Below are 144,179 nucleotides of genomic sequence, written 5' to 3' on the forward strand. Positions count from 1 at the left end.
GCCCATCATTTCTCCTCGATTGGCGCACTTGGGCCCTTAGATCAGGGCCTCTGATAGAGCCATTTGATGTATTGAGGCTATAGTGGGGGATTCCACTTGGTCCCAGTCATCAGACTGCTACTGGGGGTAATGAGCGTCAGTCCTGAAGCCTGCCAGCTGCCATGAGTACTTTAACGAGGCCAGATCAGTCTCGGCTGCCATTARCGCAAATGTCAACACTGAAGTAAGGGCTTGAATAATTTACTGCTGTCTTTATACAGTATAAACATAATACCTTGCCAGGTCATACATTTCACCTTGGTCTTCTTATATTTTCACCTTTTTGTATTTTCACTTTCTCATAATTTTATAGCTTGTGGTTAGGGTTTTTTCTTTATTAGTGGCTGTCAAAACGTATCTCCTTAGACTGTCATGGCTTTCAAGTTGAATTAGGCTACTATGAAAGATGCAATCAACCGTCTGGATGGGTATGTATTGACCACCCGTGCATCCGTTCATCAAAAGGTTGGCGCTAATGTCGGATGACGTTGTGTCACACACCAGTTGATGTAAACATTCCGTAGTGTTTCCACATCATATTCAATATTACACTGTTCAAATCAATGAATTTGAAGCTAATCAGTATACCCTYTTGTCCTGTCGCTGACCGAGTTTGGTTCAGTACCGAGTGCCACAGTTTCAAACCTACAGTATACATCCTTAGAATAATATTTCCATAATTGCTCAGTTTTCATTTACTGGAATCCTTTGCTTTTGAGAGATACATTTTCCATTCAGCTTCCCTCTTTTATGCCACCATGTACAGCTGAGATAAAGTGTAAATGGCTTTGTYGCCAACACAATGGCTCAGCTTAATGAATTATTCCCAACTAGTACTTCGAATTTTGTAGGGGGTAAGTCTTTGCTAGTTATTTAATTAACGTTACCGGAACTGGTGTGACTAGTCATCCATTAATATGAACCTCCTATGTAGGCCTAAAACATCTTGTAATTCCTTGAAAGTTGCATCTGTTGGGGCCTCCCGAGTGGCGCAGCGGTCTGAGGCACTGCACTACAGTGCTTGAGGTGTCACTACAGACCCGGTTTCGATCCCAGGCTGTGGCCGTGACTGGGAGTCCCATAGGGCGGCGCACAAGTGTCCCAGTGTCGTCTGGGTTAGGGGAGGGTTTTGCCGGGGGGGGGCTTTACTTGGCTCGCCACGCCCTCTAGCGAGTCCTTGTGGCGGGCCGGGTGCCTGCAGGCTGACTTCGGTTGTCAGTTGAAAGGTGTTTCCTCTGACACATTGTTGCAGCTGGCTTCCGAGTTAAGCAGGCTGGTGTTAAGGAGCGTGGTTTGGTGGGTCATGTTTTGGAGGACGCATGACTCGACCTTTGCTTCTTCCGAGCCCGTTGGGCAGTTGCAGCAATGAAACAAGATTGGGGAGAAAAGGGGTGTCAAATATATATATATATTTTAAAGACAGTTGCATCTGTAAACAGTTCCCATGCTACAAAAACATCCTACTGTTTTAGGGGAAAAATTCTCAGCTCCTAGAAACAATGCATGATTAACTCCCAATGTCATTAAATTAACACCCAGTTAACTACCTTGTGTTTACCATGCATAAGGACAACAATGTGGTATTATTTTGTCCTTAACAATTAATTAATGCAAGGTTGTACTSATTCTGTGTGCAGAGAGAAAATTGAGAGAGAGAGAGAGAACTCAGCCATGCCACATTTTCACAGAGACGGTCTCTGGTCAATATCTGCATGTTCAGCTGGGACTGCAGCGCACGGATTAGCGCCGCAAGACACTCACTCAGCATGCAAGGCAAATCAGCCAGTCAACATCAGTCTTTAGCACAGGGGGATCGGACCTCTGTCACCATGAGAATTGATCTGACTACACACACACACGGGTAGGCCGTCATTGTAAATAAGAATTTGTTCTTAACTGACTTGTCTAGTTAAATAAAGGTTAAACATGTAAATTTAAAAAACACACCACACACACACACACACACACCACACACACACACACACACACACACACACACACACACACACACACACACACACACACACACACACACACACACACACACCACACACTGAGTAGACAGTGCAGAACAGCCCAAGCATGGGGGGAAATCTAATCATAACACTGCAGAAGCCCAGTCTGCTGTGAGTCCTGTGACAAAGGAAAATGGGTTTTGAATAGCGTTGCATAGATGCCATCTTTTAAAGCCGACGTGTAATAATATAACCCGCTCGCTCATGACCAAAGAAAGAGGGCAAGAATGAGGTATGACACGAAACGATCATTAGTAGTCGACAAGCAAATGGTGTTGAGTTGATGAATGGGACATGAAAGCCTGTTTGTAAGTTTGGTGGCTTGTTAAACCTCAACCAACTTCCTGTCAACTTTTCTCTTTGAATTAAAAGGAGTGGTTCTCTGTATGTCAGGAGAGAACGTCTGTCACCTATCGCTTAGGATTTTGCAGCGTCCCCATTAGTTTCTTGCAATAGAACAATTTGTTCCTGAAAGAATTTCACAATAACGCATTCACTGTTTTTCAGAGCATGTCCGTAATGGTGTTTCAGTCAGGCAGACGCACATATGTTGGCTTCCCTGGGGGATATGGACTTGCGTCAGCATGTCAGGAGAGGGTAGGGAATCAGACACCCAGCCTGAGGAAGGACATGAAGGGGAAAACAAGCAAACAAAAACATAAAGTGTTCACTGAGGAACTGTGCATTATGGACCGGTAACATGATTCTTTAGAAGTATTTTTCACCGAAAAAGAAGATGCAGTTGTTGGCACTGAGATGTTGTAATACCAAATATATGTATGCAACTCTGCATGCTACCATTCACAAAGATAGGAGAAGTGTCCACATAGTTTACTTTTGAWGCATTCAGGAGGCAAATCTTGATGCAAATTGTAAAAGCAATGTATTTTACTACACACACTGTACATGCATGCATACATACATACATACATTCATAAACCATGCAGAGACAGCTGTTATTTTGAAGTCTAGTATAAATATTAACATGCTACACAATATGGTTGACTGATAAGTTGTAAAACTCTACATGGTTCAATGAGTACACCCTCAAGTTCTATTTTGTTGCTCACAGGGAATCTGTTGCACTTTTCAAAGACACTAGGATCAATGTTAGCCTAGCAAATCAAATCAAAGTTTATTTGTCACGTGCGCCGAATACAACAGGTGTAGACCTTACAGTGAAATGCTTACTTACAGGCTCTAACCAATAGTGCAAAAAAGGTATTAGGTGAACAATAGGTACGTAAAGAAATAAAACAACAGTAAAAGAGCCTATATACAGTAGTGAGGCTATAAAAGTAGTGAGGCTACATACAGACACCGGTTAGTCAGGCTGATTGAGGTAGTATGTACATGTAGATATGGTTAAAGTGACTATGCATATATGATGAACAGAGAGTAGCAGTAGCGTAAAAGAGGGGTTGGCGCGTGGTGGGTGGCGGGACAAATGCAGATTGCCCGGTTAGCCAATGTGCAGGAGCACTGGTTGTCAGCCCAATGGAGGTAGTATGTACATGAATGTATAGTTAAAGTGACTATGCATATATGATAAACAGAGAGTAGCAGCAGCGTAAAAGAGGGGTTGGGGGAATAGTCAAATAATGCAAATAGTCCAGGTAGCCATTTGATTACCTGTTCAGGAGTCTTATGGCTTGGGGGTAAAAACTGTTGAGAAGCCTTTTTGTCCTAGACTTGGCACTTCGGTACCGCTTGCCATGTGGTAGTAGAGAGAACATTCTATGACTGGGGTGGCTGGGGTCTTTGACAATTTTTAGGGCCTTCCTCTGATACCGCCTGGTGTAGAGGTCCTGGATGGCAGGCAGCTTAGCCCCAGTGATGTACTGGGCTGTACGCACTACCCTCTGTAGTGCCTTGCGGTCGGAGCCGAGCAATTGCTGTACCAGGCAGTGATGCAACCAGTCAGGATGCTCTCGATGTTGCAGCTGTAGAACCCTTTGAGGATCTCAGGACCCATGCCAAATCTTTTTAGTTTCCTGAGGGGGAATAGGCTTTGTGTGCCCTCTTCACGCCTGTATTGGTGTGTTTGGACCATTCTAGTTTGTTGTTGATGTGGACACCAAGGATCTTGAAGCTATCAACCTGCTCCACTACAGCCCCATCAATGAAAATGGGGGCGTGCTCGGTCCTCCTTTTCCTGTAGTCCACAATCAGACAACTAGACATGTTTGCATATGAAACCCACCCCACAATGAGTTGGGGTGGGGCCATTCTGTCTGGTGTTCTATGTTTCTTTTTCTGTGTGTTTAGCCGGGTGTGGTTCTCAATCAGAGGCAGCTGTCTATCTTGTCTTAGATTGAGAACCATAATTAGGTAGCCTTTTTCCACCTGTTTGTTGTGGGTAGTGTTTTTCTGTTTTGTGTTGTTGCACCAGACAGAACTATTTCGTTTCGTTCTCTCTCTTTGTTGTTTTTGTTGTTTCAGTGTTCAGGTTATTTATTAAATTATAATGAACACTTACCACGCTGCGTTTTGGTCACCTTCTTTCCAGGGCGATTCGTTACAGAACTACCACCACCAAAGGACCAAGCAGCGTGGTGAAATGGACTTCTGGATATGGGATGAATCTTGAACGGCAAGGGACCCTGGGCACAGCCGGGAGAGTATCACCGTCCTAAAGAGGATGGAGGCAGCTAAAGCGGAGTGGCGACGCTACGAGGAGTTGGCTCGAGGAGAGTGCACGAGAGGCACCACAGATTATTTTTTTTTGGGGGGGGGGGCACACGAGGAGATTGGCGGCGTCAGGTAGGAGACTTGAGCCAACTCCCCGTGCTTACCGTGGCGAGCATGTGACCGGCCAGGCCCTGTGCTATGGGGTGATGCGCACGGTGTCCTCAGTGCGCACTCACAGCCCGGTGCGCTATATCCCAGCTCCTCGCATCGGCCGGCTAGAGTGGGCATCGAGCCAGGACGGAGTGTGCCAGCCCTGCTCTCCAGGCCTCCAGTGCGTCTCCTCGCCCGGTTATCCTGCGCCACCCGCACACGGTGGTCCCCGGTTCGCCCAGCAACAGCCCTGTGCGCTGTTCCAGCTCCCGCACTTGCCGGGCTACAGGGGGATCCAGCCGGAGGAAATTGTGCTAGCTCTGTGCCGAGACCCGCAGTGCGCCTCCACGGCCAGTGTATCCGGTGCTCGGCCAAGGAAGAGGCTCCTGCTGGGTCCTCCCCAGCCTGGTGAGTCCTGTGCCTGTGCTAAGTCTAACCCTCCTTGCATCTCCCCAGCCTGGTGAGTCCTGTGCCTTCTCCCAGAGCAGGCCTCCTGTGTGTCTCTCTACTCCAGTGATGATCCATGGCATGAAGCCTCCAGTGATGGTCCATGGCACGAAGCTCCAGTGATGATCCAATGGCAAGAAGCCTCCAGTGATGATCCATGGCACGAAGCCTCCAGTGATGATCCATGGCACGAAGCCTCCAGTGATGAATCCATGGCACGAAGCCTCCAGTGATGATCCATGGCAAGAAGCCTCCAGTGATGATCCATGGCACGAAGCCTCAGTGATGATTCATGGCACGAAGCCTCAGTGGATGAATCCATGGCACGGAGCCGCGAGTCTCCCTCCTGTCCGGAGCCGCCAGAGTCTCCCTCCTGTCCGGAGCCGCCAGAGTCTCCCTCCTGTCCGGAGCCGCCAGAGTCTCCCTCCTGTCCGGAGCCGCCAGAGTCGCCCTCTGTCCGGAGCCGCCAGAGTCGCCCTCCTGCCCGGTCGGCGGCAAGGGTCCACGTCCCGCGCCAGCGCCCGCCACGCGGATAGATGCCCACCCAGACCCCTCCTATAGGTTTAGGTTTTTGCGGCCGAGTCCGCACCTTTGGGAGGGGTACTGTCACGCCCTGACCTTAGAGATCCTTTTATGTCTCTATTTTGGTTTGGTCAGGGCGTGAGTTGGGGTGAGAATTCTATGTCTGGTGTTCTATGTTTTCTTTTTTCTGTGTGTTTGGCTGGGTGTGGTTCTCAATCAGAGGCAGCTGTCTATCATTGTCTCTGATTGAGAACCATACTTAGGTAGCCTTTTTCCACCTGTTTGTTATGGGTAGTTGTTTTCTGTTTTGTGTTGTTGCACCAGACAGAACTGTTTCGTTCGTTCTTTCTCTGTTGTTTTTGTTGTTTCAGTGTTCAGGTTATTTATTAAATTATAATGAACACTTACCCCCGCTGCGTTTTGGTCACCTTCTTCCCAGGACAATCGTTACAATACCTCTAAAATATCTTAGCATAATTTAAATCTAATTTCCAGCTCCCATTCTCCTACATCAATATAAGTTAAATCTTCTATGTTGACAGTGGAAGCTCCTGCTGTATTTCACAAGACAAAACAACCTACATTTCAGAAGGGCGTTCTAATAATATCATATGCCGAATCCATGCATATAGTTTCCAGAAAATTAACAGTCCCACAGAGAGGTGCTGGAACCCGTTCTGGCTTGTAGCGGCACAAATTAAGCACGGGTATCTATGAACTTGTACCCTATGTACTTATAAACTGCCAGAGTCTATGTAAGGCGATACTGAGTCTGTTGCTTGGTGCTTACAGTAGCACGGTAGCTTTTCATAGTGTTTTCTGAGGCAGCAGCGCAGCTACTTACCAGAGCCCTACGCTTGTTTTTTCTTCTGCAAAACATATTTTTCTACCACATGCAGGTTTCCTCTTATCATCACAATAGTTGGGGCCTGAAGAAAGAGAGGGAGAGAGAGAGAGTGTGTGTGTGTGTGTGTGTGTGTGTGTGTGTGTGTGTGTGTGTGTGGTGTGCCAGGGACCCAAAGCTACTGACCTTTCTAAATCCATAGGAGTCCTCCACAGCTAACACCGCCATACACAGATGGGTAACACCCACTCAACCAGACGAGAAACCATTTTTGAGTGAAATGAACTCTGCAATATGCTGAAGAGGAAGGATTTTAAGATGATTAAGAATGATTATGGCTGGAATAATATTATCTACATTCAGTTCATGCAACAGTATTGTAGAATAAGTCAAGGTGTCTAGTTATTGTCAGAATCCATTAGCTTTTCCAGCATGAATTCTTTACTAACATTTTTATCAATGTTAAAATTAATMTAATGTAATGGCTTGGTGATAAGCTTATAGTCATTCCTAGTCATGGTCAAACATTTACTCCAATTTGCAAATATTCAACCAGCATTCTGGAAGATGGTCATGTTATTTAGAAGCTGGTTTTGTAATGTGAGGGTCTTACATTCCGTTGTGCCCTGTATGATAATTTTTTTACAAGCTATTCCAAGTATTCTGTTAAATTGGGGAAAAAGTGCAGTTGTTGCACAATAAACAGTGTCACGTTCTGACCTTTATTTCCTTTGTTTTATCCTTATTTAGTATGGTCAGGGTGTGAGTTGGGGTGGGCAGTCTATGTTTGTGTTTCTATGATTTTCTATTTCTGTGTTTGGCCTGATATGGTTCTCTATCAGAGGCAGCTGTTTATTGTTGTCCCTGATTGAGAACCATATTTAGGTAGCCTGTTTTCTGTTGGGGTTGTGGGTGTTTGTTTCCGTGTGAGTGTTTGTTACCACACGGTACTGTTTCGGTTTCGTTCATGTTCACATTTATTGTTTTGTATTTCATAGTGTTCAGTTTATGTTTTAAAATAAACGTTATGGACACTTACCACGCTGCRCATTGGTCTTCCGATCCTTCAAACTTCTCCTCCTCAGATGAGGAGGAGGACAGCCGTTACAAACAGTTTAGTTTATACCTATTTATTGTCAAATCATGATCATCTTTAATTATCCTCGCATGAGGGATCCAATCATGCAGATTGTTCAAAATCAACATTTGAATTCCAGAGTTTGGACTGCTATGGACAACACACAAACAAAGAAGTTCACTTAGGAGTCACTGTTACACAACTTGAGCWCACTTAACTCACATGATTACGGCAAAAATGACATGTCTTATTAGTGGAGAATTTCAAAGCACTAGGAGGCCTTAAAAATAAATGATCCTTCTCAACAAAGAATACTGTATATACCCTTTCTCTTGGAGAAAGATGAAAGTGAATTGGAATGGGGAAGTTCTGGGGAAGAAATTCCCTTGTATGCAGTACCTCACATTTGAAAGGCCATGAAGTAACTAAGTTGATTTCACATATAAAATTCATTTTGTAGTTGCCAGTTGTAGGAGCATCCATTATTGCTCACATTCTGTTTTTGATGGATTGTCTCGAATTTCAAGTCCTCCCAAAATCTCAATCAATATTACTGTATATATTTCCTAAATGTAAACAATGAATTAATATTAATGCAGATATAGTTTTTGTTGTGCATGAAATGATAATAAAGTCTAAGTCCTTTTGTTCTTCTTATTTTGTTGGAAATGACTATTTAGAGGCGTCTTAATAAATGCCCCATCAAAGCCTAATATACTGCATGTGATTGGCTCATTGTCCTCTCTCATGCCTGCTAATTCTTACCCCATCTAATAGGTTGTGATCATTGCACCTATCYAATAATATCAACTAACATTACCAGRTCACTTGAGCCAATTAGTGTGAAACAATTTTTTCTGACAGGAAACCACAGGTGTTTTTCTTGCCAACAAGGGGTCCTGCAGAGATGGTTAAAGGCTAACATATGAACAGCACTATATCACATTAAACAACCTTTCAAACGATTGGCTTAATTAGGCGTGTGCTTTAAGCCCRTTCCAATTCCAATGTGGGTCCTTTAGAAAGAGTTAGAGAAAAGTGACTGTTTCTCACTATTTTTAAATGACAACAAAAAAATAGAGAATGTTTGGAGATATGTTTATTATGCTTATGGTGAATTTGAGGACTTGCTGAAATTGATATGTGGAGAATTGGTTGAGTGGGATTGTAAACCTATACACTGTGAATAATTTATCTTTAATAATCTGTTTGTTTAGTTGACCCAAAAGCGTCGCAAGGAACAACATTTTGTGACCGTTGAAGATGCCGAAAAATCCAATATTGCAATTTCCCACAGCTTTTTGGGGCAAAAATGATTGAGATAACCGTCTTCTTGGAGAGCTGTGAGCCCAAACACTCAGTGCAATTAAGCAAGGAACCCCATCTCTCTCTCTCTCTCTCTCTCTCTTCTCTCTCTCTTCTCTCTCTCTTCTCTCTCTCTCTCTCTTCTCTCTTCTTCTCTTCTTCTCTCGTTCTCTCTCTCTCTCTCTCTTCTTTCTCTCTCTCTTCTCTCTCTCTCTTCTCTCTCTCTCTTCTCTCTTCTCTCTCTCGTGAGACAGAGCTGTGGTACAAAGCCCAAATTCAGTTGCAGAAGCTTAGTTTGTTCCGATAAGCGCTGCTTTATTGAGGGCCCAGCATCAATCTAGACGTAACATAAACTGACAGTCCTGAGTTCACCATGAGCTGAATCTGAAAGTGACCCAGAAGCTATCTGGCACAAGACCCACAATGGATGAGCTGCATAAACAGTGATGGCATTGAGTTTTTGCCTGGATGGAGTTTCTGGATGGAATATTTGATGCGGAGTAACTATACCGTTAGCTTGTGCATATTCGCTTGGAGATCTAAATAGTTTTTTATATGCTCAAATATAAAGTATTTACACTGACAAAATATAAATGCACATGTAAAGTGTTGTCCATGTTTAAGCTGAAATAAAAGATCCAGAAATTTTCATTCCTCTCAAAATTATTTAAAAGAAAATTGTGGCTAAATTTGTTTACATCCCTGTTAGTGACATTCTCCTTTTCCAAGATAATCATACACCTGACAGGTGTGGCATATAAGAAGCTATTACAGTTTTTCTCAGTCACTTTGGTGCATTTTTCACATCATCCTAACATGTGCAAAATATAAGTGCTTTCTCAGAACATTTGTACAAACTGCAATATACAATAGATATGTTTCTAAAGCTAGTCAGTCACTAAAAATCCTTAGTACATCTCTCAAAAGTAATATTCATGCCAATGATCATGGTCAGTGTCATCAGAATGATAAGTCATTGAGTCATTGTTCACGAACAAGGTCATCAAATGTTTAGGCATGTTGTCAATGTAATGTGTACTTTGACAGTATTACCTGATGTAAACTTAGGCTAAGTTTGGATGACAGTTACTGTATTGAAAATGCCAAGGCTGCACTTCTATTGGCATATATCAATTTCAACAGTACTATTTACATATTACTGTATGTGGGTTATTGATTGAAAGAGACTGGCACCAAGGGGCACAAAGGAAAAAAACTAAATTAGAAAGAAACACAGGAAACCACCCTAAGGCACAACTTTGCCCGCAGAACTGTTGTGCTGTTCTCTACACATCCAGATGTTCTGTCTGTCGGCCCACATATTCTCATCCACATCACACGGATTTTTCCCTTCCAATGCAACATGGAAAGAATCTTTTGGAATGCCTTATCCATCCTCTGCAGGCGTCTACTGTGATGTCCTCACATGCTGCATCCATTGCAGCCAGTAGGGTCATGTGTGTGTGTGGCTGACGATCGTACACCTTCCACCTCCATGCTGAAAAGAACTCCTCAATTTGGTTAAGGAATGGTGAATAAGGTGGAGGATTCTATGAGCATCCTCGGGTGGGTCACAAACCATTGCCTTATGATGTTTGATCGATGGAAACTCAACATTATCACAAATGACACATACTTTGGCAAATCCTCTCTAAACAGACCCTCTCATCATCAGGGATGAGAGCCTGTAGAGAGTCTCTAAAAAGTTGAGTAGATGCTGGTGTGTTGTATGGCCCTATAAGGGGGATATGGGTTAGGACACATGCTCCAAATAGCAGCACACATGCTGATATTTCCTCCCCGTTGGCCTGGCAAATCCACAGTAGCTCTGTGACCGATGATATTCCGACCCCGCTTCTGCATTTTGGTCAGGTTGAAGCCAGCCTCACCGTATACAAGTTGTGAGAGGGTTCACTTGATTCCAACTCCATTATACGCTATAATCCCAGAACACACAGTTGAATTTGTTTGGTAAGGAGAGTGACATAAAAATGTACATATATTGCATGTTCCTTCCACAGCAATGGAAATGTGTGCAGTTTATGCTTACTGTACTATGTATCACTATAAAATATTACTGTAAAGTAGTTACATAGATATATGTTTTACCTGTACATACTGGTACCGTAGCTCCTTAACTCTGTCCTCATTCCTTTGGAATGGTACACGGTACAGCTGTTTCATACTCATCTGGTTTCTATGCAGCACCCTGTCGATGGTTGAGATGCTGTCGATGGTTGAGATGCTAACCGTATGGATGTTTTCAAAGACATCGTTGTCTTCTATAATGGTCCTTTGTATTTCCCTGAGTCTCATGGCATTGTTTGCTCGGACCATGGTGCAAATAGCCTCCTCCTGTTGAGGTGTGAAAAGGCGTCCTCTGCCACCGGTTTGAGGTAATCTTGCAGTCCTATGTGGGGAAAAATGCAGTGATGCATCGCACACTTTCACATAGACAAAAACTATGCGAACACACATTTTACTGTAAAACATACAGGTGGGTGCATGTAAGGTGCAGTATGTATCTGTATAGAGTATATTTCTGTATGCTGTGAAATACAAGTGGACTACTGTAATATGAAGCATTGTAGGAAGTATACAGTATACTGCTTATATACAGTAACAGTGCACTGTACATTGGTGGACATACCTGTTCTCTCTTCGAAACGTTTGAACTATTGAGGACACAGTTGATCTCCCAATATTCGGCTGCACCCTTCGACCCGCCTCAGCCATTGTAAGGCCATGATTGACAACATGGTCTACAATAGTGGCCCTTATGTCATCAGATATGCGCCTATGTCCTCTTCTGCCTCTTCCTCTGTTTTGCCTTCCACCACGCATCCTTGCTCCTCTTCTTCCTCCTCTTGGCTGTTGACCCTGTTCGTTTCCTGGTCCATCCATTATTGGAAAATTGCAACTCTGTGTTGTGGTCTGTCTATATATGTTTGCTAATTGATTCTTCGTGAGATGCATCAACTGGTTGATTGTTGGTTGAACTAACACTTTACATTCCTTCATGAGTCAGGGTCAATTTCACCTGCACRATTCATCAAGTCAYGTTTTTGTACAAAAGGTCTAATAGAAATGTATAAAACTATGCTTGACAGTTTATGACAAATAGTTCAACAATTTTGCATGTAATGGCTTATGCAAGGAACTAATGCCTAGATGTTTTGAGGGGTAAGACTATTCAACAGAGAACCATCTACTATAATTTGATCAACATGACATGAGCAATTGATAATGTGGAAAAAAGCTGACACTTGTACATTATCAATTGCAATTTGTTCAAAGGAATAAGAAATTGCTTTAATGATGTGCACAAGTGACTAGATGATTTGGAATTTGTACAAGTAGTATCAAGAATTGCACTTTTGATCTAAGAAATGCACCAAAGCGACTGAGAAAAACTGTAAACAGCATGATCATTACACAGGTGCACCTTGTGCTGGGGACAATTAAAGGCTCTAAAATGTGCAGTTTTGTCACGCAACACAATGCCACAGATGTCTCAAGTTTTGAGGGAGTATGCAATTGGCATGCTGACTGCAGGAATGTCCACCAGAGCTGTTACCAGAGAATTTAATGTTCAAAAGACGCCTCCAATGTTGTTTTAGGGAATTTGGCAGTACGTCCAACCGGCCTCACAACCGTAGACCACGTGTATGGCATCATGTGGGCGAGCCGTTTGCTGATGTCAACATTGTGAACAGAGTGCCCCATGGTGGCGGTGGGGTTATGCTATGGGCAGGCATAAGCTACTGACAACGAACACAACTGCATTTATCGATGGCTTTTTGAATGCACAGAAATACTGTGATGAGATCCTGAGGCAATTGTTTTTAAGGGTATCTGTAACCAACAGATGCATACCTCTATTCTCAGTCRTGAAATCCATRGATTAGGGCCTAATGCATTTATTTCAATTGACTGTTTTCCTCATATGAACTGTAACTCAGTAAAATCTTTGAAATTGTTGCATGTTACTTTTGATTTGGAACCAGAACTCCATCCATTATCTTATTTCATGTATTATGTGTACTGTTAAATGTACTGAAGTATTTGGATTTCTAAGCAAATATGTTCTTCAGCCATCATTGATGAATTACTCACATAATGGTCACATCACTTTTATAATGAGGAATTACAACTCCTTAAAACTTTCCTCCGTAAACATACAGTAATGAAACTCATCAAAAACACGCTTTCTCCGGTGCTGACACCTTAAAGCAGGCAGAGAGAGTATCGCACCAAAATGAGCACTTTAAATGCATGGCTGCCAATCTGTCAAGGTTTGTTTGTTGCCCCTGTCCTTGGTCCTCTGACAGTAGGAACAATGTGCTCCAGCCATCAACTCATCCCTCTCTCAGCCCTCCCTTCCTTCTTTTTACTTCCACAAGTCTAGGACAAGCTAGAGAGAAGCGGTTGGCAGGGTTGTAGCTTTTTGTCAAGAGGAGTGATGTTAAGGACCATGTCTGTGAAGTTGTGCCGATGACAAGAGGAGACCACAGAATGGAACATCTTCCTATATTCTCTGCTCTCTGCTCTGTTCTCTGCTGCCAATGACTGGAACGAACTGCAAAAATCACTGAAGCTGGAGACTCATATCTCCCTCACTAGCTTTAAGCACCTRCTGTCAGAGCAGCTCACAGATCATTGCACCTGTACATAGSCCATCTGTAAACAGCCCATCCAACTACCTCATCCCCATACTGTATTTATTTATTTATCTTGCTCCTTTGCACCCCAGTATCTCTATTTGCTCATTAATCTTCTGCACATCTACCATTCAAGTGTCTAATTGCAATATTGTAATTACTTCGCCACCATGGCCTATTTATTGCCTTACCTCCCTTATCTTACCTCATTTGCACACACTGTATATAGACTTTTTTTTTTCTTTCTTTTTTCTACTGTATTATTGGCTGTATGTTTGTTTATTCCATGTGTAACTCAGTGTTGTTGTATGTGTCAATCTGCTGTGCTTTAYCTTGGCCAGGTTGCAGTTGTAAATGAGAACTTGTTCTCAACTAGCCTACCTGGTTAAATAAAGGTGAAATAAAAATAAATAAAAATTCTTACTGCCTATTGCTCCCCAATATAACATCTCTGAATGTTTCCAAAGAAAATACTRGAACTAGCTAATGATGTGAACTTGGGCAACATTTTCTACTTCTAATAGCACCCAGACAGTGCCCAAAGTAACCATAACATTTTAAATCGACAGGACATGACAATAATTCCAAAATTAGTTTGCAGTTTGCCATTGCACTGTGTGCAACACTTTAGTATTGTACCCTATAACTCTTGTCACATGTTGTTCTCTAACTTGAATTGTGTACCAATTCCCGGTGGAACACAGCAAGTCTACACCGAGCTCAATCATACAAAAGCCTTAGAAATAGAAAAGTGTTTTGAATTTTGCTTGCAACTGCAACCATGGAGAGATATGTTTTGAGATGTAGAGGGTGAAAGGAAGTTGGGCTTGCTGAAAAGGCCTAAGCAAGGCATAGATTCCAGATTTATTCAGAACTTGCATGAGGCCTACAGTGTTGTTTGTGATAATGCTGATCTGGGCTCGAGTCTCCTAGACATCAGATATAGGCACACATTTTTTAAAGAGTCTTATCAAGTTTTCTTATGGCAGAAAAAAAAGKTTATCTTCCGAATCACTTATCGGCTCTAGTGAATCTAAATGGATTCATTGTAACTTCGAAGGATATTAAGCATGCAAAAGGTTGCTTTAATCGTAAAAGGTTCCCCTTTTTGCTTCAGGCTTGATTCAAACTAACAGAAATATGAGTTTGTCCTTCTGCAGAACATTCCTAGAAGATTAGCTACTACACATCAACGTGAATGATTGGAATGGATGTCATTTCACACTCAAAACAACACACATGTGTTCGGTGACAACTGATAAGGAATAAGCCCAAAACAGACTCACTAATCATGTGTGCAACATTCACTCTGCTTCTCGATACATGCCTACATAGTTAGGGAAATTCTAATCCATAAAACAGATTCAGTGCATGTCTCCTTGCAGGCAGCTACATCTGTAGGCATTCGAAGTATTGCATTTACAGTACCACACCAATGCCTGGGCATTCCTCTGTTATATTAGACACAAAAACATACTGTGGACATGTGATATGCACCAATTGAGATTATAATATATAAACCATTTAACTAAAAACAGTGAGTCATTGGCTTTTAGAGCTTATAAAACAAACCACTCAAAGCTTCCACAGGTTTTTGCCAGCCTCCTGTCGGAATGAGTGTATTGGAATCCATTGATCCATCGACTAGACTATTGGCAACACAACACTGTATCATCACATTCCTGATTTAATGAGATAGTGTCCGACTTTCAGAGACTGTGAAACAGGGAAATCAACCGTACGAACGGTTAACTGATTGTCCTCACGGGCATCTGACACATTTTTAGGCTCTATGCCAACAATATCATAATAGTTCTCAGCTGACGACTATACAGTGTACAAAGCTGTAAGTTGTYACAGTGGCATAGTAGAGTATAAATGAAATGTGTCGTACTATGAAGGTGTATGCCATTTTATTAGTTTATCAGACTGTTAATCAAAACAGCACTCCTCTCTTGCGATGTGGGAACCCTGTCTAATTAAATACAGTACACTGAAATGCATTTCAATATGCTTCGCTTTTGATGTTCCCCCTTCTGTTACTTTGAAATGAATTGCATATTGTATCAGCCTCTCACATTGATTTAAACCTAGTACCGGATCCCGTTTGTAGAGAGAGGGAACCTATGTTAACATTTGCCCTATGGTGTCTCCCTCCTTCAAATGTGTCAAACATTCACATATACTGAACAAAAATATAAATGCAACATGCAACAATTTCAACGATTTTACTGAGTTACAGTTWATATAAGGAAATCAGTCCAATTGAAATGAATTCGTTAGGCCCTAATCTAWGGATWTCACATGACTGAGAAGTTGTCACAGATACCTTAAAAGAAATGTAAGGGCATGGATCAGAAAACCAGTCAGTATCTGGTGTGACCACCATTTGCCTCATGCAGTGCGACACATCTCCTTCWCATAGAGTTAATCAGGCTGTTTATTGTGGCCTGTGGAATTTTGTYCCACTCTTCTTCAATGGCTGTGCGAAGTTGCTAGATATTGGCAGGAATTGAAACACGCTATCGTACACGTCCATCCAGAGCTTCCCAAACGTGATCAATGGGTGACATGTCCGGTGAGTATGCAGGCCATGGAAGAACTGGGACATTTTCAGCTTCCAGGAATTGTGTACAGATCCTTGCGACATGGGGCTGTGCATTATCATGCTGAAACATAAGGTGATGGCGGTGGATGAATGTTACGACAATGGGCCTCAGGATCTAGTCACGGTATCTCTGCATTCAAATTGCCATCGATAAAATSCAATTKTCTTTGTTGTCCATATCTTATGCCTGCCTATACCATAACCCCACCGCCACCATGGGGCACTGTGTTCACAACGTTAACGTCWGCAAACCGCTCGCCCACACRATGCAAAACCTGTGGTTTACCGTTGTGAGGCTAGTTGGACGWACTGACAAATTCTCTAAAACAACRTTGGCGGCAGCTTATGGTAGAGAAATGAACATGACATTTTCTGGCAACAGGTCTGGTGAACATTCCTGCAGTCAGTATGCCAATTGCATACTCCCTCAAAACATCTGTGGCATTGTGTTGTGTGACAAAACTGCTAATTTTAGAATTACCTTTTATTTTCCCCAGCACAAGGTGCACCTGTGTAATGATCATTCTGTTTAATCAGCTTCTTGATATGCCACACTTGGATTATCTTGCCAAAGGAGAAATGGTCACTAACAGGGATGTAAACACATTTTTGCACAGCATTTGAGAGAAATAAGCTTTTTGTGCATAAGGAACATTTCTGGGATGCATAATGACACAGTTCCGGAGGGATCCGTGACAATAGGCTGTCTAATCGTTGTCGGTGATCAGGCCTACCACTATTGTGTCGTCAGCAAACATAATGRTGTTGGAGTCGTGCTTGGCCACRCAGTCGTGGGTGAACAGGGAGCATAGGAGGGGACTAAGCAAACACCGCTGAGGGGCCCCCGTGTTGAGAATCAGCGTGGCAGATGGGTTGTTGCCTACCCTTACCACCTGGGGGCGGCCCGTCAGGAAGTTCAGGATCCAGTTGCAGAGGGAGGTGTTTAGTCCCTTAGCCTAGTGATGAGCTTTGTGGGCACTATGGTGTTGAACGGTGAGCTGTAGTCAATGAACAGCATTCTCACATAGGTGTTCCTTCTGTCCAGGTGGAAAAGGGCAGTGTGGAGTGCGATTGAGATTGCGTCATCTGTGAATCTGTTKGGGCGGTATGCGAATTGGAGKGGGTTTAGGGTTTCCGGGATGATGGTGTTGATGTGAGCCATRAYCAGCCTTTCAAAGCCCTTCATGGCTACCGACGTGAGTGCTACGGGGCGGTAGTCATTTAGGCAGGTTACCTTCGCATTCTTGGRCACAGGGACTATGGGGGTCTGCTTGAAAAWTGTAGGTATTACAGACTCAGTCAGGAAGAGGTTGAAAATGTCATTGAAGACACTTGCCAGTTGGTCCGCGCATGCTCTGAGRACACGCCCTGGTAATCTGTCTGGCCCTGCGGCCTTGTGAATGTTGACCTATTTAAAGGTCTTGYGCACATTGGCTATGGAAAGCATGATCACACAGTTGTTCGGAACAGCTGGTGCTCTCATGCATGCTTCAGTGTTGCTTGCCTCAAAGTGAGCATAAAAGGCATTTAGCTCGTCTGGTAGGCTCACGTCACTGGGWAGCTCGCGGCTGTGTTTTTCTTTGTAGTCTAATAGTTTGCAAGCCCTGCCACATCCGACGAGCGTCAGAGCCAGTGTAGTAGGACATCATCTGACCACTTCCGTATTGACCGAGTCACTGGTACTTCCTGCTTTAGTTTTTGCTTGTAAGCAGGAATCAGGAGGATAGAATTATGGTCAGATTTGCCAAATGGAGGGTGAGGGAGAGCTTTGTATACGTCTCTGTGTGTGGAGAAAAGGTTGTCTAGAGTTTTTTTCCCCTCTGGTTGCACATGTGACATGCAAARTTTTGTTAAATCGGATTTAAGTTACGAAGCAGATTGAAATTAAAGTTTGTACAGTACAATCTGCTAAATGACTAAAAGGTTTATTCATATTTTTGATAAGCAATTCACCTCTAAAATACATTTTCTTTTGTTCTTGGAGTGAATTAAGGCGCCCCTTGTAAAGCATGCCCATTTCTGTGGTGTCAAGAGGTTAAGAAGCTCGATCAAATGCCGTCTCCTTTTTGAGAGCTTGGGTTTGATTTATAATCAAATTACACTGACCAAAAATGCAACATGTAAAGTGTTGGTTCCATGTTTTATGAACTGAAATAAAAGATCCCAGAAATGTTCCACACCTGGTTCCAATTTCCCTGATTGTAATTGCATAAATGTGCCCTTTGGTTTAYGTTGGGCTGTCGATTATTGTTACAATGCCTGTTGGTCGTGTGAGTACCTGTGCTGTGTTGTTTTGGCTTTCGTGCCATTGTGGATTTTGCAGATGACTCCGGGTCTCGTCACTTGTAGAATCATTGGGTGCGTGTATGTTACGGATCTCGTATGTTACGGATCTCGTGTATTTATTTGAGGTACTCCTCGCTCTTTTGTTTGTGTTTCAACCCTGTGTTTTGTATAGTGTTTGTTTGGTCTTCGTCCCCATGCCTTTACACGGCACGCCGTAATTTGGGCTGAATAAAAAACCCTATTACGCATTCCGGCGCCTGTCTCCCGAATCATATATACCAACGTGACACCTATAGGGAGGAGGTCAGAGACCTGGCAGTGTTGTGTCAGGACAACAACCTCTCCCTCAATGTAAGCAAGACAAAGGAGATGATCATGGACTACAGGAAAAGGAGGGCCCAACAGGCCCCCATTAACATCGACAGGGCTGTACGTAGAGCGGGTCAAGAGTTTCAAGTTCTTTGGTGTCCACATCATCAACAAACTATCATGGTCCAAACACACCAAGACAGTCGTGAAGAGGGCAGGACAACACCTTTTCCCCCTCAGGAGACTGAAAAGATTTGGCATGGGTCCCCAGATCCTCAAAARGTTCTACAGCTGCACCATCGAGAGCATCCTGACCGGTTGCATCACCGCCAGGTATGGCAACTGCTCGGCATCYAACCGTAAGACACTACAGAGGGTAGTGCGTACGGCCCAATACATCACTGGAAGGCCCAAAAAAGGAAGGGCCCAAAAATGATCAAAGACTCCAGTCACCCAAGTCATAGACGGTTCTCTCTGCTACCGCACGTCAAGTGGTACCAGAGCGCCAAGTCTAGGTTGAAAAAGAGTCCTTAACAGCATCTATCCCCAAGCCATAAGACTGATGAACAATTAATCAAATGGCCATCCGGACTATTTACATTAACCCCCCCACCCCCACCCCCCTTTGTGTTTACACTGCTGCTACTCACTGTTTATTATCTATGCATAGCACTTTACCCCTACCTACATGTACAAATTACCTCAACCAACCTGTACCCCCGCACATTGACTCGGTACTGGTACCCCCTGTAAATAGCCTCGTTATTGTTATGTAATCTTATTGTGTTACTTTGTATTTAATTTTTTACTTTTTGTTTATTTAGAACATATTTTCTTAACTCTATTTCTTGAACTRCGYTGTTGGTTAAGGGCTTGTAAGTAAGCATTTCATGGTAAGGTTGTATTCAGCGCATGTGACAAATAAAATGCCATTTGATTTGATAATATAGGCCTGTGAGACATACCATGGGACTCCTATTACCCGCCCATAGTAGCGTACCTCAATGAAATACAGGAATATATTTCAATATGTTTCCCTTCATGGTTTCTCCTCAAGCAGTTGCTTTAAATTGGATTGCGTACTTGTATCTGCCTCTGGCTTTGATTAACACAGTAGCTTGGCCTGGCTCTAGAGAGGTAAACACTTAACATTTGATACATGGTACCCACCCACACTCAGAAGCGTCAAGCATTTCACATAATTCAATTATAAATAAGAATTTGATAGAGCCTCTTATCGGAAAGTATTCAGACCCCTAGACTTTTCCCACATTTTGTTACGTTACAGCATTATTCTAAATGGATTWWWAMAWWWWTYCCCCCTGCTCAATCTACACACAATATTGATAATGACAAAGTGAAAACAGGTTTTCAGACATTTCTGCAAATGTATTAAAAATAAAAATCGGAAATACCTTATTAACACAAGTATTCAGACCCTTTGCTATGAGACTCAAAATTGAGTTCAGGTGCATCYTGTTTCCATTTATCATCTACAAGTTTCTACAACTTGATTGGAGTCAAGTGGTAAATTMAATTGATTGGACATGATTTGAAAAGGCACACACCCKTCTATATAAGGTCCCACWGCTGACAGTGCATGWCAGAGCAAAAACCAAGCCATGAGGTCGAAGGAATTGTCCGTAGAGCTCTGAGACAGGATTGTGTCAAGGCACAGATCTGGGCAAGGGGACCAAAACATTTCTGCAGCAAAGACAACGCAGGAGTGGATTCGGGACAAGTCGCTGAATGTCCTTGAATGGCCCAGCCAGAGCCCGGACTTGAACCTGATCGAACATCTCTGGAGAGACCTGAAAATAGCTATGCAGCAATTCTCCCCATCCAACCTGACAGTGCTTGAGAGGATCTGTAGAGAAGAATGGGAGAAACTCCACAAATACAGAAGTGCCAAGCTTGTAGCATCATACCCAGAAAACTCTTGGCATAATCGCTGCCAAAGGTGCTTCAACAAAGTACTGAGTAAAGGGTCTGAATACTGATGTAATTTCATTTGACATTTTTTATACATTTGCAATAAAATCAAAAAACCAGTTTTTGCTTTGTCATTATTGGGTATTGTGTGTACCTCGATGAGGGGAAAAACAATTTAATCAATTTTAGAATAAGGCTGTAATGTAACAAAATGTGTTAAAAAAAAAGGGGTCTGAATACTTTCCGAATGCACTGTATGAGATCAATTAAATCAATTTACTGTATGCGGGTGGCTTTCGGGATAATGCTTAAAGTCCTGACAGAAAGTCACAAGGAGAGCCATTAAGACGTGGAAGAAAATCAAGGGTGAAACAAAATTCTTTGATGATAATCTCTACCTAGGGGTAGCTGATGATATCAAGTTCATTGGTTTGAAGTCGAGGGGGATTTTTCTGGGGGGAACTCAACCTTACAGCAGGTGAACTATGTTCAGTTGTTATGATGACCACTGTTCATGAGAGAGAGAGAGAGAGAGAGAGAGAGAGAGAGAGAGAGAGAGAGAGAGAGAGAGAGAGAGAGAGATCAATGCCCAAAGCTATCTTAATTACCCAAGCAAGGTCGAAATCAATACACTATCTTGGCTGTTAGCTGTTTTGGACATGTTTACTCACAACAGTGCAGAGTGTCTCAAACATCCAAAATATAGCAGCCTACAGAATAAAATGGCATAGAGAATGGACTGGAGAATGAATTGAAATCCAAGTATTTTAGCATTATGTGCTGTAGATGCACCTGTAGCTCCTTTCTTGTGATGATCATCTTGTTTTACCCTGTTGTCATTGATTACTGGAAACAAATCCTATTTTAAGATCACTGCTGTTGAGAAATTAAACCAAAACAAGACAGTCAATCTCCTAGACATGCCAACAGAACATATAGGGTATTTCACTGTGAATAAATCTCACTGGCACACAAAACCACCCCTGGAAACGTAAAACATTCCCACAGAGTCCATTTTTATTTCTCTATTTCTTCAGCTGGATAACATTGATATCCAACACGCCGGTAACACAGGAGATAAGAAAGCCTGACAGCTTTCTTCTCCTAACCACCTAACCACCATAGGGAGCTTCATCCTCCCACACATACATTTTAAAAGCCCCCATCTCCACTAGTAGTCCATATTACAATCCTGATCACACACACACACACACACACACACAGTGTGGAAGCACAGGCCTTACGCATTGCAGAGACAGGAGGAACAGCAGACGCCTCGTACAGTTTCCTCTTATGGCGCCAACTTAAGCAACAGTTCGGCTTTATACTGCACAAATAGGAGAGGCAGAGGAGCGATTTCGTGTTTATTCCCTTTGTTTGGTGAAATGTGTTTCTCCCCCTCATTACTTCAATTGCTAGAGGTTCTTCTGTGCTAAATGCAGTTCAAACTACACTGGGTGTTATCTGTCTACTTTCCCCACCTAATGCACTGAATTAAAGTCTAACTGAAGATATTGTAAATTCGATGCATTATGGTATGCTATGGGTCGAAATGGGCCCTTGTTAGTCTATATATTGACTACTTAAATATCGAAGCAATGAGATAAATTGATTCTATCAAAAAGAGGGAATTTACATGTCCACATGTAAAGAATTAAGCAACAGTAAGTACATGTATCTCAATATTTCAGCTTTATGGGGAGGAGAGGTATAGGACCATTAGATGGGGCTACACAATTCCAGTCAATAAGCCATCGACCCTACATTGTAATTGACCATTCATTCTCCAAGGCACAAGAGAAGTATCACCTTTGGTGTAACGAGTAGAAATTTTAAGGTTTCAGAACATTGTGTATCCCAATAAACATTTCTATTGKGATCACATTTTTATCCTGACAATGTTTAGAAAATGTTCCTGTAACCCTACAACGTTAGGCCTTAATCCTATGAGAAATGTCCTTACGTTATAGAAACATCATCTCCATCTCTATTGATCTCTCTCTGGTCTGTTTCACCCTCCTACTCATTTTCACACTCCAACATTGCCCATGCCATAAGGACCCCCCACCCCTTTTGTTTCCCTCCAGACCTACAGCACCAGAGACTGTTTCTATGACGATGGCTTCCTCACCACGCACCAAGAAGAGTTTTTTACCTGCATAGCTGCGGGAAGTAGGGGTGCTGAGGGTGCTGTAGCACCGCCTGAAAAATTGTAATAAAAAAATTGTAATAAAAACATTTATTTGTTATTTTTTTAAATATATTTTTTTACAAAGTAGTGCACTGGGCCTTTACTGTATTAGCAGACGATATAGGTGTCTTCAGTGCAAGCATTTTATTAAATTTTTTCCCTCCCCGTCTGCGCAGCACCCCCCACCCCGAACTGCTACTGCGGCTATGCTTACCTGGGTTCAGTTCCCCCCTCCACGTCTGCGAGCACCCCACCACCAAACTGCTTACTGCGGCTATGCTTACCTTGTTCAGTTCCCCCCTCCCCGTCTGCCCAGCACCCCCACCAACAAACAGCTTACTGCGGCTATGCTTAACTGGGTTCAGTTCCCCGCTCCCCGTCTGCGCAGCAACCCACCACCAAACAGCTTACTGCGGCTATGCTTACCTGGGTTCAGTTCCGCTGGAGACCAAATAAATCATATAGGCAACAGTTTGGAGCGAGTGGCACATCTGTCTCCCTGGCATTCCATTAAAATACTGATGGGTTTATATTCCTCACCAGGAGCAATCAGCTTTGCCCGGATGACCGACGAACACACCTCCATTTGGAAGAGCTGGAGTGGCACAGTGTGGGAGAAGACCCGGGAAGTCTCATGTGTCGCATGAAGGGAAAGTGAAAATATGGTAATATCCAGCTGTGTCACCTCACTAGTCATTGAGATCTCTTACGGCAGAAGAACTCGGACAGGACCGAGGGCATGGAGGCATGATACTCAACCCTGTCAAAARGATCTGGGATCATCTTTCACAGCAACTAAGGGATGGTAGAAAGAAAACAGGCTCTGCACTCAGGACCAACTTTCAGTCCTACCATATKGCATTATGCAGCAGGACTGAATGAATGCTCAAGGGAAAGACTGCGTTGTCCACTTGTAAAACTAGTAACAGAGCCATAGATACTGTTGTCGTAACGTTTGCTGTTCATTAAATGTGAAGASTGTTATATTATCAAATCAATTCTCTATGTATAATTATTAAACACATCACAGAATAGTAATTCCTTAGGAAGTCGGTACACCATAGGAAAATGTTTAAAGAGTTATTATTTCCTGAATTTAACTCTCTTCAGATATTTTCATATCTTATCGATTACAGTCACTTATTAATGTATTATTACCTCATCAGTCATATTCTGAATGTTGCAAACTCTTGGAAATATGCACGAACCCTAGCATAAATTATGAATCAGCGGTATACAAATTGTCTTAATTATTTATTTACTAACTAACGAAATAATCACACAGAACTACATAAACACTCACAGGATAGGTTATACATTGGTCACTTACATGATACAAAGAAAAGTCCCGAACTGACGAAACCGATATGACGGCTTGGTAGACAAAGAAAAGGGTTGGGGTCAGCTCAAKAGCGGGAAACTCAGAGTGGACCCCAGTACATACAGTTGACWACACTCATGGAAATGCTAATATATTGAACATGAACAGCCGCTCATTCGAAAATAAATTTCWATTTACATATTTACAAGTGTATGCCTTTGTTGTCTCTCTCTGTGGTCGCCGATYCATCTGCTGGAGAGAGTCGACAGAAAGTCACTGGTTGCATTCCCCAGAAGTCACAAGGTCTTTTGTGGTTGTCTCTTTCTCAGTGGGCTCTGGATAGTGTCTGTTGTAATGGATACGTCAGACGTATCAATGGTCGCTYGATAAGGAACTGTTCTCCAGAATGGATCTTTCAGAGTACCATTCGGTCGTTCGATCAGATGCGTTTAACCRACTAAACTACTTAAACAGCTGCAGACGTTCTCTGGTCTTGTCCTTTGGTAGAGTTGTAGTGGGGACCCCATCCCTGCGTTTTCTTGACTAAATGTACATTTTGTCACAAGTCCTTTTATTAACTCTGTGGAAAGGGGCGTTCCATGACGTTTGGGTATAATGTCTGTGCTCGGACTAGGGGAAGCAGAAAATGAAGAACCTCAGATCGAAGGGATTCACTGCCAGCGCCAAAGCTCTCTGTTGGTGCCCAGGTTGGTTAAAGAAATAGGAGCAAAGAAAGAAACATTTCAGCTTAATTTCCTCATTTCAGATTGAGCCACAGATGATTTGACTCTTATAGCAGATTGATTCTTGATTCTTACTCTTATAGCAGATTGATTCTTGATTCTTACTCTTATAGCAGTTTGATTCTTGATTCTTACTCTTATAGCAGATTGATTCTTGATTCTTACTCTTATAGCAGATTGATTCTTGATTCTTACTCTTATAGCAGATTGATTCTTGATTCTTACTCTTATAGCAGATTGATCCTTGATTCTTATCAGTGCTATTAAATACTTTTTAGTCAAAGCCATTTCAAACCAGAAGGTGAACTTGAGAAATGAATTTAGGCATACTAACTAAGAACAAAGAAATATAAAAGTATTACATTAATATTTATATTGCTCATGTCATCTAGTTTATTTCCTTGCCTACCACCTCTTCCTCGATAATGACCTTTCCATGAAATCCATTGCTTTACATGTATCTGACTAATAGGCTACATTAGTCATAGGCTAGATTAATTCAGCTGCCTTCTACATGAAAAGGGCTCCAATGCTAGATATTCCTTGTCTAGCTAGCGATGTAAAGGCCCAGTGCAGTCAAAAACATGATTTCCTGTGTTTTATATACAGTGCATTTGGAAAGTATTCAGACCCTTTGACTTTTTCCACATTATTTTACATTACAGCCTTATTCTAAAATGGATTAACTTGTCACCCCCCATCATAAATTGACACTCAATACCCCATAATAATGAAGCAAAAACAGGTTTTTAGAATTTTTTGCAAATTTATAAAAAATAAAAAACTGAAATATCATATTTACATGAGTATTCCGACCCTTTACTCAGTACTTTGTTGAAGCACCTTTAGCAGCAATTACAGCCTTGAGACTTCTTGGATAAGACGCTACAAGCTTGGCACACCTGTATTTGGGGAGTTTCTCCCATTCTTCTCTGCAGATCCTCTCAAACTCTGTCAGGTTAGATGGGGAGCATTTCTGCACAGCTATTTTCAAATCTTTCCAGAGAAGTTCGATTGGGATCAAGTCCGGGCTCTTGCTAGGCCACTCAAGGACATTCAGAGACTCGTCCCGAAGCCACTCCTGCATTGTCTTGGCTGTGTGCTTAGGGTCATTGTSCTGTTGGAWGGTAAACCTTCGCCCCATGTCTGAYGACCTGAGCGCTCTGGAGCAGATTTTCATCAAGGATCTATCTGTACTWTKYTCCATTCATCTYTCCCTTGRTCCTGACTAGTYTCCCAGTCCCTGCAGCTGAAAACATCCTCACAGCATGATGCAGCCACCACCATGCTTCACCGKAGGGATGGTGCCTTGTTTCTTCCAGACGTGACGCTTGGCATTCAGGCCAAAGAGTTCAATATTGGTTTCATCAGACCAGAGAATCTTGTTTCTCATGGTCTGAGAGTCCTTTAGGTGCCTTTTGGCAAACTCCAAGTGGACTGTCATGTGCCTTTAACTGAGGAGTGGCTTCCGTCTGGCCACTCTACCATAAAGGCCTGATTGTGGAGTGCTGCAGAGATAGTTGTYCTTCTGGAAGGTTCTCCCATCTCCAGAGATGAACTCTGGAGCTCTGTCAGAGTGACCATTGGGTTCTTGGTCATCTCCCTGATTCCCTCTTTCCGCCGRTATAAAGTTTGCGTCTATTYCATAACATGGGGCTTGTGAAAGCGACCTTTTTCTACACATGAGAGGAACCGGACAAGAAAATGGTCACRAAATCGGCTGTAAAACCCAAACTGTGGGAGCTACAAACTAAAAAGTCWCCACCGTCCAAAGRTGAGACTCTCACGTACACGACAGCRTCGGTTGTTTGGCATCTGCAAGCTTTTCGGCAGTTGTCTGAACTCTGTCACGGGCTACCTCTTTTCGAAGAGGTCTTCTCACAAAACTGACTGTCCAGACCGAACCGTGGGAGCTACACCCTCATATGTCACCAAAAGGGGAGACTCTCGCGAACACGGAGGTGTTGGTTGTTCTGCTCAACAATGCACACAGGCTTCAGGGGAGTCTTCTGATGGTAACCCAGTACCTTATTCCTTATAATAAATGTTTTGAATTACCTGGGCTATAGCAGGTAAATAAAAAAGATATGTAAAGTCAGCAAAAAAAGAAATGTCCCTTTTTCAGGACCCTCGTTCAAAGATCATTTGTAAAAATCCAAATAACTTCACAGATCTTCATTATAAGGGGTTTAAACACTGTTTCCCATGCTTGTTCAATGAACCATAAACAATTAATGAACATGCACCTGTGGAACGGTCGTTTAAGACACTAACAGCTTGCAGACGGTAGGCAATTAAGGTCGCAGTTATGAAAACTTGGGACACTACTGACACAACTGACTCTGAAAAACACCAAAAGAAAGATGCCCAGGGTCCCTGCTCATCTGCGTGAACCTGCCTTAGGCATGCTGCAAGGAGGCATGAGGACTGCAGATGTGGCAAGGGCAATAAATTGCAATGTCCGTACTGTGAGACGTCTAAGACAGCGCTACAGGGARACAGGAAGGACAGCTGATCGTCCTCGCAGTGGCAGACCAYGTGTAACAACACCTGCACAGGACCGGTACATCCGAACATCACACCTGCGGGACAGGTACAGGATGGCAACAAGTTACACCAGGAATGCACAATCCCTCCATCAGTRMTCAGACTGTCCGCAATAGGCTGAGAGAGGCTGGACTGAGGGCTTGTAGGCCTGTTGTAAGGCAGGTCCTCACCAGACACCATCACCGGCAACAACGTCGCCTATGGGCACAAACCCACCGTCGCTGGACCAAACAGGACTGGCAAAAGTGCTCTTCACTGACGAGTCGCGGTTTTGTCTCACAAGGGGTGATGGTCGGATTCACGTTTATCGTCGAAGGAATGAGCGTTACACCGAGGCCTGTACTCTGGAGCGGGATCGATTTGGAGGTCCGTCATGGTCTGGAGCGATGTGTCACAGCATCATCGGACTGAGCTTGTTGTCATTGCAGGCAATCTCAATGCTGTACATTACAGGGAAGACATCCTCTTCCCTCATGTGGTACCGTTCCTGCAAGCTCATCCTGACATGACCCTCCAGCATGACAATGCCACCAGCCATACTGCTTGTTCTGTGCATGATTTCCTGCAAGACAGGAATGTCAGTGTTCTGCCATGGCCAGCGAAGAGACCGGATCTCAATCCCATTGGGCACGTCTGGGACCTGTTGGATCGGAGGGTGAGGGCTAGGGCCATTCCTCCCCAGAAATGTCCCGGGACTTGCAGGTACCTTGCTGGAGAGTGGKGTAACATCTCACAGCAAGAACTGGCAAATCTGGTGCAGTCCATGAGGAGGAGGTGCACTGCAGTACTTAATGCAGCTGGTGGCCACACCAGATACTGACTGTTACTTTTGATTTTGACCCCCCCTCTTTGTTCAGGGACACATTATTCAGTTTCTGTTAGTCACATGTCTGTGGAACTTGTTCAGTTTATGTCTCAGTTGTTGAATCTTGTTATGTTCATACAAATATTTACACATAAATGCAGTTGACAGTGAGATTTGACAGTGATTTTAGGTTCTTTAAAGTTGCCACCCTTTTCCTTGATGACAGCTTTACACACTCTTGGCATTCTCTCAACAAGCTTCACCTGGAATGCTTTTCCAACAGTCTTGAAGGAGTTCCCACMGTCTAAGRCACTGCTTCTCAGTGCTAGAGGCGTCACTACAGACACTGGTTCGAGCCCGGGCTGTATCACAACTAGCCGTGATCGGGAGTCCCATAGGGCGGTGCATAATTGGCCCAGTGTCGTCCGGGCTAGGGGAGGGTTTGGCCAGGTTAGGCCATCATTGTAAAATAAAAATGGGTTCTTAACTGACTTGCCTAGTTAAATAAAGGTTAAATAAAAAAAATATGCTGAGCACTTGTTGGYGGCTTTTCCTTTACTCTGCAGTCCAACTCATTCCAAACCATCTCAATTGGGTTGAGGTTGGGTGATTGTGGAGTCCAGGTCATCTGATGCAGCACTCCATCACTCTCCTTCTTGGTCAAATAGCCCTTACACAGCCTGGAGGTGTGTTGGGTTATTGTCCTGTTGAAAAACAAATGATAGTCCCACTAAGCCCAAACCAGATGGGATGGCGTATCGCTGCAGAATGCTGTGGTAGCCATACTGGTTAAGTGTGCCTTGAATTCTAAATAAATCACATACAGTGTCACCAGCAAAGCACCCCCACACCATCACAGCTTCTCCTCCATGCTTCACGGTGGGAACCACAAATGCAGAGATCCTCCGTTCACCTACTCTGTGTCTTACAAAGACACGGCGGTTGGAACCAAACATCTCAAATTTGGACTCATCAGACCAAAGGCCGGATTTCCACCGGTCTAATGTCTATTGCTTATGTTTCTTGGCCCAAGCAAGTTTCTTCTTCTCATTGGTGTTCTTTTGTAGTGGTTTCTTTGTAGCAATTCGACCATGAAGGCCTGATTCACACAGTCACCTCTGAACAGTTGATGTTGAGATGTGTYTGTTACTTAAACACTGTGAAGCATTTATTTGGGCTGCAATTTCTGAGGCTGGTAACTCTAATGAACTTTTCTCTTCAGAAAAGGTAACTCTGAGTCTTCCTTTCCTGTGGCGATCCTCATTATATCCAGTTTCATCATAGCGCTTGATGGTTTTTGCGATTGCAATTGAAGAATCTTTCAAAGATCTTGAAATGTTTCGCATTCACTGACCTTCATGTCTTAAAGTAATGATGGACTGTCGTTTCTCTTTGCTTATTTGAGCTGTTCTTTCCATAATATGGACTTGGTCTTTTACCAAATAGGGCTATCTTCTGTATACCCCCCTACCTTGTCACAACACAACTGATTGGCTCAAACGCATTAAGAAGGAAAGACATTTCACAAAWKAACTTTTATCAAGGCACACCTGTTAATTGAAATGCATTCCAGGTGACTACCTCATGAAGCTGGTTGAAAGAATGCCAAGAGTGTGCAAAGCTGTCATCAAGGCAAAGGGTGGCTACTTTGAAGAATCTAAAATAAAAAATATATTGTGATTTGTTTAACACTTTTTTGGTTACTACATGATTCATAGTTTTGATGTCTTCAATATTATTCTACAATGTAGAAAATAGTAATAATAAAGAAAAACCCTTGAATGAGTAGGTGTGTCCACACTTTTGACTGGTACTGCATATACCTAAACTGTCCTAAAATTCAAAATAGCTAAATTATACATTTTATGACCATCTTAAAATAATGATACATGTYAGCTTTAGTATATATTGTGATCTAAGGGCTTAAACYTACARGGGTTAACTAATTTATCACCCGGTGATGTCACCAGGCAKGCCAAAACTGCAATTTCAGGCTGTATTTTCAAACAGCTCTTACAATAAAAGTGCATTATCATCATTTTCACAATTTCACAGTATTATTCCAAGCTCATAGTGTCAAAATAATATATATAAAACACATGAGAATCACGTTTTTGACTGCACTGGGCCTTTATATCAACGAGTACTTGCTGCAGATTTGATCATACATAAAACCACAGAAAGATTGCAACAAACATAATAACCCTTGAACGCTACTAAACTCCTGTATTACATTTCTGATGGCTCGGTTTAAGTCCTTCATGTTTTGACTGTGCTTCCCTAAAGTTATTTGTGCCAGAGGTTCTGATAGGGAATTTCTTATGCTAATTCCAAGGCGTAGGTGTYCCATCTGTTTCCTAATAGCCTACATACACGCAATTTAGAAGAACAATTTATTAACAAAGAAGGCGTTATGCACATTTCTCTATTGTCATGCACACAAGGATTCACATTTTGTTCTCAAAACCTATTATAATCCATTTACAAAACATATGTGTTCATAAGGAATGATTAGGCAAAGAAAGAGGCACTGCACTATTCAACATGCAATATTCCACAGAAAGACTCACATGAGCTATACTGGGGTCGTCAGTGGTCTTTTGTGTAGACTTCCAAGTGCATAGAGACAAGATGGCTAGAGARGATGGCTAGCAAATTATCTTGGTTATGCCTTAGATGAGCTGATTGAAGAAAGGGATTGAATTACCATCGCCTGATGAAAGACAAGAAAGAAWAGCGAACTGAATTCATCAGAATAATCTCTGTTTTAATGTGATGAATCAGCCCCAACTGTTAACCAGTGATGTGATTTAATTTCTCTCTTTCGAAAAAKAAGAAAACTTCATTATCTATTCTAGGAAACTAGCAAGTGCTTAGGGTGGGGAAATTAGTGTGGAGTTGCCCGTGGCAGCGACAGCTTTCACAGCCTTCAAGGGCCACTGAAGAGATGCTGCAAACTTGACTTGACATTGCCAAGCAAGGGATTTATGAGTGCTCACATTATGGAATATCAATGTAGAATACATCATGGAGTTCCCAGTTCATATACAGTATAAAGGAGGCAATTTATATTGGCCTATATGTAAAAGCAATAACTCAAAAGCGAACTAAGAGCTCCCATTCTGAAGCTATCTAGTAAAACGGAGAAATTGTGCAACCCTAGAATTGTATCGTTAGACGTACAGAATTGATTAGCTTGAAGAGAGATGAGTCTACTGTACAATTGGATCTCCATGCTTTAGTATTGTGGTTTTCGCTCAGCCTGGGGAATGGACCGCCCTCAGAGTGGCTGGATCTGCTCAGCCTGGGGAATGGACCGCCCTCAGAGTGGCTGGATCTGTTCAGCAATTCAAATATCCATCTACACAAACAAAACATGGTCACCAGCTTTTTGATCTCATACGATATGCATGCGGTGCAATCTGCAAAGAAATAATTGCCTGAGATTGAGCCATTTCAAACCTGTCCTCTGGTCTCTTTATTTCCAGGCTCCATCATTTCCCATGACATGAGCCCTTTAATGGGTTTTCTCATCTCCTTTCTCAGGTAATATGATGTATATTCATCAGAGTATAAACAGCTACCTCTGGGATAGAAGACTGATGGAGAGGCTATCTCATACAAACATTGTTTTGTTTGGAGAAATCAAAAGTGCTTCCTTATTACTATTGTGCAGATGCATGGTATTTTGCTTTTTCTCATATTAACATTCAAACGCCTGAACCTTTATCACTTGTTTTCCCTCATCACTGCTTAACGTTTGAGATGCTGTCAATACTGTATCACTTTATTTGTCAAGGTTGCTGGATGAGGCTGCTGTATAAAATCCTGTCAAATCGTTGTATTGGTATAAAACCGGCAGAGCCGTAACTTTTCTGTAATACAACATTTGTCTTTTGGACGTGCAACCATGTTGGTGGAGTTTTATTGGTCTGTCACGATCRTCGTAGTGAGGAGACCAAGGCGCAGCGTGTGAGAAATACATCTTCCTTTTATTTTGATGAAGACGTAACACGAAACRAAACACTCTTACAACAAAACTAACAAAACAAAACAAACGACCGTGAAGCTATAAACGAAAGTGCACACACAAGCTACTAACGTTCAACATAGACAATTACCCACATAAACCTAGTGCCTATGGCTGCCTTAAATATGGCTCCCAATCAGAGACAATAAATGACATCTGTCTCTGATTGAGAACCATTCAGGCAACCATAGACACAGCTAGACACCTATACTAAACACAAACCCATCTACTCTATTTAACCCCCTAAACCATACAACCACCCTAGACACTACAAAAACACATACATTCCCCATGTCACACCCTGACCTAACTAAAATAATAAAGAAAACAAAGAATACTAAGGCCAGGGTGTGACATGGTCCAAGTCAAGTTGTGTAATCTACTGTACGAATTCATTTCCCCCAAATCCCCTTATCACTCACCTTTGTAAGTTTGTTGTTAGTTTAAGCAACCTCTTCCTGATTGTGAAATATATGAAAACCAACGCTGAGATGACAGTGTGAAATATTAGATTGTAATTCTCAGGGGATAAAAGGGGGGAAATCATTTACCTAACCAATAGAGATGATAATGGTGTATCCCACCGTAACATAGAGCTGTGACAGAAGTGATATGAAAGGTTTCAGCTACATTTATCTTAGCCAACAGTGTCAGGTATCCCATGTAAAGTTAGTCAGATTCTGTTCTTTGCCTTATATAGTCATCACACCACCAATGTGTCTTAAGGGAAGGAAGTGGGTGAGATGTGTATCAGCAACATGTCCTGCCTCCGTTTATTAAGAAACATCTTCACAGTTATATTTCGTTCAACTGTGCTGCCAGAAATGTTGAAGATATCAGTTGACCATCTTTCCCAAAGTGTAAGTATCTTTGTGATTATTTACTTCACTAATTACATTTCTCTCAATTCACACAGCTTAAAACCCCAAGACTTCTGATCCCATTTGTCAAAAAGCTAGCTTTTCAACTTCTGGAAAAATTTGTTGACATTGACGTCAAAGTAGTTTTTGGGCTCTAGAGCAGTTTGAGTTAGAACAAATATTGAGTAATATGAGGCAAACGTTTCATGCTAAAATCTTAATCAAATACTTGATTCATTATATCTATGTTATTGCATCTACACTACAGGTAACTGTAGAGATCCCCATGACACTGACAGGAAGAACGCTTTTTGGACTGTTTCTCGTCATACCAGGTCTTCTGTCTGTGAACGTGGTGAGTTTCACCTGTGCAGAGTTGACTATCTGTGCATTACAGGGAGCAACTGTGAAAGTAAGATGCCTCCATCCACCAAATTCCAAAAGTGAATACCAAAACCTCTACTGGTTTAAAAAGACCCAGATGTGGAAATGGAGGAACAAGACTATACCTGAGGACCTCTCTACAGACCCAGAATATAAAGGTCGTTTGACGTTTGGTGGCAGATCTTTTCTTGAAATAAGAGATCTTAGAAAGAGTGATGAGGGTGTCTATCGCTTTAGATTTAAGGCAGAGTCCTCTGGATGGATAAATAGTGCACCTGGAATCAAGTTGATTGTCACAAACCTGCAGATAAAGAAGGATTTTGTGACAAATGGACTGGGGGTGAAACTGACCTGTACCACTACCTGCACTCTGAGTGATAACACCATCTACGTCTGGTACAAGAACAGTAACATTACTTTACTCACCAACACCAGCTTGTTCCTCAAACCAGTCAAAGGTATGAATGCAGGCAGCTACTCCTGTGCTATAAAGGGCTATGAGGATCTCCGTGCTCCTGCAGTGTGTCTCCAAAGAAACTGCTTGGATGTGAGTTACACCCCCAAGACAATATGTGGCTTCCCTGGGTCATATGTAAACCTTTCTTGCACTTACACATTCCCCAGAAGTCTCAATATCACAAAGACACTTTGGGTGAATAATACAGATCTCAAAATGGAGCCTGAAGATCTGACTCGGTACCCGGAGTATGTGGGTCGTGTGGTATATCGTGGGAACGGTAATGACTGCACCCTGAGAATCACAGATTTGAGAAAGAGCGACACGTCCAAGTACAGGTTCCTGTTTAAAACGCAAGAGACATACTTCAATTCGCCAGCGGTCTCCCTGTCTGTCACAGACTTATATGTGCATGTATATCCTGCCGTCGTGGACCAAGGAGCCTCTGTGTCGATCTGGTGCCATACCCAATGCGGTCTTCCGCAAGGCTTTGGGGGCTTCATCTTGTACAAAGACGGACAACGCATACCCAGCCCAAATGGTGAAGAAGGTTACATAACGCTCCACACAGTCAGCAGTGAGGATGCAGGTAGCTACTCCTGTGCACTGATTGGTCAGGATGAGTTACCCTCCCTGGAAGCTACACTCACCGTCACTAAAGGACCAGTGTCTGTGTTAATTGTTGTTCTGGGGGTGGTGGCTCTCCTGACTGTCGCAGCTCTTCTGGTCTTTACCTTCAGCACACTGAAAAGGAGAAACATGGGAGGACATGATATTAGAATGAACGTCCAAACTGTCAATAATGATGGCGCTCATCTAGATGTCAGTAGGAGGGAGAGCTCCCCCGACTATGAAAACTTTGAACATATCTATGCGGACCCAGATGAGTTTGATGACACGTACACAGCTCTTCGGCGGGGGCATTGGCACTCCGTGTATGACATCATCCAGAGGAGGGAGTCACCACAGAACCTGGACTAAAGGCTGTCTGTGAGGAGAGCACTGACAGAATTAAAAAGCCATTTTGGACTGACCAATGTAGACATTTTCAAATAAATGCAACTTAAATGTTTATATCAAAACATTTCGAAAGATTTCGGACATCACAGCAATGTTGAGGGAATTCTATTTGAGTCAGAAAAAGATACTCATATGACAGGTAAGATATACAAAACCTTGTAGAGAGCCTATCCAACTGACAATCTCTTAGAAAATAAATATCAGCTATACGAACCAAGACTTAAAAATAACTAATATTGGCACAAGATGGAGGAATATAACTAGTGAAATTACAGTTAACGAAAAAATAAATGCTTAATCCAGTATCAACTAATGTACATAATTTATCATACGAGAGACAAAATTCATNCAGGCGGGCTCCGGCACTCGCCCTGGGTCGATCGCCCACCTGTCGATCTCCTCCCACGTAGTGTAGCCCAGATCCTGCTCCCATTGCCATAAATCCTGTTGCCGCTTTACACGCTGCTTGGTCCGGGTTAGGTGGGTAATTCTTTCACGATCGTCGTAGTGAGGAGACCAAGGCGCAGCGTGTGAGAAATACATCTTCCTTTTATTTTGATGAAGACGTAACACGAAACGAAACACTCTTACAACAAAACTAACAAAACAAAACAAACGACCGTGAAGCTATAAACGAAAGTGCACACACAAGCTACTAACGTTCAACATAGACAATTACCCACATAAACCTAGTGCCTATGGCTGCCTTAAATATGGCTCCCAATCAGAGACAATAAATGACATCTGTCTCTGATTGAGAACCATTCAGGCAACCATAGACACAGCTAGACACCTATACTAAACACAAACCCATCTACTCTATTTAACCCCCTAAACCATACAACCACCCTAGACACTACAAAAACACATACATTCCCCATGTCACACCCTGACCTAACTAAAATAATAAAGAAAACAAAGAATACTAAGGCCAGGGTGTGACATGGTCCAAGTCAAGTTGTGTAATCTACTGTACGAATTCATTTCCCCCAAATCCCCTTATCACTCACCTTTGTAAGTTTGTTGTTAGTTTAAGCAACCTCTTCCTGATTGTGAAATATATGAAAACCAACGCTGAGATGACAGTGTGAAATATTAGATTGTAATTCTCAGGGGATAAAAGGGGGGAAATCATTTACCTAACCAATAGAGATGATAATGGTGTATCCCACCGTAACATAGAGCTGTGACAGAAGTGATATGAAAGGTTTCAGCTACATTTATCTTAGCCAACAGTGTCAGGTATCCCATGTAAAGTTAGTCAGATTCTGTTCTTTGCCTTATATAGTCATCACACCACCAATGTGTCTTAAGGGAAGGAAGTGGGTGAGATGTGTATCAGCAACATGTCCTGCCTCCGTTTATTAAGAAACATCTTCACAGTTATATTTCGTTCAACTGTGCTGCCAGAAATGTTGAAGATATCAGTTGACCATCTTTCCCAAAGTGTAAGTATCTTTGTGATTATTTACTTCACTAATTACATTTCTCTCAATTCACACAGCTTAAAACCCCAAGACTTCTGATCCCATTTGTCAAAAAGCTAGCTTTTCAACTTCTGGAAAAATTTGTTGACATTGACGTCAAAGTAGTTTTTGGGCTCTAGAGCAGTTTGAGTTAGAACAAATATTGAGTAATATGAGGCAAACGTTTCATGCTAAAATCTTAATCAAATACTTGATTCATTATATCTATGTTATTGCATCTACACTACAGGTAACTGTAGAGATCCCCATGACACTGACAGGAAGAACGCTTTTTGGACTGTTTCTCGTCATACCAGGTCTTCTGTCTGTGAACGTGGTGAGTTTCACCTGTGCAGAGTTGACTATCTGTGCATTACAGGGAGCAACTGTGAAAGTAAGATGCCTCCATCCACCAAATTCCAAAAGTGAATACCAAAACCTCTACTGGTTTAAAAAGACCCAGATGTGGAAATGGAGGAACAAGACTATACCTGAGGACCTCTCTACAGACCCAGAATATAAAGGTCGTTTGACGTTTGGTGGCAGATCTTTTCTTGAAATAAGAGATCTTAGAAAGAGTGATGAGGGTGTCTATCGCTTTAGATTTAAGGCAGAGTCCTCTGGATGGATAAATAGTGCACCTGGAATCAAGTTGATTGTCACAAACCTGCAGATAAAGAAGGATTTTGTGACAAATGGACTGGGGGTGAAACTGACCTGTACCACTACCTGCACTCTGAGTGATAACACCATCTACGTCTGGTACAAGAACAGTAACATTACTTTACTCACCAACACCAGCTTGTTCCTCAAACCAGTCAAAGGTATGAATGCAGGCAGCTACTCCTGTGCTATAAAGGGCTATGAGGATCTCCGTGCTCCTGCAGTGTGTCTCCAAAGAAACTGCTTGGATGTGAGTTACACCCCCAAGACAATATGTGGCTTCCCTGGGTCATATGTAAACCTTTCTTGCACTTACACATTCCCCAGAAGTCTCAATATCACAAAGACACTTTGGGTGAATAATACAGATCTCAAAATGGAGCCTGAAGATCTGACTCGGTACCCGGAGTATGTGGGTCGTGTGGTATATCGTGGGAACGGTAATGACTGCACCCTGAGAATCACAGATTTGAGAAAGAGCGACACGTCCAAGTACAGGTTCCTGTTTAAAACGCAAGAGACATACTTCAATTCGCCAGCGGTCTCCCTGTCTGTCACAGACTTATATGTGCATGTATATCCTGCCGTCGTGGACCAAGGAGCCTCTGTGTCGATCTGGTGCCATACCCAATGCGGTCTTCCGCAAGGCTTTGGGGGCTTCATCTTGTACAAAGACGGACAACGCATACCCAGCCCAAATGGTGAAGAAGGTTACATAACGCTCCACACAGTCAGCAGTGAGGATGCAGGTAGCTACTCCTGTGCACTGATTGGTCAGGATGAGTTACCCTCCCTGGAAGCTACACTCACCGTCACTAAAGGACCAGTGTCTGTGTTAATTGTTGTTCTGGGGGTGGTGGCTCTCCTGACTGTCGCAGCTCTTCTGGTCTTTACCTTCAGCACACTGAAAAGGAGAAACATGGGAGGACATGATATTAGAATGAACGTCCAAACTGTCAATAATGATGGCGCTCATCTAGATGTCAGTAGGAGGGAGAGCTCCCCCGACTATGAAAACTTTGAACATATCTATGCGGACCCAGATGAGTTTGATGACACGTACACAGCTCTTCGGCGGGGGCATTGGCACTCCGTGTATGACATCATCCAGAGGAGGGAGTCACCACAGAACCTGGACTAAAGGCTGTCTGTGAGGAGAGCACTGACAGAATTAAAAAGCCATTTTGGACTGACCAATGTAGACATTTTCAAATAAATGCAACTTAAATGTTTATATCAAAACATTTCGAAAGATTTCGGACATCACAGCAATGTTGAGGGAATTCTATTTGAGTCAGAAAAAGATACTCATATGACAGGTAAGATATACAAAACCTTGTAGAGAGCCTATCCAACTGACAATCTCTTAGAAAATAAATATCAGCTATACGAACCAAGACTTAAAAATAACTAATATTGGCACAAGATGGAGGAATATAACTAGTGAAATTACAGTTAACGAAAAAATAAATGCTTAATCCAGTATCAACTAATGTACATAATTTATCATACGAGAGACAAAATTCATRAATTCTACAGCACAACAGCAGAGTCATGTCTTAAGTGTAAAACTAGCAATGACTCAATAGTTAATGCCTTCTGGGAGTGCTATAAAGTCCAAACGTTATGGGCAGAATTAGAAAGCTGGCTGTCAAAAGTTTTCCAATGTAAGTTTTAATCAATCTATCTGCATATTTCAAGACATGGTGAATATTTCAAGACTTAGTAAGATACCCAATGGACTGGACAATATTATTTTCTTCACTTACATTGGAGAAACTATTACTTAAATACTGGAAGTCAAATGAAACTCCATCGTTAAGAGAAGGGAAGAATCAATGCCTTGTTATTTAAATATGTAAAACAATCTGTCTACAGACAGAAACAACATAACATAATTTGAAATCATATGGGGCAGAGTCTTACAAGTATCGGGGGTGGATACGGGGGTGGATACGGGGGTGGATACGGGGGTGGATATGGTGGGAACATGTGGGTGTGAGCATGTGTGATTAATGTTTGTGGAAATGTATGTAAATGTTAAGTTTTTTATTGTTTATTGTCAAAAAATAATAATAAATAAATAAATAAATATATATGCAGTACCAGTCAAAAGTTTGGACACACACTACTCATTCAAGGGTTTTTCTTTATTTTGACTATTTTCTACACTATAGAATAATAGTGAAGACATCAACACCATGAAATAAAAAAAAGAGTGTGCATAGCTGTCATCAAGTCAAGGTGGCTACTTTGAAGAATCTCAAATATAAAATTGACGTGTTTAACACTTTTTTTTGGGCTACTACATGATTCCGTATGTGTTATTTCATAGTTKTGATGTCTTCACTATTATTCTACAATGTAGAAAATAGTCAAAATAAWGAAAAACCCTTGAATGAGTAGGTGTGTCCAAACKTTTGACTGGTACTGTATATAAAGAGAGAGCACTGGCACTARACGAAGGCCAGGACTCACAAGATGGATAGATATGCACAAGGTCATTGGATACATTCTTGAGAAAGGCTGATCTCTCTTTCCTTTTTAGGGAAACATGTATTGAATGGAAATATTGTAATAGCTATTTCTATGGTTAATATTACAAGCTAATGCATACAAGCTAGTTAGTGTGCCGTTATCTACAGCATGTAAGCCATTTATAGGCGTGTGTAGGCTACATTAAAGAAACCTAATGTTACTCTTTTATTTAGTCTTTTGTTTATGACTACTGCCAAGACAGGCAATTACCTTGCATAATAACCTGAGCGTTTAGCAAATAGGTCACTGATTACCTGCTGATAGACTTGAAATAATTACAATTTAATCATGCTAAACAAATATTCTGGCCATAGACTGAAACATTCAGAATATTCCATGCAATGTCTCCGTAGTGTATGYACAGTGATGACACTGACCTGATGACACTGACCTCATTAGTCCTGTCACTGTGATCTACACACTGAGGAAGCACTGAAAAGAATAWCACGTAGGCCCACTCCACAGTAGCCCTGACAGATTCTCTGCACAGTGCACGTCATCCTCAACCTTGTCCTTGCTCTCTCTAGAGTTTGACCGTGAGCGGGCACAAAATGTCACCAAGTTGAAGTGGCAGACAGGCACCCTCTCTCCGGGGCTTCAGGTCGCTTCTCCTCTCATTAGAGAACATAACACAATCTCACCCTTCTCCTCCAATCAAATAAGGAGTAGGTGATGATGTCCTCGGCGACCTGAATGCTCTTAACGAGTTTCAAAGGACACTATTTTTTCTTTCTCTCACAATATCCATCTGTTTCTTTCCCTCTGTTTCTATCCCCCTGTTGTCTATCCCTCTGTTCCTAATCCCTCTGTTTCTATCCCTCTGTTTCTATCCCTCTGTTTCTATCCTCTGTTTATATCCCTCTGTTTCTATCCCTCTGTTTCTATCCCTCTGTTTTTTTTCTATTCCCTTGTTTCTATCCCTCTGTTTCTATCCCTCTGTTTCTATCCTCTGTTTCTATCCTCTGTTTCTATCCTCTCTGTTTCTATCCCTCTGTTTTTATTCCCTCTGTTTTATCCCTCTGTTTCTATCCCTCTGTTTCTATTCCCTCTGTTTATATTCCTGTTTTCTATCCTCTGTTTTATCCCTCTGTTTCTATCCCTCTGTTTCTATCCCTCTGTTTCTATCCCTGTTTCTTATCCCTCTGTTTCTATCCCTCTGTTTCTATCCCTCTGTTTATCCTCTCTTATCCTCTGTTTTATATCCCTCTGTTTATATCCCTCTGTTTATATCCTCTGTTTCTATCCCTGTTTCATCCTCTGTTTTATCCCTCTGTTTCTATCCCTCTGTTTTTATCCCTCTGTTTCTATCCCTCTGTTTCTATCCCCTTGTTTCTATCCCTCTGTTTTCTATCCCTTCTGTTTTCTATCCCTCTGTTTTTATCCCTCTGTTTCTATCCTCTGTTTTCTATCCCTCTGTTTTATCCCTCTGTTTTCTTTCCCTTCTGTTTCTATCCCTCTGTTTCTATCCCTCTGTTCTGTCTATCCTCTTTCTTCTATCCTCGTTTCTTCTCTCTTGTTTCTCACTCTGTTTCATTATCCCTCCTCTGTTTCTATTCCTCTGTTTCTATCCCTCTGTTTTTGCTATCCCTCTGTTTCTTTCCCTCTGTTTCTATATCCCATTCTGTTTCTATCCTCTGTTTCTATCCATCTGTTTCTATCCCTCTGTTTCATCCCTCTTGTTTCTATCCATCTGTTTCTATCCAATCTGTTCTTCTATTCCCTCTGTATCTCTGGTTTCTATCTCCTGCTGTTTCTATCCCAATGGCTTGCTCTCTGTTTCTATCCCTCTGTTTCTATCCCTCTGTTTCTATCCCTCTGTTTCTATCCCTCTGTTTCTATCCATCTGTTTCTATCCATCTGTTTCTATCCCTCTGTTTCTTGCTGTTGTTCTGCTCTCCTAGACCTTCATGAGGAGCCTCATGTCATTAATCTGCTTGACAACAGACTGCCATTTTGTCCATTCCATTTTATGTCATATTACATTTAGTGTGTATGTCATTGGGTACGTAACTATAGATGTAAGACTGCTATATTGATTTTCAGCATACTGGTATGATTATTTTGATCAATACATGCTTTGGTTTTTGTTGCTCGTTTTATTCAGTTTTCTTTTCGAGTTCGAAACTGCCAGCCCCTAACTCGCTTGTCTGCTTCAGTTTGTGCTTTCCATGTGGTTCATGCAGGTTGAATGAGCCTACCGCTGAGCGCAAGCCTCACCTGTTGTGCTCCATGAAAATGTGRTCAGTCAAACCATTAAAATTTTACACCTATCAAGGGATTCTAATTAATGTTCCACTGCAGCGTTGGAGCTGGACTGCCACAAACCTAATTTACTCCACCATATTTTATTCAACTCGTACCTGCATTGGGAATACACTGCGTTCCTTGCCTGTGGAGGATCATGGCCTTATTCTTCTGAACTCTCCCTCAAGTTTACTATCTTCCTTTCTACCCAGCTTTATGCTAAGACTTCATTTTGGTCCTATTCTGTGTCTCTAGTCATATAGACTCCTTTCCTTGATTCCTTTAGGAAGTGGTTTAAGAGTATTGGAAGTGGTTTAAGAGTATTGGGACACGGCAGTACAGAATGTACAATAGCAGTCAAAAGTTTGGACAYACCTACTCATTCAAGGGTTTTTCTTWATTTTTTWWACTATTTTCTATATTTTAGAATAATAGTGAAGACATCAAAACTATGAAATAACACATATGGAATTATGCAGTAACAAAAAATKTGTTAAACGAATCAAAACATATTTTATGTTTGAGATTCTTCAAAGTAGTCACCCTTTGCCTTGATGRCAGCTTTGCACACTCTTGTCATTCTCTCAACCAGCCTCACCTGGAATGCTTTTCCAAMAGTCTTGAAGAAGCTCCCACATATGCTGAAAACTTGTTGGTTGGTTTTCCTTCACTCTGCGGTCCAAACTCATCCCAAACCATCTCAATTGGGTTGAGGTCGAGTGATTGTGGAGGCCAGATCATCTGTGTGTCCAACCTTTTGATTAGTACTGTATATTTGACTACCTCTTCAGCAGGTAAGTGAGACAGTTGGTCAGACACTAAAGCAACCCTTTATTCCTTCACCTGTGGGTTGTGGCTCATCCAAGTTTTACAATTGGCCTCATGAGTCATCATTAACTATTTGAATAGAAAACAATGAGGCCGCAGCATGAAAACAAAAGCTAGAGCCTCTCTATTCCAGATTGATTACTTTAATTTAAYTTGGGGTCTGAAATTAGCTCTGTGAATGGTACATAAACTGCAGAAATGGCCTTGGTAACAACATGCATTTCTACATCTAATGTCAAGGTTATTTTATATGTTTATTATGAATGTTATTTTCATTGTTTTGCTGTCATCGTTGGCCAATATTCCCAGAAATTGTAGTGCCTCTATATCCTCAGTTTCCATGAAACACACCACAACAACGTGTTGTAGCAGCACTGAATTTGATTGAACTTCTCCAGCTCAGCTGTTGATGCAGGACATATTAATCCAAGATTGCTACGAGTTTATTTTTATTTTCCCTTTATTTAACTAGGCAAGTCAGTTAAGAACAAATTCTTATTTACAATGACGGCCTAGGAACAGTGGGTTAACTGCCTTATTCAGGGGCAGAACGAGAGATTTTTTACCTTGTCAGCTCAGGGATTCATTCTAGCAACCTTTCTGTTACTGGCCCAATTCTCTAACCACTAGGCTACCTGAAGCTGGTTCATACAATCAGCAGATTTGACAAAAATAGCTTAAAATCCAAAGACTTCTGATCCCATTTCTGATTGCCAAATCATTTTAATAGAGGTGCTCAGTCTAGTCTTAAGCAAGTTACGCTATATCCTCAGCCTACAGTACTAGTCGTTACCTGTCTTTATAATGTCTTGGACTCAAAAACCTAAATGGTTGAGTATATCAACCACTTAAATAATCAGGCATGGAGTTGTGTCATTTTTAGCTCTTCCTTCCTCTCTCTCAAGAGCACAATGTTAGTTCCTGTGTGAAGAAATGCTATGTGAAGCAATAACTGTAAGAGATTTTTACACAATTCCTTTGAGTTGGTTTATCAATCCAGTGTGTGTACATAACACAAAAGGGGYCATAGTTGGTAAGAATCAGTAACTTAAGTTACGCTATTGTGTATTAACCATGTACTTACTTTGTTTTGGAAAACTCAGAGGAACGACACACTCAGAGGAACGACTTTCAGTGATGAGCAGAAGTGCTATGTGCTCCATCCTACATTGCAGCTCCACTCTCTCTGTCCATCACTGAACACTAGGGGGAATGCATTGTCTGGCCATGATGCTCTTCTGTGTTGACGCTAGAATGATTGATGAGTTTTGAGGGCGAAACAATGGAGCCCGTTGAGAAACATTAGACTTAGCAGCACCCTCTTTGAGACAAGGAGGCAATTGCACACTCCACTTACACTTCTAATAAACATCCGACCTTCAGTCCCCCATGCTTTGTTAACACTCCAGAAAGAAGTGGGTTGTTTATCAAAATCCCCCAAAGTTTTCAGTTTACTGCTATTCGGTTCAAAAGAAAACAATTTGGATCGAGGGAACATTGTCTTGTGAATTTGTGCTTGTATCGTAAAACAACGGAAAGGGATGTTGGCCATCTGTAATCAATKATTTATTTGTATTACCTTGGTTATTTATCACCTATGGGCTAGCCTTTGGTATGTGAAAGTGACACTTCAATTAGCTGATATGGCTAATGTAGCTGAATTCAGCTAAGGTTTTATTATGCTGTTAATGTTGTTCAAATCGTTGCAATGTATGGTGATACCACCGCACAGAGTCCACAGAATCCACAGAATCTWAAAGGACCTAGAAATAACGTGTTAAGACAACATGCATCCCTTTATAGTAAGAACATACAGTCATGCAATCACATGTGTGTTTAGCAATGTCCACATGCAGCGAAACTCTATTCGGTGACTTCACACAGTTCATCTTAATGACCTACTTCTACCAGAGCATTATTTCACATTACTACCCATGCTATTTCCTTTCCCCATCATTAAGACCTCTGGTGCATGACCAAATAAAAAAGGCGATCATGGAGAAAGTCTCTTCAATGTCAGCCTATGCATACAGATTTGTAGGATCTTCACTTGATCAGTCTTTGGTTGCTGAGATGCCGATGAGCTTCATGATTTACATAAATTAACTGAAAACCCGCACTAACAAACAGATATATTAACAATATTTCACTTTTCATATAGCTAGGGTGGCAATATCCTGTGAACTTTCAATACATTTTTCAACCCTACATGTAGCCTTATTTTAACCAGCTTAAGCACCTATCAAGCAGCATTATGGACTATACGTTTGAATYCTGTTGCAGCAGGATTATTTTGCTGCGACAATACGGCTTAAATTAAGATCCTACATCTGCATCTGCGGACGCCACACACAGAGGATCATCAAATCCTCTAATGACTCTATGAACGAGGGGGATAAATTGGTTGTGGCAGGGTTAAGGGGAAAGAATAACTCTGTGGGTCGATGTTTTCCAGTGTGACCCAGAAACAATGAGAGGAGACCCAGGTGAGAGAGGAGTTGTKAATGGGAGCATGAGCTAGGAGATAGGGTTTTGGGAGGCAGGGGGCTGTACTATGCTGTACTATGGTGTGTGTGGGAGCTAACTGATTGTCCACAATTTTCCTATATGACCTTGAACACTGTTTAACCACATAGTCACCTCCGATCTCAATTATAATGGAGTTGACTGTCACAGAATATGCTTTCATGATAGATATAGAATGCTTGACATAGTTTTGGAAGTGCTATCATTTTAATTTACCATTAGTTGCTCACTTTCCTGCTCCCCAACACTGGTTACGCTATGATGTCATTATGTATGTCACATTCCAGAATTCAGTCAAATTGCCCTCCAATCGAGCAAGGGCTTTGCTGTGATGTCATGTTGTACTCCTTGTCAGAATGTTGAACATTTCATAATATGGTTTCCAAGGGAACTCATGTTCTGTGTTAGTAGATCATAGCAAATAATTTCCAATATGGACACTATTCGGATCAAACAGAATTGCAGTCATGAAGAAGTTTCTGAGAATGGTGCAAAACGATCGACTAGCTGGAAATTAAATGACATACGGTTTCATGGATCCAGAAGGTACTTCTGAGATTTAACTTCATAAAAAGTTTAATTACTAATGCTCAATTTGTAGGTGTTTTTTTAGTATGAGTTTGAGGGTTGATAAGATTCTTGACACATGATTTCATTTTAAAGTCAAGTTATGTTTTTTTTTGTTGAACTGAGGTTTATTTAATTTTTTTATGTAATGGCTGTGCGAAGTTGCTGGATATTATCRGGAACTGGAACACTCTGTCGTACACGTCAATCCAGAACATCCCAAACATGCTCAATGGCTGACATGTCCGGTGAGTATGCAGGCCATGGAAGAACAGGGACATTTTCAGCTTCCTGAAATTGTGTCCAGATCCTTGCAACATGGGGCCGTGCATTATCATGCGGAACCATGAGGTAATAGTGGCGGATGAATGGCACGATAATGGGCCTCAGGATCTCGTCACGGTATCCCTGTGCATTTAAATTTCCATCGCTAAAATTAATTTGTGTTCATTGTCCATAGCTTATGCCTGCCCATACCATAACCCCACTGCCACCATGGGGCACAATGTTCACAACGTTGACATCAGCAAACAGCTCTTTCACATGACTCCATACAGTACACAGGGTCTGCGGTTGTGAGGCCGGTTGGACATGCTGCCAATTTCCCTAAAATGTTGTTGGAGGCGGCTTATGGTAGAGAAATTAAGATAAATTCTCTGGCAACAGCTCTGGTGGACATTCCTGCAGGCAGCATACCAATTGCACGCTACCTTAAAACTTGAGTCATCTGTGGCTGTCACGCCCTGATCTTAGAGAGCCTTTTTATGTCTCTAGTTGGTTTGGTCAGGGTGTGATTTGGAGTGGGCATTCTATGTTTTGTTTTCTATGTTTCTTTATTCCTATGTTTTGGCCGGGTATGGTTCTCAATCAGGGACAGCTGTCTATCGTTGTCTCTGATTGGGAATCATACTTAGGTCGCCCTTTTTCCCTCCTTTCAGTGTGGGTAGTTATCTTTGTTAGTGGCAATTAGCCCCGTAAGCTTCACGGTTGTTTTCTTCGTTTGTTGTTTTGTTGGCGACATTTTCTAAAATAAAAGGAATATGTACGATTACCACGCTGCACTTTGGTCCACTTCTTTTGACGGCCGTGACAGTGGCATTGTGTTGTGTGACAAAACGGCACATTTTAGAGTGGCCTTTTATTGTCCCCAGCACAAGGTGCACCTGCGTAATGATCRTGCTATTTAATCAGCTCCTTGATTTGCCACACTTGTCAGGTGGATGGATTATCTTGGCAAATGAGAAATTCTCACTAACAAGGATGTAAACACATTTGTGCACAACATTTGAGAGAAATAAGCTTTTTACGCATATGGAAAATGTCTATCACATTTTATTTCAGCTCATGAAACATGGGACTAACAGTTTACATGTTGCATTTATATTTTTGTTCAGTGTAAATGGGAAAGGCATCATAAATTACTCTAATGCCATTGATTCCAATGAGACTGTTTTGGATTTCTCCCTGACCACAATTGCCTCCATTCTGCAACTTTGAGGGTTGGAGAGAGAGGAGGAAGGCACCAGCCCCTGGAATGGCTCCTTCCAGGGTTCTGAACAAGAGGAAAGGCAGAAGCAACACATCGGAGCTCTTCACCTCCAACTCCCAGAAGGAGGCACTAAGCCTACATGTACAGTATATACTGCCATCTGCACTTATCTGTCTCATAACGTCAGAGGCATATCAGAAATGATTCCGCAGTGGACTGATCGTGGCAGCAAAGGCATGTTGTGACTCACTGTCTGAGTGCTATGTGCTATGCGTGTATGTGTGTGTGTGTGTGTGTGTGTGTTGTGGTGTGTGTGTGTGTGTGTGTGTGGGTGTGTGTGTGTGGTGTGGTGTGTGTGTGTGTGTGTGTGTGGTGTGTGTGGTGTGTGGTGTGTGTGTGTGTGTGTGTTGTGTGCGTAAGCACTCCCCAAGAGTGGCTTAGGGAAGTTCCTGGATAATTGGTCATGATCATTTAAGTGTATGGTCATCACTCAGCCCACTTCAAGTCTTCACCATAATACACCCCCCAAGTCTCAACTGTAACTAGAAGTAGCTGAAGGCTTAATGACTCCAAATGATTTTATATGCTAGCTAGCTACAGACCGGAAGGCAGTGGCATCATAGAAAATGAATGAAAATGCAAGCCACATGCTAACGATACCAAGACAATACCGACATTATTTGGGTGTCATATTATGACCTATTTGCACACTTGCCCTTATTAATTTGAGATCCCCACATCTCCCATGCATTATGCTGCAAGGTATCATTCAATTAATAGTGCAACCTCAATAACGCATATTAATGAACCCAAGTCGATCTCCATTACCAAGCTGCAGCACCAAAGGGACTGACACCTTAGGGATTACTATTCAGTAATTATCCACGTTAAAATATCAGGTTGATATTATATGACTGGATTGACATTTACACATTGCAGCTTCATTTATTTTATTTTTCTTATCCACAAAATTATGATGTATTATATTACAATATTATATTTGTTTGTATTACTTTCTACTCCTTATGGATCTGAAATGAATGGAAGTGTGAGCAATATGGTTACAACATCACCTGTCAGCCATATTTCTTACCCCTATTCGGTAATTTTAGATCTGCAAGGTGTGCTCAACGAGGAACCCCAGGGATAGACGTATGATATTAGGGTATCCATTAGGAGGAATCCCCAAATACCAGGATGTAAWATGCCTGCTATAACGGCCTCCGTTGGTTGGAGATTAGGTCTTTCATGACAGGATGGATAGATATACCAACTTCCTAGTTATTTACCCACCACCATCAACAACTAGCAAGTGAGTGTCCCTATCCTTCCCAGAGGTAAGAGGAGAACGGAGAAGAAAGCAGAGGCCTCATTCCAGTAGTACCCTATAGCATCCCTCTGTCCTCCACTAGGTGATCATATGAAACASACAATCTCCAGGGGAAATTTGACATTACATCTACATTTGAGTCATTTAGCAGACACTCTTATCCAGAACATCTTACGTTAGTGCCTTCATCGTAAGATAGCTAGCTGAGACAACAACAATTCACAATCTTTGCAAGTACATGTCATCCGCAAAGTCAGCCCTAGTAGGGAAATACAAGTGCATCGATTTTTTTTTATACAAGTGCCACAGGATTTTTACAAACTCTTTAAGAAGGTAGGGCTTCAGAAGTTTACGGAGGATCAATAATTCAATTAAATGACGGAACACACGTCATCAAAGTCTGTAGATTACCCACCTTGATTTAGAGGCCAACTCACCATTTTAAGGCAAAGACTAGTTTGGGCAGATCAGGGTGATTTATTCAGCTCGGAGAGGCAGAGCATGCATTACAATGACTCTGTCTCTAGTCTTTTGTAATAAACAGAAAACTGAAGACGAATTATCAGGTCCAAACCATGCAATCCTGTGTAGAGTTATATTTACTTTCGTACTCTGTTAAACCATTTTTATATATGTGGATTGTATAAGGTTTAACGGAAGTGCTCTTTGAACACGAGTGTTTGGTTAAAAATTAGAGGCTTTCTAGAAACTGAAGATGATTAATCAGGTAAACAAGATGATGATCGCAAATCCAGACAGGTGAATGGAAAGCAAAAATATGGCAACCTACGTAAGAAGCAAGAATACCTTGGGATATGGTTTACAACTGTGCATTTCATTACACTGGTCGATATTGCCTACTGGTGAATAAATATGAAGAAAAGTACATGGACGGTGTTCAATTAAATTAAGTTAGAGAAATCATGTAGATCATAGAATTGAGCCAATTAAATCGCAAAGCAATATTGTAATGAGTTTCAAAATCAATTAATCCGAATCAATATCTGTTTGTGGTGAAAGATCAGTGGTTCTCTCAAGGAAGCATTGGAATGTATTCAAGATGGTCTAGGGCTGGCCTCTGAATTGGTTGGACACCTTGATTGGACCCCTTAAATTATATTCGTCAGCAGCTTCTTCTGTATTAAATTGACTTTATTAAAGATGGTAGGTAGCTTAGCGGTTAAGAGCGTTGGGAGAGTACTTGAAAGGTTGCTTGTTCGAATCCCTGAGCCGACTAGGTGAAAAATCTGTCAATGTGCCGTTGAGCAAGGCACTTAACCCTAAATTCTCCTGTAAGTCGCTCTGGATAAGAGTGTCTGTTAAATGACTAAAATGTCAGTTTAATAATAACCTGTTCCAAGGTGATTTCAAAGGGTGAACAATACAAAAGCAACTGATGAATCATGAAAAATATTCATTTTCATCTCAAGTTCATTTATGTACATGTTCCTATGTGTTGTGCTTATGGCTATGAATCTATAACCTATTTCAGTCAATACAGAGCAATAATGCTGTTTGAGTTAACTTGGGTTTTATCTCCGCTTTTTAAGTCGTGGGCGTTCGGGAAAAACCTCTGTGGGGAATTGCAGAGTAAGCCTAATTACCTGGTTTTGGCAAGCCTGTTCAATCCCAACCTCATTGTTTTGCTCCTCAAAATGAAACGAGATAGAAAGCTGAAAAGGGGAGGATGAAAAATTCTCGACATGCGCCCTAATTTCAGTAAACGTGTCAATCTATTACAGTGGAATACTGGAGGACCCTCTGTTTACATTTACATATGAAAATGCGTGAGATTAAGGTCGTTAAACGTTAATGGAGGCCTCATATTCTGTAGATCCATAGAGGTCCCTAATGATGTTTAGCTTGTGAACTGCAGTACAAATGWGGTATGATGTTACAGCTTATTGTGATAGACTTGCATGGTTAGTAATTCCAACCACACAGCTTTTGACCATGATTGGGTTTGTTTGATCTTTGTAAGCCAAAGTGCTTAAATGGGACTAATGCACTGAAATTACATTTACAGTACAGTACAGTATATCCAAGGCACCCTGATCCTAATAATTACAACAACAATAGTAACAATGATCATGATGGAGCACTAACAAAGCCCATCAATTAGTTTGTTTGTTTTGTACATTACTTAGTGTGTGGGCCCATGTTGTTCATGTGGGCTCACTAAAAGCAACGGATGACTCCGTGGTGCTTGTTTTGCACTCGGTGGGTGGAGAAATATCTCCAARTTTCAGGTTTGAATTCCATAGGAATCTGTGACACCCACGTCAATCTGTAATCCTGGCTATTAGAGGGCTTTAGTTTCGATACGTGCATCATCATCACTTGGGTTGCCATGCACACACAAACGGCTGGCTTTGAAACAAGGCTTGGGAGAGTATTGCAGTACCAGGGCACTTTATAGTCATGGCACAGTGTTGATTTGTCTGCAAACAACCTGCAGGCATGCTACTGCGTTTTCTCCTATAAATGATGTACTTTAAAAGACATACAGATTGTCTACTGTGTGCATATGTGTCTGCATAGAGGTCACCAGCCAACTCAAGACGGGTACATATCTATGCCTTTTGCTAATTAAACTGTTAAACTGTGAGAGCTTTACATTAAATTGGGGATGATTTAACCCTACCCATCTCTAATCTAATTGGAGGAAAGGTTAAATCAATGTGAATCTAATAAGGCCAAGAAAACATTGCAAGCCTCCAAATGACTGCACATAGAATTCCATTCAATAATCAGTCAAAGGTTAACAGGCAAAGATGATCAGCTGAATCTGCTACTAATTCCTCCATTTTACTGGCTAAAGGTGGCCAATATTYTGCTATTAATTTTAAATTGCACTAAATGACATCATTGTCCTGTTGAAAATATGGACACATGCTGACATGATGTTGCTACAGTATATCTGCAAGGCCAATACAATGTTGGAGGACAAAGAGTTTGGGCCTAACAAAGGTTTGAACTAGGCCAAGTACCAATGATGAGCAGGGGTCTGATTGTCAGATTTTAAAAAATCCAGGTACGGGACCTCCTGTGTGCACCAATTTTTTTTTGATGGGCCTAATAGTTTAATTACATATAGAATCCCTATTAATTCAATAGGATCTCCGTGGGCCTAGTCTCTGTTGGCCTAGTCATCATTTCACTTTTAAAATGTATTACCTTTTATTGTGGCATAAAGACAACCAGTCATGACGTTTTCATCTGATTGTCAAATGATCACTTCAAAGGGTTCCTTTACTATGCTACCCGCGCACGTTCATTCACACGCAAAATATTTCCAGCTTCCAAACAGTGKCGAATGGAATACACAAAAAAAAAAATCTCATACACAAAAAAACAAAATTGTTATTATATTTGGCAATTGTAATTAGGTCAGAATGTACGTGTCGACTGTTGTCCGCGCATGTCTCGGGTGTTGGCCACTCATTTCTGACTTGGCAAAATGTCAGTGTTCTCGTCGAACCACATCGCATTTTGGAGCGTAGGTTACACCACYGGTTTTCATGTCCATTCGCAAATTTTTTCATGCCTTTGACATGCGGTAATGATAAATAATGGTATATTACCCTACCGTTTTCTTGACATTTTGTTTTAATTATTGTGATAGGCTCATGTTTAACGTACCCCCACTATTTATTTTGCCAGGCCACATACCAGACGGCACCACCTTAGTTTCACCCCTGTTTAAATGGAATGTGAAACCTTTGCAATCTGATTAAGTCTATGTCAATGATGTGATAAACCCCAAAAAACCGAGGTGCTCAAAAACCCAAAAAAACCGAGGTGCTCAAGAAACACCTGACAATGGATAAGTAGGCCTACACATGTTGTCCTTTGCTTTCATAACCAGCCTTGAAGCAAAATGCAATGTGTGTGTATATATATATATATATATGTGTGTAGCCTAATGGAAGGCTACCCTAGATGGATGGCACCTTATTAAAAAGGATGCATTCAACCACATAGATACACTAAAGCAGACGCCTGGGACAATATAATGCAGGTCAGACATGGTTAAAAGGCAACAAGGCAGGTATATAGCTGGTCATAAAAGCCGTCCACTTGGTATTCTTGTTTGTCGGCTACATACCGATAAACTACTCGAAAAGACACTATTGGACCGAAAGTGGTGGGACGCACAAAGACTGGACCGCGTCAATAATTGATCGCTCTCTTTCGGTCAGAACGTGGGACGTTTCAGAAGGGAGCTCTACATGTGATTCAGTGAGTTGCTTCATCAGCAGCAGGCAAGGCAGCTGCAGTTCCCCTCGTAAACACACTCATATAGCCAGTGTGCAAGAAGGAGCAAGGACATACCTTTTTGCCAGGAAACAGGAGATGCTAGGCGTGTGCACTTAATATCATCGTCTGCCATTGAAAAAAAAAACTTCATTTTTGAGAGTCTTATTGTCGTTTTTGATAGATTCCAATCGCCGGACAGGTAATTATTATGAGCGCTGAAGAAAACCTGGCTGTCGGGTTTAACTATGTTGAAGGTTGAGGTAGGAGCTTTCCACCAGCAATGGTGCTGAAACCTGCCTTTGATCGAAAGGAAGTGTTTCTGTATCACCGCAATCATTTCCATGTTGCTTTCACAAATGCAACGCTTTTTATTAATCAGTTTTATGTTCAAATTGACTGATCATCTAAATACATACGCTATTTTTGCAATAGGCTACATACAATAAAAAAGGCATGGTTATTGTTCATGTAACAACATCGCAGGTTATGGGAATTAGGAACATTRATCGTTTCTAGATGGGTTGACAAACATTTGGAATCGTAAAAATATAAATTTTCTGGTTTGGAAGTTTTCAATATGAGGAGGATTATTGTGTATTTTGGTCATCACCCTTCACCTCTGCTACTCCCGGGAAATGTGGAGACCTCTAAGAAATAGTTAAGTGTCGGTGACATATTTTAGACTTTGAGTAGCCTACCAATAAGAACACAAGTTTCGATATAATTCTCAATAACAAACCAGACATAATCAAATGTGATGTTTTAGGCTAAAGATTAACATACTGATAAGTGTGTAGGAAAAGTGTACAGCACCATATTGTTATTTGTGCTCGTGAAAAACGGTACATGCATGATTGTGCATGCGTCTGCGTTTAGRTTATGAGGTCTGATATATTGACGGCTGGTGTCCTTCCTATGGGCCCTAAACAGTCAGTCTACCTATGAGCTATTACCTGCTTATTTTTATTGGTGCTAAGAGGCATATTCAGTTACTTACATCAATGGATTCCTATGGAAATATGGCTGAGTAGTGTTTTAAAAGTTTCTTCCGAGTAAAGGGTTTCGGYCAGGACAAGTTACACGTTTCAGTGGGAACTCAACACCGACTGTTTTTCTTTTGACTTTAGATCTGCCAATAAAGGACTATTTMTCCTGCTGGACCTGAATGTAAGATCGCGAGGATAAAGAAGTCAGGAATCAAAAGCCATCATCATGGATTTTGTTATGAAGCAAGCGTTGGGAGGTAAGTTGCTAACCTTATGCTACCACTGCCTGATGAGATCATGCAGTCTTAGGCTGTTGTCTCAATAGGGAGATACGGGAGCGTCCGAGTGTCTTCCAGTCTTCCAGACTATAGGTCATGACGAGGTCCGTTAAGGCGACTAAAACCACTTTGTTTATATTGGTTAATGGGTTTTTGGAGATACACAACTATCATGTTATTCTGTTACATTTATAGTTATGTATATATTCTGGGAAAGTAAACTTGGAATATTAGCTATGTCAGTTCATAATTGTAGGCTATATTTTTCTTGGTGAAATTTGAACACGCATAATTTATATATTTAGAATGTTTGGATGTTTATTGATCGATTATGTCGAAAATATCATAGTATTTTGAATATCCACTGTTTTGGTTGTGCGCAATTGCGCACTGCATCTCCAGCAGTTAGTCAGTCCCTTTGTTGAGAACTATTGGCAATTTTGCGCATTTCAGTATATGCACAGATGCATTGCACATGTTTTAAAGCCAGAATCCTTAAAGAGCCATTTACTCTTCCATGATGTTCATCTGGAGCGTAGGGGTTGAACAATTGTCCAYCCCAAAAAACGAATACAGTGTAAGCCTACCTGTAGGTTTCTAATGAGCACCATTACAAACAGTATTACTGTGCAGTAGCACATCTTGACTCTGTGTTACTGCTCCTTATCTTCCAGCTGCAAAAGCCTATCAACACTAATTTCATCTTCAACAATTTTATTAGTGCACATTAAATACGCATGATTTTATTTTCATAATTACTTGAGCTGAGATGTCCCTATGTGGGATTAGCATATAAAGTAATGCATTCTTTAATGAATGTAACAAATTGATCCTATCATCAATATGCAAATCAATSTCGTGGATGGTGAAGTAAGTGTCTTATATGGAGAGGTGCTAAACCTAGAGATAGACTGTAATACAGTAAACCTTCTCAAATCCTTACACMGCCTCCTCCCTCCACACACACACACAACCTTGTCCCTTGCCATAAAACACGTGACTTGCCATGCATCCCTGTYATTGCTGGCTTTAGACAGCTGTGTGTTCTGAGACCCGATGATGGATACGCGGGAGAAGCCAACACTGACTGATTAGGGAGAGCAAGGGCTCAAAGAGGAAGAGATGGGATTCATTTCATTAAACAGCTGCTAGATAAGGCAGTTTGTCAGGGCCTGTGGTCAGCTGTACACAGCTACATCGATAAAGAAGACGAGTAGAATCCACTGAATTGTGTGCAAAGGGATTTCACACATGAGGAAATTGAGCTGTGGTGCCAAGGTCCTAACCTTCAGCAGTTTGGAGACATGTTCTTGTTTATTTCTCTCCTATTGATGTGGGAAATGTGTGTGTGGAAGAAGATTGCCTTTTGGTTAATGAAGTTTGGCTTGCTTCCCCATTGTAGCGCGTTACACTGGCGGATTTGGACACTGATACACGCCTAAATTGGAACGCAGTGGCTGTACAGTAACATGTTATACATTACGCCAGAGCTCTGACTCTGCGCTTCACAGCGATGTATGGGTTTTGACTGACAGTCGCGACAAGAAGTTGCCTCCCTCCCGCTAATTAGGCAACTTCAGAATTTTTTGTTGTTGTCTCAGTGAGGGAAATGCTGTAAAGTAAGAGGACACTATGTATTTTGAAAGATGAGAAGTTGAGGAATATAATAAATACTGCCTTGATGTCATACAAGCAAGCCAAACACCCATGAGACCAAATGTGCACTTAACTTTTCCATTTCATAAAACGCATGTCAAATAAAATAAAATAAAATTGTATTTGTCACATGCGCCAATACAACAGGTGTAGACCTTAGAGTGAAATGCTTACTTACAAGCCCTAACCWACAATGCAGTTTTAAAAAAGAAGAATAAGAAATAAAAGTAACAACAAATTGAAGAGCAGCAGTAAAATAACAATAGGGAGGCTATATACAGGGGGTACCGGTACAGAGTCAATGTGCTGGGGCACCAGTTAGTCGAGGTAATTGAGGTAATATGTACATGTAGGTCGAGTTATTAAAGTGACTATTCATAGATAATAACAGAGAGTAGCAGCAGTCTAAAAGGGGGGGATGCAAATAGTCTAGGTAGCCATTTGATTAGATGTTCAGGAGTCTTATGGCTTGGGGGTAGAAGCTGTTTAGAAACCTCTTGTACCTAGACTTGGCGCCCCGGTACCGCTTGCCTGCGGTAGCAGAGAGAACAGTCCATGACTGGGGTGGCTGGAGTCTTTGATATTTTTGGGCCGTCCTCTAACACCGCCTGGTATAGAGGTCCTGGATGGCAGGCAGCTTGGCCCCAGTGATGTACTGGGCTGTACGCATTACCCTCTGTATTGCCTTGCGGTCAGAGGCCGAGCMRTGGCCATACCAGGCAGTGATGCAATCAGTCAGGATGCTCTCAATGGTGTAGCTGTTGAACCTTTTGAGGATCTGAGGACCCATGCCAAATCATTTCTCCTGAGGGGGAATAGGTTTTGTCGTGCCCTCTTCATGACTGCCTTGGTGTGCTTGGACCATGTTATTTTGTTGGTGATGTGGACACCAGTTCTTAACCTGCTCCACTACAGCCCATCTATGAGAATGGGGGCGTGTTCGATCCTCCTTTTCCTGTAGTCCACAATCATCTCCTATGTCTTGATCACGTTGAGGGAGAGGTTGTTGTCCTGGCACCCCATGGCCAGGTCTCTGACTTCCTCACTATTGGCTGTCTCGTCGTTGTCTGTGATCAGGCCTACCACTGTTGTGTCATAGGCAAACTTAATGATGGTGTTGGAGTTGTGCCTGCCCGTGCAGTCGTGAGTGAACAGGGAGTACAGGAGGGGACTGAGCATGCAACCCTGAAGGGCMCCCGTGTTGAGGATCAACATGGCGGATGTGCTGTTACTTACCCTTAACACCTGGGGGCGGCCAGTCAGGAAGTCCAGTATCCAGTTGCAGAGGGAGGTGTTTAGTCCCAGGGTCCTTAGGTTATTGATGAGCTTTGAGGGCACTATGGTGTTGAACACTGAGCTGTAGTCAATGAATAGCATTCTCACATAGAGGTTTMTTTTATCCCGATGGGAAGGGCTGTGTGGAGTGCAATAGAGATTGCATCATCTGTGGATCTATTAGGGCGGTATGCAAATTGGAGTGGGTCTCAGGTTTCTGGGATAATGGTGTTGAAGTGAGCCATGACCAGCCTTTCAAAGCACTTCATGGCTACAGATGTGAGTGCTATGGATCGGTAGTCTTTTAGGCAGGTTACCTTAGTGTTCTTGGGCACAGGGACTATGGTGGTCTGATTGAAACATGTTGGTATCACAGAGTCAGTCAGGGAGAGATTGAAAATGTCAGTGAAGACACTTGCCAGTTGGTCACCAATGGCATTGTGGTGTACTCCTCAATGGCATCGGAAGAATCCCGGAACGTATTCCAGTCTGTGCTAGCAAAACARTCCTGTAGGTTAGTCATATACAGTGTCAACGTTTAGGATCACTATGTTTGATGTACAGTTACAAGATGACATGGCGTCATACCCTGGGTTGTTCTGAACAGAATGAGCCTATGTTTGTYGATTGTGAATAAAATTTGYCATGTCACATGCACAGTGGTGAAGCACAGTTTYGCGGCCCCTGCAAGGTCCGAGCAAGGCCCCCCCTCCAACCCATGTTTAATATGATACATATTTCTTGCCATGGCGCCGAGAGAAACATTTGCAGTTTTATAGCTAATCTCATCCTACTTTACATATCTTGCCATGAGGCTGTGAGAAAATGTTGCTCTTTTAGAGCCCAGCGATTCTTAAAAGACAGGACAATCTTCAATTTTTTTCTCACAAATATTTGTCTTAATATTTTGATAGATCAAAGTATCACCATGTAAAGGAACAACCTCCTATTTTTATCCATAAAATCCCACTAACTGAATTAATGTAAACTCCATTAGACACCATAAAAGGCCGTTCATTTTTAAAATTATTGTCCAACAAGTGTTTAAAAGCCTTGATTGTTTAATTCTAACACTCAAATATGTTATACAAATCTCCAAATTTCTTCTTATTTTGTTTTATAGCACTGTTAAATGCTTCAGGGCTAATTCCGTTAGCATTTTGGCTTGTTTTTCTAGATTTACAACATAAAACAAATTTCTAGAGCAAACATTATCCCTTAGGTGTAGCACAGCAAATACTTCAAATGTTTAAGCATATGCTGCAGAACAGTGATTCCAATATCCTAAGGGGGTTAGCCATCAGTGATGGTGTTGACAAGTCACTGACGGAGTTGACAACAGATACTCAGAACAGACATATTATTGCCTCTAAAAAGAAAAGTTCAATGCAAAAAATCCAACAATAAAAACATCAGATCTTTTAGCATTCTGACGGAGTGCAAGTTGGACACAAACCTGACATTGCTGTTTTACAGAGTTGACAAAAATGATTTTAATCTGTCAGGCAGATTGAATTGTCAGTTTATGGTTGTGACCACGGTGATTCTAATATTGTTTGTTTAAATCTATCAAAAGTAGAGAACCTTACAGGCCAAGAGTGATCTTGTTACACTACATGTAATGAGGACATGAATAAGGGGTCCTTATGGTATTGCTGACCACATGCTCATTCCTGATTCATTGAGAGTTTTATACAAATCAGACGGAGTTGACCATATCTCCAGACACATATTTTAGGAATCAATGTTTTGATAGAAATATTCTTTCACAGAGGGCCATTGCAAGAAACTACATAAGATCGGTTTTCTTTAATATCCATTATTGCCAGTTGTTAGAATTTTAAAAACTTTTTAGGATATTTTGAAAATGGGATCCTTTACTCCGGACAAGGGAATTTTCAGGCATAGAGCYGACATGGAAATGAATAATATTTAAACTATTTTGAAAATTAAAAAACATATATTTCCCCTTATAAAATTCCCCTAAATGTAAACTTTAACCTAAAAAATGCAACAAAATGCTTTTCTTTTTTTTTTACCATGAAAATAWATATTCCTTGCCGGACAAGGATTATCTCGACTTTCAAAAATCCCTGAGCTAATTTCCTGCTATTCTATGTATTTTGCCAAGAGGCTGAGAGAAGATGTTGCAGTTGTAAAGCTAATTTCCTGTMATTCTAAAATATTTKTTCATGGTTTATGACATATTCATATGCTATTTGRGGTCCCGACATGGGGGGGACGAGCTTTTGCGAGCCCCCAAAGCTCGTGCCCCTTCCCCCATGGGGGTGTGTGCTACGCCAGTGCACACGCACSTGAATGAACTCATGACATCTTTCTATGCGTGTCACGTATACTCCCTCTCCGGCKCTCGAGGTCGTCAGGCTGCTCGTTATTATGCACACCTGTCACCATCGTTACGCTCATCAGCGCCTCATCAGACTCACCTGGACTCAATCACCTGCCTGATTASCTTCCCTATAACTGTCACTCCCTTTGGTTCTGTCCCTAGGCTTTATTCACTCTGTTCGTGTTTCATGTCTGTACGCTACTCGTGTTTCTGTGTTGTTTCATATTTGTTTATTTATTAAATAGTCACTCCTTGTACTTGCTTCCCGACTGCTAGCGTACATGTTACAATGCAGATCAAATTATGATCTGTTTCCCTGAATTGCATTGTGAAACACTGTAATATAACATAACTTTGCTAGTCATTTTGGCAATTAAACAGGCTTTCAAATGATGCCCACTGCGATTTATAATGGACCGTTTTTGGATTGCGTAAACAACAACAGTAATTGTGTGAGGGCGGGGATGCAGGGTTGTGTTCCAAAAGAAAAACAGCTACAAGTGTGCTTGCTCTAGCTCCTGAACGGCACAGCTAGGAGAGCTCAAAAAAGCCCCTTATAGTTGAAGACTCTTCTTTGAGTCAAAAAAAGTGCATTGATATTACTTAATAACTGTGCACACTTTGGAGAGATGTACTGTATGGCCACTTGGAGACACCAGTTAGTACTCTCACTCAAACCCTTGTAATTTGTTTGTCTTATGTTGCACTTACCCCACATTTCCAGGAATATTCTTATCATGTTASCGAATGTATCCAGAGTATTTTCAGATTTCGTTATCAACAAATGCGGCGAAAAGTACAATAAATGTCAAATGCACATAAAATCAACACTGTTCTGTTTGGATTCAGTCTTGTGTCAGGTGAACTGTTGTGTCCTCACCTTTGGTCAAATAATTTCCCCATGATCTCCAAACTGTTCCCTTTCAATTGTTACCATGGTTACGCATATGCTTTTCATATTTCTTCTGTAAGAAACATTTCAATTTAGGGCAGCAGGTAGCCTAATAGTGTTTAATTAGGATTAAATGCCTGAATCCCCTAGCCGACTACGTGAAAAATCTGTCAATGTGCCTTTGAGCAAGGCACTGAACCTTAAATGATCCTGTAAGTCGCTTTGGATAAGAGTGTCTGCTACATGACAGCATTTAAAAAAAAAAAATTTGGGCCCTATCCATATACAGTGCCTTCGGGAAGTATTCAGACATCTTCCATTTTTCCACATTGTTACGTTACAGCCTTATTCTAAAATGGATTAAATAATATTTAACTATTTTTCCTCATCAATCTACACACAATATCCCATCATGAAAAAGCAAAAACATTTTTTTTTTTTTATGTTTGCACATTTATTCCAAAAAATAACAGAAATACCTTATTGACATAAGTATTCAGACCCTTTGCTATGAGAATAGAAATTGAGTTCAGGTGCATCCTGTTTCCATTGATCATCCATGAGATGTTTTTACAACTTCATTGGAGTCCACCTGTGGTACATTCAAGTGATTGGACATTATTTGGAAAGGTACACACCTGTCTATATAATGTCCCTCACTTGAAAGTGCATGTCAGCRCAAGAACCAAGCCATGAGGTCGAAGGAATTGTCCTTAGAGCTCCAAGACAGGATTGGATTGTGTCGAAGCACAGATCTGGGGAAGGGTACCAAAACATTTCTGCAGCATTGAAGGTCCCCAAGAACACAGTGGCCTCCATCATTCTTAAATGGAAAAAGTTTGGAACCACTAAGACTCTTCTTGGAGCTGGCCGCCCGGCCAAACTAGCAATCGGGGGAGAAGGGCCTTGGTCAGGGAGGTGACCAAGAACCTGATGGTCACTCTCACAGAGCTCCAGAGTTCCTCTGTGGAGATGGGAGAACCTTCCAGAAGGACAAACATCTCTGCAGCACTACACCAATCAGGCCTTTATGGTATAGTGGCCAGACGGAAGCCAATCCACAGTAAAAGGCACATGATAGCGTTTTGTCAGGCCCCTAAAGGACTCTCAGACCATGAGAAACAAGATTGAACTCTTTTGTCTTTGAACTCTTTGGCCTAAATAAAGAACTCTCCGGGAAGAAGAAGGGTGTATTTTTCATGATGAAAAACTCATGGTGTGATTGTGATAACAAACAGAAACTCAAGTCCTTTTGTTCACCTGACCTAGAATACCTCACAATCAAATGCCGACYGTATTACTTTCCAAGAGAATTCTCTTAAGTATAGTCACATCCGTGTATATTCCCCCTCAAGACGATACCATGATGGCCCTCAACGAACTTCACTGGACTACTGAATCTGGAAAAAAATTGGACCACTGCTACTCAACTTTTAGAAATGCCTACAAGGCCCTCCCCCACCCACCCTTTGGCAAATCTGACCACGACTCCATTTTGCTCCTATCCTTCCTATAGGCAGAAACTCAAAAAGGAARTGCCCGTGCTAAGGTCTAATCAACGCGGGTCTGACCAATCGGAATCCATGCTTCAAGATTGTTTTGATCACGCGGACTGGGATATGTTCCGGGTAGCCTCTGAGAATAACATCGACGGATGCACAAATACGGTGACTGAGTTCATCAGGAAGTGTCTAGGAGATGTTGTACCTACTGTAACTATTAAAACCAACCCTTCTTCCAGGAGAGTTCTTTATTCCTGTCTGCGCAATGTACTGAGAACCCAGATGGCTGTATGGACAAAGACAGTATATCCTGAGAGGGCCATGTTTCAGTGAAACAGAATAGRTTACAATCCCTGATGTCTCTCTGGAAGGAGATTCTCGACCTGAGCTCGTCTACTATATTATCCAGAGACTGAACATTAGCAAGTAATATAGTYGGAAGAAGTGGATGGTGTGTGCGCCTCCTGAGTTGGACTAGAAGTCCACTCCAAATACCTCTTCTCAGCCGGCTGTGTTTTGGATCAGCCTCTGGAATCAGTTCAATTGCCCTGGGGGGTATATTCCCGGAAAATGCTGGTGAGTTACCTCCCCTCTGATATCCAAAAGTTATTTCCGGCTGTATGTAATAACACGAAAAATTATTATCAAAATGATTACAAAAGGTTTTCCTACTAATTATTTGCCTYCTTTTGAAAATGTCAATGTACACTACATGACCAAGAGTATGTGGACACCTTCTCGTCGAACATCTCCTTCCATGGGCATTAATATGGAGTTGGTCCCCCCTTTGCTGCTATAACAGCCTCCACTCTTCTGGGGAGGCTTTCCACTAGATGTTGGAACATTGCTGCGGGGACTTGCTTCCGTTCAGCCACAAGTGCATTAGTGAGGTCGGACACTGATGTTGGGCGATTAGCCTTGGCTCGCAGTCGGCGTTCCAATTCATGACAAAGGTGTTTGATGTGGGTTGAGGTCAGGGCTCTGTGCAGGCCAGTCAAGTTCTTCCACACCGATGTTGACAAACCATTTCTGTATGGACCTCGCTTTGTGCAAGGGGGCATTGTCATGCTGAAACAGGAAAGGGCCTTCCCCAAACTGTTGCCACAAAGTTAGAAACACAGAATCGTCTAGAATGTCAATGTATGCTGTAGCATTAAGATTTCCCTTCACTGGAACAAACACCATACCCAAACCGGGTGCATGCATGCGTCCACGTGCGCCATCGTGCTCAAATTGATTTTGTCCCCCCACACGAAACGCGATCACGACACACAGGTTGAAAGATAAAAACAAACTCTGAACCAATTATATTAATTTGGGGACAGGTCGAAATGCATTAATTTGTCCTATTTAGCTAGCGTGCTGTTGCTAGCGAATTTGTCCTGGGATTGAGGCCTACCACTTCACGGCTGTTGCTTCTAGACGTTTTCACTTCACAGTAATAGCACTTACAGTTTACCGGGGCAGCTCTAGCAGGGCAGAAATTTGACAAACTGACTTGTTGGAAAGGTGGCATCCCGTGACGGTGCCACATTGAAAGTCACTGAGCTCTTCAGTAAGGCCATTCTACTGCCAATGTTTGTCTATGGAGATTGCATGGAGGTGTGCTTGATTTTTATACACCTGTCAGCAACGGGTGTAGCTGAAATAGCTGAATCCACTCATTTGAAAGGGTGTCCACATACTTTTGTATATATAGTGTAATAACAAGCCACTGTAATGCACATTTGATCAAATTTAGAACGCTCAGTCGGGCATCAGTCCTAAAACGAATATTAAAAAATATTGTGACAAAACATGCAACCCATGAATAAGAGATTGGGCGATGCATAGTCCTTAAACCCTGCCACTACAAAGGTATAGCTACAGGAGCAATGGATTGGGTGGAAGAGAAACACTGCAATCTCTAAATGATTGATGTATTGGCATCTGCCCTCATCAATCCTGTGAGGTCTGTCTTTGGCATGTCCCCTTAAGGTCACTATGTGTTGTCCGTGCTCATGTTATAATGATGATAGATTCCTTCCACTGTAGTGGGAGAGAGGTTAGATTGACCAATGACCACTGGAGGTATAATCCCAAGAGGGGTGCGCTGCGGACTGCTGTCAATCAAAGCTCGTAATCTGGATTCCTGGTGTTAAAATCTRTTTGTTTGGTTAGTGAATATCTGAACCTCGGATTGTGCATCTATGTATAAATAAATACAATTAGGAAGTAATGTACTAAATAGATATGCAGAAACACAATAGCAGTGGCATTATTATAATTGCTGTAACCACAATCATTACCATCATCATTATTACAATAATCCCACTTCTCCGAACCCACGCTCAGCAGACCGTGGAGTCAAATAAGATTTTCTTATCCTAACTACTGTACAATAACAAAACCGCTTCCTGAGCTTCCGTGCGGCTAATTATGTTTCCAAATGGCTCTTTTCTTTTAGCGTGGAGTTGGAATCAAAACAGTCTACCTGTGACTCCGGGGAGTCGAGTGTGTGTGTGCCGCATGAGCGCTGACGCTTACTAATTTAGAAACAGCTAATAGTGTATACTATTCAATGAGTGTGTGTTTGTGTGCGTGTTTGTGTGCGTGTATGACCAGGAAGTTAGCGGCAGTATCACAGGGGGGTGACAGAATCAATACAGCATCCATGACGAGGTAGCCAGGAGGGGATCCACATGCACTGCTGTGGGTTCAATGGAGAGATGAAATGGAGAGGTTGGGTTACTGGGAGATAATGGTGACATCCTCCTTTAATAATGAATGTTTATTCTCTTCTCTCAACAGGAGGGTTACTGATGTAGCACGTCTACTCTCTATGAGGAGTTATACAGCACCATCAGGAGGAAATAGCTGCTGAAATGAAAGGGAGATAGCCGCTAAAATGAAAAGGAGATAGCTGCTGAGAGGAAAGGGAGATGGCCTCTGAAATGAAAGGGAGATGGCCGCTGAAATGAATGGGAGATAGCTGTTGTAATGGAAGGGAGATAGCGTGTGAAATGGATAAATGGTTTAATTTGCTCTGAATTTATCGTACCTTCTCGTACACTCACTCACTCCCCCCCTCTTACACACAGACCTGCAGCATATTACAGCATATTGTCTGTTTTACCATGATGCTTCCCAAGCCCTCTGTGCAGTCTGTGCAGGCAGGCGGGCCGAGGCGGATGTGTTGGGTTGAAGTTCAGACAGGCTGTGTCCAGCATGGAGAGTTCTTTAGGGGTCAGCAGCTGTACATTCTACTCCTGGCCAGCCCACTTGGCAGTGCTGGCCCTTGTTGGCTGTAGGCAGTAGGGATTACGACTGTGCTGTAGACCCGTCATGCCATCATGCCTCATACGAACATGCACGCGCACACACACACACACACACACACACACACACACACACACACACACACACACACACACACACACACACACACACACACACACACACACACACACAACACACAACACACACACACACACACACACACACACACACACACAAACTGACAAAGCCATTATTCATAGAAATACAAAGGGAAAGTTGAACATACACAATTAAAACTAATAGCTTGACACACACACATTACTCTCGCACATATGCACGTCACAGATGGGCTAACTTTCCTCTGTTGCGTCTGAGCGTGCCGTGTTGGAGTGACTAATTTGTTTGGCCTGGATATTTGAACCTATATTACGGCAATTCAACACAAAAAGCTCACTTCAGTTTAGGTCATAAAGCTGCTTCAGTGAAAAAAGCATACAATGCTTTTTCACACAGTTCCAACAACTTCAGAGCTTGGTATAGATTCACTTAGAGTATGAACTGATCTCATACAGATGTAGGATCTTAATTTGAGCCAGTTTGCTACAKCAGGAAAATAATCCTGCAGCAACAGGAAATGTGAATTATTATGTGGATTATGATTAATGGACATTTTTGAAGGGACTGATAGATTTTTCATTTGGGCAAATCAAGTCATTGTAAATTACAAACTTAAAGTTTAAAACTTAAATACACTACAGTTTTGCAATTCCTTCTGTGCAGGAAAATTCTCAGCAACAAAAGAGTGATCAAATTAAGATCTTACATCTGTACACTTACTGTACATATTTCTGATTTTGGGAAGCAATTTTCCAGTTATTTTGAAGCCACGTGTTTTTGTCTCATTTGAATCTGCTTGACCTTTCATGAAGTTGAAATTATCATCATCATCATCAATTGCCTGGCATTGCCCATTAAGTCAACAGAGAGCCAAGTAGTACTTCAGACTATCCAAATATAATCGTCATTTTTGGGAATGCTTTCAAGTGGGCTCCCAATTGGCACAGCGGTCTAAGGCACTGCATCTCAGTGCAAGAGGTGTCACTATAGTACCTGTTCGAATCCAGGCTGTACCACATCCAGCTGTGATTGGGAGTCCAATAGAGCGCTGCACAATTTGTCCAGTGTCGTCAGGGTTTGGCCAGAGTAGGCCATCATTGTAAATAAGAATTTGTTCTTAGATGACTTGCCTAGTAAAATAAAAGCTCAGAATCAGCAAAGGGGAATGACTATCAATGGTTTAGAGCAGAGCACTGTAGTTTAAAATAACAAAACAGTTTTTTTTATGAATCTTAGAATTATTTATTTATTGGAATCAGTTAATCTTTGTGTTATCTCTGCTGAAATTTGGATAAAAATGTTATTTGTGGTCACGTAGCATTGAAACACTGTTTATCCTCTTGGTGATGTAAATCGCTTGACCTAATTTAGCAAAAACTTTTTTCCACTAAAATAGACACCCAGAGTAGAGTACATGCTGGGCCGTTCTTCTGTTCCCAATACTGAAAGTGAAACGTTGAGCAAAAAGTGAAAAGTTCAGTCAAGAGACTTAAAATCCTAGTATCGGGGCTGTTGATATAAAGGATCTACTTCTGTCAAAAATAGGCCTGTGACGTTGGCCATTAGATAAGCTCAAATTATCCGCTTGGGTCTCTCCGATACAGTATGCTACCCTACACCACCCATAGAGACTATGTTACTGGCTGGCAGTATGTTAAGGTCCTTTGGCCGGAGCATCGGTTACCCTCACTGTGCCTCCTTGACCACCTTCCAAAATGGCCACCTCTTTCGTATGTCATCTTGGCAGAAAATCCTGGTCTCCCTCTGCCAGGCTTTAGCCAACATCAATATAGTAAAGGTGAGACGTGGTTCCCTTAAGGTTACAGGCCATTCTGGTCTCTCCACACGTTCCCTTTTCCATTACCTTCCTCCCTGCTCCCTCCCTGAAACTTAGTCAAACATAATGTAGGCTCATCAATTATGTCAACCAAACTGACTTTAAGGTCTATTAAACAGCCTGGTCCTGTTTGGTGTGCTAGGTCATTTATCATGTACACTTCTGGTGTCTGGTACTTCTGGTGTGTGTGTGTGTGTGTGTGAGAGAGAGTGTTTGTCTTTGTGAGAGAGAAGGAGGGGCAGATAAGGAGAGTGGGTCATAACAGCCCACTCGGTACAGTGTCTTTCATTCCATTAAACACAGCTTTTCACCCTTGCCACAGGATGACAAAATGAAAGGTGAAAGGTGAAATTGTGGTGTTACAGTCTAGCATACAGGTTATTATCTCAATGTATTGCTGTAACCAAATAAAATCCCTGAAATCAAGATTTACGATGGAGAGTTGGCCTCGCATTTCCCTCAAATAATTTATTCAGTGKGGAACCCAAGGTTCAGATGAAGGTCAATGAGTCAGCTAATTAATCCACCAATTACCAAAGCCCGTATAATCCAATCCACCAATTGCTCTGCTCTGCTCATTATATTGTGCAACATTCTACACGTAACTCCATATGGTGCCCTGTGTGCATTCTACTTCTAGTCAAGTAGAGCACAAGCAATGTGCCTGGTTGGTCACTTGTGTGCAGAGCAGGCCTTTGGCCCCATAGCTTTGAAGGCTTGGGGAGAGGGACATGTGGACTGGGCTGGGTTCTGCCGGTGGAGGCCAGAGCGGCCAGAGCAATGCCTTGGTCTCTGCTGATAATGTCGGAGGCTGCGTCATGCKCCATCTGTCCAAGGGAGATTCCTCTCTTTCTTTGCTCCTGAAAAGGGTCAATTGGGTTTAGGTGTAATTATTATTACTTCTTTTTTTACCGGATAGCATTTTAAATGTGGCTGGAGGAATGCTCAGTTGGCCATCAACTGTAGTGAATGGGAGGGTCAGTTTCAAATGACTTTAGGAGTTAGGTGTATAGGGAGCGGGAATCATTGAGGAAATTGGATTTTGTTATGATTAATCTGGTGTGATTAATCTGTCTCATGGTAGAGATCTGAGCGGATCACGTGCTTTCTCCAGAGTCAAAACTCGCCTGTTTCCATAACTAACTCCACCCGTCGCTTGAGAGAGGTGCTGTTGGATTGGGCATGACGGATGCATCGGCAACCTGTTTATGAGGCAGCCAGTTCCTATCATGCATAATAAGCAATTTGGAGGCCCTACTGTGTTTCTTTAACGGAATGTGAGGAAAATGTGAAAATGAACCCTTCTGCATTCTGTGCCTCAGCCTCACTTTGTCAAATATGCCCTTCCACAAATCTGCTCTCTGAATTGATACGCTCTCAGAGAGAGGGAGAGAGAATGTTATTTACCCTTGCTGTTTTTTTWATCAAAATTCCATTCCACCTACAGTGTCTTCTGAAAGTATTCATACCCCTTGATATATTTCATATTTTGTTGCGTTCAAAATGGATTACATTTGTTTTATTCTCACCTGTCTACACACAATACCTCATAATGACAAAGTGAAAACGTGTTTGTAGAAATTAGTAGACAACCATTTTTCAGGTCTTGACATAAATATTCAAGTAGATTTAAGTCAAAACAGTAACTCCGTCACTCAGAAACATTCACTGTCTTCTTGGTAAGTGTAGATCAGTGTAGATTTGGCCTTGTGTTTTTGGTTATTGTCCTGCTGAAAGGTGAATTCATCTCCCAGTGTCCGGTGAAAAGCAGATTGAATCAGTTTTACCTCTAGGATTTTGCCTGTGCTTAATCTCCGTTTCTTTTTATTCTGAAAAACTCCCCAGTCCTTAATGATTACAAGCATACCCATAACATGATAAGGTAATTGTATGTGTGGGGTACAGAGATGAGGTAGTCATTCAAAAATCATGGTAAACGTTTAAATGTAACTAAATGTAATCGTAAATGTAATCTACTGTACGTAATCCCCAAAAGTCATTATTTATCATGAGAGGTCCATAAACCATAACTAGTGATGCTGCATACTCAAAGAAATGTTTAAATCTCACCTTTCTGGTAAAATAGTTATAAATTGCTGAGGTGTAGTCACTTTTGAAAACACAAGCTCAATTAYACAGTACAAATATGATAMAAATATGAAAATATTAAATATTTTATATTATGTATTTCCTATTCAACAAAACTGTATGAATAAAGCTTGAATTGACTTACACTACCGTTCAAAAGCTTGGGGTCACTTAGACATTTTCTTGTTTTTGAAAGAAAAGCTACTTTTTTGTCAATTAAAATAACATCAAATTGTTCAGAAATACAGTGTAGACATTGTTAATGTTGTAAATGACTTTTGTAGCTGGAAACGGCTGATTTTTAATGGAATATCTACATAGGCGTACAGATGCCCATTATCAGCAACCATCACTCCTGTGTTCCAATGGCACGTTGTGTTAGCTAATCCAAGTTTATCATTTTAAAAGGCTAATTGATCATTAGAAAACCCTTTTGCAATTATGTTAGCACAGCTGAAAACTGTCGTGCTGATTAAAGAAGCAATAAAACTGGCCTTCTTTAGACTAGTTGAGTATCCGGAAATTGTCCCACAAATTGTATTTGTGGGACATGATAGAGGGGATGGCAGACAGCGGTGCATACAGAGCTGCTCTGCTCTGACATAGAGAGAGACAGGCTCAAAATGTCCAGAAACAAATGACTTACTTCTGAAACTCGTCAGTCTGTTCTTGTTCTGAGAAATGAAGGTTATTCCATGCGAGAAATTTCCAAGAAACTGAAGATCTTGTACAATGCTGTGTACTACTCCCTTCACAGAACAGCATAAACTGCCTCTAACCAGAATAGAAAGAGGAGTGGGAGGCCCCGGTGCACAACTGAGCAAGAGATTGGTTTGTATTTGAGCTCAAATTCTAAAGGGATTGATTACCTTTCAAAATTGAGATTATGATTTTATTGCATTTCAATGCTGGAACTATTCATTGTATAGGATAAGAAGTGACATTTTGGGAATGTTGATTAAAGCATGTTTATACACAACATCCAATTTAGAAATAGGCTTCCTGGTTTACAGCTTCACTACTTCAGAGACTATATCTCCAGCTTCTTCTGAGATGAATAACAGCACTACATCTTTGTAGGCGAGTAAGAAAAGACTTGCCGTATAGGCGAGTGTGGGGACCTCTGCTGACCTGCGGAGGGTTGATTGATTCCCGAAAGCTCTCTGGTTTACASCAATGCCATGCATCTAAGAAAAACAGCTTGAGCCATTACTGAAGGCTGGAGAGGTCAAAGTGTGCTTACTACGTTTTCCTCACCTGCGACGCCGATTGGTTCATTTTCAAGGCTCACTTGGTATTTACTGCTGTTGTTGCTTTCGCTTCTGAAAATAGTTCCGCAAATCCCTCTTTAATGCAAGTGAAGGGAAAGGGCTCTTTGAGGCGTTGCCTTTTGATACGTGTGCTGGCTCTCACGCTTTCACAGCCAAAGAACATTTCATGAAGTCCATGTTCTCAGCTTAACGCTCACTGTGCATATAGCTCATGTGGAAAACAAATAGATTGACTATTTGGATGAGTCTGCACCATCAAAAAAGGTGGTGCAGCCATTGGACACAATAGAGTACTAATTAGTTTGCGGATGAGAATTGGTAGGCAAATGCTACACCTGCTTCAATTTAGGGATTGTTAATTTTGTCAGTGGCTTGGGATGGAAAGAGGATGGAATTTACTTACATCCTGGCAATGAGTCATGGAAACCCATCCAAAATAAGGTCTGTTTTAGCACGGACTGGAGATTCTCCCCTACAAAACAACAATAGCAAATCAGATCTCTTCATCAACTGGATTGACATTGCAGCCCTAACTTGTTGACAKATGTTTTAGGTTGGGGGTGCTGGGGGGGTTAATGTATTTTTGATTCATCAGGGGGTGCTGCAGCACCCTTGCTTCCCGYGGCTATGGAAGRRTCCGGAGAGGATGAAAGAACTGGGAGGTTCACATAAAAGGGAAGGAAAGAACTCGAGTTGAATGAGAGAGTTTTGCGACACAAGCCAAATCAAAGACAGCGTTCACATCCAATTGATCACAGGCCTTTGTAAATTGTATTTGTGGGACATGATAGAGGGGATGGCAGACAGCGGTGCATACAGAGCTRCTCTGCTCTGACATAGAGAGAGACAGATGACTTGATCCATTCTAGATGTGAGGGGAGACCAGCCATTGGCGTAAAGGTTATCTMCTAGACTCCACCACAGGGCAATCCACAACCCGATTGCCTCAGCACTCTCACCTGACAGACAATAATGCTTATTGTTAGCTTGACCTGGCTGRATGTCACGCTCGCACATTGAATCCCGGGTCTGACAAAATGATCCAATCGATATCAGCTTTAGGGCCCAATGCCTTTGAGAATGGAACGTCTTTTGGATCAGGMAACAGCGATCATCTGGAGAGGGAATTGACAGGTTGGCTATCAGGAGGCTGCACAGGTCAGACATCAATAGCAGGCTTTGTCCTGGAGGACAACAGCACTGTGGTATCTCTCCAATCCATAACCTTCACAAAGATCCTTGGCCCTAAAGGCCACATGAGTTGGATGAAAGCCGTTTGTTGATGAGGTATTGACGAATTTRGGTTAGGGTTATGGTGTTCTGGATGTGCTGCCGACAGCACCTACGCACAGCCTGAAAGATGACGAGACGAAGCAGATCAAACTTTGTTTATGCCTTTCATACTCTGAACGTTGTCCAGCAATGGCCAGAGGAAAAGTATGTRCGTTAGGCACAGGAGGCTGCTGAGGGGAGAACGGCTCATAATAATGGCTGTAACGGAGCAAATGGAATGGCATGGACCACCTGGAAACCATGCGTTTGATGTATTTGATACATTCCTCTCATTCCGCTCCACAATAAACAGTGAATTAACGGTTGGTAGTACCTAAATATAGAGCCAMGCCAAATTGCAATATAGATTTGCAATACTCTGACGAATACCATGACTACGTACACTAAGAAGCAGCTGAAATATTTGAAGTGCTACATAGATATATACAGTATATATTTTTTTAAACAGTAGTTGCAGTTTATAGGGATTCTCACTGAAGTCAAGGCAACTACAACAAGTGAAATTCAGGGTGAGCTTGACTCAMAAGGTTTCACTAAGGTTATCCGTTCAACACTAATGCAGACATAACAATGTGGTGAATCCAGATGAAGAGTGTCTGTTTGAGAAAGATGAAATGAACGATTCATTAACAGTGGAGTTRGCTCAAGGCGAGTGTGTCAAAATGTCAAAGTGCAACGACGAGCCGTTTTCAATCAAGACAGCATTGGACATCCCATTAATAAAACGTTGTGTCATTTGTAACCTTTGTCTTGTTCTTCCGCTCAGTCCATCATACTGTTGAGGTAACGACTTTCCTTAAACATGTCATGATAAATATATTTAGTGAGTGCTCAAAATGATGAATGATACAATTATAGACCCAACAAGACAAGATGAATCATTCAAAAGCAGCCATGTGCTTCAAAACGAAAGGAAAACAATACAGGACAAAAAGTTGCTAAAAATGCTAAAACAACAGGACAATGTACATGATTAAGTAGTATCATTAGATGMAAAGAGTATACACAAGATACATAAATAATGAATAGAACAATACATATTTTCGAAGAAAACGGGACTAATTTGGAATGTGGCGGAATGCAGGCTAATCTTAAAGCTGCTAATTACTTATGGCTTCAATTGGGTTGCAAACAGAGAGTATGTGATGTGAGGAGTGCTGAGTAGTTAGTGTTTATTCAGTGCTGAGGCGAGAAAAACAGCACCTGGAGTGCTATGTGTTGAATAATCTTTTATGGGCAGATTCTGAGTGTAGACATGTATGTACAGTCCTAATAGATAGACTCCTCCATGAGCTTTCTGGGTACACAGCACCAGCCAGTTGGAGGGGGAGTCTTATCTCTACAGCCTGGGCTCAGATAACCCTTCTGGTGTTCCTCTTGGGGTTTTATCACCAGCGAGCTGAGCATCTAAGCAGCTTTGATACCAGATCAACCCACATCTGACACCTTCCAGTTCACACAAAAAAAMCTCCAAGGGTCAACACGAACTGCCATTCCCCCAAAAGGATAAAAGGTACATTTTCTGAGCGAGTAACTCCTGTCAGATGCATTAAAATAATCATTCATAGAATGGGGCAATGTTGGCTATGAACACTCAGGGCGGCGCGTCTCTCCCGTATCGTGACTCACTGAGTCACAGACGACGCCGATGCCACCGTAGCCTTTGAGAACGCACAAGGAGGCCATAAAACTCATCCGAATGCCTGAGTGATCGCTGGCACGGACTTGCACGGTCTCGGAGAGCAGAGGGAATCGGGAGGGAGTTCAACGGTGTGGTGAGCCTCGACGATGAGTACATTGCGTGTGAGTGACTGCAACACCTGATGCTCACTCCAGCCCTGAGGCCAGTCCTCGAGGGGGACTGAGTAATCCCTCTTARTGGTCTACGAGGGGACAAGGAGAGATTTGTAATCTTCTCTGGTATTGTCCCACTTTCTCATGCTGAGGATTTGCTATTTGCTTTTGGAGATCAAATTGAGTGTCCAGTACAGAGGACGTTGTGTTTGTTAGCATGACCAGAACAAARTCAGGTACATTAGGACACAAAACAGGAAACAAAACCGAAGCTGACACACAGTAACTAGAGTYCCTTCAAAAAGAGTAACTGCCATCGGTGCACACTTCTCTGTACAAAGTGTTCTACTACTATCAATCCTCTCTCATTTTGTTCTAATTTGAGTGTATATGATATTGGGGAGAGGTATCATGCAGTCATGTGCAACCTAGGACTTCAAATGACTGCCAAAAAGCTTGATCTTGAGTGCTCATGTGAATGGCACCCATCCATTTGGGATGGGTTATCTCTGTAGGTAATATTCTGCATAACGACTAGCTTTCTTCATCATGGGCCATGTTTTGACTCATTTCCCACGCACTAATCTAACTATCGGGTAGAAAATAAACAGTCAGGGAGCTGTAAAATCATGGAAATTGATATGCTCCACCTGGCGTTGGTTGGAAGGCGAAGATCAGTGGCTGAGGATGAGTCAACGTGCACTCTGCTCCACTCCTCTCTGCTCTGCTTCCTCTCTCCTTTCTATTGTCTCCCGTCTCCTGCTTCATCTCTCCTGTTTCCTGCTTCCTCTCGACTTGTCTACTGGTCCTGCGCCCTCCTCTCTCCTCTCTCCTCTCTCCTCTCTCTCTCCTCTCTCCTCTCTCCTGCTTCCTCTCCCTGCTTCCTCTCCTTCTCCTGTCTCCTCTTCCTGCTCTATCTCCTTATTGTCTCCGTCTCCTGCTTCATCTCTCTCCTGTCTGTTCTCTCTCCTTCTCTCGTCTCTGCCCTCCTCTCTCCTTCTCTGCTTCCTCTCTCCTGTCTCCTGTCTCCTCTTTCCTGCTTCCTTATTCCTTTTCTATTGTCTCCCGCTCCTGCTTCATCTCTCCTGTTTCCTGTCCTCTCTCTCCTCTCTTCTGTCTCCTCTCTCCTGCTTCTCACTCCTCTCTCCTGTCTCCTCTTTCTGCTTTTCTCTCTCGTCTTATCTTCACTGTTTCCCCGCTCCTCTCTCCTGTCTCCTGCTTTCGCTCTCATGTCTTCTCTCCTGTTTCGCAGCTCCTCTCTTCTATCTCCTCTCTCCTGCTTCCTCTCTCCTTTCTCCTGTCTCCTGTCCCCTGCATCCTCTCTCCTGTTTCCTGTCCTCTCTCTCCTCTCTCTTGTCTTCTCTCTCYTGTTTCCCCGCTCCTCTATCTCCTCTCTCCTGCTTCCTCTCTCCTTTCTCCTGTCTCCATGTCCCCTGCTTCCTCTCTCCGGTTTCCTGTCCTCTCTCACYTCTCTCCTGCTTCCTCTCTCCTGTCTTATCTCATGTTTCCCTGCTCCTCTATTCTTTCTCCTCTCTCCTGCTTCCTCTCCTTTCTCCTGTCTCCTATCCCCTGCTTCCTCTCTCCTGTTTCCTGTTCTCTCTCTCCTCTCTCAAGTCTCCGCTCTCCTCTCTCCTGTCCTGTCTGCTCTCTCCTGCTTCCTCGCTCCTCTGTCCTGTCTCCTATTCCATGCTTCCTCTCTCCTGTCTCCTCTCTCCTGTTACCCCTCTCCTCTCTCCTTTCTCCTCTCTCTTGCTTCCTCTCTCCTGTCTCCGCTTTTCTCTCTCCTGTCTCCTCTCTCTTGCTTCCTCTCTCATGTCTTCTTTCTCCTGTCTCCTGCATCCTCTCTCCTGTTTCCTGTCTTCTCTCTCCTCTCTCCATTCTCCTCTCTCCTGTCTCCTATCTCCTGTTTCCTCTCTCCTGTCTCCTCTCTCCTGTCTCCCCTCTCCTCTCACCTGTCTACTCTGTCCTGTCTCCTCTCTCCTGCTTCCTCTCTCCTATCTACTGCCTCCTCTCTCCTTTCTCCTTTTTCCTCTCTTATCTCTGTCTCCTCTCTCCTCTCTCTTGTCTACTTTCTTCTGTCTCATGCTTCCTCTCTCCTGTCTCCTCTCTTCTCTCTCCTCTCTCCTGCTTCCTCTCTCATCTCTCTTCTCTCCTCTCTCCTCTGTCTCCTCTCTCCTGCTTCCTCTCTCCCATTTCCTGTCCTCTCTCTCATCTCTCCTGTTTCCTCTCTCCTGCTTCGTCTCTCTTCTGTCCTGTCTCCTCTTCCCTGATTCCTCTCTCCAGTCTCCTGTCTCCTCTCTCCTGTATCCCCTCTCCTCTCCCCTGTCTCCTGTCTCCGCTCTCCTGTCTCTTCTCTCCTGCTTCATCTCTCCTCTCTCCTGTCTTTTCTCTCCTGTCTTCTGCTTCCTCTCTCTTGTTTCCCGTCTTCGCTCTCCTCTCTCCTGCTTTCTCTCTCTTCTCTCCTGTTTCTTATCTCCTGTCTCCTCTCTTCTGTCTCCTCTCTCCTGTCTCCCCTCTCCTTTCTCCTGTCTCCTGTCTCCTGCTTCCTTTCTCCTATCTACTGACTCATATCTCCTGCTTCCTTTCTCCTCTTTCCTGTCCCCTCTCGACTCTCTCCTCTCTCTTGTCTCCTTTCTTCTGTCTCCTGTCTCCTGCTTCCTATCTCCTCTCTCCTGTCTCATTTCTCCGGCTTCCTCTATCCTCTCTCCTCTCTCCTGCTCCCTGTCTTTTGTTTCCTGTCTCCTCTCTCCTGTCTCCTCTCTGCTCTCTCTTGTCTCCTTTCTCCTGTCTCCTTTCCTCTGTCTTCTCTCTTCTGTCTCCTCTCTCCCAACCCCTCTCTCCTCTCTCCTGTCTCTTCTATCCTGCTCCCTCTTTCCTCTCTCCTCTCTCCTGTCTCCCGTCCCCTGTCTCCTCTCATTTCTCGCCTTCTTCCTCTCTCCTGTTTCCTCCTCGGCCAATCCTCTTTACCAGCTCCTGCTTGATATTTAGAGCAAGAAGTCCTCTCAGCTACTGCAAACTGTTACAGAAGCCAACGGTGACCTCAATTCTCAGCTCCCTCTCTCCCAGCGTGGCACTTCAAAGAAGAACTCAGCCCTGGTGGTATTCTAACGTCAGCCCTGGKGGTATGCTAACATCAGCCCTGGTGGTATGCTAACATCAGCCGTGGCATAAGAGCTTGTTATTATGACACTGACTTGAGATAATCGCATGATGGTTCGTATTGATCATTTTCAGTATATATTTTTTATTATATTAGAAGAAAAAAAATACTAGCCTCCGCCAGGGATTTTGAAAAAAATGTGTTTAATAACACTTACAGTATGTGCAATCAAGTCAGGCAATTTTGACTTGCATATTTCAGAAATATTTCACATGACATTAATGTAAAGAGGCTAGAATCTGCAATTGTGACAAAGCTTTCACAATTCAACGGGCCATCAACCCTTGTAAGAAAGGAGATGTTTTATTATACAGTTTCCCACCATTACAATAGGGTTTGTTGGCGCTGTGGGAGAATTATGGATTTAACCTCCATAACAATCAAATGCTGCTAAATGAATGTTCTTGAAAATGCATTTCCTTTTTCAAGTCACTATTTGTCATTTGCAGATAAATGGACCAGGAGAAATAGTTTTGTGGTGCTTTAGCTGCCATATTGGAAATATTTGATCATTGTTGAAAGTCTCAGGCTTTATGACCACTTGGGTGCCTTTCTCAAAATCTGTGGCGTTCAACTCAAGAATGTACTGTGGGTTGAACTTGGAATTTTTATTTATGGGAAGCAGTTCCTTTGGGATATTTGTACTCCTTTGTAATGTTTAATTTGAGATATTGCTGCATTTTAAGTTATTGACAGGCCTGTTTTTAGAGGGAAATTGTTATTTTCATCAGGGATACATGTTTAAACCACATTCCATTTTTTTWATCTGTATTCCATACACTTGAGCTCACAGACCAAATCTAAGTGTAATTTTAGCAAAGTCAACTACAGATCAAGGGAAAGCTGGGCATTTAMACCAAATCCAGTCTATGGTTAACACAAAGCACACATGAAGACAAAGGAGATKAATTTAGCCTTAGTTTTCTCAGTAKACCAAAGCAGCTGATATGTTCTATGTGATTGACTGTAAACACTCAAGAGCCTAAGAAAACAGCACATCAAATGAAGGAAACKAATTTAATCAAATGGTGTGGATTCTAGAGTCATACGCCTGGAATGCATAGATGCAACAACCTTCAGAGATCTGCAGTGACACTCGTAGTGCTCCCACATAGGTGACATGCTGTGAAAGGGATTGGCATGAATTGGATTGTCATATATCACATGCTTAACCGAAGCCATACGAATTCAGYCCATGCATGACAGTGAGGGAAAAGTCATCTCATATTTGAACGATGGTRTTAGTTATCTAAGAGATCAGATTGCCTGCGTGATCGATGAGTGTTTCTCGGGAATGGCAGCGCGGATGGGGAGATGTGATTATGCGCAGAAGGGAGCTAATGATTCGCTGGACTAATTAGCGTCTTCCAAAGCCATGCAAGCAGGGGATAAGAAAGGATTGAATCATACCATCTGACATTAGCGTGAAGCCAGGGAGTAAGATGGGAGCTGAAGGCAAAGCCACCAGGAAGAGACTGGGGGAAGGGATTAGAGCCCCAAGGCATACAATTCAATGTGCATGAATTACACTGAAWATACTGTAAATACCAAAGTATTAGAGAGSCCTCCTAGTGCAGCAGAGATCTTAGGATAATGCCCAMGGTGATGGCAGCTTTGTAGGTCAGACMTCATTTTAAAATCTGTTATATACCAGGAATAATATGCTCATTCATCACAGGCTTTCATCCAAAGCGATTTACAGTAAACATATTCAAAAGGCATATGAGACTTATGCGGGAATCAAACTCACAGCTCTAGTCATGTCGCAAGCAACACATTCCAACCAACAGAGATATTGAAGAGCACATCTTTACATGTTCTTACAAGGACATGGGCTTTTCATGTCGCGTGGGTAATGGGTTTGAGATTCAGATGTTCTAACACTATTTGTTGTCTTGGTCACTGGAGCCAGGAAACACTCAGATGCTTGTAGGCCTACATTGGTCTTGCATCGCTACCTTTACACACAGTATCTTCTCGTCAAGTGAAATATTTCACATGACATTAATGTGAAGACGCTGAAATCTGCAATTGTGACAAAGCTTTCAATAATTCAACGGGCCATCAACCCTTGTAAGAAAGGAGATGTTTTATTATACAGTTTCCCACCATTACAATAGGGTTTGATGGCGCTGTGGGAGAAAATGAGGAGAACAGGAAGGATGGTAATTATTTTAGGGCCAAGCCCTAAAAATGCCCCAAATGCTTTCAGAATATATGAATTTGTCACAAATGGTACCTCTTGAAATATTCCGTACACCATGAAAACTATAGCAAATGGCTTTATGGATTTAACCTTCATAACAATCGAATGCTGCTAGATGAATGTTCTTGAAAATGCATTTCCTTTTTCAAATCACTATTTGTCATTTGCATCAGTAAGCATTAGTTAACACAAAGCACACATGAAGACTAAGGAGATGTAAACTCCTTTCTGTGCTTGTAAACATTGCCGCACGAAGGCAACGCACGCAAGAACACGGGGGGGGGGGGGATTCTTACAGAATGCCAGAAAAAAAAGCCTCTGTTTACATGTTGCTTATGAGTGCATTTCACACTACTTGTGGATTACGATTGTATTTTAAGGCGTGTATGAATGTCCTGCTTAATATAATGTTTGTGTCATCAATGCAAATCAACTGCACTATACTTTTAAATTAAACACGTAAACTTCAACCAGTAAAATGGGCTCTTTGGCTAGCTTTTGCTACAGCCTATGTCAATGAGCGTTAGCATTCTAGCTAACAACTGCTGCATCCAAAATAGTTATTTTGCAAAGATCACAGCCAAATATAATCTTATCAACTGTTCAAGCAAAAATCAAAACATCATTGTAAGCGTATGAGAACCCATAAAGTTTATTTGGTTTCGAAGTAATAAAAATGGTGATGGTTTGCTTACTGCAGCCAAGAGTCGCGTGCATCAGTGCGTGACGTCAGTGTGTCGTTTACTGGAAAAGGGTCTATACAGAGACTCCAATAAAGACCCATACCTCACTCATATTCTGAATGTTCTTGAAAACGTATTTTCCTTTTTCAACTCAATATTTGTCATTTGCAACAGCAATAATTAGTATTTAATTTTGAACACTAACACTAACCCAGCCCCCAATAACCAGTCTCTGGAATGATCACCACTGAGAGGACAATTGATGCTAATCTGATGCTCTAGATTCTAGGGGAATTCTTTGATGTTACCTGACACCATTGTGGCTCTAGTTGATTTAGCACGGATTGCAGTGATATGTACCCTACTGTATATCTTGCTCACGTTTCAGCTTCACATGTGACTTCCTTTCAAACAGAGAAGAATGGCATTAACAGAGAGCCGGAACCATCCACTTAAGTAGTTTAGCGATGGCTTTGAAAATACTGAGAGAGGAATGCTACCTCAGAGGATATTGCAATTGTCCTCCGTGTGAATGGGGTAGTGCAGTTGTCAAAGCAAGTAAACGGTTGTACACAGAGATCTCATGCAGAGCTGTGCTGGACTGGGAGCAACGCCACCACTTCCACTCACGTAGAAAACATCATTACAACGAATGCCAATCTCCAAGGGAGGGCTACAGACCTGAGCTCTTGGTTGCCAAATTCACAATGCAAGCTCAAATAGATACTGTAGATATAACAGGTGAAGCTATTCTGAGTAATGAAACATAAAACCTTTATGCTAGTTAATCAAAGTAATGCGATAATTGAGACAATGACGTGTAGATGTAGAGTTGTTAATCACAGAACAGTTGTGAAATGTGTTTCACAGGTGCTAACTTCACAGGTACTGATTGGGAGGTGTCTATTCACAAGGTGTGAGGTAATAGCATATGTGCAGGTGACATGCAAGTTCTGCCTAGGACGGTTATGGGGTTATAGTCCTAGACACAGTAGTGAATCTATACGTCTATGTAGATCTTTAAAAGCCAGACACAGTGGTGAATCTATGTCTATGCAGATCTTTAAAAGCCAGACACAGTAGTGAATCTATATGTCTATGTAGATCTTTGAAAACCAGACACAGTGGTGAATCTATACGTCTATGCAGATCTTTAAAAGCCATTTTCCATCACCCTCTTTTATCTTGCAATTTAGTTCGTATGGATTTGATTACCTGTCATTTTAATTAAAAAGCCTAATTCTCTTTGCCCTACTTTCCAAACGAATCAAGTCATGTTTCAGAGGCAATTATATGGAAGCCCCGAAAAGTATGAGTTGTGCAAAATATTCCCGGAGTGACATCAGCTTAATTCCTTTTAACCACCACACCTGGCAAAACAAGAGAATAGGAACACAACTACGCTTGCACAAGCAATTCATAATTAGGACCTGAATAATTTGTAAGTTGACTGCGTGACCCTGGGAATCATCTAATGCATAAACAGTTTGGCGTGGGCGTCTATAACTAGCTACATCCAGATGAACCCATCTGAATAGGTCTTCTAATTGACAGCTAGATTCCCGAATTGGGGATATGCTAATGTAGTGAGCTTGATCTAATGACAGTTACACTTATTTTACCTCCTCCATCATAGGGCGATCAGTMCTCAAAACAATATTGGTAACTTAAACATATTTTAAACTTTTTCTATTAATTATTCTACATAAATTCAGGTTGAGCAAGTTTTCAAAAAGACAGAGGCACGCAGAGRATGCTGATAATGGTGGAGAACAGCTACATATCAAAAGCATAGAAATTAGCTGAGGTGGCAGAGTCTAGGGAATTAAAAGAGCAAAAAGCAGCGGAGCAACAATTGAACCTTGGGGGATGCCATTTCTTCTTTAGTGCAAGGGCTAGGATGAAGTACCTTTAATGCCTTTCGCTAGCTTAGGCATGACGAACGCAGTTAAATACTGTGTTTGCTTTCTCTGGGTCAGGAGGAGTCCCGGCAGATCCACTCAGACAACATACAGGTCAAAAGGGGTGACTGACTCTGGWGGGGAGAATGTTCACATCAACTCAACATCCATTTCCACACTATTGTCCTCCTGAAATTCAAGTCTGGTATTGTGTCTGAAATATGCAACAGAAATGACATGCCAACTTGTCATTATGTTGATTTGATTAAAGCATAGATGATAGAAACGTCTTTCTGTATCAAAGTAGTATTGGATTATTTGATACTTGGGGCACAAGTCAGACAGGAATTGTAATTTAGTTATTTTAAAATAAAAGTACACGATTCTTCCTAGAAGGAAAGACATTCTGCAGACCTCTATTTTAGGTTAATTAAGTCTGGGTTGTCCTTCATATATGCTTTTAATGTTTACCTATTATCTCATTGCAGCATGACATGTATTAGCAGCAGACTGGCTGATTATATYTAGACCTTGGTACCAAAATGAACGTTGAGGGATTTAAAGGTTCTAGCTGTGCCCTTTAACAACCCTGGAGCATTGGACTAAACAGATTTCTCTTTAGAATGAATACAAAGGAGAAAACTATGTTAGCACACAGCATTAGATATTAATACATTTTGTTAATGTACGCTCTAATCTGTACTATACTGCTGTTCTCTGTAGAGGGCTACTTTATGCCCCATTTGAGTTTGGAAATGTTTTGTCTAAAGGGTATAGTGCCCTTCGGCTGCAWAGTGTCTCGTTCAGTTTGGCTGAACCCTCTCAKCTTCCTGCATCTCCTCAGAACTGAAGGCTCTTGTTAAACACAAAGCTTGTAAAAGTCACAGAACWCAGACTTTTATTCAGCATTTACTCAGCGTGGTGTTTAATTTTATCTTACATCCTGTGAAGTGGGTCCTCTTGACTCCTCAGTTACCTCAGTATCAGCGGGTTGGTGTTCTCCGCCTCGCTGCCGTCCGTGACCGTTTACCCAGTGACACGAGCATTATAACTTATGAAGGTCCGCAATGGTCTTCTGTGATCTCTGGCAGGCAACCAAGTGAACCACCCCGGACTGCCCATGGTTGCTACAGCACGCTCCACTAAAGACAGTGCTTATCTGAGGAAGCAGAGAAAATCCATCAGCCCTAAACTCTATTTAAAGGCAGCTAGTGGTACTGTAGGCCTACTCCTCCTATGATTGTGGCGAAAAGAGTATACAACTGTCCAAATGACATCATCATTGTGCGCCATATAGATTCTGTCTATATGCTCCCTTCGACAATACTAGATGTATTCCCCTACACACTCATACCACTGTGGGTGAATTCTACTTTATTGCAAATGTGGCTCTTGGTTGTGGTATACAATGGACCATGGGTGATCTGCGTCCTCTGCAGGTAGATTAGTGTGAGCCTCACGGTGGTACATGCGTTCGGTCCGGCTCGCTCATYTCCACGCTGAAGGTCTGTGAGCAGCAGTCCAACGATAATGACAGAGGATGGGTGATAAAACGCAGCAACGTTGAACCTCCTGCCTCCGTTTTCCATCTTCCCACGGGAGATTTACTTAGATATGGTGGCTGTGGCTCCAGCTTACCTCAGCCGCCCTATTCCTCCCCCAACCCCCTTCACCAACACATAACCCCCCCCAGTCTCATTACCGCCTGTCTGCAGGCCAAATCCCTCAGCCTTTGGGGCCCTTTTATATTGTCACCCCCCCCCCCATTCACCCACCACCGATAGATATATAATTCCAGAAAAGACCATCAGTTATACCTTGCACGCTGTTATGGTTTTGGGAGCTGCATCACTGGGTGGGAAATGGTGGATGTGTGTGGGGAGGCAAACTATTCTGCTGGGGAGTAGAGATTAAATGGAGAATTGATCTCGCTCTTGCAATCCATGTGAAAAAGCAAACTACCTCCCCGTGGTCAGTGTTTTTTTATTTATTTAACCAACCAAGCTATTTCTTGGCTGTTTGAACAAACTGCTGTGTACTTTAGGTTGGTGCCTGCTATGTGTCTAGCTATGCAAAGACTGTTGCTTTCACAATAACCTACCACCTGACCCTGCTTGAGAGGTAGCTTGAAGGAACAGCACAGTATTGCTGCACCCAAAGTATGACGTTCTGTGGAAGATCCTTACCGTCATAGTGGTGTCTGTCACTATGTAACAATGAACCACCTTTTGGAAGTAGCAAGACTCTCTGCAGGATTCCTACTGTTCAAATGATAATAATAATAGATTTATACAGTTCTTTTCATTACAGTACATGAAGAATCTCAAAACAAAGTTCATGTGGGGCTAGATCGAGGATCATGTGATGGGTGACAGATGGAGGAGAAGGAACACACAGTCCTTGAGCTGGTCCCGCTGCTCCCCGCAAACACCACCTGTGTCTGGGCTCGGCAGGGGCCGCCGTCACCGCCCTCGCAGTCCTTCAAAAAGGACAGCAACCTTCTTACACACACACACACACACACACACACACACACACACACACACACACACACACACACACACACACACACAAAAGAACACACACAAATATTATATTATTACACTTTCTATATACTGACACAACAGAAAACAAAAAACTCATAACACACACACACACACACACACACACACACACACACACACACACACACACACACACACACACATATATTATACACATCTAGATGTGTATAAGAGACAGCACACACACACACACACACACACACACACACACATAAAAGAACACACAGAAATGTTTTATATTTAACCTTTATTTAACTAGGCAAGGCAGTTAAGAACAAATTCTTACAATGACGGCCTACTGACACAAAGGAACACACAGACATAAAGGAACACACAGACATAAAGGAACACACAGACATAAAGGAACACACATACATAAAGGAACACACAGACATAAAGGAACACACAGACATAAAGGAACACACAGACATACACACTTAGTGGTGCATATACAGTGCTATCGGAAAGTATTCAGACCTCTTGTATTTTTACACATTTTGTTATGTTACAGCCTTATTCCATTTTTCTTTTTTAAACAACCCACAGCATTCTACACACAATATCCCATAATGACAAAGCAAAAACAGGTTTCTAGAACATTTTGCWAATTTATTAAACAGAAATGCCTTATTTACATAAGTATTCAGACCGTTTGCTATGAGACTCGAAATTGAGCTCAGGCATATCCTGTTTCCATTGATCATCCCTGAGATGTTTCTACAACTTGGATTGGAGTCCACCTGTGGTAAATTCAATTGATTGGACATGATTTGGAAAGGCACACACCTGTCTATATAAGGTCCCATAGTTGAAGGTGCATGTCAGAGAAAAAACCAAGCCATGAGGTCGAAGGAATTGTCCTTAGAGCTCCGAGACAGCATTGTGTCGAGGCACAGATCTGGGGAAGCGTACCAAAACATTTCTGCAGCATTGAAGGTCCCCAAGAACACAGAGGCCTCCATCATTCTTAAATTGAAGAAGTTTGGAACCACAACGATTCTTCCTATAGCTGGCCTCCCGGCCAAACTAGCAATCGGGGGAGAAGGGCCTTGGTCAGGGAGGTGACCAAGAACCTGATGGTCACGCTGACAGAGCTCCAGAGTTCCTCTGTGGAGATGGGAAAACTTTYCAGAAAGACAACCATCTCTGCAGCACTCCACAAATCAGGCCTTTAGGGTATAGTGGCCAGACGGAAGCCACTCCTAAGTAAAAGGCATGACTGCCCACTTGTATTTTGCCAAAGGGCACCTAAAGACTCTCAGACCATGAGAAACAAGATTCTCTGTTCTGATRAAACCAAGATTGAACTCTTTTGCCTGGATGCCAAGCATCACATCTGGAGAAAACCTGGCACCATCCCTACGGTGAAGCATGGGGGTGGCAGGATCATGTTGTGGRTGTTTTTCAGCGGCAGGGACTGGGAGATTAGTCAGGATCGAGGCAAAAGATGAATGGGGTAAAGTACAGATAGATCCTTGATGAAAACCTGCTCCAGAGCGCTCAGGTCCTCAGACATGGGGCGAAGGTTCACCTTCCAACAGGACAACGACCCTAAGCACACAGCCAAGACAATGCAGGAGTGGCTTCGGGACAAGTCTATGAATGTCCTTGAGTTGCCCAGCCAGAGCCTGGACTTGAACCCAATCTGAAAATAGCTATGTAGCGGCGCTCCCTATTCAACCTGACAGAGCTTGAGAGGATCTGCACAGAAGAATGTGAGAAACTCCYCAAATACAGGTGAGCCAAGCTTGTAGCGTCACACCCAAAAAGACTCGAGGCTGTAATCGCTGCCAAAGGTGCTTCGACCAAGTACTGAGTAAAGGGTCTGCATACTTTTGTGAATGTAATATTTCCGTGTATATTATTTTTTTTATAAATGAGCAAAAATGTCTAAAACCAGTTTTTTCTTTGTCATTATGGGTAGATTGATGACGGGAAAAATGGTTTAATACATTTTAGAATAAGGCTGTAACGTGACAAAATGTGGTAAAAGTCAAGGGGTCAGAATACTTTCTGAATGCACTGTACATGGACAGGGGTGCCATTGGCAGGAACGGAGAATCCCACACAACCCACTCACAAACACATACATAGTCACATACTGACAAGAGTGGTACATTTTGTTCTCTGCCAGTAACACCCACACGGAGCCACCTCCAAACACCCACACACAACAGGAGGTTGGTGGTACCTTAATTGGGGAGGACGAGCTCGTGGTAATGGCTGGAGCGGAATTGGTTGAACTGTATCAAATACATCAAACGTATGGTTTCCATGTGTTTATTCCATTCCATTTTCTCCGTTCCGGTCATTATTTTGAGCCGTCATCCCCTCAGCAGCCTCCCCTGCCACACACACACACAAGCAAAAGACACACACACACACACCAACACACACACACACACACACACACACACACACACACCACACACACACACACACCACACACACACACACACACACACACACACACACACACACACACACCCTGTCAAGTGTGCCATTTCATCCACTCTTCCAATCACTCTCACACTCTCACACTTTCCACCAAGTCCACTGCATGCCTTTACGTAACACGGCACATTTTAGGCCAACACGTGACCTTGCTCATCCACAACTTCAAATTCTCCTGATCCCTTTCAATTYCAACTCTTTGTGCACGATGCACACTCACTCCTTTCACCGTTAAAAATTGTCCCTCTGGACTGAGCTGAGCTGAGGAGACCCTTTTAAGCTCTGTTGAGTTGGCRCCCGTTAGCGCCTGTTAGCTAGCCGCTACACAGACTCCTCTCAGTAAATGTGGCCGAAGGCCTAAGCAACCAGACCATTTCCATTAGCACTTAGGCTACACAGCTGGTAGGGAGTGGCACCACTAAGACTAAAGGGATGGTGGCTGTCTCATGCTGTTCCGCTGCAACTTTGTCACAATCAGATGAGCTAATTGGCCTGGGGAGTTGAGATTAAGCGTACGGTGTGATGGGATAAGAGGAACAGAACAGCGTGGCCAAGAGAAAATGGTATTAATTAAAAGCAGATAATGTTCAGATGCAATCGTCAACAGTAATAAAGGCAAGCAAGGCTGAGAATATACAGTATACCTATGAAAGTTGTTTTGTCGCAAGCCAGGGTTTCCATGTAGGTTTTCTGACTTATTAACAGCCAAGTGCCAGGAAAGGGCCATATTGTGTGAAATAAATTCTAATTACAACATTGCACACACTGAGATGGTAAAACCATGACAAAATAATGTATTTAGAATTTAATTTGACTGTGTAATAGAGTTGTCTGTCACTATGTAACAATGAACCACATGTTGGAAGTAGCAAGACTCTCTGCAGGATTCCTATTTTTCAGATGATGGTAATAATAATAATAATAATAATAATAATAATAGTAGATTTATATAGTTATTTTCATTACAGTACATGAAGAATCTCAAAACAAATGTGTGTGCAAGTTGGAAAAATCTTCCCAGGCTTCTGGCAACCACGGAGAGTGTTCACTCAAACGTCTGTGGTTCCACACACGCTGGAGGGAAATCAGTGACAATGGCTCTTGCCTTGTAGAGAAGTTCAATAAATTGTTTAGACGGGATATTCTTTATTCTGACCTTGAGTGAAAATATTAGTTCGAGTAAAATAATTGTTCCCCACGACGCCTCAATGTTTTTTTGTCCGTTGTAGAATGATCTTAGTAGAAGTCACTGCAATGAGTCTGCTCTTCAATACAGCTAATCACAGCCTTGCCTTTCATCAGTTCTCGAAAAGTATCTGTTTTCTTCAGCTGTGAATTTATTACATTATAAGGGTTTTGTAAAAAGGTCAATAGTAGTTATTGTCTCATTCAGATTTAGCTTTGTATTCAGCTTGCTTCCAAATGGCTTACATTTAAAGACACAATGTAACATCACATCCCACTCATTATACAATGAATACAGTGGACCATAATTGGAAATGGAAGCATCTAAGTGTTACAATATTATAGGTGGGGGGGATTGTGCAGTTTTAAACAGATCATTTTTCATTACAAATCTATGTGGTCTCCAATACTAAGGAGAGAAACTCCATTTAATTTAATTCACCCCTATTTCACCCCTGCGTGTAACGTATCATCAAAATTGGTGTTCAATGGCACGTTATATGACATCCACTGTAGAATGAAASTGTTAAGACTGATGTGTAAAGCAACGAGGAGACCTCAAATGACCCTTTGTGAGATGTCGACAAAACCTAGTCGTAGTCGTTTGTYTGCTATGCTAACTCGCTAATGAMACACCAAATAGACAGTGTGTTTATGAATGAACGTTCTCTTCTCAGGACGAGGTGCTGTAGTTTTGCCTAACTCCTGCTTGCCAGCATCAGAATGCAAAGTGGAGAGTAGCCAGCGACCMCGAAGGTCAWGGCGGGYGATCTCATACCAGATGGCCRTGTGTTCTCTTCCACCTCTGGAGAGCTGGGTGCAGCCTGGCTTGTCGGAACTTTGCACAGATTGGATCAAGACAGCGGGTCTAATGCTGAAAGAGTAAGCCTTTTGGACCGGGAAAGGCTCGTGAAGGATGGGGTGTGGTGGAGCCATCTCCACTGCATCTTCCTCTGTCATCAGGGAGGCCCAGTTCTCATTAAAATACATTTCCAGCGAGTTGGGGCATGAGCGGTGTGGTGTGTGAGGGTGTCTGGGTATCCATGGGCGGCCGTGAGAGAGAGAGAGAGAGAGCACAGGCATGCGTCCAGCTGTTGGAGGAGAGTATGTGAAGTTTCCGGACTGAATACACAATGTCTCATGCCTCGACACGCTCCGTGTCAGACCTCGATGTGAGGAGAATACACATTGGAACAGCCCTCTGCAATCTGACTCTCTCTCTAAATGTAGTATTTGACTTTTACATCTTTTAAAGTTATGTAGACATTCTTTAATCTATTATTCATGAGTGTATTTTGCTGTGTGTGGTCTTGATTTTAGGAAAATACACAAGCATCCTTCTCAGKGACATCAAAAAGGTAGCAAAGTGGATTTGTTGAATTTGACAGTGTACGTGATCTGATTGTCCTAGTGTGATTTTTTGTCATAATGCTCATAGCCACTGGCATAGTGTCAGTTTTGCAGGTTAAGCAAACCGCTTAATTATGACGAGGTGAACACTTTCCAAAAAGTTGGGAAGGAAAACATGCTCACGTCCCAGATGTGATCTTTATGACCTGTCACCACTTACAACTACTTCAGCCARATTTCTGCACTGAATAAACCATTAGATGTTAATCAACTCCCCTCTTCTCCATTTATAATAACTGCCTGCGTTTTTGTCTTCATGTTCTCTTTTCCTTCCCAATAGTCCAACATTTTGACATACAGTATGTAAATGTCCATCTGCTTGGTCAATGCAGAGTATGTATGAGCAATTGGTCTCTGAGGTAATGCCTATTCACTTGGTKTTTGGCAAGTCTGTACAGCCTCTTTTCACTTCAGAATAAAAGTGATCCAGTGACGCACTCAAGGGCTACGGTATATTCCGTAATGAAATTCAGATGTCATTGAACAAGCCTTATCTTTTCTGTGCTCTTTTTTCTAGCATATCTAACAAGCCCGGCCAGAGGTAGAGACCAATGAGAGGATGTACTATTATCTGCTTATTATCAGCTATCTTCAAATCCTGCCATAGAACTCCAAGCCATAAAAAAGCCCTTTGTTCTCAAGTCTTGACCCAATGTCCAGTTGGAACATTTGTGTGTAGCTCAGCCTCTGACAGAGATAGCCATGGCCGAAGAGTCCAACACAAAGCCCATCAAAAGGAAATMATTTAGAGGGTCTTTAATTGGGTCCACGTTCGGAGTTGTTGTTTCCTCTGTTGTTCAATACTGTACTGTGGGTTCCCTCATAACAGACCCATGACTGACATTTCTTCCCCCCTTTCGTTCACCTCTAAAGGAGCTACCAAAGACATGGGGAAAATGCTGGGTGGGGAAGAGGCTGAGAAGGATCCTGATGCGGAGAAAAAGGAGGAGGAAAGACAAGAGGCACTTCGGCAACAGGAGGAGGAGAGGAAGGCAAAATATGCAAAAATGGAATCGGAGAGAGAAAACGTCCGACAGGGCATCAGGGATAAGGTAAAAATGTCATCATGTTGAACGATGAATCTTATGCAAATAGCTTCAACCCCGTTGCACGGTTCATACTCACATGTGATTGCCTCCCGAAGCAAAACTCATGCATACATTATCATTTGTAATGTCGTTGTGTGTGTGTGTGTGTGTGGGTGTGTTTATGTGTATGTCTGTCTGTCTGTGCATAAACAAACAATGCACTATGCTTGTTAAATTCCTATTTGATCATTATTTCCATGTCATCCAATGTTGAAAATCTGGTAGCTTGGTTCAGTAGCGGTGTCTTTTGAGCCTGGCAAGAAAAGAGTGACTTGATATAACCTCAGAGAAACATGCTTTAGAGTTGGAGAATTAGCCGTGAGCTTTAGTGAGTCATGAGAGCCCTTGCTTTGGAGAGAGACAGAAATGACAGTGCAGATTCAGCAAGTGTTGGAAACTRAAGACTGTGGAGACTGACTAAATGTCTTCTTAGCAAAGGCTAATTTCTCAAGCCAGAATTTATCTAGGACTGTCTGGGAATGGTCTGAGTGGGGAGGGGAAAACTGAAAACTAGCTGTTTTTGGCAGAGGTTTGGAACTCTTTCTTATTGGTCAACTAAAGTGGAACTGACAGCATTTTAGCAATATGAAATCTTATTCAAATCTGTTCATATAGACCCCCAGGAAGAATATGACAAGCAAGCACTCATGGTCATTTTCATGTATTTCAAAATTCATTGAATGTTAAAATGCTCTAGCAAGATAGAGTGGGAAAGCGGCCATGTGTTAAGACAGTTAATAAAACCATCAGTCTTGTCCAGGAGTCTACATGGACCGGTGCGCCATAGCCAATCAGAGCTACAGTAAACCTATATGAAAATAACCAATTTGGTACAATGGCCATTTATTTAACCAGGTAAGTCACTTATGAAYAAATTCTTATTTTCAATGACAGGCTAGGAACAGTGGGTTAACTGCCTTGTTCAGGGGCAGAATKATATATTTTTTACTTGTCAGCTCGGGGATTCGATCTTGCAACCTTTCGGTTACTAGTCCAAAGCTCTAACCACTAGGCTACCTGCAGCCCCCTAACTCACTTTGAACTGGACTGTGTTTACAGGCAGTAGCAACAGGGTGACTTTAGATCATTAGAACGCATTYGCCAAAAGCCACAAAATATTTMTGCAAATATGTAGACACCACGGGAGTCCTATTCATCAAACAACCAAGAAAAAGGTRGKCTCTCTGTYCCTCGGTTGCCTATGCACATCAACAATAACAACAAGATCAACAAATAATGCTAGCCAGAGCAAGATTAGCTCAAATCGAACGAGGGAACATTATTTAAACCCTCAAACCTTTTTTTTATCTAGTTGGCCTTCAAAATTGCACAGATAAACAATGGGGAATAGTAGACTGCTCGTCCTTCTGCAGCTTGTCTGCCAAGGCATGCTTGTCTCAACCCACCTTTTGACAACTGAATGGGAACTTGACTGCCCATTTGATCGATGTCAAATACATTTGATTGACAACAAAGAGATATGCTAACTGTGGATATCATTCAAGTTCAGCATAGCAAGCTGCATAGCAATGACACCTGCATCTCTAGCTGTAGCAACTGAAAAATGATGACATCCTCCCAGCAGCTAGCTAAGTAATGTTATGCCTGGTGTTTTTAGCTTGCTAAATAAATAGATATGCTATTCCAGGAGTGTCAAACTCAATCAGCGCAAGGGCCATGTTGAAAAAAACTCAACGAAATTGCAGGCCAGACATAACCTATTTGATTTATAATGTCCACTTATGTACATAGGATGCTGTAYATAGCATTTTAACATWAAAATAAAAGATAACTTATATTTGTCCAGCCTTTGCTGCTATGCTTGCAGATGTGCATAATATGCTGCAACTCTAATCAAAAAGTATTTAATAACTCCAAATAACAAAAACGTAGCAAGATTGTTGCAACATTTAAACTTAAAACTAGTTTTATTTTTTTGCACTGCTCCGGTGCGGCCAGCCTAGGCTACTGATCAAATGTTGCTGTAATAGGCCTCCGTGTTTCTCCTTTGCATGGTGTTTTGTTGCAGGTTTAGTTTTTAGATGATTCATTGTCAAGCTTYAAAATACGAAGACAGACTGCAACATTTTAGTAGCCTAGCTAGGACTGTGGCATGTGTCTGTACACTTTCCCTCYGCTGCGCGCTGTAAACGGGACACATGGAAGCAGTGCAATTGAAGTTGAATTCACCAATGTGAGCGCATCAGGCTGTAATTTAATAAAGTACATGACTCAACCGTTGACTCATTTATACTCGCTTGTGTGTCCTATTCAGCCCACTGGCCTTGTTTGACACATGTGCATTAGCTTATTAGCCACGTTATGACTGACTTGTGTTYATTGCCCTTGCTAGTTTGATTGTATTGACATTTCCAGCCTTAGTCGTCCATTTTTGTTTAAAAAATTTAGTCAATAAAACTGAAACAGTGCATGCCAAATGGGTGGAGGCAGCAAGCAATGTACCAGGCCAGCTGTGATTTACAACCTGATAGCAATATTTCTTGGACTACCAATAAATGTATTGTGGTGAATTATAGTAATCATGCAGTTAACTGAATCCATCTATTCTGCCAACAATGCCTTAATGTACATCATGGACTTTTGAGTCAAATATAACCTATATTTAAACCTCTTATAAAGTTGGTTTTGAAGCATAAACTGGTAATTTGATATTTTGGACTGATATGATTGTCTGTTTGTTTCATACCTCCAAAGTAGTTGAAACGCTGTCACCAGGCAGGCCAAAATTCCATCCCAMCAAAACAGGCATCACTTTCAGGCATTATCATTTTAACAATTTCACAGTATTATTACAACCTCATAGTGTGAAAATATACGCTGAATGTACAAAACATTAAGGACACYTTCCTAATATTGAGTTGYACCCCCACTTTTGCMCTCAGAACAGCCTCGATTTGTTGTGGCATGGACTACAAGGTGTCAAAGCGTTCCACAGGAATGCTGGCCCATGTTGACTCCAATGCTTCCCACATTTGTGTCAAGTTGGCTGGATGTCTGATACATTATTGATACACACGGGAAACTATTGAGCATGAATAACCCAGCAGTATTGCAGTTCTTGACACAAACCGGTGCGTCCAGTACCTACYCAATTCAAAAGCACTTAAATCTTTAGTTTTGMCCATTGTTACGAACCGGCTCGTAGCCCATAACAAAGAGGGAGAAAACACGGAGATTAATAAATAACCTAAATATATTTATTACACAAAGTAAACTATATACAAGTAACAGTGGTGTGTGTAGTGGATGCATGCATAGATGGTGATAATGAGGGGTGTTGAGAGGTGCCAAAATAAATGAACACAAAGAAGCCCCAAAATGTCACAACAAAAACAACAGTGTGTCTGCATGGAGAGAGTCTCCTTGATGTATGGGGGGAAAAACAAGAGCAGAGAGAAAGAATACGGCAGACAGAGTGGGAGAGTCGTCAACCCCCCCCCCCCCCCCCTAAAACCGGTGACCACCAAGGACCCCGGACCACCACACAAACATACTGCCCTGGTTAAAACTGCCCCACCCAACCTCGTCCTCCCCAGACCTCAGCAACCTTTGTGCACAGGAAGCAACCTTTAAGAGGAAAGAAGAAAACTAGGACAGCAAGGAACAGATGACAGGAGCGATAGGACAGCCAAAATAAACTGTGGCTGGTCACATGGATGACAAGCATACGTCACAACACTCGGGGAAAGCGCGCATGAGAAAACGCTTGTCCACCTGTATCTGCATAAACCATTACCCAGTCCAAATAAACAGAGCACCCGACCGGAGACGACCCTATTCATAAGGCTCTGAAAAGTGACAGGTGCTTTACGTAGGTCGAAACTCATAACTGAATATGAGTACAGACCGAAGGGTGTAATAAAGGCAGAGGTTTTGTGTGCCCTACACATAAGTGGCACCTGCCAATAGCTCTTTAACAGGTCAAACTTGCTCACAAACTTCGCTAATCCGAACTGATCAACGCAGTCCTCCATCCGAGGAAGAGGAAATTAATCTGGCTTAGTGACACTGTTTGCCTTACGGTAGTCTGTACAAAATCTGTTTGTCCCATCCGGTTTACTGACCAAGATACATGGAGAAGCCCTGCTGGAGAAAGAAGGCTCAGCAATATTCATCTCAGCATCCAGACAACTGCGTTTCTCTGAAGAAACTCTATACAGTGCATTCGGAAAGTATGTAGACCTCTTGACATGTTCCACATTGTTACGTTACAGCCTTATTCTAAAATGGATTAAATAAAATACAAATCTACACACAATACCCCATAATGACAAAGTGAAAACAGGTTTAGAAATGTTTGCTAATTTATTAAAAATAAACAGAAATACCTTATTTACATAAGTATTCACACCCTTTGCTATGAGACTGGACATTGAGCTCAGGTGYATCCTGTTTCCATTGATCCTTGAGCTGTTTTTACAACTTGATTTTASTCTACCTGTGGTAAATTCAATTGATTGGACATGATTTGGATAGGCAGTTGGTCCCACAGTTGACAGAAAAACCAAGGCCATGAGGTCGAAGGAMTGGTCCGTAGAGCTCCGAGACAGGATTATGTTGAAGCACAGATCTGGGGAAAGGTTCAAAAACATTTCTCCAGCATTGAAGGTCCCCAAAAACACAGTGGCCTCCATTCTTAAATGGAAAAAGTTTTGAACCACCAAGACTCTTCCTAGAGCTGGCCACTTGGGGGAGAAGGGCCTTGGTCAGGGAGGTGACCAAGAACCCGATGGTCACTGACAGAGCTCTAGAGTTCCTCTGTGGAGATGGGAGAACCTTCCAGAAGAACAACCATMTCTGCAGCACTCCACCAATCAGGCCTTTAGAGAGTGGCCAGACTGAAGACACTCGTTAGTAAAAGGCACATGACAGCCCRCTTGGAGTTTGCCAAAAGGCACCTAAAGACTCTCAGACCATGAGAAACAAGATCCTCTGTTCTGATGAAACCAAGATTGAACTATTTGGCMTGAATGCCAAGCGTCACGTCTGGAGGAAACCCTACGGTGAAGCATGGTKGTGTCAGCATCATGCTGTGGGGATGTTTTCCAGCGGCAGTGACTGGGAGACTAGTCAGGATCGAGGCAAAGAGGAACGGAGCAAAGTACAGAGAGATCCTTGATGAAAACCTGCTCCAGAGCGCCCAGGACCTCAGAYTGGGGCAAAGTTTCACCTTCCAACGAGACAAAAAAACAAAATATTCCTTTCATCCTCACCTGTGAAGATGACAGCACCTCTTCAGCCATCCCACTAGCGGTGCACAGGCACTGCCGGAAACCACACACACATAAGACAACAGGGACTGAGGTGGCCTGGAAGACCCCCAGTCATCACAGAGCACTGCCAGAAGTCCGTGCACACCATGTCCAAACACTAGGTCATTTGGAATGAAACCTGTGAAACCTAACCATGGCAACCCCTCCTCCCAATCCTTATGCATTTCTGTACAATAAGCTTTCAAAGACTTAAGGGCGCTCCAGCGCTCCTTGACTCTGCGTGTGATAGGCCCTAACCAAATTGTGTTTAATATGGAGCTGTTGGAGAACCTGACSAAACAGACCATCTGAATATAAACTGAGTCAAAGCTTTTAGCATGAACTTAGTCGTGATAGACCGGAGACGATAGGCAGCAGGAAACCTAGTGGTCTAACACGTCACAGTGAACAGGTAACTACTACCATTCTTAGAGCGAGGCAGAGGGCCAGCACAGTGAACAATCAGATACTCAAAAGGCCGGCTGACTATGGGAATAGGAAACAGCAGTACCGGCTTAATATCTTGATTAGTTTACCCGTTAATTGACAGGTTGATGAATGTAGAAACATCCCTCTTTAACTTAGGCCAAAATAAATGTCTAAGTATGCAATTGTAGGTTTTCCTCATGCCCAGATGTCCAGGAGCATTGTCCTCACRAACACCAACTCACGAAACCTAACTGGTACAGCAACCTGACTAATAGCCTCCCCCACGAAACTACTATGAGGCACCCATTCTCTCATCAGGACATCATCCTGGAGAAAATAGCCATGGGTGACATCTCCTAACTGTTTCACGGGCACAATTTGGTCACACAACTCTGTTCAACCCGATTCCCCAAATTAAAACACTATTCCCTGAATCAGTCTCAGCAGAGAAGGGTAACACAGACTAACACAAACAACCCAGAGGCACCTGTGTCCCTCAGGATCTTCACTGGCACTGGGTTGTTACTTCCTAACAGAGACACAAAACCCTCCCTAATGAAATGTAAATAATCTGGGTSAATTGGGACTTTCACATGTACCTGGGCATGAGACCGAGTGAGAGGAGTGAATGGATGTCGGACAGGCGCTGCTAACGCCGTAGGCTTAGGTTTAATATTAGCATGAGTACTACATTTACCCTTAGCCCTGAGAACAGGACATTTRTTTTCCAATGACCTAGATGAATGAAGCACTGCCCGTGAACCACAGTGTCTCAGTGGCCCCCACTCACTCGGAATACGGGGCTCTGCAAAGCCACTATTGTGAGTCCAAACAAACTCGTCCGCCAAAACTGCAGCTTCAGAGACACTCTTTTCGTTCATGTACGTGGCTATTCGATCAGGGATCATGTCCTTAAWTKSYYYWRSMWWAWYMRRWTWMMMMRSCCCYKGRAAWTYYTWAMCSSMRRRRMSGRRRWTWAAMYKKWAARRAMYYYYSSCYWAAAWYMAMMWGAGTCTGTTTATCAACCCTTTTTAAAGTTCTAAATCGTTGTCGGTATGCCTCAAGGACCAATTAGTAAATCTGTAACAACGATTTTAACCTTAGCATAGCTGACACTGTCGGCTACACCAAAAGCTGAATATGCTTCCTGCACTTTACCAGTCAACACAATGCAAGTGCGATCAAAAATCAGGCCAACTCCTACCATCAGCAACGCGCTCAAACGAAAAAAAACATCTCAGATTCCTTGTCATTACATTTTGGCAACAGCAGTAAGTTTCAAACGTGCCCGGGGCACGTCCGAGAGAGGAGTGACCCGTAGGTAAATCAGGGTCACCTAAGCAAACTCTCCCAAGCGCTTTCCTTTCCTTCCCTAACCAGTTCCAGCCACTCTTGTTGCAGCTTGATTTTTTGCGCACTCCAATTCCTGTTTAAATTCCAGTTCCTTATCATGCTTAACACGATCAGCACGCTCCAATTCCAATTCCTTATCACGCTTAACACAAATCAGCACGCTCCAATTCCTGTTTAAATTCCAGTTCCTTATCATGCTTAACACGATCAGCACGCTCCAATTCCAATTCCTTATCACGCTTAACACAATCAGCACGCTCCAAATCCTGTTATAAATTCCAATTCCTTATCATGCTTAACACGATCAGCACGATCCAATTCCAATTCCTTATCACGCTTAACACGATCAGCACGCTCCAAATTCTGTTTAAATTCCAATTCCTTATCACGCTTAACACGATCAGCACGCTCCAAAATCCTGTTTAAATTCCAATCCTTATCATGCTTAACACAATCAGCATGCTCCAAATCCTGTTAAATTCCAATTCCTTATCATGCTTAACACAATCAGCACGCTCCAAATCCTGTTTAAATTCCAATTCCTTATCACGCTTAACGATCAGCACGCTCCAAATCCTGTTTAAATTCCAATTCCTTATCACGCTAACACGATCAGCACGCTCCAAATCTTTAAATTCCAATTCCTTATCATGCTTAACACAATCAGCACGCTCCAATTCTGTTTAAATTCCTGTTCCTTATCATGCTTAAACACAATCAGCACGCTCCAAATCCTGTTTTAAATTCCTGTTCCTTATCATTGCTTAACACAATCAGCACGCTCCAAATCCAAATTCCTTATCACGCTTAACACGATCAGCACGCTCCAAATTCTGTTTAAATTCCAATTTCCTTATCACGCTTAACACGATCAGCACGCTCCAAATCCTGTTTAAATTCCAATTCCTCTATTCACGCTTAACACGATCAGCACGCTCCAAATCCTGGTTAAATTCCAGTTCTTTATCACGCGCTAACACATACAGCACGCTCCAAATCCTGTTTAAATTCCAATTCCTTATCACTGCTTAACACAATCAGCAGCTCCAAATCCGTTTAATTCAATTCCTTATCATGCTTAACACAATCAGCACGCTCCAAATCCTGTTTTAAATTCCAATTCCTTATCACGCTTAACACGATCAGCACGCTCCAAATCCTGTTTAAATTCCAATTCCTTATCACGCTTAAACACGATCAGCACGCTCCAATCTTTAAATTCCAATTCCTTATCATGGCTTAACACCAATCAGCACGCTCCAAATTCTGGTTTAAATTCCTGTTCCTTATCATGCTTAACACAATCAGCACGCTCCAAATCCTGTTTAAATTCCTGTTCCTTATCATGCTTAACACAATCAGCACGCTCCAAATCCTGTTTAAATTCCTGTTCCTTATCATGCTAACACAATCAGCACGCTCCAAATCCTGTTTAAATTCCTGTTCCCTTATCAGCTTAACCGATCAGCACGCTCCAAGTCCTGTTTAAATTCCAATTCCTTATCACGCTTTAACGCGATCAGGCACCGCTCCAAATCCTGTTTAAATTCCAATTCCTTATCATGCTTAACACAATCAGCACGCTCCAAATCCAAATTAGCCTTCAATATCAACCTAACAATTTTTTGGGGCGGTTATCACTAATCAAATCWAATTTTATTTCTCACTTGCGCTGAATATAATAGGATGCTTACTTACAATGAAATGCTTACTTACAAGGCCTTAACCAACAATGCAGCTCAAGAAATAGAGTTAATAAAATATTTACTAAATAAACTAAAGTAAAGAAAATCTAATCAATCAATAAGGTAACACAATACATTTACATAACAATGAGGCTATATACAGGGGGTTCAATGTAAATCATCTGGGTGGCCWTTTGATTAGTTTAGTTGTTAAGCAGTCTTATGGATTGGGGTTAGAAGCTGCGCCGCCAATAAGACTGRTACCACTTGCCATGCGGTAGAAGAGAGAACACTATGACTTGGGTGACTGGAGTCTTTGACAATGTTTTGGGCCTTCCTCTGACACCGCCTATTATATAGGTCCTGGATGTCAGGAAGCTTAGCCCCAATGATGTACTGGGCCGTACGCACTACACTCTGTAGCGCCTTACGGTCAGAGGCAGAGCAGTTGCCATACCAGGCGGTAATGCAACCGGTCAGGATGCTCTCGAAGGTGCAGCTGTAGAACTTTGAGGATCTGGGGAGCCATGCCAAATCTTTTCAGTCGCCTGAGGAGGAAAATGTATTGTCGTGCCCTCTTCACAACTGTCTTGGTGTGTTTGGACTATGATAGTTTGTTGGTGATGTGGACACCAAGTGACTTGGTGAAACTCTCGACCCGCTCCACTTCAGTCCTGTCGATGTTAATGGGGGCTTGTACGGCCTTCCTTTTCCTATAGTCCACGATCAGCTCCTTTGTCTTTCTCACATTGAGAGAGGTTGTTGTCCTAGGTTTCTGACCTCCTCCCTATAGGCTGTCTCATCGTTGTCAGTGATCAGGCCTACCACTGTTGTGTCGTCAGCAAACTTGATGGTGTTGGAGTCGTGCTTGGCCACACAGTTGTGGGTGAACAGGGAGTACAGGAGGGAACTAAGCACACACCCCTGAGGGGCCCCAGTGTTGATGATCAGCGTGGCAGAYGTGTTGTTCCTTACCCTTACCACCTGGGTGCGGCCCACATCCGATCCCAGGTGTGTCCCATTTCACTGACGACCCTCCCAGCGCCGCCCACCGACATCTTATTAAGGAAAACTAGAGCAGAGAGAAAGAATACAGCAGACAAAGTGGGAGGGTCATCACACCATACACCCTCTTAATGGCGCACATACACAATCTATGTCTCAATTGTCTCAAAGCTTAAAAATCCTTCTTTAACCAGTTTTCTCCCCTTCATCTACACTGATTGAAGTGGATTTAACAAGTGACATCAAAARGGGATCATAGCTTTCACCTGGATTCACCTGGTCAGTCTATGTCMTGGAAAGAGCAGGTGTCCTTATTGTTTTGTAAACTCCCGTTTTTTGACTGCACTGGGCYTTTAACATCCAACACAATAGGTGCGATCRGTCTTTAAACCAGACTTAAAGGTTTCCTCGCTGTTTGTAATCTGTARATGTTACTGTTAGTAAGCGTGGAGTAATGTGTGGAATCATCGCCGTCTGTGAGATAACCAACTTCCTATTTAATGCCAATCAATTGCTATGCAAAGAGARGGSMTAAAGACGCAGCGTCTTATTGGCGGCGCTGGCGCCTAGCTGATCTCACCAGGATTAAGACTTCATCTCCATGTTTCACTCAAGATGTGACTGAGATGCACTAACATCTCTGTTGATCTTCTCCAACATGCACAACCACACTATTGGCATCAGCAAAATGCTACGGCTCTTCCAGTAACTTCTAGCAAACTTGCGCCGCCTCTATTGTGCCGTTGTGTAAAGCAGTCAGGAATTGTCTTGGAAAATCGAGTGAGTCAGCTTATTTCATTGTTTAAGCCTCGAAGATGAAAGAACGCTTTTTCTAGCAGGCCTACCATGAAAGAATCATGAACAATTAGCAAATTCACATTGGAACATGAAATATGACCAGTGTGTTAGAAAAATGATGTATTTACCTGATTTATTTGATATTAATAGTTAACAATTATACACTTAACAGAAAGTAGGACATTTCTGTTCTGTTTAATTCTGTGTTCCTATAAAGAGATGGTTTCCACTCTAGCTTCCTGCAGTTAGTCTGGGCGTATGGTCAAATAAATGGGTTTTGCTAGAGATAGCTTGAGCTGACAATGACTGGGTGCTAAAAACCTAAAGCTGGCATTCCATACACAATATGTGGTGTGTGTGACCTGAGATAGAGAGAGCCTGGAAGAGTTTAGAACAATCCCTCATTGTCTCATCTTCCTGGCATCTGGGAAACTAAGCCAGGTTGTGGGTAAAACAACATCCCATGCAGATAACCAGGAKATAGACCAAGGTGGCTTATGGGAGGGGTGGAACCAGCCCTGACTAAGCATTTTTAGGTCCTATATATGATCTCTATTTTTTCATTATGAGTTAGGCTGCTCGGCCAGTTGACTAGTCTCATTATTGCATTAATTAATCGATATTGAATAAAGATGATTGTTTGAAGAAATAACAAAGTCTCTCACTTGATTAGAATATTCCACGATACCAGTCTGATGCATTTTAATGAATGTCTTACACACTTTTGATTTGCGTTATCGTGACAAAATKAGCGTTAGCATTTCTATACGCCTCAGATAGTACTGAGAGCACTCCCTGCATTGCCCTCTTCTGAGTCCCYGTTCACAAACTATATCCTCTCTGTGCTAAAGCCACGAGATCCATCCTCCTKTAAGATGTTTACTGGCTGAGAATCACATTAATTTCTGCTTGGGAGAGCAGCAAAGTGTCACAAGAGAGTCCGACTCATTTTCCGCTTCCGTGCCCCAGGATGGTCCATCAGTCAGGTAGGCTGTCGGCCCTCACTGTGGCCCTACTCCCCTCCTCAGCATCTGAYAGTAACTCACCAGAAGCTCTCTCAGCCAGAGGTCTAATAGAGGCCCAATCCTCCCTCGCATAGTGGGAAGCTCACCTGGCTGATCTCAGAGAAAGTAGTCCTGTTTTGGTCCTACTGTGCAGTATAATGGGCACTATTGTTGTAGATCATGTTATACTGAAAATCACGGGGCGGCTGGWAGCTTAGTGGTTTAAGAGCATTGGGCCAGTAACTGAAAGGTTGCTGGTTCAAGTCCCTGAGCCGACTACGTGAAACATCTGTCGATGTGCCCTTGTGTAAGGCACTTAACCCTAATTGCTCTGATAAGAGCGTCTGCTAAATTATTTAAATGCATGGTGATTGATTGGTTCATATATTGATGAATTGTTATTTATTGTCCGGCAAGAGGAAATGATTTCCACTTTCCGTAATGTGTTTTACACTGCTYGATCAAAGACAGARGAAGGTTGAGATATTTTGTAACGATAATGGGTACATACACAACCATTGAGATATGTCTCCAGAGGAACACAAAATTCCCCTCCAAAAATGTATCACTTGAAGTATGAAGTGATCCATTATTTCAACCTGAATTGAATGTGGAGGAAAGACAAGTGAAGTTGTTGAAATGATTTTACACTAAAAGGATTTTCCGGCCAATATTCAGCTTAGTATTAAAATAATGACTTTAATTCAAGAACAAATCCACTTGATTTGAATGGAGAGGGGCACAAGGTCTCTATATTACTATGCAAATTGTTGGTATTCAAGGAGGAAGATTGAGTGCCAGATGGCACAATGCCAAGTAACTGGCACAATGCATCTTGGCAGGTCATATCGAGACAAGTTCATTGCAAGCTCAAGATCTTGGTTGTGCATTCAAAAAAGCCCTCTATACTTTGTTTATTCCAGGGGAGGCTATTGCAAGGAGAAAAGGGAGACTAACCCCACCCCCTTTAATTATCATAAAATCAACCATAACTACCATCTTGTACTGTTATGTGTATTATATTGTCACATTGAGGTGCACAAAACTCTATWAAGACTGAAGAGCGCCACAAAATTGATAGAAAGTACAAAAGTGCATGTGTGATGTGAAATKTATATTTGTTCCCTAAAATGGCTGCCTTTGTTTGTTTTCTGTTCCAGTACGGCATCAAGAAGAAGGAGGAGAAGGAAGCCGAGGCCCAGGCTGCTTTGGATCAGGCAGCAGAAGGGAGTCTCACCCGCCCAAAGAAGGCTGTCCCACCCGGCTGCGGAGACGAGGAGGAGGAGGAGGAAAGTATCATGGACACGGTCATGAAATTCCTTCCCGGTCCACTTATGGATATGTTCAATAAAAAGTAACAGTGTTGGCGATATTAGATTGTTAACCTTCCAACACACATAACCAAGACCACCATCCTAACCAACCCTTCTCCTTCACCCATACATCCCTGTTCTAAGAGCCCTGGATGAATCAACGTGCCATAATATTTGTCCTTAACTTAAATGATCTGTGTTACATTGTCTTATTTGGAAGGAAGACCCACTGATTGGTGATACTATGAACCTATGTAGCATCTGCATAGATCCAAAACATTAACTTAAAGACAAATTTGATGTCAGGTTTTCAAGGTGTCCAGGCCTTAGAATGTGATCTGAGATCAACCATAATCCAACCTTTTTGTTTGTAAATAGCCTCTGGTTTAAAATAAATATATGTGATTACCAGAAAATATATTAAGAGTCTAAGCCATAATTTAAACTTTTGAGAAATTCTCCAAATCATATCAAATTTGATAGAATTTTGCTGTTTATTGCTTCTCCATTGARACTTCATCCATATACTGTTCTCTGTCCCAAGACATTCATAGGTTTTAATGTAAAAATAATAATAATAATGGTAATAGTAACATTGTGGTGAACTAGAAAGAAAATGGGTAACTAATTCAACAAGAAATGCTTTTCAAGCATGCAGTTGATATATTTTGTGGAGTACAGTACATGTACAAATTCCATTTAGTTATGATTAAGTGAAATACATTAATATTGAGGCAATAACTCTGGTTTTCAATTTTGTTTCAATGACACCACGACTAMTATGTACAGTAGGCTATACATACACATCCTAACTGTTCTTCCTTGAGATGTCCACGATAAAAATGAAAATGCTCAACAATGAACCAAACAACATTGGCAACATTCCTGATGTACCTGTGCTTAGTACAAACCAATAGAGTTGTATGTCTTGTTGCTTCATCTGCTTCGCTCCTATATAGTAGGACTTGTGGGAATCAAATCCGGCAATTGAACGTAGATGCTTACTCTTCTTATTTCCATGTCTGTAAATATAGATTTACGAGATGTACTCATCATTTTCTCAAGCACAACTATGTTGTGAACACACTTTATGTGAACAGACAGTGACAATGGTGCAATATACAGTATTGTTCAAGGTTTTCCTGTTAACTAAATGGAGTGCAGTCCTGAATCGGCAAAAACAGACACTCTTCATTGTTATGTGTTGAGCTTAATACGTTTTGTGTATCAGTGTACAGACACATAAAGCGTTGTCTGACTAGTAACGGCAAAGCATACGAACTCAGTCTGAAGTGTGATGTGGGGAAAGAGGTTGGAGGATTGGCTTAATGTAGGGGGTTTGATCGGACAGCATTTGAACTGGTGAGGGTCCTTGTCTCTCAGTGGGATTTGGTTTGTGGTTCTAACATACTAGTAAATTGTGTTCTAAACTTTGCCGAGAATGCAGGACAAGACAGGTATTAGTAATAACTTAAGAGGCATGTACAGTGGGGAGAACAAGTATTTGATACACTGCCGATTTTGCAGGTTTTCATACTTACAAAGCATGTAGAGGTCTGTAATTTTTATCATAGGTACACTTTTATTGCATGACATAAGTATTTGATCACCTACCAACCAGTAAGAATTCCGGCTCTCACAGACCTGTTAGTTTTTCTTTAAGAAGCCCTCCTGTTCTCCACTCATTACCTGTATTAACTGCACCTGTTTGAACTTGTTACCTGTATGAAAGACACCTGTCCACACACTCAATCAAACAGATTCCAACCTCTCCACCTGTCTCTTATACACATCTAGATGTGTATAAGAGACAGCCCGAAACCTGAAGGATCTGGAGAAGATCTGTAGGGAGGAGTGGGCCAAAATCCCTGCTGCAGTGTGTGCAAACCTAGTCAAGAACTACAGGAAACGTATGATCTCTGTAATTGCAAACAAAGGTTTCTGTACCAAATATTAAGTTCTGCTTTTCTGATGTATCAAATACTTATGTCATGCAATAAAATGCAAATTAATTACTTAAAAATCATACAATGTGATTTTCTGGATTTTTGTTTTAGATTCCGTCTCTCATAGTTGAAGTGTACCTATGATAAAAATTACAGACCTCTACATGCTTTGTAAGTAGGAAAACCTGCAAAATCGGCAGTGTATCAAATACTTGTTCTCCCCACTGTATACACCATAGGAAAGAGTTGTCTTCCACTGAGTTTCTATATATGTTGTCCATTTTGATCCCAGAGCTTAGTTCTACCACAGAATTATTTGTTGAAAGTTATTCAAAGTTTATTCTAACTTTATTGAAAGTTATTTCATCATTTTCAATCAATTTCTTCATTTAAAATGAATTAAGMTGGACTGTCTGTTTCAAACATTCCAAATATTTAACACATTCCATRAGGCCACTGGCTTCATAGGATCATGGACATCCATATGGCCACTGGCTTCAAAGGATCATGGACATCAAATGACAAATTTGTCGCTAGTATGTGTAAAGAATGCCTTTGATGTTCTTATCTTACTGTAAGGAATTTTTGCTCGAAAATCCTTTTTAAGTGTTGAGGTAGATAAAGATTCAACACATGACCAAGTAAATGTCAATAGCTATCTAGCCTGCCATGTACAGAAAAAAAGTCCAACATGTAATCAAAGGGAAAAATGAAATGCATTATAGCAGCTAGATTGCTAACTTATAGATTGCTAGGTAACAGATAGCTTGTTAAGCCTTTATTTTGGAGTGAACAAGCTAGCTAGTTAGCTATCGAGCATTTGTCAATAATGCACAATCTGGGATAATAATATTTGCTTGCAAACCAATAAATGTTGAGTACACTAGACAAGTGCCAAGCAGTTAGGCGATGGTATTTGTGAAACTGCCACTGTTTATATCGGCCCAGTGTTGATGCTAGTTAGATTCAAGATTAGCCGTTAGAAACCTGCCAGGTGTGATTCTGGGGCCTTACTAATGTAGTAGCAGTGAAATAGAGAAGAGAAATTAGCACGACGTAAAACCTAGCTACATAGTACGCTCTCAAACTTTCCTGCCAATTGCYTACAATGTTTAAAGCTAGACATATGAAAGCCACAACATTGAGGTCATTTATAGAGCACATTTATTGAACTTCCTGTGATGTTTATGTACTTGTGAACTGCCTTCAGCCACTTATTTATCAATGTGCTAAAACTTAGCTGAAATGAACGACCAATACTTGTTGGTATTATACAATTACTGTATACTACTTTTCTATTTATTAGTTGTTGGCACATGCATTCATCGACAGCATTCAATTCATCATTGACATGTTTTATTCTATTAAAAACCAAAGAATAGTCTTGTTAGTGATAGAATGTCTCATATTTTCAATTTCTTTATCTCATGTTTTTTCTTTATTTCAAATTCTCAGGTATTTTAGCTTTTCGTTTGTACGTTTTTATTCATATTTTGTAGTGATCATGTAATGACCACGACTTAGTTTGAAAATGCAGTATTTTGTTGTTAGGGACCAAGCACACCAGATCATTCATTGACGAGGATGATGGATAGATGGCATGGATCTGCTTTGCCCCTTATACATTTTTTTATAGAACCRACCTGACAAGGTTTTCCAGCAACTTACAGTTGTCTGAAATCCTGTCGAAGTTCCAGATTTCCTACTTGGAACACATTGTAAAATACTAAACAGACATAAAAGTGCTCAGAAAGAAAAACAATCACCTTCTCCTTTCATCTACAAAATGGCATCTCTGCCTATTTGTCATCATCACCTAATCGCAAACAAATGCCACTTATTGACGAAATGGCTGAAAAACAAGTCACATGTCTAATGGTTCTTTGTTTGCTATTCTAGTAGACACCATGCCAGATTACTGTTGATCCACTCTTTCTCACTCTTCAAGTTAAACCATTCTTTCATTTCACCCCTCAATTAACCATCGATATGATAAAAACTGCCTGACAAAAATCCCACTTAAAACATTCCTATGTTGTGACTTGAATGTAACTGTCTGATGTTTCTATCTTTGCATTGTCTTCGACTGTTTCCTCTGTGTTGAGAAGATGCTTATTCTGGTGCAGTTTTCTGTCTGTATCGTTCCTGTTTACGTCCACTGGTGGTTGTACTTCGAGAAATCTGTCTCTTTAGTATTTTTTGTATTGTAAAATCTTCTCACCCTTTTCCCTATTTCTCTCTCTCTCTATTTGTTGACAATTGTGTGCATGCTTATGGTGTGCAATGTACTGTAGGCAAGGTTGTTAAGATAATTGTTTGTGTCTTCTGTGTTGAAAAGCTCCACCTGACAGCCTCCCTGCATGCCATTTTAGGCTGATCTTTTAGTCTCTGTAACATTCCTGCCAAAATGGAATCACCGCACACTCTGAGAATAAAGTGATTTCATATAATTGTTCATCGTCGTGTGTTTCTGATGGCTCACTGTACATTATAATTCTCATAAATTATTCAAAAGCAGTGCAGTGGTATAAACGTAGTCCTGTTATAGGGAAATGAGAAAAGATTTTGTAGGACTGTAGAGATTACTTCCAGAACCGCAATATGAAATCATACTTAGCTTATTTGAGTAAAGCAACGACATTACRTGTGCAGACAACAATGTATCAATTGTAACTGTTTCTGACGATCATTTTTCATCTCAACATGGTTGTTCTGCATCTTCACGTTTTCCAATAAATTTGACATCGATTCAATAAAAGTGAAAGGGCTGTGAACAGAATGTACTGTGTCATTCAAAGGGTGATTGGATCTTGTTTCCAGAAGATGTAACTGGTAATCATGTTGCAGGGTGAGTGGTAAAGGGACATCAAAGTAATGCAAATGGTGCTCCTCTCATAATGTCTGTTTGCCATGAGAGGGTCTCTGATATGGGTATCAGCAACCTTCTACACCAAACRAATCCACTAGAAAGATGATGGAAGTATGCCCAGCAAGGATTATAGACATACATTTTTTTTTGTATTATGTTAAATGCCATGGCATAGGACACAGACACAGGATTTAAATTAATCGATTTCAATGGTGAGACATTTTCCAGCATTTTCACTGGGAGGGAGGAAAAGTACTGTTATGCAAACAGCCTTTGTTTTGATATTTAATGAACATTTAAAGGTTGCAGGCATTCGCTCTCTGTTTGTGCAGAGTTCTATTCTCACAAAATCTTGGTTTCAAAGATTTCAAACATGAAATCTTTAAAAAGACTTGCATCAATACATTTCATTTTTAAGGCATTACTAACAAGGTCTTAAGTGTTTGTGAGCATTAATTTAAAATAATTTACTGACAATGTAACACCTTTTTGAACATAGTCCTTAAAAATCTCATTACCGCAACGTCAAGACCATTAGGAAAGCTAATACATTTTCACATAAAAAAWAAATAGATTATTAACAGTCATGCACAGTTACTTGAAACTATGAATTAATATATAATTTTTAATTAACATTTTTAATTGATTTTGACTGATTTCTCTCATTACCGCAACMCCTTCCGCAATCTACAACCTAATATTTTTGATATTTCATGTGGCAAGCCTGAAAGAACGTAACGTATAGATTCTGCACATGCATTTAAAAGCAAACTAATATTTTTCCATTCATAAAAYTAACATTAAATGAACACCTGTTGTGGTAATGATACATAGGTTCGGAAAGGAGGTTGATGATTTCGGTAATGATAATAAGTATACTAAGACTGAGGTATGGTTAWAAACAAAACGTTTAATGTAGAATATAAATGAGATATCGGCACAATCATGGATTCAAGTTCAATCAATTTCATTTTGCTGTGCTTCAAAAGTACATAACATACATAGGCTAAAAACAGAGAACACATAAAAACAACACATACAAGAACATTAGAACAGCACATGTTATCATCACACACTGGCCTGTACACTGTCCCTTGGGGATGATGTTTCTATGACCCCAAGCTGGTGCAGCTTCTTTATCTTCAAGCCAAAGTTTTCATGCGTTTTGCAAGAATGTTTCTCTGTCTGTGACTCTTCGCTGGCCAATMCAAAATGGCTTAAGTTTAAAGAATTGAGCCTTGGAAAGGTTGTGCCTTGGATTCTCAGACAGAAATCTTCTATGAAGATGTGCCATAGTGTSCGGTAAGGCTCTCTTACGGAATATCTGGCCCTTTTTCCGAATTTCTCTGGATATTTTTGGGGTGATTCCTTTGGGGTAGATGTCTTCATTGGTCCTGGTGTCTCTTCTTTTAGGAGTTGAGTTGATGGCAGGGACATTTACCTGCTGAGGTGAGAATGGCTGTTCTCTTGAGGAGGCTGTCTTGAAGATTTTGAATAACTTCTTCATTTTGCTTCTTGAACATGTTGAAGTGTATCATCTTCCTCGATTGATGGTGTTATGTCCAATACAGCTTTTAGCTGTTTCTTTTTTCTGTAAAACCTTTGAGTTTTCCCGCCACTGTTCTTTCTTCTTTTCATGTTGCTTCTTTGTCAGATCTTGAGTTTTACAGATTTTACAATTTTGCTTTCGTTTTTGATATCTGGAAATGGAAAGGAAGCATGACATGAAATGAGCATGTCTCAAAACATGGGAAAAATCTTACTGTTATGGACATGTCATCCTATAGTAGAGACGGAATGGCTTACTGACTGTGTGTGTGTGTGTGTGCTGTTCTTTCTTCTTTTCATGTTGCTTCTTTGTCAGATCTTGAGTTTTACAGATTTTACAATTTTGCTTTCGTTTTTGATATCTGGAAATGGAAAGGAAGCATGACATGAAATGAGCATGTCTCAAAACATGGGAAAAATCTTACTGTTATGGACATGTCATCCTATAGTAGAGACGGAATGGCTTACTGACTGTGTGTGTGTGTGTGTGTGTGTGTGTGTGTGTGTGTGTGTGTGTGTGTGTGTGTGCGCGCGCGCGCGTAAACTTCTGAACACTGTAGGGTATTGACCTATAGACACTGTATGGGGCATAGGCTTCCTATTGACTATATATATGCTAATTACTCTTGCTGTAACCTCTCCAACCCCTAAACTCTCTCTCTCCTTCCTTCTGTACTCTTCCAGCAGTTCTGGGTTGGTGTAMATTTTTTCTCTSAATTTTGTCTGCCTTCGCTAAAGCTTTCTTTTTGTCACTTGCTGACTGTCTGCAATTAAACAGGACATAAAGCAAAATATCAAGAGCTAGTAAATAATATTCAAATTAATAGTTCATTATATATATTTAAAAATATAATCTGTATGATTAAATTCTCATTACCGAAACAGAAGTTCTCTCTACCGCAACTGGCCTTAAATTGCAGCGGTAAGTGAGAATGGTGTTGCGGAGGATGAGGGACCTTAGCATGTTTTGCTAACAATAGAGAAGACATGATGACTAAGCAATTTTTTTACTCATTGTACATAATTAGACATTAATGCAGTCTATTTTCATAGAACATTTTTWATCTAACGTTTTTCTAAATGTGGAAAACTACCTGTATCGGTAATGAAAATCAATACTGTCRTGTACACAGTCTGACAAGAGAAGATTTAACTTTTAACTGGAAAATTTTAAGAGATCTGCTTACCTGGTAGCCATCTTGAAGGTACTGGCAGATGTTTTGCTTCATTCAAAATCAAACTTTATTTAAAATTCTCTATGTGTGTGTTAACAGTCCTTTAAAAATGTTGCAGACGGTCACGCCCTGGCCTTAGTATTGTTTGTTTTCTTTATTATTTTAGTTAGGTCGGTGTGTGACATGGGTATGGTGTGTGTTTTTGGTGATTATATGGTATAGGGGTGTTGGTGTAAGTGTATGGTTTGTGTTGAGTGTATGGTCTAGTATGTCTATGGTTGAGTGTAGGTGTTTAGGAAAGTCTATGGTGCCTGATTTGGTTCTCAATCAGAGACAGCTGGTTATTGTTGTCTCTGATTGGGAGCCATATTTAAGGTAGCCATAGGTTTTAGGTGTTTGTGGGTAATTGTCTATGTCTAGTTGAACTTTTTTGTTGCTTTGTGTGTCACTAACGTTTATAGCTTCACGGTTGTTTTGTTTTGTGTAGTGTTCGTTGTTTTGTTTTTCTCTTCTAATAAAAGAAGATGTTCTTTTCACGCGCTGCGCCTTGGTCCGTCTCTCCTCACACGATCGTGACACAGAGGAGTGATGAGAACATCAGTCATGGACACCTCATTTTTTCATTATATTATACATGAATATTCAGATAATTTCTGTCATTTGAAAACATCTATTAGAACATCCATTCATTTTTTTCAGAGTATTTTCATTTTACTCTGTTTGAATTACAAGATAACATACATTCAGACAGAGCTGGACACGTTGTGGTAATGAGAATACTCTTTGTGCAAGGTAGAGAACACTATTATCTTTATTATGATATTTTGTTATATTACTAAATGACATGTTTTATATTTAAAATCATTACTGCTATGGTATTTTAATGGTTTCATGAGAATGACCCATATAGAGAACAGCAGGGCTTTTGATCACTTAGAAATTCTATTTAGTCATTTATCACCTCGCTCAAAAAWAGGTCTCCATTTGAGCAGTTGCCATTCCATCCATATCTTCCAATTTAATGGTCTTTGTGCTTCAATGCTCAACCCTCTTATGGGTTTGGAAGTCATTAATGTAACATTTTTACAGCGAAAAAAGATGAACACTTAACTCTGTTCTACAAAAAACTATAACTCTGAACTGTTGAGGTTTAGCATTTCAACTATAACATTTACAATCCAATACTTTCTATGGACATTTCACAAGTTGTCAGATTTGATTGATCAAATGTTTTGATTGTTAAAGCAGAATCCTTAGTTGCTACATTACATTTTGGACTTATAAATTAMTGATATATACCCATTGATTCTTAAATRATATAAYTTATAAATSGCTCATGAGWTTAGTTCAACTGTCGTACCCCATCAGAACCCAAAATATACGTTTGTTTTACTCCAATGTTTGTAAACAAGCTAAATGTAAACAAACACTGTATACCTGCAAAACGTGGTTAAAACTATAATGTTGATATCATGGATGGTCAGTCCTTGCATCCATAGCTCTGTTTATGAATTTGAAAGTAGTTACATTTCTCCAGGCCCATCCCTCAGCTTTTTACCAAAACAGAGGTCGGTTGACTGCTTAGTTATTGTTTCAATTAAGGATTGTAGCTGATCATACCAACTACATACTGTTCGTTTAATGGTGGGACAACAGAACCCTCAGCAGTATCTGCGACAACAGATTTTTCATGGCTGTATGCTCTGCCAGCTATCATGAGGAGATTTCCCTCATCTTGAAAGGTTGCTAACATGTCACATGGCTCCTCATTTGGATCAAAGCTGTAAAAAACAACAGAGATTCACGGCTGACCTTGACAAAACCAGAAATAAAGTTTTACTCCTCACAATAATGTATTTATACCGATTTGAGAACTATCCACACTGTTATAATAATGATTTTTTCCCCTTATCACTATTCAGCAAACTGGTCTGTTTAGCACACAGCAGTCTCCGTCCACTCCTTGGCAACATTAGCCCTGAGGTATTGCTGCAGGACACAGGGAAATAAATCAATTCCATTAGCATTCCTACTCAGGGGTGGCCTTTTCATACCCAGCTGCCTTCCCAATCTCCAAACACCACTCAGAACCGTGGGGGAGCCGGGTCTCTATTGGTGTCCTGCAGACATGCTTAAGTCAATGTCAATTAACTGTTCTCCACTGGGCACTGCAGAAGCCAGCCCACAGAACAGCTCCCAAGCTTCTCCTCAATAGAAAAGGATTTCACTCCTGACGGTGGCCCTAATCTCTCAGGCTTGCCTGGGAATTCTCCCCACTCCAAAGGCAGGGGTTTACCCACAGACTCAAAAACAAGTTGATAGCGAAGCAAAGTTCCAGTAATGATCGTCATTTGTGGAATAACTACATGTAGGCTACATTCAGTTTAGTGTTCCATGTAGCAAGGATATTCCCTACAGTATACTGTATAGTAGACGCTCTWTATTCTAGTTTGGTCATTCATCTGTGCAATTATTTGGTTTAAGAAGAACATATTAGATGCTATTTTTGAGTCAGAGAGAAAGAAAATGACCCAAAGAAATGTCAGTCGTCAAATATCGACATCTTTGTTCACTCATCAAAGTATCCAAATTGGCCCACAAGATAGGCTTAGTGTGCATGGGCACAGATTCTCCTCTGTTTTGCATATTGATTGCATGTCAATGGCAGATCAAGGGGAGCACAATTAATTTCAAACCCATCAGACATCCATTTAACTGTCATCAAACGTCCAGGAGACTCTTTCCCCCCCGCAACTCTGAGCCGTGGAGCTAGACAGGTATCAGTGTGGCCAGGGAAGGCCCAGATTGACAACACCGACAACTCCATTGACAGGTGATTGGAGCAGCGGCGGCAGCTCAGATGAAGCTATAATGGGCCCAGTTAATGAGTAAAGTAGTCCAGAGACCTTCGCTGTATGAGGGACAGATGTGGGAGTCCTCCATCCAACAGTGAAAGCGGTCTGTCGAATTATAGGGCATTTAATTTCAGAGTGGACCCCTGGAGGACTTTCTCTATTTCATTTTGTTAAAAGGAGCAACAAAATACTAGGAAAGATTAAAAAGTCCTATTTGAGAGATCTAACCTCAATTAGTGAGTGTGTCCCCTCAGTTTTAGGTGCTGGCATAAGATGATGGCAGGACTATCAGGACTGTCACCCCTCCTATGAAGTGCCTGGCCTGATTTAGATTTATGCATAAAATAACATCCACCATTACTAGACCATGTACACTAGGTGATATTACACCTTACTCCATTTGGAGATGCGGATTACAAACAGGAAGTGATCTTGCATACGGTGGATTAGAAACATATTCTTCTATAAATCTTTTTACGGTGCCTTTTCTGTTCTCTGTATTAATATAAATGGTTCTTTCTAAATATTGTATCAGAAGACATACTCTGTCACATGCATTTAATACTACATGTATGGATATTCAGCTGATATTGTATAGTGCAGCCTCTTTGGCAGACTACTTAGTTAGTATCTAGGTAGTATCTTAAATGCATAACCTGTATGCTTCTGTTTGTCTTATTTTTTCACATCAATTTATCACTTACAAATATATGCAAATGCAATGTTATGTTGTAGAAGCATTCAATCTGAAATGTGGGTTCACAACCAAGATTGTGTGTATTTTCTGCACCGAGTTGTATTACCTTTAAACACAGACCACCTAAATATTGCAGTACATTCTCCCAGAGTAAATGTCTTGTCTTTACTTCTCGGAAAGCGGTGCTCGGGATTAAGCTCTGCTGAGTTGCAAAATGTAACTGTCAGCCATCTATGGAGATTTGATAACTGAGGGTAATGCTCTAAACCTGATATCTGAAATTCTACTCTAAAGCAGGGGGGCRGGTAGCCTAGTGGTTAGAGGGTTGGGCTAGTAACTGAAAGGTTGCTAGATTGAATCCCAGAGCTGACAAGGTAAAAATCTGTTGTTCTGCCCCTGTTAACCCACTGTTCCTAGGCTGTCATTGAAAATAAGAATGTACTCTTAACTGACTTGCCTAGTTAAATAAAGTTCTAAAAAAGGAATGCAAGTGCAGTCAGCAGCCTAAGCAGCATCCTTGTCCACAAAGGAAGGCCTTTGATATTTCATCAAACTGATTGATGAAACATCTGGGCCACTCAGTCCATGTTCCCTGCAACCCTCCATCCACTCACTCTTCCACTTCCACCCACCCAGGCCTAAACCAAAGCATTTCCATTCAATCAGAATACCAATTACTTATTGTTGGGAACCTAATTGCCTCAGATTCAATACAAGACATAATTTGTTCCGAAGAAGAGACTGGATTTATGCAAAGTTAAATTGTGCCCTATTCAAAGTAAATTAGTAGCTTTGAAATTGAAATTCAGGCTTTTGTTTCAGAAGTTCCCAATGTTAGCCTGAGTTTGTAATGTCACATCTATAGTTTGTAGTTACAAGACAGCTATTGGAGAGGACATTGCCTCCAAATTTGTCTACCAATCTCTTCAATGCTCTTTGTTTTTTAAGCGTATAATGAGTATATATTATTTATAGTTTAGCTAATTGTGGACATATTTTTAAAGTGCATACGTTAATAATTATCCTGCCTTATATGGCGACAGGTAGCCTAGYGGTTAGAGCRTTGGGCCAGTAACCGAAAGGTTGCTGGTTTGAATACCAGAGCGGTCAAGGTGAAAAATCTGCCGATGTGTCTTTGAGAAAGGCACCAAACCCTAATTTGCTCCAGAGGCACTGTACTAAAACAACATATTTCACTGCACCTATCCGGTGTGACAATTAATCAGGTACTATTATACTTTAACAGAATCAACACATTATTTTAGGAAATAATTTAAAAAATTATGCGTAGCATACATATATTGTTATGTAGATTTGATTACATTCATTAATTCAGTGAGTCAGAGAGAGCTGACATTCAGTGAGTCAGAGAGAGCTTACGTTCAGTGAGTCCGAGAGAGCTTACATTCAGTGAGTCAAAGAGAGCTTACATTTAGTGAGTCAAAGAGAGCTTACATTACCTTGGTAATACATTAGCCTTAACACAAACAATTTTTCTCAACAGGCACCACAACAATACTATTTCTCGCCATCCAAATTGATTACAAAAATTGCAACAAAGCAAGAAAAAGAGCACGGGAATACTGTACCAAATTAGAAAGTGAACTCAAATAAAACAGCTGGGTTGACAATCTTGGGGTAAAGAGGGCATGAAAAACGAGCATGCTCCACTTGTTAACGAGACACCAAATCAGTGGAAGTGAGCAGCATGACTTGAGGATATAGAGAAAAAGAGACAGGAGAAAAGGAGAAGCTTTACAGTCCCACAACCCCCTGGGACCATCAAAGAGCACACACTAGCCCTTATAATAATTTAACATAAACCCCAGAGCGTACATAACAAGGAACGGGTAGCTTAATATTCCTTAGTGTATTTTTTTTATGGAATGGCCTCGTTCTGAACTCGAGTCTGCTTCTTCTAAAACTTAATTGTCACTGATTTCATAATTCCATTCTCAAGATGGCACTTCGAATGAGGACACAAGTGATTCATAAAATGTGACAGTTTTCTGCATGCAATTAAAGTAAATAAAATACAATCGGTTGAACTTGATATACGGTTTGGTCGATAATGTCTGGAGGTAACCATGCAGATTTACAGTAGAGCTACAGAACACACTTTTGTAAAAAAAAAAATCGCTAATCAAATAAACTTGGTCCTTATTTGTGTGCTATAAGAGAGAGTTATCTATTGTCCCACAAAACCTCCACTATTCCATGGGCTCTATACCAGAGAAACACCTGGCCACAGATCACATTCTGTACTGGGGTTGTCTCAGTTTGCTGTAGTGCCATCTGGCCATGTGTAAATTAAGACATCATACTGAGGAGTTCAACTTGGTTGCCTTCCAAACATTCCAACGTTTCTGCAACTACCTCCCCCTAACAAGCAACGATTGAAATCTGATCTACCCTCTTGTTGCTTTGAGTCAGTGACTCTTATCGTGGTGTGAAATGTACCATGTACAATTGTACATGCATTTCCCTTGTACAATTTTCCTGAATACATGAACGTCTGTCCAACACTCAACAACTTCCAGCTATAGTAGCAGTGTACACAGAACACACTGCAACACTACTCCCATAATGTACCCCCTTTCACAGAGGCCAGAGGCTAATGCATAGGGATAGCTCTCATGATCTCTACAGTATACAAACAAATACTATAGGCTTATCCAACGTTTTGCTGGTTTGGTTCATTCTACTGTACTAGTCTGGTACTGTGTGACATCGGGCTAAGTCTGCTACTGTGTGACATCAGGGCTAAGTCTGCTTCTGTGTGACATCAGGGCTAAGTCTGCTTCTGTGTGACATCGGCTAAGTCTGCTACTGTGTGACTTAGGGCTAAGTCTGCTATCTGTTGACATCAGGGCTAAGTCTGCTACTGTGTGACATCAGGGCTAAGTCTGCTTCTGGTGTGACATCAGGGCTAAGTCTGCTTCTGTGTGACATCGGGGCTAAGTCTGCTACTGTGTGACATCAGGGCTAAGTCTGCTTCTGTGTGACATCAGGGCTAAGTCTGCTACTGTGTGTGACATCAGTGCTAAGTCTGCCACTGTGTGACATCAGGGCTAAGTCTGCCACTGTGTGACATCAGGGCTAAGTCTGCCACTGTGTGACATCAGGGCTAAGTCTGCCACTGTGTGACCATGTGACATCAGGGCTAAGTCTGCTACGTGTGTGACATCAGGGCTAAGTACTACTAGTTTTTATTTTGGTATTATTTTAAATGTACCATGGTATCAGATATCTTCACGTGTCACCTCTAGAGAAATAGTGCATTGATTGTGGCCCCTGGAAAATAAACCGATGAAATAAGCACATTTGGTATGTATCACATTTACCACAGTGCAGCCAAACTCCACATTTCCTGTTATTTTTAGTGTTAGCACAAAATAATATCATACCCCAATATAGCTAGAGGATTCAGTCTTATTTCTCTTGGTAATGAGGTGAAAAAAATGCCTTAGTGACGAGAGAACAGAAAGCATCCCCTGCAAGTGTCTGTCTCTTTATCTCTGCCGTTTTAATTGATTTTTTTGAAAGTTTAGATAATCTCGCAGTGCACTCGTCTCGTTTGTACCTTCACACCCGGATTCAACATGTTTTTCTGTAGATTAAATCGCAGTGTGTTGCTTGGGGGGGGGGGGGGGCCTCATCATGTTGAGGCCCGCTTTGATTGATTCTTGTTTCACAAACACAACACATCCAACCCATCAAAACACATGGGAGATCTGAGCATTTGCATAGATATATTTCTTCACATACATACTGTTAAATAAAATTGCTGATTCATAATATTATTATGTCGTTGTCAAAGGATAACTTTTTACTTAAACGCACAGAGGAACAGAATATCAGACAGTAATTAGTTTACTTAYGTCAATTAAAGCTAGAATCCTTCATTTAAACAACAACAAATAGCTTCCCCGCCTCTGTTTTGCTAAAATGCTGAGGGATGGGAGAAATGTAACCACTCTCAAATTCAGAAAGAGCTATGGAWGCAAGGACTGACCATCAAATGTATAATTTTAACCATGTTATGAGGCTATATAGTGTTTGTTTACATTTATTTGTTTWCAAACATTGGAGTAAAACAAGGTTATATTTTAGTTCTGATGGGGTACKACAGTTGAACTAAGCACATGAGGCATTTATAAGTATATTCTTTTAAGAATCAATGGCCAAATATTATTAATTTATAAGTCTAAAAAATTATGTAGCAACTAAGGATTCTAGCTTTAAATCAACCTAGCCATAATTTTACTTGTCTCAACACAGGTACGTATCAAGCTTGATTAGTAAACAAATCTGTGGTTCTGATGCTCTCACAATCCTGAATGATAACCCATATAAACCCTTATAAATATTCATCTCATCCATGATTATCTTAATTATAATCAAGTGTTAAACACTTATATGTAATTAACACTGCAGGGTGTGTGAATCMCAGTGTATCTTAAGCTACAGTGTCTACAGTACTGTTCACGTTAACACTGAAGAATGAATCTATTTATCAATTGATTAGATGTGAAATAGCATTTTACAGGGTGCTCACTGTCTGAACACAGTGGCAACAGTGAACAAGGCTATCAGTTTCAAAATGAAATGCGTTGTTTGTCTGTCTTTAGGCCCCACTTCTCTCAATCACAGACGAACTGAACTGCACGTTCAATTGGAACGCTTGCTAAGTTTTTTGAAAATGTGCTTTCAATTTGCAATTACCATAGCAACAGCTTGTAGGTTATCCGTTTTAAAACAGTTAACACTTCTGATACAGTGTAAAATAAACATGATTGTGAACCAGCTGTTTTCCTGGCTTTGAAATGTAGCCTTAGAGTCTATTTGTCTAAACCTGTTTCTGTGAGACTGAGATCACCTGATGCAGTGCAAACCTGATGCATGCATAGTAAACTAAAAATACTTTTACATGCCACTTGAACACTATTGGTTTCCAGTGCACTCTGTCTTTAAAACCTTACAGTAGAGAGTGAGATCACCAGAGCCATGACGCAGGAAGGAGGACAGCCTATGGTGTTCTAGTCTCCCGGGTGGACACTGGAGAGAGCAGATCTTTAAACATTTATGTGACACACACACACACATGCTCGCTGTAAATCACCTTCAAACAAGGCTGAAGGATAAACGAGCTGTCAGACCAAGCCATCACACTCAATAAATCATACCACAATTGACTATTTATCCYACTTCAAAACAGAAAGCTATCAAGATTTTCTGCAGAAAAGACACCATACCTCTAGCGAAAACTTGGTGGCCTCTACAGGTTTTACAGTAGATCTCTATATCCCAATATTCTTGAAACATATCAATATTACACTGTAATAGGCACATCAGGAGAACTTACAAAACAAGGTGTAATGCAAAATGTATAGCGCCTTCCTCTCAGGGTGACTTCACAAAACTGCTGGTGGGATCACATCTATCATTTTTCAGGCCCTGGGTAAAAAACWAATTTGTTTTATTTGAATGAAGCGAGCATAGCTGTCTCAGCCATACTGATTAGTTTCCAAATAAATTATCCCTTTTTGGGGGACACTAATCCAGACTCTTATAAGAAATCCAGCAGCGACCTCGTACGAGCGATCAAACAGGCAAAGCTTCAATACAGGACAAAGATCGACTCCTACTGTGCTGGCTCTGACGCTCGTCGGATGTGGCAGTGTGGTGTCAGGACAACAACCTCTCCCTCAACGTCAGCAAGACAAAGGAGCTGATCGTGGACTATAGGAAACAGAGAGCCAAGCAGGCCCCCATCCACATCTACAGGGCTATAGTGGAGCGGGTCGAGAGCTTCAAGTTCCATGGTCCACACACATCAACAAAGTCGTGACGAGGTCACAACAACGACTCTTCCCCCTCTTCCCCCTCACCATTGAGAGAATCTTGACTGGCTGTATCAACTGCTTGGCATCCGACTGCAAGGCGCTACAGAGGCTAGTGCGTACGGCCCAGTACATCACTGGGGCCGAGCTCCCTGCCATCAAGGACCTCTATACCAGGCGGTGTCAAAATTATCAGACTCCAGCCACCCAAGTAATAGACTGTCCTTTCTGCTATTGCACGGAAACTGGTAATGATGCACCAAGTCTGGAACCAACAGGACCCTGAACAGTTTCTACCCCCAAGCCATAAGACTACTAAGTAGTTCATCAAATAGCTACCCAGACTATCTGCATTAACCATCTTTGCCTTTTTTTGACTCATCACATACGCTACTGCTACTGTTTATTAACTATCCTGTTGCCTAGTCACTTTACTCCTACCTATATGCATCCATATATGTATCTACCTCAATTACCTCGTAGCCTTGCACATCTGGTGCTGGTACCCTGTGGGTATAGCCAAGTTATCATTACTCATTGTGTATTTATTCTTCGTGTTAATATTTTTCTATATTTTTCTCTCTGCAGTGTAGCAAAGGGCCCATTAAGAAAACATTTCACTGTTAGTCTACACCTGTTGCTTACGAAGCATGTGACAAATAACATTTGATTTGATTTGAATCTCTCTGCATCTGCCTCCAGGCTCTGAGCAATCGCCACATTCCAATGCACCATGGTTAGCCGTCATTGCAGACATTACATGATTTGATTRCCATAGGAAAAGATCTGCATGATGCGAGGGGTGCTGAACCCCCGAAAGTCCAACTGTGAGAAAACCTGTCGACATACTGTACCTCCGACAAGACTCCACAATCTCATTAATTTACCATCTCCGTGCGCTATAGAGATTTGAGATATTCAAGTTTTCTTGTCTGATCGCTGACAATGTTTCTCCCTTCAATGAAGAAAGGAATTCCCTGTGCAGGAGAAACAGTTTTTGTTTGCAGAAAAGTGAGAGGTGAAATGTGTTACTCATGTTTCAGGGCTGAGAAAACATRCTTGGTGATCTGTTCGTTTTTAACATGATTACCACATTAATCAACATTATTAACATATCACAACATACAGTGCATTCGGAAAGTATTCAGACCCCTTGACTTTCTCCACATTTTGTTACATTACAGGCTTATTCTAAAATCTATTAAATAAAAATATTCCCTCATCAATCTAAACACAAAACGCCAGAAATGACAAAGCAAAAACAGTTTTTTAGATGCACAGTTGACAGTGCATGTCAGAGCAAAAACCAAGCCATGAGGTCGAAGGAATTGTCAGTAGAGCTCCGAGACAGGATTGTGTCGAAGCACAGATCTGGGGAAGGGTACCAAAAAATGGCCTCCATCATTCTTAAATCGAAGAAGTTTGGAACCACCAAGACTCTTCCTAGAGCTGGCCGCCTGGCTAAACTGGGCAATCTGGGGAGAAGGGCATTGGTCAGGGAGGTGACCAAGAACCCAATGGTCATTCTGACAGAGCTCCAGAGTTCCTCTGTGGAAATGGGAGAATCTTCCAGAAGGACAATCATCTCTGCAGCACTCCACCAATCAGGCCTTTATGGTAGAGTGGCCAGACGGAAGCCACTCCTCAGTAAAAGGTACATGACAGCCCGCTTGGAGTTTGCCAAAAGGCACCTAAAGGACTCTCAGACCATGAGAAACAAGACTCTCTGGTCTGATGAAACCAGTATTGAACTCTTTGGCCTGAATGCCAAGCGTCACGTATGAAGGAAACCTGGCATCATCGCTRTGGTGAAGCATGGTGGTGGCTGCATCATGCTGTGGGGATGTTTTTCCAGCGGCAGAGACTGGGAGACTAGTCAGGATTGATGGAAAGATGAATGGAGCAAAGTACAGAGAGATCCTTGATGAAAACCTGCTCCAGAGTGCTCAGGACCTCAGACTGGGGTGAAGGTTCACCTTCCCAACAGGATAACAACCCTAAGCACACAGCCAAGACAACGCAGGAGTGGCTTCGGGACAAGTCTCTGAATGTCCTTCAGTTGCCCAGCCAGAGCCCGGACTTGAACCCAATCGAACTTCTCTGGAGAGACCTGAAAATAGCAGTGCAGCGACGCTCCCATTCAACCTGACAGAGCTTGAGAGGATCTGCGAAGAAGAATGGAAGAAACTCCCCAAACACAGGTGTGCCAAGATGTAGCGTCATACCCAATAAGACTTAAGGCTGTAATCACTGCCAAAGGTGCATCAACAAAGTACTGAGTAAAGGGTCTGAATATTTAAGTAAATGTGATATTTAAGTTTTTTTTWAATGTTTTTGCTTTGTCATTATGGGGTATTGTGTGTAGATTGATGAGGGAAAAAACAAATGTAATACATTTTAGAATAAAGCTGTAACGTAACAAAATATGGAAAAAGTCAAGGGGTTTGAATACTTTCCGAATGCATTGTATAACTTCAGACTCAGAATGATTGTGCATGCTAACACCACACTAACAAGCAGAGACACACAAAAGGGTCACTCAATTCCTTGCCACAAAATACGACTGCACAGCTCAAACGATTCTTTACTTATTGAACAATCCATTGAACCATGCTGTTGAATATGTCATCTTCAAAGAACAAAATAATAAACAAAACCAAAAACTRTAAGTTTTGAATGAATTAATATGGCAAGGAAGGTGCAGTCTAATACATTTGATAGAATTTCCAGTGCCATGGAATGGTGTTTGGCTGTGTAGTCAGACATGTTGGCCTAGTTACACAAGCTTGACGGTTCCTCATATCCCAGAGGAAGGAGTGTGAATAAATTATTTACCAGCTAGGCGACTGGAACGGTGCAAGAAGCCGTGCATTCTATGAATCTAAATCCACACATCCCACTGGGCACAGAAGTCAGTTCAACGTCTCGTTTTTWAAATATATTTGGTTGAGTTGTCAATTCAATGTGAAATTAACAAAAAATGATTTAGATTAAAAGMTGGGTAAAAAAGAGACGAAATTCACTGACGTTGATGACTTTTTTCAAATTCAATCCGTTTTTCACGTTGATTCAAGGTCATCACATTGAATGTTTTTGTTGAAATGACGTGGAAACAACATTGATTCAAGTAGTTTTTGCCCATTGGGATTTCCCTTCTCTATCCAACCTCCACAGTGTTTACTGACCATATATCACTTTGAATGTCAATATTTCCTTGGCGCAAGACTGATCTGCAAGTAGGGCACCCAAAAAGGTGACTGCTGTATAACTCATGCCTTCCCAGCAGAATACCACCCACTCCTCTTTGGCAATGATTACATTTCTGCACTCCAAAAAAGGGACACTTCAAAAGCCAATAAGCTCTCATCTTATACACTAGTCATACAGRTTGTCAGTAAAGTCGTTGTTGCTCTGCAAGACTTTTAACAAGTATAACCCTTGTTACTTGTGCATTTTATGTAGTTGGCAAAGAAACTTYTACAAGTTTTTGGAAAAAATAAGATGCTTTGAAATGCTAGTGTGAACTGCTTTAATCAACCGACTGTTTSATTTAAATTTCTGAACAGAAGTCCACCAACCCACACCCTACCAGAGAGCAAAGAGTTCTACTCACAATTAAAAAAGATATGAAGGAATTTATTACACATGATAAAAAGCCATGTTACAGTGGCCACTTCCGACCAACAAGGGACCATGCTGCTTTTGCAGTTGACTACCCATGGTGCCTTCAAGGAAATTGAATTATTTATTTGGATCATAACAGGATCATTTAAAGGGGGAAATTAATTATGGGTACAACCTTTGGTTCGGTGCATCAATTTGTTTCCCGTTATATTATTTAAGTCATCCCCACAGCGCAACGTTCAAACCACTGTCAGGAGGATAAGATTGAGAAACAATCACATTTACAGTTGACCATTTAAAAGTTGAGATGTGATACATGACTAGAATAAACACCTTGTTCTAAACCTTTTTCTCATATTGTCTTTTTGGTAGGTAATATACTCTCTTTCTCTCTGTCTCTGTCTCTGTCGGTTACAGTGAGGAATCTAATGAATGACTGCCTAACAGTCCATTAGACTGCATTGGGAACGGCACTATATGAATTTATTGTACATGATATCCAACCATAACGCAGGCATTATTAACTGAGCACAGAGCAGCAGATGCTGTTAAGTCCCTGGAACTGCAGAGCAGAATGATTGTGGTCTTACTGTAGTTGAAAAGCATGTTGGTCTCCTGCTGTTGTCCAGGTCTGCATGTCTTTGATGGGGAGGATTACCGGTGAGGCGTGCAAGGCAGTGGAACATGAAGGACAACAGTACATCAATCTTTCCTGTCTTTTATCCCCTGAAACAATGCCTGGGGGAGGCCACACAGTGTGAGATGGGTACTAAACAGGTAGTACTCTGAAGTTGAAGGGTAGCCTATGTTTGGCAGTCCTTCATTAACCTCACCTTGACACCAGCCAAACCTTCATACACTTTGAGTGGTCTGACATTCACACATGACCTTCACATATGGCTGCCACCCTTTCTGATTGTGATCGTTGTTGCCCTAGAATGGTTGTCTCTGTAAAGGTAAATAACTAATGCATGAAAGGTCAACTGAGAAGTTAATCATTCCCATTTGTAGATGGGAGAAAGGTTAATAAACATAAACTGCAGGAGGAAACCCAAGTGAAAGAAGCCCATAGGAACTTCCCCTTGCAATATTAATAGGCAACTGGCCAATTAGTTAAATGGTGTGATCTTCCTAGAGTTCACAGCTTACTTTCATTGATTAATTTACATGAGGCACACCTACACAGTTGACTGCCCATTGATTTGCTGGACACTTTTTAAATGATGCTTTGGAATGTTGAGGGGGGGGGGGGGGGGGGGGGGTATTAAGGCTGAGGGAGAGGATAAAGATCTTACATTTGTCCACTGGGTAGAATGGTCCTGATCCTTTTTGAATCCATCTAGTTTTATTCCAGAGATCCTATTGATTTACCCCACACATCATGTATTTCATCAATTTAATGCATCACAAGCTTTCATGGTGTGCTAGACTATAAGGCTGGTGACAGTTACTGATGTCCTCCTGTTGGATCAATGAATAAGGCCTGAGTCTCTGCCAAGTCTTCCACTGGCACAGCATAGGAGATTCAACATCCACATCATCTGAGAGATAGTTGTTTAAAGATTTAAGGACCACAAAATCTTGTAGGCTGTTGCATGAACATACCAACATTTACAGCTGTCTATTCAATTCATAACAGCTACTGGCCAAATTGTACTTCAAATGTGCGCTTTGTTCTTACATAACCCAAACAAATTCCATGCAACAGCACGGTATCAGTCCAAACCCAACACAGGGATCACTAAGGGCCAGCCTGCCAGGTGTTTGTTTCACTGCCAACAAGCTGCACCTGACAGAACAAGCCTACATACAGGTTGAATGCTGAGCCAGTGTTTTTTTTAAATTCAATCAGTATGTCTGCATTTGACAACGAGTGGAGTTGGTCCTTGGATCCACCAAAGAGGTCTGGGACAGGGTACACAAGGCCCTCACTGCTGGTAAGGCCTGTGTGCGCTGGGTGTGTAATTGCGCTTGGCAGGAATGCGGGTTCTGTCAGCCGAAGAGATTCTCATGTAATGTGCCGCCAGCTTCAGGAGACAAAAGGAAGAGATGATGGCAACGTAGGTGGTCTTCTCACACTGAGGTATCTTTATACTGTACTTTGTCTTGACGGCTGACATAATGGAATTGCACATCCTGGCAGAMACCTCAACATTTGAGTAATCTGACATTTCTTCTCCTAGAAGAAGGAAAGGAAACAAAACTGATGAGTGCTAATCAGATTACATGTAAACAGGAAGTAAACCAAAAAGAAGAAATACAAATACAAGAAATACAAGATATAAACTGAAATGCTGGGACTTGATCTAATTACTATACAGTATGCAACACATTTTCCTATTCTGGGCATGTCGGCTTTGTAGTGATTACTGCAGGGCTGTAACGCTAGAACAGGTAAACACTTCTCGCCTCTATCTGACACCTAAACAGGAACGCTACAGCACTGGCCAYGGTCCCTGTCATCATGTAGCCTGCGGACAGGGTGCCTCACCAATAAGGTGCCTGGCGGATAACAAGTGAGGATGTGTGGGGGTGGAGGTGGGGGATGGAGGGAGACGTGGAGAGGAAGGGGACATATTCTAGTCCTGCAGTAGCAGACCTCTGGACATCTAGTCGTTGTCAAGGCAGAGTTTTTGTATGCGTCACAGAAACCAGAAATGTAACCAATGCAGTAAGATGGTGCTGAAGAGGATGGCTGACGTATTACATGCCCGTAACCAATTGTGTTATTTTGTTCGGTTTTTTGCGTTGTTCGTAACTTATTTTTTTACTTATTTTGTACATAATATTACTGCTACCGTCTCTTATGACCGAAAATAACTTCTGGACATCAAAACTGGGATGACATTTTCCTTTATCGAGTCCGACGAGAAAGATATACTGCTCTCCCAGGAACAGGCCCAGATCCCCCCGTCATTTGGGTGAAGAAAAGCCGGAGGAAAAGAGGACACAGAATCCGTAAGCAAGCGAGTAAACTCCCACTGCCATCAATTTGCTACTTGCTAACATACAATCATTGGAAAATAAAATTGATGACATACGATTACGATTATCCCACCAACGGGACATTGAGAACTGTAATATCTTATGTTTCACCAAGTCGTGGCTGAACGACAACACGGATAATACAGAGCTGGAGGGATTTTCAATGCACCGGCAGAACAGAGAAGCTACGTCTGGTAAGATGAGGGGTGGGGGTGTGTGTCTTTATGTCAATAACGATGTGTGCGATGTCTAATATTAAAGAAGTCTCAAGGTATTGCTAGCCTGAGGTAGAATACCTTATGATAAGACCACACTATCTACCAAGAGAGTTCTCATCTATATTATGCGTAGCCGTCTATTTACCACCACAGACCGATGCTGGCACTAAGATCGCACCAACTCTATAAGGCCATAAGCAAACAAGAAAATGCTCACCCAGAAGTGGCGCTCCTAGTGCCCGGAGACTTTAAAATCAGTTTTAACCAGCATGTCACATGTTTAACCAGAGGAAGAAAAACTCTAGACCACCTTTACTCTACACACAGAGATGCATACAAAGCTCTCCCCTGCCCTCCATTTGGCAAATCGGACCATAATTCTATCCTCCTGATTCCTGCTTGGGAGCAAAAACTAAAGCAGGAAGTACCAGTGACTCGCTCAGTACGGAAGTGGTCAGATAATGTGGATGCTACGCTACAGGACTGTTTTGCTAGCACAGACTGGAATATGTTCCGGGATTCATCCAATGGCATTGAGGAGTATACCACCTCAGTCATCGGCTTCATCAATAAGTGCATCGACAACGTCGTCCCCAAAGTGATTGTACATATATATCCCAACTAGAAGCTATGGATGACAGGCAACATCCGCATCGAGCTAAAGGCTAGAGCTTCTGCTTTCAAGGAGCGGGACACTAATACGGATGCCTATAAGAAATCCCTCTATGCCCACAGACGAACCATCAAACAAGGAAAGCATCAATACAAGTTTAAGATGGAATCCTACTACACCGGCTCTGACGCTCGTCAGATGTGGCAGGGCTTGAAAACTATTACGGTCTACAAAGGGAAACCCAGCCGCTAGCTGCCCAGTGATGCAAGCCTACCAGACGAGCTAAATGCCTTTTATGCTCGCTTCGAGGCAAGCAACACTGAAGCATGCACAAGAGAAACAACTGTTCTGGATGACTGTGTGATAACGCTCTCGGTAGCCGATGTGAGCAAGACCTTTAAACAGGTCAACATTCACAAAGCCGCAGGGACAGATGGATTACCAGGACGTGTACTCAAAGCATGTGTGGATCAACTGGCAAGTGTCTTCACTGACATTTTCAACCTCTCCCTGACTGACTCTGTAATACCTACATGTTTCAAGCAGACCACCATAGTCACTGTGCCCAAGGAAGCGAAGGTAACCTGCCTAAATGATTACCGCCCCGTAGCACTCACATCGGTAGCCATGAAGTGCTTTGAAAGGCTGGTCATGGCTCACATCAACACCATCCTCCCGGATACCCTAGACCCACTCCAATTCGCATACCGCCCAAACAGATCCACAGTTTACTTAACCTCAATCGCACTGCACAAAGCCCTTTCCCAACTGGACAAAAGGAACACCTACACTACCGTTCAAAAGCTTGGGGTCACATAGAAATGTCATTTTTTTTAAAGAAAAGCACATTTGTCCATTAAAATAATATCAAATTGATCAGAAATACAGTGTAGACATTGTTAATGTTGTAAATGACAATTATAGCTGGAAACGGCATATTTTTTATGGAATATCTGCATAGGAGTACAGAGGCCCATTATCAGCAACCATCACTCCTGTGTTCCAACGACACGTTGTGTTAGCTAATTCAAGTTTATAAATTTAAAAGGCTAATTGATCATTAGAAAACCCTTTTGCAATTATATTAGCACAGTTGAAAACTGTTGTGAMGATTAAAGAAGCAATAAAACTGGCCTTCTTTAGACTAGTTGGGTATCTGGAGCATCAGCATTTGTGGGTTATATTACAGGCTCAAAATGGCCAGAAACTCTTCTGAAACTCGTCAGTCTATTCTTGTTCTGAGAAATGAAGGCTATTCCATGCGAGAAATTGCCAAGAAACTGAAGAACTCGTACAATGCTGTGTACTACTCCCTTCACAGAACAGCGCAAACTGGCACTAACCAGAATAGAAAGAGGAGTGGGATGCTCCGGTGCACAACTGAGCAAGAGGACAAGTACATTAGAGTGTCTCCTTTGAGAAACAAGCCTGAAGAGTTCCTCTATCCAGTGTCTGTGTTCTTTTGCCCGTCTTAATCTTTTATTTTTATTGACCAGTATGAGATATGGCTTGTTCTTTGCAACTTTGCCTGGAAGGCCAGCAGGCAGTGTATGTGAGAATGCTGTTCATTGACTACAGCTCAGCGTTCAACACCATAGTGCCGACGAAGCTCATCACTAAGCTAAGGACCCTGGGACTAAACACCTCCCTCTGCAACTGGATCCTGGACTTCCTGATGGGCCGTCTCCAGGTGGTAAGGGTAGGCAACAACACTTCTGCCATGCTGATCCTCAACACTGGGGCCCCTCAGGGGTGCGTGCTTAGTCCCCTCCTGTACACCCTGTTGACCCACGACTGCGTGGCCAAACACGACTCCAACACCATCATTAAGTTGGCTGATGACACAACAGTGGTAGGCCTGATCACAGACAGCCTATAGGGAGGAGGTCAGAGAACTGGCAGTGTGGTGCAGGACAACAACCTCTCCCTCAATGTGAGCAAGACAAAGGAGCTGATCGTAGACTACAGGAAAAGGTGGGCCGAACAGGCCCCTTTAACATCAACGGGGCTGTAGTGGAGCGGGTCGAGAGTTTCAAGTTCCTTGGTGTCCACATCACCATCGATCTATCATGGTCCAAACACACCAAGACAGTCATGAAGAGGGCATGACAAAATCTTTTCCCCCTCAGGACACTGAAAAGATTTGTCATGCGTCCCCAGATCCTCAAAAAGTTATAGAGCTGCACCATCGAGAGCATCCTGACCGGTTGCATCACCGCCTGGTATGGCAACTGCTCGGCATCTGACCGTAAGGCGCTACAGAGGGTAGTGTGTACGGCCAAGTATATCACTGGGGCCAAGCTTCCTGCAATCCAGAACCTATATAATATGCGATGTCAGCCCGTAAAATTGTCAGAGACTCCAGTCACCCAAGTTATCTTCTTTGGGGTAGGGGGCAGTATTTTCACGTCCGGATGAAAAGCATGCCCAGAGTAAATGGCCTGCTACAAAGCCATAAAAGCTAGAATATGCATACTATTAGTATATTTGGATAGAAAACACTCTGAAGTATCTAAAACTGTTTGAATGCTGTCTGTGAGTATAACAGAACTCATATGGCAGGCAAAAACCTGAGAAAAAATCCAACCAGGAAATGGGAAATCTGAGGTTGGTCGATTTTCAACTCAGCTTCTATTGAAGATACAGTGGGATATTGGTAATGTTGCACTTCCTAAGGCTTCCACTAGATGTCAACAGTCTTTAGAACCTTGTCTGATGCCTYTACTGTTTAGTGGGGCCGAAGGAGAGAGGAATGAGTCAGAGGTCTGGCAGCAGCCACGAGCTGACCATGCGCGTTCACATGAGAGTTTGCTCCCGTTCCATTTGCTTTTCTGAAGACAAAGGAATTCTCCGGTTGGAACATTATTGAAGAATTATGTTAAAAACATCCTAAAGATTGATTCAATACATCGTTTGACATGTTTCTACTGACTGTTACGGAACTTTTTGACATTTTGTCTGCTTTTAGTGAACGCGCTTCGTGACTTTGGATTTGTTTACCAAACGCGCTAACAAAAGTAACTATTTGGACATAAATGATGGACATTACCGAACAAAACAAACATTTCTTGTGGAAGTGGGAGTCCTGGGAGTGCATTCCGACGAAGATCAGCAAAGGTAAGTAAAGATGTATAATGCTTTTATGACTTTTGTTGACTGCATAATATGGCGGCCATATTTGTGTATTGATTGGGCTCTGAGCGCCGACCTCAGATTATTGCATGGTTTTTGCTTTTTCCGTAAAGCCTTTTTGAAATCTGACCCCGTGGTTGCATTAAGGAGAAGTGCATCTAAAATTCCATGCATAACAGTTGTATCTTTTAGCAATGTTTATTATGAGTATTCCTGTAAATTGATGTGGCTCTCWGCAAAATCAAAGGATGTTTTGKAACTTCTGAACGTAAGGCGCCAATGTAAACTCAGATTTTTGGATATAAATATGAACTTTACCGAACAAAACATACATGTATTGTGTAACATGAAGTCCTATGAGTGTCATCTGATGAAGATCATCAAAGGTTAGTGATTAATTTGATCTATATTTCTGCTTTTTGTGAATCCTCTCTTTGGCTGAAAAAATGGCTGTGTTTTTCTGTGAATAGGCACTCACCTAACATAATCGTTTGGTTTGCTTTCGTCGTAAAGCCTTTTTGAAATCGGACACTGTGGCTGGATTTACAACAAGTGTATCTTTAAAATGGTGTAAAATACATGTATGTTTGAGGAATTTTAATTATGGGATTTCTGTTGTTTTGAATTTGGCGCCCTGCAGTTTCACTGGCTGTTGAAGAGGTGGGACGCTTACGTCTCACGTACCCTAGAGAGGTTTTAAAGACTGTTTTCTCTGCTACCGCACGGCAAGTGGTACCGGGGCGCCAAGTCTAAGACCAAAAGGCTCCTTAACAGCTTCTACCCCCAAGCCATAAGACTGCTGAACAACTAACCAAATTGACCCCCCCTCCCCATTTGTTTTGTACACTGCTGCTACTAGCTGTTTATTATGTATGCAATGTCACTTCACCCCTACCTACATGTACAAATAACCTCTAACCTGTACCCCCGCACACTGACTCAGTACCGATACCCCCTGTATATAGCCTCGTTGTTGTTATTTTATTGTGTTAATTTGATTATTTTTTACTTTAGTTTTTTTAGTAAATATTTTCTTAACTCTTCTTGAACTGCACTGTTGGTTAAGGGCGTTTAAGTAAGCATTTATTGTGTGAAAATTATACACATATAGTTATTTTAAAATCAAAATCACATTTTACTTGTCACATACACATGTTTAGCAGATGTTATTGCGGGTGTAGCGAAATGCTTGTGTTTCTAGCTCCAACAGTGCAGTAAAATCTAATCTAACAATTTCACAACAACAATTTTTTGAATAGCCTCACAAAAGGGTGAAAAGTAGTCCATTTTTATTTTCTTCTCTCTCCTGGGCCAACTTCTTGGGACCTGTCATTGCAGTGTTCCCAGAAAACTTTTGCTCAGAAGCAGACATCCAAAAAGAACTCTGCTCCTCAATTTAAATTCAGCTGTCATGCGGTGTGACGGATAACAGCAGCACTTAAAGGCCAAGCTCACCTTCTATTCCTCCTCCTCAGTATCTCTCATCGTCTAACATCTGCTAGGCATTAGTCTGCCAAACAGTCTTTTTTCTAGCTGATTCTACATTGACAACAGCCAGACTGTATCAGTTTTATTGAAGATTATTTGAAATACTAATGCACTCATAATTTTAATGTATGTTCTGTCATAAAATGCCTGATGCACATCCAATAGACTAGACTGGTAAATAATGATCTTTATAACACTTCAGTGGTTGTTCTTTGGAGGGTTTCCAGATCATGAAGAAAATAGTAGATCCAGTAAGTTTGATGAAATCATACTGTGAACRATAAATATGGGTTGTTAGACTGGATACAAGGGGTCATGGTGCTGAGTATGACGAAGTAAATGTAATTAGGCATTAACAGCATAGCAAATAACTCAAGCATAGATTGGTAACTTTTTTTGTAATTTGGCACACAGAGACTACAGGCCATGAGTAACTTGGTCAAAAAGAATGGCACCGATTGGCCTATAGGTGGCACTGTTATAAGCAGTCTCACCTCATATCCGCTGGCCCGTTCGACTTTAACCATTGTATGTAGGTGTCTTTCCTCATGTTAAAGAAATTTGCCTCAAGGACCCATAAGGTCTGTCAGGATAGATTTTCCTCCATCTTGGCAATTTGGGAAAACTTTAGAAAAATGTATTCTCGTGAACAATAAGTCAAAATAACACCAGTACCTGCTGTAGGCCCATAGTACATTTCTTAACATAGTTTGAGAAAAGCTAAGGGATTGGTTAATAACCTCTAACGAGCCTCAACCCCGGATCCGGGATCACCCCCCACCCCCCAAACTGATTAGCATCGCTAGCATAGCGTCACAATTAAATAGTAGCATCTAAATATCATTAAATCACAAGTCCAAGACACCTAAGAAAGATACAGATCTTGTGAATAAAGCACCATTTCAGATTTTTAAAATGTTTTACAGGGAAGACACAATATTGTAAATCTATTAGCTAAACACGTTAGCAAAATACACAATTTCTTTGTCCACCATTTTGTCTCTCCACCAGTAGCTATCACCAATTCGGCTAAACTAAGATATTGATAGCCACTAACCAAGAAAAAACCTCATCAGATGACAGTCTGATAACATATTTATGGTATAGGATAGGTTTTGTTAGAAAAATGTGCATATTTCAGGTATAAATCATAGTTTGCCATTGCAGCCACCATCACAAATCTCACCAAGCGACTAGAATTACTACAGAGAGCAACGTGTATTACCAATTTACTCATCATAAAACATTTCTTAAAAATAGACAAAGCATAGCATTGGAAGACACAGATCTTGTGAATTCAGACAATATTTCAGATTTTCTAAGTGTTTTACGGCGAAAACACAATAAATCGTTATATTAGCATACCACATATGCAAACGTTACCCAGCATGAATTCAAGCTAAAGAGAGCGATATCGTTATCATCGCCAAATATATTAATTTTTTCACTAACCTTCTCAGAATTCTTCCGATGACACTCCAGTAACATCATTTTACAACATACATATAGAGTTTGTTCGAAAATGTGCATATTTAGCCATAAAAAACCGTGGTTATACAATGAAAATAGTAGCAAAACAAGCCTGGAAATGTCGGTCGCCATCTTTTAGTGATCTAGTTTAATCAAAGCTAATCATATACTTGACTAAAAAATAACGGGGTTGACAGGAATCGAAAGACAAATTAGTTCTTAATGCAATCGCTGATTTACATTTTTAAATTATCCTTACTTTTCAATACAGGTTGCGCCAAGCGAAGCTATACAAACAAAATGGCGGCATAAGCGTTTAACATTTTTCGACAGAAACACGATTATTCATCATAAATTGTTCTTACTGTGAGCTGTTCTTCCATCAGAATCTTGGGCAAAGAATCCTTTCTTGGGTCAATCGTCTTTTGGTCGAAAGCTGTCCTCTTGCCATGTGGAAATGCCCACTAACGTTCGGCATGAACTGGAAACGTGCCCAGCGGTTCAAAGTGCCTCATAAATAAATGGCTCAAAATCGCACTAAACGGATAATTGCTATAAAACGGTTTAAATTAACTACCTTATGATGTTTTTAACACCTCTAACGAGTAAACATGACCAAGAAATATTACTGGCTAAACAAACGCTTGGAAGGAGGCGAGTCCGCCGTCCTCCGTGCGCAAGGCGCAGGCAGCAAAGGGATGCTACTTCCGGTATTTGCCTCTTTTATGCAGCCCCTGATTGCGCAATCGACTCCATTCAAAGCGTCATCACGTACTGACATCCAGGGGAAGACGTAAGAAGTGTCTGTTTCTCCATAACAATTTACAGGGACCTTTAAACTGACTCCAGATCAGGGGCCAGGATGTCTGAAATCTGACTCCCTATCATGAAAAGTGCTGTAGATTGAGTTCTGTACCACTCAGAGACAAAATTCCAACGGCTATAGAAACTAGAGAGTGTTTTCTATCCAATAATAACAATAATATGCATATTGTACGAGCAAGAATTGATTAGGAAGCCGTTTAATCTGTTGAGCAAATTATGCTAATGCRAAACAGCACCCCCTATAGTGGCAAGATTAAGAGATGGCTGAGTTATAGATAAATCAGGAAATCTGATTTTACGTGTCCATTCTAATCCTTTGTAAATCCACTCCACAATGGCCYATCAACTTGAACCTTTTTAGGGCCATCACAGACATTACTATGATGAACAATGTTAAGTTTGGCATTGATATCTGAAAAAAAAGAAACTATTAAGAATTCACTTTTTTTACTATGTAACGCTTAAAATAATCGTAAAAAATCTTCTTCTCATGGACTAAAAGACAGATTCACTCAAAATATGGTCTTAGTACTCATCATAATAGTCCCTAGAGAGTTTGAGAAAATAACATTGATGCATTCATAGATGGCCATACTATACCATAGATGAATATTAGCACATACGCTAATATGCTAAAATATGCAAAAAAATACTTCTAGTATACTTCTAAGTATACTTCTACTTCTAAGTATACTTCTCATGAACCATAGAACCAACTGACACCATTTGGAATGCAGGCCCATTGTATATGTCCGAACTTATTTTGATAAAATCGAAGGGATCGGTCAAAAGATGGCTGAGTTATTGACAAATCAAAAGTCCGATATTCTGTGTCCATTGAAACCACTGTAAATCCACTCCACAGTGCCCTATCAACTTGAAACTTGACATTGCTATTATGGTCATAGCGCATGGTCATAGCGCTGATAGCTCTATCACGCTTAACTTCACTTGAGTCATCCTTGTGGTATTGAGAAATAAACATGCTAATGCTTTCACTGATTGCACATAAAGGAAGATAGTTCCTACATGACAGACTGCTTGCTTTGTTATCCAACTGATCTTGTGTCCTTTCTGTCATCCTGTGAACCCCATTCATTGCTGCTCGCAGCTGTATTTTTTATCTTCTGTTTTAGTTTGTATAACCAATATTTACTGATACACATTGTGGGTTCTATTATTGAAAAGAGAACGGATTCTCTCCTTCTCTTTTCTATCCCTCTCAAAATTGCTTTGTTTTATTGCATTTTTGGGTAATATGGTAATATAGAATTCATATTCATAATATAAAGTTCAACTCCCTGTTGTAATAATCTTTGTTCAAAATAGTAATGTCATCCACATTCGGACCTGACTGCATACTGTATTATACCCCTAACTTCCAAAATGAGTTGCAGTTTTGTGTTACCAAAAAAAACATGTATTCAARTACATCTATCCCTGTACTAAAAACACATGGGGATTTCTGGAGAATAAGTGCTATATATATTTTAGGATAGAGCAATGCTTTAAATAAATAGGGTTGTTGAAATGCCACAATGTATCGATGTTTGAACTAGCACTTGCTTTGAATGAATGGCTCGGGACATGTAGCACCTCTGGATAGTCAACCAGGATGAATAACTAAGGGAGAGTCAAAAGAATACAGAGCTCAATATACTAAATAGAGGTGATATCATACAGCTTTTTAACCTGTGAATGTAGATACTTTCACTCTGACTTCAGAGAACACAATGTTTAAGTGCAGTCTTGCCCTTGAATCAGCCCAGATAACAGGGGAAAGCATCTGCTCTACAGAGAGAGAGCGAGAGAAGGGAACCTGGGAAACTTGGAGAGACTGCACAGGTGTATGAGAACTGAGAGGGAATTCTCCCTGAAGACACCATGCCACCTTTAAAGTCYGGCGATGGTTTGATAGAAGCAGCCAGGGATTCACTGCTGCTCACTGAGCCCAGACAAGTCCACTGTACTTACCCTTTAAGCTAATGCTAATCATAGCACACTCACCCGTCTGCAAAAAGGAGACAGCAATGATATGGGACTATAATTGCAGAAAAACAGTAGTGTACTAGAGGCTACTGAGCCATCACCCTGGCCTGTTTTTCAGTGCATTAATGCCTCGCCATCTCAGGGAAGGGACAAAATAATCCAATCAACTCGGTTTCACGGATTTCATTTAGCACTAATTGCCTATCCCGTGACAAGAGGTCATGCGGTGTGTTAGCAGCTAGCCAAGGGCACTACATCTTCACAATGGCTGGATTCCCAGTGGGCTCGGCAGTGTGACCTCACCTCGGAGTGCACGCTGCCGCCATTCCACTTCGCTGAGTGCAGCCTACAGCATGTCAAAGAGTGTTATCGCACAACACACTACCCGTCTAGCACCGCTTGCCATCTGCCATTGGATGTTTAGACACGCATGGTTGTTTGTTGTGTACCTCCGAGCGTTGCCAAACCTGTTACGTGTCTCTATTTTAAGGTATTTACTTTGTTTCTCTGGTTTCCCCCCAAAGATATATCACCTCTGATCTACTCTACTGAGAAACCAGGGGAGACTGAAGAACTAACTCTAGAATTTTGAAAAGATGAATGGGCAACTATTGCACAATCCAGGTGTGCAAAGCTCTTAGAGACTTACAAAAGAAGTCTCACAGCTGTAATCACTGCTAACGGTGTTTCTAACATGTCTTGAACCAGGGTGGTGAATACTTATCTAATCAAATATCATTTTTCTTCCACTTTGACATTGGARTATTTTGTGTAGCTCATTGACAAAAAAATGACAATTAAATCCATTTGAATCCATCTTTGTAACAATAAAATGTGAAGAAATCGAAGGGGGGTGAATACTTATGATAYCCACTGTATATGATCACATACTGTAACTGTTATGGCAATAATCCAGTTTATTTCTTGCTTATGTCTTTTAATAATTCATCACATGCATTATTCCTGCCTGTGAGCTACTATAATATCACCTTGCTAGCTCCTAGGAAGCTGCACAATACAGTATTATTACTTATTCTCAACGCACTTCTTATAACATACTTCGTGACTCTCCCCTTTGAGACATCATTTTTTCTATATGCTTCTACTGTGGCCCTCCGGAGCATTTGAAATGATAAAAGTCAGGGGAGGATGAATGAAAACTCTTGTTTGCAGGAACTAACTGTATAGATTAGAGTTGATACAACCGCTTTGGTTCTTAGTGGCACTTTTATTCGTATAATTATTTTCCCCAACTGCTCTTAAGTGCGTTGTGTTCTTCTTCCTCTTTGTCCGTCATGCATTTTCATCCTAGAAACACGCCTTAACATGGAGGAACGTTACAGGTGCTGCTCGGAGGGAAGTGGATCGGGACATTACCCTGTGTAAGGTGACGTCTTTCAGATGAGACGTTCTGTTTTGAACATTTGAGTCATTTAGCAGATGTTCTTATCCAGGGCCACTTACAGTTAGTGCGTTCATCTTAAGATAGCAAGGTGGGACAACCACATATCACAGGCATAGAAAGTACATTTTCCCTCAATATCGTAGCTATCAGTAGTGTCAGTAGTCGGAGGCGGGGGGTCAAGGTGAGGAGGAAGATTCATTAAAATACTTTTTGATACTCTTTGATGGCACAATACAATAGTCCAGACGGGAGAGGACAAGTGCCTGGATTAGGACATGTGCTGCTTCCAGTGTGAGGTAGAGTCGTACTCTATGGATGTTGTAGAGCATGACCTGCATGAGCTGGTCACTGCTTTGATGTTTGCAGAGAATGACAGGGTGTGGTCCAGGGTCACATACGAAGAGCGGTGAGCCATTGTCAGGAAAGGAGCTTATCAAGGTGTCAAGCTCTTTGAGGAACTCTACAAGGGCACCTGGTGGATTGAGATAGATTGAGTGGAAAAGTGACAGTGACAGCATGGAATTCAAATGAGGAGATGGACAGGTGAGAGAGGGAGAAAATAGAAAATCTCCACTAAGAAGAAATGAGTAGACAAGTGCCACCACCGCGACAACCAAATGCTCTCGGACTATGAGAGAAAACATAGTCAGATGAAGAAAGAGTAGCTGGATTAGCAGTGTTCTCTGGGGTGATCCGTGTCTCCGTCAGGGCCAAAAGGACTGAGGGGCAGCATAGGTTGAGATGAAYTTGGAGTTCTTTGACGCAGATCGGCAGTTCCAAAAACAGCAGGGTACACAAAATTAGAAGGGTTGCAGCCAAGGGGAGGGGAGTGTCTGTAAAGCCTAGAGGGAGTGGTGCGAACAGGTATAGAAAACACACACATAGTTGACAAAGCTACAAAAGAGAACAATGTGATAATCTGAAAATAACTAGGTAAGATACTCAAGTGAGAGAGTGGTGTGGAGCCTTCTTCTCCTTCCTTCCTCAAAAAACTCGGCAGAACCGTCTTTGTTAAGTCGACGGTCTTAGTTTTGCGACAAAACCACCACTGACACGATCGCCGCTTACAGCTGCTACTGAGAAGCCAGGGGAGACTGAAGAACTAACTCTAATTGATAATAGCCTAGCAGAGGTGGAGAGCACACCTGCCTGTGCTAATTGCTGTTGCCTAGGAGAGGTGAAACCACTCCCCCTCGAATACAGCCACTGATTACCAAAACAGGTCACAAATTGACCTGTCCCTTGATCCTGGATGATGTGTCAACAACTATCTGCAAATTATGAGCAGTCAGCAGTTCAGACACTAAGTGGGCCACAGGGAAGAGGTAGCACTTAAAGTAGATGGCCGTAGCTAGCAAAAAGACAGTACTAGACCAAAACAGATAAAGACCAAAAAAAATGATACTTATCACTCCTGGAGATATCAGGAGTCCTCTAGCTATAGAATGAAGCATGTTAAATGGGTGTCCTGACTCTCTGTGGTCACTAAAGATCCCATGGCACTTATCATAAGAGTAGGGGTGTTAACCCCCGGTGTCCTGGCTAAATTCCCAATCTGGCACTCATACCGTCATGGTCACCTAATCATCCCCAGCTTCCAATTGGCTCATTCATCCTCCCTCCTCTCCCCTGTAACTATTCCCCAGGGCGTTGCTGTAAATTAAAATGTATTCTCAGTCAGTTTACCTGGTAAAATAAGGGTTAAATAAAACTGAATATGGTGTTTATAGCATATGCTTATTTCACAGTCTACAGAAAATAGAAMAAGTGAAGGGGGGTGCTGTCTGCAATGTGCATGTACACAGATAAACTACATTCTTCTAAATACATTTAATTATGAACGAAATCCGGAATGAATAGCAAGTCTCCCCCATCAAAGTAATAATACTGTATTGTGCAGCTTCCTAGGAGCTAGCAAGGTGATATTATAGTAGCTCACAGACAGGAATAATGCATGTGATGAATTATTAAAAGACATAAGCAAGAAATAAACTGGATTATTGCCATAACAGTTACAGTATGTGATCATATACAGTGGGTATCATAAGTATTCACCCCCCTTCGATTTCTTCACATTTTATTGTTACAAAGATGGATTCAAATGGATTTAATTGTCATTTTTTTGTCAATGAGCWACACAAAATACTCCAATGTCAAAGTGGAAGAAAAATGATATTTGATTAGATAAGTATTCACCACCCTGGTTCAAGACATGTTAGAAACACCGKTAGCAGTGATTACAGCTGTGAGACTTCTTTTGTAAGTCTCTAAGAGCTTTGCACACCTGGATTGTGCAATATTTGCCCATTCATCTTTTCAAAATTCTTCAAGTGCTGTCAAGGTGTTGGTGATCATCGGACAGCAATTGTCAAGTCTTGCCAAAATGTTCAAGCAGGTTTAARTCAAAACTATAACTTGGACACTCAGGAACATTCACTGTCATCTTGGTAACCAACTCCAGTGTAGATTTGGCCCTGCGTTTCAGGTTATTTCCTGCTGAAAGTTAAATTCCTCTCCCAGATTTTCCTCTAGGATTTTGCCTGTGCTTAGCTTCACCCCGTTTCTTTTGATCCTGAAAAACTTCCAAGTCTTTGCCGATGTCAAGCATGTGCAGCCACCACCATGCTTGAAAATAAGGAGGCTCAGTCATGTGTTGTGTTGGATTTTCCCCTAACATAAGGCCAAAAAGTGAATTCCTTTGCTGTGTTCTTTTTTTCTTTCAGTATTACTTTAGTGCCTTGTTGCATGCAGGATGCATGTTTTGAAATATTTTTATTCAAAATGTTTATTATTCTGTTCACTTTGTCATTTAGGTCATTATTTTGGAGTCACTACAATGTTGCTGTTCCATCCTCAGTTTTCACCCATCACAGYCATTGAACTCCTTTTAAAATCACCAATGGTCTCATGGGGACATCCCTGAGCAGTTTCCTTCCTGTTCTGCAGCTCTGTTCAGAAGGATGACTGTATCTTTGATGTGTCTGGGTGGTTTAATACATAATCCACAGCATAATTATTAACTTGACCATGCTTAATAAAGAGATATTCAATGTCTGATCTGTTATTGTTAACCATCTAACAATCACTGCCATTCTTTATGAGCCTTTCGAAAASCTCCCTGGTCTTTGTAGTTGAATCTCTGCTTGAAATTCARTACATGAATAAAGGACCTTACAGATGTTGTATGTATGGGGGACAAAAGAAGGGGTAGTCATAAAAAAATCATGTAAACCCCTATTATTTCACACAGAGTGAGTCCATGTAAATTATCATATGATTTTTTAAGCCACATTTTACTCTTGAACTCATTTAGGCTTGCCTAAACAAAGGGTGGGAATACTTACAGTTGAAGTCGGAAGTTTACATACACCTTAGCCAAATACATTTAAACTCAGTTTTTCACAATTCCTGACATTTAATCCTAGTAAAAATTCCCTGTCTTAGGTCAGTTAGGATCATCACTTTATTTTAAGAATGTGAAATGTCAGAATAATAGTAAGAGAGGATTCTTTATTTCATCTTTATTTCTTTCATCACATTCCCAGTGGGTCAGAAGTTTACATACACTCAAGTAGTATTTGGTGCATTGCCTTTAATTTGTTTAACTTGGGTCAAATGTTTCAGGTAGCCTTCCACAAGCTTCCCACAATAAGTTGGGTGATTTTTGGCCCATTCCTCCTGACAGAGCTGGTGTAACTGAGTCAGGTTTGTAGGTTTCCTTGCCCACACACGCCTTTTCAGTTATGCCCACACATTTTCTATAGGATTGAGGTCAGGGCTTTGTGATGGCCACTCCAATACCTTGACTTTGTTGTCCTTAAGCCATTTTGCCACAACTTTGGAAGTATGCTGTGGGTCATTATCCATTTGGAAGACCATTTGCGTCCAAGCTTTAACTTCCTGACTGATGTCTTGAGATGTTGCTTCAATATATCCACATAATTTTAGTTCCTCATGATGCCATCTATTTTGTGAAATGCACCAGTCCCTCCTGCAGCAAAGCACCCCACAACACGATCCTGCCACCCCTGTGCTTCACAGTTGGGATGGTGTTCTTCGGCTTGCAAGCCTCCCGCTTTTTCCTCCAAACTTAACGATGGTCATTATGGCCAAACAGTTCTATTTTTGTTTCATCAGACCAGAGGACATTTCTCCAAAAACTACGATCTTTGTCCCCATGTGCAGTTGCAAACCGTAGTCTGACTTTTTTATGGCGGTTTTGGAGCAATGGCTTCTTCCTTGCTGAGTGGTCTTTCAGGTTAGATCAATATAGTACTCGTTTTACTGTGGATATAGATACTTGTGTACCTGTTTCCTCCAGCATCTTCACAAGGTCCTTTGCTGTTGTTCTGGGATTGACTTGTACTTTTCGCACCAAAGTACATTCATCTCTAGGAGACAGAACGCATCTCTTTCCTGAGCGGTATGACGGCTGCGTGGTCCCATGGTGTTTATACTGCGTACTATTGTTTGTATAGATGAACGTGGCACCTTCAGACATTTGAAAATTGCTCCCAAGGATGAACCAGATTTGTGGAGGTCCACAATTCTTTTCTGAGGTCTTGGCTGATATACAGTGGGGAGAACAAGTATTTGACACACTGCCGATTTTGCAGTTTTTCTACTTACAAAGCATGTAGAGGTCTGTAATTATTATCATAGGTACACTTCAACTGTGAGAGACGGAATCTGAAACAAAAATCCAGAAAATCACATTGTATGATTTTTAAGTAATTATTTGCATTTTATTGCATGACATAAGTATATGATACATCAGAAAAGCAGAACTTAATATTTGGTACAGAAACCTTTGTTTGCAATTACAGAGATCATACGTTTCCTGTAGTTTCGACCAGGTTTGCACACACTGCAGCAGGGATTTTGGCCCACTCCTCCATACAGACCTTCTCCAGATCCTTCAGGTTTTGGGGCTGTCGCTGGGCAATACGGACTTTCAGCTCCCTCCAAAGATTTTCTATTGGGTTCAGGTCTGGAGACTGGCTAGGCCACTCCAGGACCTTGAGATGCTTCTTACGGAGCCACTTCTTAGTTGCCCTGGCTGTGTGTTTCGGTTCGTTGTCATGCTGGAAGACCCAGCCACGACCCATCTTCATGCTCTTACTGAGGGAAGGAGGTTGTTGGCAAGATCTCGCGATACATGGCCCCATCCATCCTCCCCTCAATACGGTGCAGTCGTCCTGTCCCTTTGCAGAAAAGCATCCCAAAGAATGATGTTTCCACCTCCATGCTTCACGGTTGGGTGGTGTTCTTGGGGTTGTACTCACCTTCTTCTCCGCCACACACGGCGAGTGGGTTTAGACAAAAAGCTCTATTTTTGTCTCATCAAACCACATGACCTTCTCCCATTCCTCCTCTGGATCATCAGATGGTCATTGGCAAACTTCAGACGGGCCTGGATTGCGCTGGCTTGAGCAGTGGGACCTTGCGTGCGCTGCAGGATTTTAATCCATGACGGCGTAGTGTGTTACTAATGGTTTTCTTTGAGACTGTGGTCCCAGCTCTCTTCAGATCATTGACCAGGTCCTGCCGTGTAGTTCTGGGCTGATCCCTCACCTTCCTCATGATCATTGATGACGAGGTGAGATCTTGCATGGAGCCCCAGACCGAGGGTGATTGACCGTCATCTTGAACTTCTTCCATTTTCTAATAATTGGCGCAACAGTTGTTGCCTTCTCACCAAGCTGCTTGCCTATTGTCCTGTAGCCCATCCCAGCCTTGTGCAGGTCTACAATTTTATCCCTGATGTCCCTACACAGCTCTCTGATCTTGGCCATTGTGGAGCGGTTGGAGTCTGTTTGATTGAGTGTGTGGACAGGTGTCTTTTATACAGGTAACGAGTTCAAACAGGTGCAGTTAATACAGGTAATGTGGAGAACAGGAGGGCTTCTTAAAGAAAAACTAACAGGTCTGTGAGAGCCGGAATTCTTACTGGTTGTAGGTGATCAAATACTTATGTCATGCAATAAAATGCAAATTAATTACTTAAAAATAATACAATGTGACTTACATGCTTTGTAAGTAGGAAAACCTGAAATCGGCGGTGTATCAAATACTTATTCTCCCACTGTATTTAGTTTTCCCCATGATGTCAAACAAAGAGACACTGAGTTTGAAGGTAGGCCTTGAAAAACATCCACAGGTACACCTCCAATTGACTCAAATGATGTCCATTAGCCTATCAGAAGCTTCTAAAGCCATGACATCATTTTCTGGAATTTTCCAAGCTGTTTAAAGGCACAGCCAACTTAGTGTATGTAAACTTCTGACCCACT

General features: G+C 41.6%; 3 protein-coding genes across 3 annotated transcripts; all 3 read left to right on the plus strand.

Moving 5' to 3' along the window:
* Positions 1 to 33,254: 33,254 nt before the first annotated feature.
* On the plus strand, positions 33,255 to 35,221 carry LOC111965552 (uncharacterized). Its single transcript, XM_023989712.2, has 2 exons — positions 33,255 to 33,324; positions 33,593 to 35,221. Exons 1-2 carry the CDS (start codon positions 33,289 to 33,291, stop codon positions 35,144 to 35,146), a joined length of 1,590 nt encoding a protein of 529 aa, XP_023845480.1. The 5' UTR covers positions 33,255 to 33,288; the 3' UTR covers positions 35,147 to 35,221.
* Positions 35,222 to 36,563: 1,342 nt separating this feature from the next.
* Positions 36,564 to 38,960, plus strand: LOC111965553 (uncharacterized). The gene is made up of 2 exons (XM_023989713.2): positions 36,564 to 36,633; positions 36,902 to 38,960. The coding sequence occupies exons 1-2, from the start codon at positions 36,598 to 36,600 to the stop codon at positions 38,453 to 38,455; spliced, it is 1,590 nt and encodes a 529-aa protein (XP_023845481.1). The 5' UTR covers positions 36,564 to 36,597; the 3' UTR covers positions 38,456 to 38,960.
* A 14,093-nt stretch (positions 38,961 to 53,053) lies between these two features.
* Positions 53,054 to 103,547, plus strand: LOC111965783 (complexin-1-like). Its single transcript, XM_023990076.3, has 4 exons — positions 53,054 to 53,295; positions 54,224 to 54,339; positions 90,130 to 90,308; positions 103,052 to 103,547. Exons 2-4 carry the CDS (start codon positions 54,309 to 54,311, stop codon positions 103,247 to 103,249), a joined length of 408 nt encoding a protein of 135 aa, XP_023845844.1. The 5' UTR covers positions 53,054 to 53,295; positions 54,224 to 54,308; the 3' UTR covers positions 103,250 to 103,547.
* The last annotated feature ends 40,632 nt before the right edge of the window (positions 103,548 to 144,179 follow it).

The sequence above is a fragment of the Salvelinus sp. IW2-2015 genome, linkage group LG6.2 (assembly GCF_002910315.2).
Source record: "Salvelinus sp. IW2-2015 linkage group LG6.2, ASM291031v2, whole genome shotgun sequence".
NCBI classification, from domain to species: Eukaryota; Metazoa; Chordata; class Actinopteri; order Salmoniformes; family Salmonidae; genus Salvelinus; species Salvelinus sp. IW2-2015.

Excerpts from the sequence above, each read along its gene's own strand:
- LOC111965783 (XM_023990076.3), top strand. The coding sequence starts at position 54,309 with ATGGATTTTGTTATGAAGCAAGCGTTGGGAG. Across the intron at positions 54,340-90,129 it reads TATGAAGCAAGCGTTGGGAG|GAGCTACCAAAGACATGGGG; the intron begins GTAAGTTGCTAA and ends TCACCTCTAAAG. Across the intron at positions 90,309-103,051 it reads GACAGGGCATCAGGGATAAG|TACGGCATCAAGAAGAAGGA; the intron begins GTAAAAATGTCA and ends TTTCTGTTCCAG.
- LOC111965553 (XM_023989713.2), top strand. The coding sequence starts at position 36,598 with ATGTTGAAGATATCAGTTGACCATCTTTCCCAAAGT. Across the intron at positions 36,634-36,901 it reads TTGACCATCTTTCCCAAAGT|GTAACTGTAGAGATCCCCAT; the intron begins GTAAGTATCTTT and ends TCTACACTACAG.
- LOC111965552 (XM_023989712.2), top strand. The coding sequence starts at position 33,289 with ATGTTGAAGATATCAGTTGACCATCTTTCCCAAAGT. Across the intron at positions 33,325-33,592 it reads TTGACCATCTTTCCCAAAGT|GTAACTGTAGAGATCCCCAT; the intron begins GTAAGTATCTTT and ends TCTACACTACAG.